The sequence below is a fragment of the Pongo pygmaeus genome, chromosome 1, assembly GCF_028885625.2.
Source record: "Pongo pygmaeus isolate AG05252 chromosome 1, NHGRI_mPonPyg2-v2.0_pri, whole genome shotgun sequence".
Lineage (NCBI taxonomy): Eukaryota > Metazoa > Chordata > Mammalia > Primates > Hominidae > Pongo > Pongo pygmaeus.
The window spans coordinates 206,167,216-206,310,649 of record NC_072373.2 but is presented as its reverse complement, the minus strand read 5'-3'; the positions used below and the strand labels follow the sequence as shown (position 1 = coordinate 206,310,649).

At 45.5% G+C, this 143,434-nt stretch overlaps 2 protein-coding genes and 1 long non-coding RNA gene across 6 annotated transcripts; 2 read left to right on the top strand and 1 right to left on the bottom strand.

The window, feature by feature from the left end:
* Nucleotides 1–11,352: 11,352 nt before the first annotated feature.
* LOC129043581 (uncharacterized) lies at nucleotides 11,353–17,503 on the bottom strand. The gene is made up of 3 exons (XR_008504476.1): nucleotides 17,416–17,503; nucleotides 14,729–14,788; nucleotides 11,353–11,695 (listed from the first exon to the last, which is right to left on the bottom strand). It is a non-coding gene; the product is annotated as an uncharacterized LOC129043581 (long non-coding RNA).
* On the top strand, nucleotides 17,412–52,294 carry RCAN3 (RCAN family member 3). Of its 3 annotated transcripts, none has more exons than XM_054500237.1 (5): nucleotides 17,412–17,531; nucleotides 29,348–29,601; nucleotides 42,447–42,620; nucleotides 44,306–44,477; nucleotides 46,315–52,294. In XM_054500237.1, exons 2-5 carry the CDS (start codon nucleotides 29,407–29,409, stop codon nucleotides 46,497–46,499), a joined length of 726 nt encoding a protein of 241 aa, XP_054356212.1. In that variant the 5' UTR covers nucleotides 17,412–17,531; nucleotides 29,348–29,406; the 3' UTR covers nucleotides 46,500–52,294. The 3 variants fall into 3 exon arrangements, with proteins under 3 accessions (XP_054356212.1, XP_054356206.1, XP_054356200.1); XM_054500231.2 differs by lacking the exon at nucleotides 17,412–17,531 and adding an exon at nucleotides 17,903–18,207; XM_054500225.2 differs by lacking the exon at nucleotides 17,412–17,531 and adding an exon at nucleotides 17,903–18,240.
* Nucleotides 52,295–68,308: 16,014 nt separating this feature from the next.
* On the top strand, nucleotides 68,309–122,004 carry NCMAP (non-compact myelin associated protein). 2 transcript variants are annotated; one of them, XM_063670086.1, is made up of 4 exons: nucleotides 68,309–68,348; nucleotides 107,347–107,435; nucleotides 116,341–116,425; nucleotides 120,727–122,004. In XM_063670086.1, the coding sequence occupies exons 2-4, from the start codon at nucleotides 107,354–107,356 to the stop codon at nucleotides 120,866–120,868; spliced, it is 309 nt and encodes a 102-aa protein (XP_063526156.1). In that variant the 5' UTR covers nucleotides 68,309–68,348; nucleotides 107,347–107,353; the 3' UTR covers nucleotides 120,869–122,004. The 2 variants fall into 2 exon arrangements, with proteins under 2 accessions (XP_063526156.1, XP_054356178.1); XM_054500203.2 differs by lacking the exon at nucleotides 68,309–68,348 and adding an exon at nucleotides 101,795–101,872.
* Nucleotides 122,005–143,434: the final 21,430 nt, after the last annotated feature.

Sequence of the window (143,434 nt, the reverse complement as noted above, 5' to 3'; positions counted from 1 at the left end):
TTTGGGGGGGTGGGAGGCAAGGTCTCGTTCCATTGCCCAGGTTGGAGTGCAGTGGTGCAATCATAGCTCACTGCAACCTCTAATTCCTGGGCTCAAGCGATCCCCTAGAGTAGATAGGTGCTCAGCACCATGCCAGCTAATTTTTTAATTTTAAACTTTTTTTTCTATAGGTGAGGTCTCCCTATGCGGCCCAGGCTGGTCTCAAACTCCTGGCCTCATGCAATCTTCCCATCTTGGCCTCCTGAGGTACTGGGATTGCAGGTGTGAGCCATCATGCCCAGTCCAGAATTTTGATTCAGGTCTTCACCAAGTACCCCATTGCATTCTGAGAGGAGGATGTCAATCCAGTCCGTCAGGCCACAGCAACATCAAGGCAAATGCCGGCAGCATTTGAAACCATTCAAGGGGCTACGTGTATTGCAGCAGGACCATTCACCATGATCTCTGGTTTGATGGCATAGGTGGGTTTTATTTTTCTTTTTTTTTAAATATATTATACTTTAAGTTCTAGGGTACATGTGCACAACGTGCAGGTTTGTTACACAGGTATACATGTGCCATGTTGGTTTGCTGCACCCATCAACTCGTCATTTACATTAGGTATTTCTCCTAATGCTATCCCTCCCCCAGCCCCCCACCCCCGACAGGCCCCGGTGTGTGATGTTCCCGCCCTGTGTCCAAGTGTTCTCATTGTTCAATTCCCAGGCATAGGTGGGTTTTCAATGTCATCTAGATCTTTTGGGATGCTGCCTGCAGCATAGGTAGAAGGAAGGCCACGTGGCCTGTCAAGTCATAACAAGCACAGGGCAGGACTCTGGGAGGCAGCATGGCATCGTGGCAAAGGGTGCCAGGCTCTGCCGTTCACTCTGAGACGACTTTGAGAAAGTACATAACCCCTCCGGGCCTCTGTTTCCTCATGTGTAAAACTGGCATAGTGATACTCCCTTCCTTGTAGGTGTTTATAAGGACTGAATATAGAACAATGCCTCGCACATGGTAAGACCTCAGTAATATTAGCTGGGTTTTTTTGTTTGTTTTGTTTTGTTTTGTATTTTTTGAGACAGAGTCTCACACTGTTGCCAGGCTGGAGTGCAATGGCGCAATCATGGCACATGCAACCTCCGCCTCCCGGGTTCGAGTGATTCTTCTTGCCTCAGCCTCCCAAGTAGCTGGGATTACAGGCGCCTGCCACCACACCCGGCTAATTTTTAAAATATTTTTAGTAGAGGCGGGGTTTCACTATGTTGGCCAGGCTGGCCTCGAACTCCTGACCTCGTGATCCACCCGCCTCGGCCTCCCAAAGTGTTGGGATTACAGACATAAGCCACCGCACCGGGCCAATAATGTTAGCTGTTGTTACTATTTTTCTTTAAGCCATGAGCAGTGTAAGTAGAGATGCAGCCACCAGGCAGAAGGCAAAGAGCTTTGTGCCTCCCTTGTAGCTTCCTGCCTTTCATGTGGGTCTTGAGGCTACATTTTGGACACAACAGGGAGGGAGGGGGACTACTATTCCAAAAATATCGATCCACTTCTCAACGGACATTTACAAGTTTAACCGTACCTTCAAATTTGTGGGTATCTTTTTGAAGACCCTCTTGGGGCCTCTGAGATGACAAAACCAGTCTGATTCCTGCTGAAGCCTTCTTAGTTGCCAAGATCAAGTGCAAGTTCTTAAGCTATTTTCTCTCAGCTCCAAACCTATTGTTGGCTTTGGAACAAACCTATTGCTGGAGCTATTTTCTCTTAGCTCCAAACCTATTGCTGGAGCTGGAACTCTCCAAACCATCTCTCTGCTTTACCAGCTGCTCCCTGTGAGGGGCCTGTGAGGGCAACTGAGGCTGGAGGAGGAAGAAAGGACTTGCTCTTTCTTATCTACTTCCTGTTCCTCCACACATCACCCCAGGAACGCAACTTTGCTCTAGCGTAGCAGCAGCTGAATCTAGTTTTGCGATTCTTTCCAATTCTTGCACGACCAGCTTCACAGAACCTCCCCCAACCCGAGACAACAGCTCTTCTTCCTCAGAGGTCTATGTCCCAGGTCCACAGGGCCCCTTCCTCTTACTTTTCTTTAAAAAAAACTGTTCTCTATATATAATTCACATACCATACAATTTATTCACTTAAAGCGTGCAATCCAATGGTTTTAGTATATCACAAATATATGCATCACCACAGCTAATTTTAGAATATTTTTATCAATTCAAAAGAATACAGGAAAATAAAATAATGAGTGTTGGAGACGATGTACAGAAGCTGGGAACTCTTCTGCACCACTGGTGGGAATGAAAATGATGCCAAGGTGGGCGGATCACGAGGTCAGGAGTTCGATATCAGTCTGACCGACATGGTGAAACCCCGTCTCTACTAAAAATACAAAAATTAGCCAGGCATGCTGGCATGCACCTGTAATCCCAGTTACTCAGGAGGCTGAGGCAGGAGAATCGCTTGAACTCGGGAGGCAGAGGTTGCAGCGCCACTGCACTCCAGCCTGGGTGACACAGCAGGACTCCATCTCGAAAGAAAGAAAGAAAAAAAGGGGGGGAGGGAGGGAAGGAAGGAAGGAAGGAAGGGGAAGGGAAAGGAAGGAAAGGAAGGAAGAAAGGAAGGGAAGGAAGGGAAGGAAGGGAAGGAAGGGAAAGAAAGGAAACAAAGGAAGAAAGAAAGAAAATGATGCAACCACTATGGAAAACAGTACGGTGGTTTCTTTAAAAATTAAAAATAGGCCGGGCACAGTGGCTCACGCTTTTAATCCTAGCACTTTGGGAGGCCTAGCACTTTGGCCAACATGTGAAACCCCAGCTCTACTAAAAAATACAAAAATTAGCTGGGTGTGGTGGCACATGCCTGTAGTCCCAGCTACCCGGGAGGCTGAGGCACAAGAATTGCTTGAACCTGGGAGGTGGAGGCTGCAGTGAGCCGAGATGCGCCACTGCATTCTCACCTAGGCAACAGAGCGAGACTCTATCTCAAAAATAATAAATAAATAAGTGCAAGTCCAAAAAACAATTAAAAATAGAATTATCACATGATCCAGCCATTCTTCTTCTGAGTTATATATACACACAAAAAAAGTGAAAGCAGGCGTATTAGTCTGTTCTCACGCTGCTAATAAAGACATACCTGAGACTGGGTAATTTATAAAGGAAAGAGGTTTAATTGACTCACAGTTCCACATGGCTGCGGAGGCCTCACAGTCATGGCAGAAAGCAAATGAGAAGCAAAGTCACATTTTACATGGTGGCAGGCAACAGAGCGCTTGTGCAGGGGAATTCCCATTTATAAAACCATCAGATCTCGTGAGACTTATTCATTACCAAGAGAACAGCATGGGAAAGACCCGAACCCGTGATTCAATTACCTCCCACTGCGTCCCTCCCATGACACGTGGGAATTACGGGAGCTACAGTTTAAGATGAGATCTGGGTAGGGGTCACAGCCAAACCATATCAGCATGGTCTCAAACAGGTATTTGTACACCCACATTCGCAGCAGCATTATTCATGATTGCCAAAATATGGAAGCAAGCTAAGTGCCCATCAGTTGATAAACGGAATGTGGTCTCTTCACACAATGGAATATCATTCAGTCCTAAAAATGAAGGAAATTGGCCTGGCACAGTGGCTCACGCCTATAATCCTGGCACTTTGGGAGGCCGAGGCGGGCAGATCACGAGGTCAGGAGATCGAGACCATCCTGGCTAACACGGTGAAACTCCATCTCTACTACAAATACAAAAAAAAATTAGCCGGGCGTGGTGGCAGGTGCCTGTAGTCCCAGCTACTCAGGAGGCCAGGCAGGAGAATGGCGTGAACCCAGGAGGGGGAGCTTGCAGTGAGCCGAGATCGCGCCACTGCACTCCAGCCTGGCCAACAGAGCAAGACTGCATCTCAAAAAAAAAAAAGTAGTAAATTCTGACCCATGCTACAGCATAGATGAACCTTGAAGATACCAGGCCAAGTTCAATCAGCCAGCCTCAAGAGGACAAATATTATGTGACTCCTCTTATATGAGGTACCTAGAAGATCAAATTTATAGAGACAGAAAGTAGAATGGCAGCTACCAGGGGCTGGGGAAGAGGGAACTGCGAAGTCAATGGGTCCAGGGTTTCATGGGTACAGAGTTTCAGTTTTGCAAGATGAAAAGCGTTCTGGAGATGGATGGAGTTTGAGGTTGCAGTGAGCTGTGATGGCACCACTGCACTGCAGCCTGGGCAACAGAGTGAAACCTCCTCTCAAAAAAGAAAAAAAAATTGTTACCTAGTCTGAAAGTATTACCTAGGTAACTGAACGGGTAAACACTCTAAAAAATCATGGAGGCAGCAACTATAGAGAGTTATGTCCATTCCTAGGACCAAGGGAACCAAGGAAGAGGCTCTAATTATTACATCAGTGAAAATCTACTTAATGCCACTGAATTGTATGCTTAAAAATAGTGAAAAGGGTAAATTTGATGTTAGGTGTATTTTACCACAATTTAAAAAGAAACCCTATACTCTTTGTCACTTCCTGGTACCCCTTATTTCCTAGCCCCTGGCAAGCACCAATCTACCTTCTGTCTTTATAGAGTTCCCTATTCTGGATTTTCCTAGGAATGAAATAATATATGGGCTTTGGTGATTGACTTTTTTGACTTAGCCTAATACTTTCAAGGTCCATCCAAGTTGCAGCACGTACTTCCTTTTCGTATCTGAATCACCTCTTCTAAAGTTTAATCATTACCACCTCTTCCTTTGGTTCCCTTGGTTCTAGTGAGAAGTGACAATGTGTTAGCAGCCCTTGCTTGCTCTCAGCGCCTCCCCTGCCTCAGCGTCTGCTCTGGCCATACTTGAGGAGCCCTTCAGCCTGTCGCTGCACTGTGGGAGCCCCTCTCTGGGCTGGCCGAGGCGGGAGCCGGCTCCCTCTGCTTGTGGGCAGGTGTGGAGGGAGAAGCACGGGAAGCAGCCGGGACTGCGTGCGGCGGGCACTCCCAGGCCAGCTCGAGTTCTGGGTGGGTGCGGGCTCAGCGGGCCCGCACTAGGAGCAGCTGGCCCAGGACAATGAGGGGCTTAGCACCCGGGCCAGCAGCTGCGGAGGGTGCGCCGGGTCCCCCAGCACTGCCTGCCCGCCCGCCCCGCACTCGAATTCTCATGGGGTCTCAGCCACCTCCCCGCAGGGCAGGGCTCGGGACCTGCAGCCCGCCATGCCCGAGCCCCACCTCTCCCCAACTCCCCGTGGGCTCCTGCGCAGCCGGAACCTCCCCGACGGGCACCGCCCTCTGCTCCTGCTCCGCAGTGCCTGGTCCCATCGACACCCAAGGGCTGAGGAGCGCAGGCGCGCAGCAGCGGGACTGGCGGGCAGCTCCTCCGACGGCCCTGGCGCGGAATCCACTGAGGCGAAGCTAGCTGGGTTCCTGAGTTGGGTGGGGGCTTCGAGAACTTTTATGTCTAGCCAGAGGATAGTATGTGCACCAATCTGCACTCTGTGTCTAGCTTGGGGTTTGTGGATGCACCAATCAGCACTCTGTATGTAGCTAATCTGGTGGGAACTTGGAGAACTTTTATGTCTAGCCAGAGGATTGTAAATGCACCAATCAGCACTCTGTGTCTAGCTCAGTGATTGTAAATGCACCAATCAGCACTCTGTCAAAATGGACCAATCAGCAGGATGTGGGTGGGGCCAGATAAGGGAATAAAAGCAGGCTGCCCAACCCAGAAGTGGCGATCTACTGGGGTTTGTTTTCACGTGTGGAGGTGTGATTCTTTGACTGTTCTTGCTGCTGCTCACTGTGTGGGTTGGCACTGACTTTGTGAGCTGTAGCACTCACCATGAAGGTCTGCAGCTTCACTCCTGTAAGCAGGTGAGACCACAAATCCACCAGGAGGAATGAAAAACTCCAGACGAAACTCTGGATGTGCTACCTTTATGAGCCGTAACACTCACTGTGGAGGTTTGCAGCTTCGCTCAAAGTCAGTGAGACCATGAACCCACCAAAAGGAAGAAACTCCGGACACATATGAACATCCGAAGGAACAAGCTGTGGATGTACCGTCTTAAAGAACTGTAACGCTCAACATGAGGGTCTGCAGTTTCATTCTTGAAGTCAGTGAGACGAACCCACCAATTCTGGACACAGTAGGAATGGATGTAGCTGTAGTTGCTACCACCATGATTTTTTTTTTTTTTTTTTTTGAGTTTTACCTGTTCAGTTACTTAGGTAATAGGTTCATGTCTAGGTAATAATTTTTTTTTCTTTTCTGAGAGGAGGTCTCACATTGTTGCCCAGGTTTCAGTGCAGTGGTATGATCACAGTTCACTGCAACCTCGAACTCCTGGGTATGAGGGATTCTCATACCCCAGCCTTCCAAATGGCCAGGACTACCAGCAGATGCCACCACACCTGGCAAATTAAACTTTTTTTTTTTTTTTTTTTTTTTTTAGAGACGGGGTGTCTATGTTGCCAAGGCTGGTCTCGAACTCCTGGCCTTGAGGGATCTTCTTGCCGAGGCCTCCCAAAATTCCAGGATTACAGGCACAAGCCACTGCTCATGGTCAACAATTCTTTATATTATTTCTGTTTAACTGATGTGATTTCTGTCTCTTGATCAAACCTTGATGGATCCTTAAGAAAGTTCAAGACTCATTTGAATCCCTGGGCTGCTCAAGCAGCTGCCCATTTTTAATGTTCCATTTTCTCCTTTGCTCTCTGCCTGGCTGCCTTCCTTGTGATTATGGCCGTCTAGCTCTTATTCTTCACCATCTGCAGCTCAAGTTAATCAGGAAGTAATATCTCCTTCCCCCATATTCCAGGATTGCAACTTTTAAAGAGCAGCTCCTTCCAGTGTGGAGCTGTAGGTACTGATGCCCTCAAAGATAACAGATCTGTAGTTAATTCAGCAGCTTCCAAATCTTCGGGCAAATGGAATTGGTTCTAATTTAGAGCAACACTGCAAGATGAAACCTCACCCAGCATCCAGGCTTCCAAACATGCTGAAGATGTATTTCCATGCCCGATCTTCAAAATTATGCAGGAGTGGTTTTTTTTTTAAGACATGTTTCTTTTTAATGAAAATGCAATCGTTATTGATTGCCAACCTTGTTATTGAAAGTTTATATTTTTCTAGGTGCTGTCACAAATGGTTTATTTGAGCCTCCAAACCATCTTAGAAGGGCAGTACCACTGTTATTTCCACTGAGCTGGAGAGCCAGGCTCAAAGAATGTGAGGTTTGCTCAATGTTAAACAGCCACTTGTAGTTAGTAGCGCAAGCAGGATGGGAGCCTGAGTGTTCTGAAGATGTGAAGACTTTTAAGGAAAATGCCTGCAGCTTTGGTGAGATTGTGGAAAGGGGGCAGAGTCGGGGCGGGGGCTGGGAGGAGGCAGGTAGAAATTGGTACAACCTTTCTGAAAAGTATTTGGAAATACGTGTACCGACATTCTCTTCCAGATAATAAAACTACAATGATAAAACCGTTTCTATTAACAGCTAGATCAATGCAACAGAAGAAATCATCTGGAAATACATATGTAGTATGTTCTTACATATTCAAACAGTCTTCAATTTTTTTAAAAAATTTTTTTATTGAGACAGGGTCTCACTCTGTCACCCAGGCTGGAAGCGCAGTGGCTCACTGCAACCTCCACCTCCCCAGTGATCCTCCCACCTCAGCCTCCTAAGTAGCTGGGACCACAGGCACATGCTACCACGCCCGACTAGTTTTTGTGTGTGTGTGTGTGTGTGTGTGTGTGTATTTTTAGTAGAGACAGGGTTTCACCAGGTTACTCAAGCTGGTGTCAAACTCCTGGACTCAAGCAATCCGTCTGCCTCAGCCTCCAAAGTGCTGGGATTACAGGTGGGAGCCACCACGCCTTGCCCAGGTCCCTAATTTTTGCTAGTTCAACTTACGATTTTTCCACTTTGCGATGGTGTGAAAACATAACGCATTCAGTAGAAATTGTACTTTGCGTGCCCACACAACTATTCTGCCTTCACTTTCAGTACCATCACCAATGAATTACATGAGCTAGCCAACACTTCATAAAATAGGCTTTGTGTTAGATGATTTTGCCGAACTGTAGGCTAACGTAAGTGCTCTGAGCATGCTTCAGGTAGGCTCTGATGTTCCGTAGGTTACGTATATGGTATTAAATACACTTACGGGCCGGGCAAGGTGGCTTACACCTGCAATCCCAGCACTTTAGGAGGCCGAGGAGGGTGGATCACTTGAGGTCAGGAGTTCAAGGCCAGCCTGGCCAACATGGTGAAGCCTCGTCTCTACTAAAAATACAAAAATTAGCCTGGTGTGGTGGTATGTGCCTGTAGTCCCAGCTACTCGGGAGGCTGAGACAGGAGAGTCACTTGAACCCAGGAGGCGGAGGTTGCAGTAAGCCGAGATCGCACCCTTGCAATCCAGCCTGGGTAAAAGAGCGAGACTCCATCTCTAAATAAATACACTTATGACTTAACGATATTTTCAACTTACAATGGGTTTTTCAGGACATAACCTATCGTAAGTCAAGGAGCATCTGTACTAAATTGTATATATATGAAGCAGTGGGTTCTTTAATTATTAATGTTAGAACCACTGGAAACAGTAATTAAGTTTGAGGCTTACCTTGACTTATATTGGTGTTACATTTTGATAAACGCTGTCTCCAAAAAAAGAAAGGTCATGATTAATCAGACTTCAGCAAGCTGAGAGATCATAAAGTACAAGATCAATATACTGTAAACAAATAATTGTTTTCTGAGACAGGATCTCACCCTGCCACCCAGGCTGGAGTGCAGCAGTGTGATCACAGCTCACTGCAGCTTCAACCTCCCTGGGCTCAAGTGATCCTCCTACCTCAGCCTCTTGAGTAGCTGGGACCACAGGTGCCTGCCACTATGCCCAGGCTAATTTTTTTTTGGTAGAGATTTGGGGGTTGCCATGTTGCCCAGGCTGGTCTTGAACCCCTGGGCTCAAGGGATTCTCCCTCCTGGACCTCTTAAAGTGCTAGGATTACATGGGTTTTTTGTTTGTTTTGAGACAAAGTCTCAAAACACTGTCACCCAGGCTGGAGTACAGTGGTGCAATCATGGCTCACTGCAGCCTTGACCTCCTGGGCTCAAGCGATGCTCTCACCTCAGCCTCCTGAGTAGCTGGGAGCAAAGTTGCGTGCCATCACACCCAGCCAATTTTTTATATTTTTTGTAGAGACAAGATTTCAGTGTTTACCCAGGCTGATCTCGAACTCCTGGACCCAAGCAGTCCTCTTGCCTCGGCCTCCCAAATTGTTGGGATTACAGGCATGCGCTACCACGCCTGGCCAAATAAAATTTTTAAAACATCTTTATATCAAAGAAAAATTTCAAAAGGGAAATTATGAAGAGAAAATTTTCAACAAATGTAATCACAGGGTTACTATCCACCGTGTGTAAGATGTTCTTATAAACAAATGATGCTAATAGCTCAGTGGAAGAATGCACAGAGAACTTGGGCAGATCTCAAATGAAACACATGTGAAAAATCAAGATGTCATGTTTGGAGAGGTGTTTTTTTGTTTGTTTGTTTGTTTGTTTTTTGCCTATCAATCAGGAAAGGCATTTATAATTAAATACAGTAACAACCTTTTTGAAATGCATTTTGTCATTTTCCAATAAGAGCTTTTTTAAATGTTCATGCCCCTTGCCTAGTAACTGCTTCTGGGAATCTATGCTGAGGAAATAATCATAAATGCAACAGCATATTTTACATATAAAGATATTCATTGTATGGTTAATTATGTAAGAGAAAATTGGAATGAAACTTTGACTACAACAATAAAGAAATAATTAGATAAATAACAACATACAATGCAATATTATGTAGTCATTAAAAAAATTTAAATAGTATTTTAAAGCACAAGATAATGTTTGCAATATGTTAAGTGAAATAGATAGGAGATCCAAATTGGCTGATTCTAATGGTATACTAATCTTACCCAAAAAATTGGAGAGAAACACTGTATACTAAAATATTGAATAGTGACTCTGAACTCCAAAAATCTAAGACAGTTCTCAGTTAATTTAGAAAGTTTATTTTGCCAAGGTTGGGCCAGGCGTGGTGGCTCACGCCTGTAATCCCAGCACTTTGGGAGGCTGAGGCAGGCAGATCACAAGGTCAGGAGATCGAGACCACCCTGGCTAACACGGTGAAACCCCGTCTCTACTAAAAATACAAAATAATTAGCTGGGCATGGTGGCAGGCGCCTGTAGTCCCAGCTACTCAGGAGGCTGAGACAGGAGAATGGCGCGAACCCGGGAGGCAGAGCTTGCAGTGAGCTGAGATTGCGCCACTGTACTCCGGCCTGGGCGACAGGGTGAGACTCCATCTCAAAAAAAAAAAGTCTATTTTGCCAAGGTTGAAGACACATGCCCATGACACAGCCTCAGGAGGTCCTGACAACATGTGCCCAAGGTGGTGAGAGCACACTTTGGTTTTATACATTTTAGGGAATCATGAGATATCAACCAACATATGTAAGGTGAACAGTGATTGGTCTGGAAAGGCGGGACAACTTGAAGCGGGGAAGGGGCTTCCAGGTCATAGGTAGATAAGAGACAAATGGCTGCATTCCTTTGAGTTTCTGATTAGCCTCTCCGAAGGATGCAATCAGATATGCATCTATCTGTGAGCAGAAGGGTGACTTTGAATAGAATGGGAAGCAGGTTTGCCCTGAGCTGTTCCCAGCTTGACTTTTCCCTTTAGCTTAGTGATTTGGGGGACCCATTAGTGATTTGGGGGACCCAAGATATTTTCCTTGCACATGACTATCTCTGGATCCTGGGATTGTACGTGATTTGAATTTTTTAATTTATCTTTTTGTTTTCAAATGTTCTACAAAGGCCAAGTCCAATTTTTATGAGAAAATTTTAAATATCAAAAATCGACATGACTCATCTCCCAACCAATGTTGGATGCGGGGCTGATAAGAAGTTTCACTCCTCCAGCAAACTATTGGATCGTGTTGCAACTCTCTTCTTGGGGGAATGGCTGACTTGCCAGGAATGGGAGACAAATGAGGGTGTTACCAGGGAGGCAGGTTAATTTAAGCCTCTTCAGGAAAAGGTACCATCTGTGATGCAAATCCCATAGGAGATCTAGAGGGTGGCAGAACATGAATTAAAATATCCAGCACACCCAGATGCATATTAATGAGTCTGAGATAGAGATCGATCGATAACGCTGTGATTTCTCTCCTCATCAGAAGCAGCTCCGTTTCCTCTCTCCCTTTCACTCTGCTACATCTATTGTGCACTTACTACCTACCAGAACCAGATGTTGTTATAGGAGCTGGGAATACATCCATGAACAGACTAATCCCTGCCCCCATGGAACTGATATTCTCCTTGGGACTTAGGCATTAAACCAGTAATTGCATAATTATTTTATTAATTACAATTGTGATAGATGCTTTGTAAAAGTACTACAGGGAGCCATGGAATCATTTACAGTGAATATCAGTTGGGATTGTGTTTGGCTGCAACAGACACCTAACAAGATACAAGAATATTTCTTTACCATATGAAGGCAGTATAGATGGAGGAACCCAGGGCTGCTATGGCAGCTCTGGTGTCACAGGGAATACAGGCTGCTCATCTTTTGGATTCACCATCCCAACATGTGGCTTCCATCTTCAAGGCTACCTCCTGGTCCAGAATGGCTGCCAGAGCTCCAGCCGTCATGTTCACATTGCAGGCTAGAAGAAAGAACAGCAAAAGGTTGGGCTGGGCGCGGTGGCTCACGCCTGTAATCCCAGCACTCTGGGAGCCTGAGATGGGCAGATCACAAGGTCAGGAGTTCGAGACCAGCCTGGCCAACAGGGTGAAACCCTGTCTCTACTAAAAATACAAAAATTAGCCAGACATGGTGGCACATGCCTATAATCGTAGCTACTCAAGAGACTGAGACAGGAAAATTGCTTGAACCCAGGAGGCAGAGGTTGCAGTGAGCCTAGATTGTGCCACTGCACTCCAGCCTGGGCGACAGAGTGAGACTCCATCTCAAAAAAAAAGCAAAAGGATACCTCTGCCAGCCAAGTCAGCCTCCCTCTGCTCATATCTCACTGGGCAAAAGTAAAATTTTCCTTGTAAACTGATTATAAACCAGCTCATGTTTCCTGAGCATCTGCAATGTGTCTGGCACTTTACAAAACAACTTTGCAAGGCGGTATCATCAATTCTATTTAACTTTGGGAGGCTGAGGTTGGAGGGTCACTTGAGCCCAGGAGTTTGAGACTATCCTGGGCAACAAAAGCGAGACCTTGCTTGTAAATTATAAAAATAATTTTAAAAATCCATTTAACAGATGAGAAAAGTAAGGCTTCACAGGTTTAAAGAACTTGCCCAAAAATCACACAGCCAGTCAGTGGTAGAGCTGACTTCCTGGAGCCCATACTCTTTCCATTGTACTTTTCTGCCTTCCCATCAGCAACTAAAAACGAAGCAAGAAAGCTCCTCAGATTTGTCATAGACTATATTTAAAGAAAGGCCACTTTTTTCTTATTTAAAATGCATTAAACAATGCAACCAATTAAAAGAACTGAGATGGATTTGTATAAAAGCAGGGACTTGGTCTGTTTTGTTCACTGCTATATTCCCAATGCCTAGAACCATGTCTGGCAAACATACTGGCATGGGAAGAACATTTCCATAACCCCTGAATGTTCTGTGCCCCTTTCCAATTAATCCCTACCCTCAGAAGCAACCACTATTCTGATGCTTATTACATTAGTTTTGCCTCTTCTTGACTTTCATATAAATGAAATCATACATCTATGCGTTTTGACTTTTGCTCAACAATTGCTTTTGAGATTTATCCGTTGTTATGTGTATCAGCATTTCATGATTTTTTTTATTGCTATGTAGTATTATATTGTTTGAATATACCATGGTTTTCTTATCCATTCCTGTTATGGACATTTGGGATATTTACAGTTGGAGAATAGTGTGAGTAAATATTTTGTGTTGTTGATTTGTTTTTGTTTTTTTGAGACGGAGTCTCACTCTGTTGCTCAGGCTTGAATGCAGTGACACAGTCTCGGCTCACTGCAACCTCTGCCTCTCGGGTTCAAGCCATTCTCCCACCTCAGCCTCCCAAGTCACTGGGATTACAGGCACCCATCACCACACCCGGCTAATTTTTGTATTTTTAGTAGAGACAGGGTTTCATTATGTTGCCCAGGCTGGTCTTAAACCCCTGACCCCAACTGATCCACCCATCTTGGCCTCCCCAATTGCTGGGATTACAGGCATGAGCCACCGCACCCGGCCAAGATGTTAAGAGCATTCTTGTACCAGCCTCTTTTTTGGTAGACATTTGCCTACGTTTCTCTTGAGTCTACATCTAGGAGTGGAATTTCTGGGTCATAGGGTAGGTGTACATTTAGCTTGATAAACTGGCAGTTTCCAAAAATCAGTTGCATCCTTTTACATTCCACTAGTAATGTATGCATGTGAGATGGAGATCTTTTGCCACTTGTATTATTTTCATAGCACAAACCCAAAACAAACCTAATAAGGATTTGTTAGCATATTTACTGTTAAATCTACTCAAATAAGAATAAGAAAATCTGGAATAAGAAAATCTGAAATGAAATCGCTGGTCTGGAAATTCTCCTAAAAGACAAGAGGTGTGCTACTCGGGATCTGTGGCATTGTCTGAGAGGTTCTACTGAAGTTTTCCAGGGCAGCGAAATGCTTAGCACTCTGGGCATAGGTTTCAACGGACTGAGCCACAGGGATCAATTTCTCTTTTTCTCGGCCTGTAACTCAAACCTCACATGAGAAGGAGAGGGAGGGAGTGTTAGAAATGCGAAACTGTCAAGTTCATTCATAATAAGCATTGATTACCCACCGTGTGATCATCACCTCGCTAGACACGATGGTAAAGAGGAAGGATGTGGAAGATTCTCTTCTTATGCTCAAGTTATCGAGTTGCCCACAATCTAGATGATAGATACAAGATGGCAACTCTTCCTCTGTTCACCATGGAAAGGCTGGTGTTTGTTCTTCTAGATTCTGCCTTTTGCCCTGTCTGTGTTCTATTCTACATGGGCTCCCTGGGTCATTTTATCTGAGCCCGTGGTTTCAACTACCGTGCCTCCCTCCCAAATCACTACTCATTGAGCTCACTCCTAGGCTCCAGATGCATGTTTTCCAACTGCTTCCATCCTCAGCTCCTCTCTACTGCTCATAATTTACATACAATTCCTCAGTAAACTGTGTTAACATTGCCTCTGAGATATAGCCGGAAGCCTACCATTTCTCATTGCTTCCCCCATCACCACCCTGTCCAAGCTACAGTCATCTCTGGTCTGCACTATGGTGATACTTCTTCCAAACCAATATCACTACCGTAGTGCTGTTGCCTGCCCTTGATTCATTCCCCTTTCTTTTGGTAATAGAGACTTGAATCTCCTTTGGTGAATGTAACCATCAGCATCCCAGCAGATGATTAATCTAAAGGGTGTTTAGTAAAGGTTACATACAGATGTGTGGGCAGGGTTGAGGGAAAAAGCAGGGCTGATGGTGTGATACACTGTGGCAGGCAACAGAGGGGAGCCATTATCACCTCCAGGGTGGATAATTCTGGAGGTGGAGAAAGCAGAATTTACTAGAACTAGGAGAGAGTAGCTGTGTGAAGAAGGCCAGTTGACAGAAGCTTCAATAAATGCATGTAGCCAACCTGCAGCAACAAAGAAGGGCAGGGGTCAGAGGAATAATACCCTTACCTTCCTCCTCCTCCAACCCCTCGGGTCTCATTTCCAATGTCTTCTATTTGGTGAATTCAACTGTAAGTCAGAGGACAAGGGACCTGTGGAAGCAGTCCATGCAGGTTGGCCTCTTGAGGTTCAGATCAGGAAGGAAAAGGGTGGAGAGTAGGTCTGGAAGGGCCAACAGAAATGATCTAGCACAGGAAGCCACCTCTCCCCGAATCTGAGTCTACACGATTTGAGAGGAGCTGTCAGAATGTTCCATGCCCCTTCTCAGGAGGGTGGTTTAGTGATGCACAGGTAACACAAGTTAGACCAATGAGATGTAGTCCTGGGACTTTTGTTGACAGCATCGGGGAAAAGAAACTCCCTTTCTGCTGGAAAGGGTGTGATCTGAAGTTGTAAGCTGCCATGCTACCATCTCATGGGGAAAAGGAAGCCTAAGAACACAAAATCAACAGGAAATAGAGTCAAGAAATGGAGGCCGGGCGCGGTGGCTCACGCCTGTAATCCCAGCATTTTGGGAGGCCGAGGTGGGCAGATCACGAGGTCAGGAGATTGAGACCATCCTGGCTAACAAGATGAAACCCCGTCTCTACTAAAAATACAAAAAATTAGCCGGGCGTGGTGGCAGCCGCCTGTAGTCCCAGCTACTCGGGAGGCTGAAGCAGGAGAATAGCATGAACCTGGGAGGCGGAGCTTGCAGTGAGCCGAGATCGCGCCACTGCACTCCAGCCTGGGCAACAGAGCGAGACTCCGTCTCAAAAAAAAAAAAAAAAAAAGAAATGGAGAGAAAAGACTTAATCCTAATGTCGTAGTTTAAGCCCCTGAATCCAGCCATGCCTGAAGCCCCAAACTTTTCTATTATGTGAGTCAATGCATTCCATTTGCTGCTTAACCCAGTCTGATTGATGTATTCCATGAAAAAAAGAGAATCTTGAATAATACTTGAAAATGCGAACCCCGTTCCCTGACCCATCATGTAGGATTGCTCACTTCTTCCTCTGCTTTGTCAGCACTTTGCAAATGTCTCAAATAGTGCGCAAATACAACTGGATCACAATCACTGTCTCTCCCATCTGTGAGCTCCTCAGGTGGCAGATCTCTATGGGCCTTACCCTTGCAAGCCCAACACCCACACAGGGCCTAATACCTCAGGGAAACTAAGTTAAGCTAACTTGGTTGTTTGACTTAGGATCTCTCAGGGCCTTTTTTTTGTGTGAACGTGCATCAGACATCTCCAGGCAGGGCTATGGAATGCAGCTGTTTCCAATCTCATTTGATGTGAAAACTCAGTTTTTTGGCCAGGTGCAATGGCTCACGCCTATAATCCCAGCACTCTGGGAGGCCAAGGCAGGAGGATTGCTTGAGTTCAGGAGTTCGAGACAAGCCTGGGCAACATTGTGAAACCCTGTCTCTACAAAAAGTAGAAAAATTAGCCAGGCATGGTGGCATGTGCCTGTAGTCCCAGCTACTCAGGAGGCGGAGATGGGAGGATCGCTTGAGCCTGGATGGTTGAGGCTATGATTGTGCCACTGCACTCCAGCCTAGGCGACAGAGCAGACGTCATCTCAAAACAAACAAAAAAAAATCAAAAAAAAAAAAAACCCTCAATTTTTGCAAATAATACTTAGAGGAATTTAGAGAAAAAAAAAATTACTACAGTCCTTAGGGTGACCTTGACAAAAGAAGCAGCTTGCAATCAATATTAGTTAAACGAATGAAAGTGAAGAACTTAGTTAAGACAAGATGGGGAGCAGGAGCAGCACGGTTGGAGGCAGCAGGAACCACAGAAGCAGCAAGCAGGAAGCAGGAGGGGTGATCTGCTGGGCATACCTCGGCGACTATGCTGGGCTCAACTGCTGGAGAGCCCTTGGGGTCATAATCCAGCCCTGATTTCTTAGTTTACATCTAACAGGGATTAGATGTGCTGTACACATTTTAGTCCATCTTCCTGCCCCATGATGCAGGCACTGAGTGCCTTTGATGTTAAGTTTCACTGTGCCTCACTTTGCCTCTGAAAGGCCTTGAGTGGATAATCAGAGCTGATTTTCTTCTAACTGCATATTCCTTTTTTTTGAAACGGAGTCTTGCTATGCTGTCCAGGCTGGTCTCAGACTCCTGGCCTCAACCGATCCTCCCACCTCTGCCTCCTGAGTTGGCTGGGACTACGGCTGCCCACCACCGCGCCACTGCGCGTCCTTGTAGGCGGGAGATGAGCCCAGTTATTTTCCCTGCTCTGTGACCCTGCTTCCTTCTCTGCCGGCTAAGGGAAGAGACACCAGCTGCCTTCCAAGTTGGGCTCAGGAGCTTTGTCATCATAGTTGTTATTGGTGGTAATAATACTTGCCAATGTAAGCCTCGGTCCTACCACTGAAACTCGCTGAACAGCTTAGACCCCGGCTCTTCCCTTTGTGTAATAGTTGTAATCATGTCCCATGGTCTCCTAGGGCGTCGGAGACAAGCAAGCAGGACTGCGTGGAAGGGTTTTTACACGAAAAAGAAAGCATTAAACATGTGGATTGTATGACAACGGTAGATAGGGCATAGGGTGAAGAGGAGTAAGAGGAGGGAGAGCGGGAGGAGGGAGAAGAGCACGAGTGGGGAGGAGAGGAGGGGAGGGGATGGGAGGGGAGGGGAAGGAGTGGGTAAGGGGAAGAGGGTTGTACCCGCCAGGGCGGGACCCAGCCTGTGCCGTCCCACACCTGGTGCTAGCTCCAGCTCAGCTACCTGCGGCCGCCTCTCTTCGGGCAATGAGGCGCCGGGAAGCCCCCAGCGTCTGATAATATCCGGGCCGCCGGTTGCCGGGAGGTGAACCGAGGTAAACTCGCCGCGCGCGGGGCGCAGTGTACATAGTAACCAGCCCTGAGTAAACGTTCGTCATATTCCTATGAGCTGCTCCGGGGACTGTCCTACGGGGCTAGCAGGAAAAGGAGATCGGCTCTCTCCGCTCCCGGTGGAAAACGAGAAGGTCGCCAGAGGTCCTGTTTTCGGGGGGATCTAAAGCTCCCGCCCCAGCGCTACAGCCCAAGCCCCCCACAGGCTGGGGACCAGGGACCCGGAGGAACGGGAGGAGGGCGCGCGCGGCGAGACACCCCCACCCCGGCCCCCGCGCGCCCCCGCCCCGGTCCCCGCCCGGGTCCCCGCCTCGTCCTGGGCTCTGGCGCCTGCGCCGCCGTGCGCGCGCCCTGCCAGAACAGGAGGGGACAAGGCGGGCGCGCGCAGGGGCCCGGGAGCGCGCGCGGCGCCGGCAGCCTTGCTCAGCCGGGACACCGCCCTAGTCCCAGCCGAGGCGGCCGCTCTCGCCGGCGTCGAGGGCGTGGTGGCGAGGCTGCTGCTGCCGGCGGCTCCCGGCTCTGCCTTCGGCCCCGCCCGCCGCCCACCAGGCTCCCGGAGGCCCCGCAGCTCGCGCCGCCCGACTCCCCGCAGCCCCGTCGGGCAGCCCGGGCCCATCAGCTGCCCTTCCGGCTCCCGTCCTGCGGCGGCGGGGCGTGCAGGTGAGGCCCCACGGCGCCCGGCCTCTCCAGCAGGTTTGCACCCAGCGCGGGGCGGGGGGAGGGGTGGAGCGCGGGGCGGGGCGGGGGGGGGGGGCGTGAAAAGTTAAAAAAAAAAAAAAAAAAAAAAGAAGCCGCCCCGAGAAGTCCGGGAGGGGTGGGCACCCCGAGACGCGGGACCGGGAGATGCTGCCGCGCGCGACCTCGCCCCCCGCCGCACCCTTCTCGCGCGCGGGGTCTAGTCTGGCAGCCTCGAGGGTGGTGTCCCGGAAAACAAAACAAAAATGTTTTGTCTTCTCTACCAACGATTTTCTCCCACCAACTGTTTGACTTTTTGAAAAGCCGACAGGCCCAGCCTGCCTCTGAAGGCAGGAGCGGTGCAGGGGCGCGTGGAAGGTGGAAGCCCCTTGTCTTTCTCCTTTGCCCCGCTTCCCCCACGGTGCGTGGATCACCATCGCATTAGTGACTCCCTAACTTCTTGAAACTTGTCTGTCTGCTTCTGTCCGCCGCCTAGACAGGTAGGGCAGGAGTGATCTGTTCCAGGTTGATTCGTCTAGCTTCCGTGCAAAATCTGATCCTCTCCTTTAGACATTAGGATTCTAGTGTAGGAAGCAATCCAGATCCGTGTTTCAGATACAAACAAGGATTATTTAAAGTGATGTTTTCCTGTAGTGCTGAAAGCCAAAAATATTCGCTTCTACTTGTTGGAAGCCACCGAGTACACCACATTTATTTGAACTTTTCATGGAAGTCTCTGATGTACTGTTTGGCAAAAGAAGCAATTGATTTATCTGTAGCTGTGATTACATACGATGTAAAGTAATTTGTTTTAAGACTATTTCATTGGCTTTGGTTCAATATCTTAAACTCTGTAAACACATAATTCAGGAGCTAGATATGCATCACACAAATGTGTTCTTTTTGGTGGGGATTTAAATTGATCTAGAAATGGGCTTTCCATGCAGGAAGACTGTGAAAAGCTTGAAAACTGAGTCTCTTCTTTAGCCAGGTCATCAGCTTTACATTTTACTGCATTGGCAAGCCTTGCCTTTTCTTTTCTTTTCTTTTCTTTTCGAGACAAGGCCTCGCTCTGTCACCCAGGCTGGAGTGCAGTGGTGCAAACACAGCTCACTGCAGCCTGAGCTTCCCAGGGTCAAGCGATCCTCCCACCTCTCAGCGTCCTGAGTAGCTGGGACTACAGGTGCCGGCTAATTTTTTTGTAGAGACTGGGTCTCACTATGTTGCCCAGGCTGTTCTTGAACTCCTGGGCTCAAGCCATCCGCCCACCTCTGCCTCCCAAACTGCTGAGATTACAGGCATGAGCCACCGCACCCAGCCCAAACCTTTTCTTTCTTAGCCTGAAAACAGATTTCAGTGCTTTTCTAGGAAACAAGATTTTTCCTGCTATTGAAATATAACGTTTGTAAAGGTGTCAAACATGTGAACATTAGGTAACAGACAAGAGCAGATTTTGTATGGTGTTAAGGTTGTTGGTTGAAGGACTTACAGCATGAAAAATAGTGTGACGTGGAAATCCATTAGCCTGAAGCCTGTGAAATAATGGAAGCTCTAAAGTTCAACACCATTTGTTACTTAGAAAAAAAACACAGAAGGTGGAGGTCGGACAGCAGTCTCCACTTTTTCCCTAGAATGTAGAGGTTCTATCCAGGGGAAAGAAATTATACACAGCACAACAAATAGCATCAGTCTTATATATCTCAACTTCAGTTATTCTTTAAAACCTGTTGTTTTCTTATGTTTTGTAGGCTGGTTTTTGTTGTTTATTTCTATCTGTCTCTTGCTAACAAATTCCTGGTGGAGTGGAACCTCAATTATAACAGGACCAATTCTAGGTTATCTGTGAAAACAAGACATGGGTCACTGAAACATACAAAATACAAAAATCAAATTTTCACCCGTTTTACTTTACTGTCGCACCAAATTTTTCTTACACACAGCTACTAAAAAATAGTACAGTTCTACCTGTAAGTGGTAAATGAGTAGAGAATAGAAGGTAGGGCTTCGTGATAGCCGTTCAGAACTTCGCATTGACGATCCTAAGTGGCTTTTTGTTGTTGCTTTGTTTTCTTTTTCTCTTTTTCTTTTCTTTACTTTTTTTTTTTTTTTTTTTTTTTTGGTGATAAGGTCTCCTTCTGTTGCCCAGGCTGGAGTGCAGTGGTGCAAACACAGCTCACTGCAGCCTTGGCCTCCCAGGCTCAAGTATTCCTCCCACCACAGCCTCCTGAGTAGCTGGGACTACAGGCGTGCACCATGTATTTTTTTGTAGAGACGGGGTTTTGCCATGTTGCCTGGGCTGGTCTCGAACTCTGGAGCTCTGGCAGCCTGCCTGTCTCTGCCTCCCAAAGTGCTGGGATTACAGGCATGAGCCACCACACCAGTCCAAGTGTTTTGTTTTGTTTTTTTATCTTAGTTGAAATTTATAATTTAGAAGTTTAAAAAAGGAACTTAGTAGCCCAAAGCACCTGTGTTTATTTTATATATTTTATACATTTTATGTATTTTATTTTGTTCATTTTATAAATACAGAAAAACCAAGTGATTTTTCCCAAGGTTATTCAGCAGGACACTTGCAGAGCTGATAATGGAGCACTTGTTTGCTTCCAGTATTGTTTGGTAGCATTTTTAACACAAAAAAAAAGTAAAAAGTACATCTAGCTAAGATATTGAAATGTTCACCAAGTTGGGAAGCCTATTAATTTGAAAAATTATTATTATTTTAATCCTGGAGGAGAAAGAATTTGCCTTTTCCTGATCAGAACAGAAAATGCAAGATCCATGCCACATGCTTGACATTTTGCCTTGATAGATGACTTTTGTCACAGGCTTGTTGTGGCAGAGCAGATGGTCATGCTACTTGGAGTTTTTCCACTCATTTGATATTTCCATGAAGAAACAATTTGCCAGAAGCCAGCCGTAGTTACAGTTGTGCTGGAGATGATGGGAAACCTGGATTAGCACAGACTTTTGCTTACAGGAGCTGGAGGATATCGGTTCAGCCCTTTCTGCTGGGCCAGTCAAGAGTTCCCTGGATTGGTAAACTGAGGAACAGTTTAGTCTTGTGATAGTTGGAGCGGAGCTATAATTATAGCACTGCACTCTAGCCTGCGTGACAGAGACCCTGTCTCTAAAGAAAAGGAAAAAGAAAGAACTATAGATACCTTGGGACAAACGACAAATAATTTGACAATAATCTAAAAAAAATTGAAGGAAAATAGCTAAGACATTATTAGGATAACTGACAAAATTTGAATCCAGATTATGCATTTGACAAACTATGTATTAGATAATAGTATTATATCAATGTTAAATTTCCTGTTTTTGACAATTATCCTATGGGTTATATAAGAAAATGATCTTGTTCTTATACACTGAAGTATTTGGAAGTAAAAGGGGTATGCTCCATCTTTCAATGGCTCAGGAAAATGCATATCTATAAAAATAGAGAAAGATAAAGCAGATGGGCAAAACAGAAGGAATTGGTGACTCTGGGTAAAGGATACAGCATACCCGAGTTCCTTGTGCTATTCTTATAACTTCTGTTTGAAGTTATATCAAAAAAAAAAAAAAGGTACTCAAAATTGAAGGTAGAAAACAGGAAATGAAGGTGTGATATTCTAAGAATTTTTTTTTTTTTTTTTAAGTCAGGTGAAGGATTATTTCCTGTGTTCTGTTTTTTAAAATCTTTTTACGGGTTAGACGAGGGAACTTGAAACAAACAAAAAAATCTTATCAAGAATAGGTTGACTTTCTCAAATTTCAAAATCTAGTCAGCCAGAGCTCCCCATCTTGCCAGCCTCCAAAAACCCGGGCACAGTATTTTCTTTACCTCTTTTTAATGGGTTGGGAATAGGATAGAAACATTAGTTCCTCTAAGAGATAAGATACAAATACAGCCCACCTTTAGAGATACTAAAAGTTAAATTGCACTTGGTTTTATCATTTCCCTGCCTAAAAACCCACAATGGCATGCTGATATTGACATGGTTTTTATGTCAAAACTCTGTAACCCTACTTTCTTGGCAACCTGGCCCATACCTGCCTTTCCGATTGTCTCATGCCACACCCACCAAACACCTTGCACCCTAGCCACGCCAGATCACGTGACCTTTGTGCGTGCTGGTCCTATGTCTTCCTGCCTTTGTTCATGTCCTGCTAGCTTTGCGTGGAATGCTCCCCATTCTTTTCCTCCTGAAATTCTGTTCATCCTTGAAGTCTCACCATTGCCTCCTTTGGGAAGCTATCTCTAATTCCATGCAGAATTCAATTTACCTTTGTCTGTGCTGACATATCAGTAGGGTAACCACAATACTACCTGCTTTTATTCAGCCTCCCTTATTAAGCATACACTGTGAGCGGGAAACTATGCCAGGGCCTGGGGCTTCGCAGATACAGTCTTGTAGCTAGGAGTGATTTGTAAACAAATAATCACAAATAAGTGTATAACAGAAAAATAAACCAAGCACTGTAAGAGCTAAATCCACTTGACAACTTTGTCTTGAAGAAACGATTAATGACAGCCACAGTGAGATACAGTATCACTCCCTGCCTCGCTTCCGCAGGGCCCCTTTCCAGATTGGAGATTTCTGGCACAATAAATGAGTAAGTTAAAAACAGTTGTTGTACCTGTGGGCCACCCAGATAGATATATTCAATAGAAAGTGAAAAATACAGCTAGGTGTGGTGGCGGCTCACGCCTGTAATCCCAGCACTTTGGGAGGCCGAGGCGGGTGGATCACCTGACGTCAGGAGTTTGAGACCAGCCTGACCAACATGATGAAATCCCATGTCTGCTAAAAATACAAAAAGTTAGCTGGGTGTGTGGTGGCGTGTGCCTGGAGTCCCAGCTACTCGGGAGGCTGAGGCAGGAGAATCGCTTGAACCCTGGAGGCAGAGGTTGCCAGTGAGCCGAGATCGTGCCACTGCACCCCAGCCTGGACAAGCTCCATCTCAAAAAAGAAAGAAAGTGAAAAATACAAGACTAGAACTCAGGATTGAGAGTGAGTCTTGGTATATAAATTTGAATGTAGCCATATAGATCAGTGCTTTTCAGGGTGTGTAGGCAGGAAAGACCAACAGGTAAATCAGTCTCTTGGGGACATGGTGCTTTTCCAAACTACCCATCCTCTTTATTGCTCAAGGTTCTGCTCTGGCTTCCCTCCCAACTTTGGTGATAGTCATCCTGTCTTAAGGTCGTTGCATGAAATGAGAGCCAGTATTGATACAGGTGTGCGTGAACCACAGGGAGGCAGGAACTTAGTTGAGAACCTCTGGTGATTAGGCAGCTAAATACTGCAGTGTGGATAAAATCACCCAGGAGAGGGAGATGAGGAAAAAAGGATGAGGATGTGGAGAAAGAGGCAGTAAAAAAGATAGAGCTGGTGAGGAAGAAGAGCCAGGAAGAGGCAAGACCCAGAAGGCAGGGACACAGGGAGGTCCAAGAATGAATGGAATAGGCAGCCAGGTCATGTGCTACAGAGATAGGCTGAGACCTGACACTGGGTTTCAACTACAGGCTTGTTCGGGGATATCGTGGGTTTCGTTACAGATCATTGTAATAAAGCCAGTCACACGAATTTTGGTTTCCCAGTGCATATAAAAGTCTTGTTTACACTATACTATAGTCTATTAAGTGTGCAATAGCGTATGTCTTAAAAAAATTTATAGACCTTCATTTAAAAAATACTTTGTTGCTAAAAATGATCGGTTGGTGTGGTGACTCACACCTATAGTCCCAGTACTTTAGGAGGCTGAGGCGAGTGGATCACTTGAGCCCATGAGTTTGAGACCAGCCTGGGCAACATGGCAAAACCCCATCTCTACAAAGAATACAAAAATTAACCGGGCATGGTGGTGTGTGCTTGTAGTTCCAGCTACTTGGGAGGCTGAGGTGGGAGGATCACCTGAGCCTGGGAAGGTCAAGGCTACAGTGAACCATGATCACGCCACTGCACTAGAGTCTGGGCAACAGAGTGAGACCCCCCCATCTCAAAAAATAATGCAAACAATTAAGTCATAATCTTTTCATTGGTGGAAGATCTTGCCTTGAGGTTGATGGCTGCTGACTGATCAGGGTGGTGATGCTGTAGTGTAGTTTGGGGTGGCTGTGGCAATTATTAAAATAAGACAACAGCATTTCACGAAAGATTTCTCTGTAGTATGTGATGCTGTTTGATAGCATTTTACCTACAGTAGAAGTTCTTTCAAAATTGCAGCCAATCCTCTAAACCCTGCCATTGCTTTATCAACTAAGTTTATGGAATATTGTAAATCCTTTGTTGTCATTTCAACAATGTTTACGATATCTTCCTCAGGAGTAGATTCTATCTCAAGAGACCACCCTCTTTGCTCATTCACAGGAAGCCAACTCCCTTCCATTCAGGTTTTGTTTGAGATTGCAGGAATTCAGTCACATCTTTAGGCTCCACTTCTAATTCTAGTTCTCTTGGTATTTCCACCACATCTGCAGTTATTTTCTCCACTGATGTCTTGAACACCTCAGAGTCATCCATGAGGGTTGAAACCAACTTCTTCCCAACTTGTTGATCTTGCGATTTTGACCTCCTCCCATAAATCACGAATGTTCTGGATGGCATCTAGAATGATGACTTCTTTCCAGAAAGTTTTCCATTTACTTTGCCCAGATCCATCTGAGGAATTGCTATCTCTGGCAGCTGTATACTTACGAAATGTATTTCTTAAAATAGTAAGACTTGAAAGTCAGAGTTACTCCTTGATCCATGGGCTGCAGAATGGATATTGTGTTAGCAGGCATGAAAAGAACATTCATCTCCCTGTATATTTCTGTCAGAGCTCCTGGGTGACCAAGCGAATTGTCAACGAGAGCAGTGTTTTGAAAGGAATATCTCTTTTTTTCTTAGCAGTAGGTCTCAAGGATGGGCTTAAAACATACAGTAAACCATGCTGTAAACAGATGTGCGGTCATCCAGGCTGAATTGTTCTGTTCATAGAGCACAGGCAGAGTAGATTTAGCACAATTCTTCAGGGCCATAGGATTTTTAGAATGGTGAATGAGCATTGGCTTTAACTTAAAGTCACCAGCTACGTTAGCCCCTAACAAAAGAGTCAGCCTGTCCTTCAAAGCTTTGAAGCCAGGCATTGACTTGTAGCTATAAAAGTCCTAGATGCATCTTCTTCCACTAGAAGGCTATTTTGTCTATACTGAAAATCTGTTGAGTGTAGCCACCTTCATCAGTGACCTTAGCCAGATCTTCTGGATAACTTGCTGCAGCTTCCACATCAGCACTTGCTGCTTTGCCTTGCACTTCTATGTTATAGAGACGGTTCCTTTCCTTCAGCCTCATAAACCAACCTCTGCTAACTTCAGACTTTTCTTCTTCAGCTTCCTCAGCTCTCTCAGCCTTCATAGAAGTGAAGAGAGTTAGGACCTTACTCTGGATTAGACTTTGGTTTAAGGGAATGTTGTGGCTGGTTTGCTCTTCTGTGTAGACCACTCAGACTTTTCGTATCAGCAATAAGGCTATTTTTGCCTTTTTAGCATTTGTGTGTTCACTGGAGTACCACTTTTAATTTCTTTTGGGAACTTTTCCTTTGCATTCACAACTTGACTGATTGGTGCAAGAGACTTAGCTTTTGGCCTCTGGGGACATATCTTCCTCAGTAGGCTTAATCATTGCTGGCTTTTGATTTAAAGTGAGAGACTCAGGATGCTTCCTTTCACTTGAACACTTAGAGGCCATTGAAGGTTTATTAATTGGCCTAATTTCAATATTGTCATGTCTCAGAGTAGGGAGCCTGAGGAGAGGGAGAGAGTTGGGGAAATGGCCTCACTCAGTAAAGCAGTTAGAACACCTACAACACATATTAAGAACACCCATGGCCGGGCGCGGTGGCTCATGCTTGTAATCCCAGCACTTTGGGAGGCCAAGGTGGGCAGATCACAAGGTCAAGAGATCGAAGCCATCTTGGCCAACGTGGTGAAACCCTGTCTCTATTAAAAATACAAAAAATTAGCTGGGCATGGTGGCGTGTATCTGTAGTCCCAGCTACTCAGGAGGCTGAGGCAGGAGAATCGCTTGAACCCGGGAGGCGGAGGCTGCAGTGAGCCGAGGTCACGCCACTGCACTCCAGCCTGGGCGACAAAGCAAGACTCTGTCTCAAAAACAAAACAAAACAAAACATGTACAACATGTATTGATTAAGAACACCTACAACATGTATTAAGAACACCCACAACGTGTATTCATTGATTAAGAACACCCACAACACATATTGATTAGGCACACCCACAACACGTATTGATTAGGAACACCTACAACACGTGTCGATTAGGAACACCCACAACACGTGTCGATTAGGAACACTCACAACATGTATTGACTAAGTCTGCCATCTTATATGGGTGCTGTTCATGGTGCCCCAAAACAATTACAATGGTAACATCAAAGATCACTGATCACAGATCACCATAACAGATAAAATAATATTGAAAAAGTTTGAAATATTGTGAGAATTACCAGAACATGTCAGACATGAAGTGAGCACATCCCGTTTGAAAGTGGCACTGATAGACTTGCTCAGTGCAGGGTTGTGACAAGCCTTCACTTTGGAAAAAATGCAGTGCAGTGTGATAAAGTGACGCATGATAAAATATGGGATGCCTGTTGGGAAGCCGTTGCCGTCCATGAGGAGGACAGCTGCAGCCAAAAGGTAGTGTGGAGGCCAAACTGCACCTAATTCAGGAGTGACTAGAGCAGAGGGAGCGTGGCAAGAAGAGATCACGTTTCCTAGGAGCTGGTAGGAAGGTGAAGGAGAATTAGGGGGAGCGTGAGGGGAGAGTAGAATCCAGATGGTAGGGCTCGCGGGAACACATGTTTGCTGAGGAAGAGGAACAAGTGGAGAAGGAGAAATTGAAAGTATAGCTGACACTTTGGGAGGCCGAGGCAGGCGGATAACTTAAGGTCAGGAGTTCGAGACCAGCCTGGCCAACATGTGAAACCCCGTCTCTACTAAAAATACAAAAATTACCCGGGCATGGTGGCACATGCCTGTAGTCCCAGCTACTTGGGGGGCTGAGGCAGGAGAATGGCTTGAACCTGGGAGGCGGAGGTTGCAGTGAGCCAAGATCGCACTACTGCACTCCAGCCTGGGCAACAGGATAAAATTCTGTCTCAAAAAAAAAAAAAAAATTAAGTACAGCTGACAGCTGATGGAACGAGGTTCTTTAGGAGAATGGGTGCTTAGCATTGTTGAAGAGGAGAAATGCTGGCTTTGCTGGGAGTGCCTTGAGGGTAGGAACCATGTTTTCTTCACTCCCCAACACCAAGCAGTAGGCACTCAGAAAATGTGTATACAAGTGAGTGAAGATTTTACTTCTTAGAAGTAGTCTTGATTGATACTGTAAAATACCAAAAAAACTCATGATTTTTATTCCATAATTACCATTCTGTATCGTACTATGTGTAAGCAATGTATTTGTGACCTTCTGTTCTTTGAAATAAAAGGGAAAAAAATCACAAATCAGGTGGTATTGAGATAGTAATCATAATCACTTAGTTTTTCTGTGCCTGCTACATATTTATTAAATTCTGCCTCCGCATCTTGAAATGTGTCATGTCCAAGGCTCTCTGCTCGGTGAATGTGATGTGCAGTTCATTGGAAGAGGCAGACATGCACAGAAACAGCCTATGAGAGACAGATTCTGTCCTTTTATTCTACCCAATGACACTGTTAGCTCCAGACATTTGCCTTAAAATTGGTTATTTTTTAAAGTTCGGAAAAAGGGCAGGCGCAGTGGCTCACACCTGTAATCCCAGCACTTTGGGAGGCCGAGTCGGGCGGATCACCAGGTCAGGAGATCAAGACCATCCTGGCTAACACAGTGAAACCCCATCTCTACTAAAAATACAAAAAATTAGCCGGGCGTGATGTCGGGCGCCTGTAGTCCCAGCTACTCGGGAGGCTGAGGCAGGAGAATGGTGTGAACCTGGGAGGCGGAGCTTATAGTGAGCCGAGATTGCGCCATTGCACTCCAGCCTGGGTGACAGAGCGAGACTCCGTCTCAAAAAAAGTTCGGAAAAAGGGCATCTTTTTTATTTTCTTTAATTTTTTGCGGAGGCAAGGTCTCACTATGTTGCCAGGCTGGTCTTGAACGCCTGAGCTCAAGTGATCCTTTGATCACTGCCTCAGCCTCCCAAAGTGCTGGGATTGGCCAGGCATGGTGGCTCGCACCCGTAATCCCAGCACTTTGGGAGGCCGAGGTGTGCGGATCACCTGAGGTCAGGAGTTGGAGACCAGCCTGGCCAACATGGTGAAATCCCGTCTCTACCAAAAAAATATAAAAAGTTAGCCGGGCATGGTGGTACGCGCCTGTAGTGGAGGCTGAGGCATGAAAATTGCTTGAACCCGGGAGGCGGAAGTTGCAGTGAGCCAAGATTGTGCCACTGCACTCCAGCCTGGGCAACACAACACGACTCCATCTCAAAAAAAAAAAAATAGTGCTGGGATTATAGGCATGAGCCACCATACCTGGCCCTGTTTTTGATTTTCTGTGTTAAATTTTGCCTACTGCAAATATTTCTAATATTAACAAAGACGGAATTTATAGACAGCTTTTGATTCTGTGTAACTTAATTCTTTCAAGTGTATTCAAAAAGAACAAATTGGTTAGGAGAGGTAGAGTCAGCTCATCACAGACCATATTTCAGGGTGCAGATGGTGAGAGAATTAGTGTGGGTTGTATTTGGCTGTGCCAGTTACAGTGTTGTAGATGGAAAACCCCAAACAAATATGTGGAGGCTCTTCTGGTTCACATTTTTCTTTCTACTGCTTATAAACTAGAATACATATTGATATGATCTCATTTTATTTTACCCTTTTTTCCCTAGGTTCACTAGAAAACGTTTTGCCTTTTTTTCTTAATAAATCATTGCCAGTGAAATATGTTACATAAAATATGCTAAGCAAATCAAATTAGCGTATCTAGAATTCACTTATGAGGACTGTAATGCATTGATTTAAATATTGATTTATCTTTCTAAATAAAATTGCTTCATTTGATGAATTGCAGCCTGGAGACATTGATTGATTGGAACATTATTTGGTCTTCAGAGTTTTACCTCTGCGTTTTCTTTTTTTTTAACAGTGGGCGCCTGATAGACATCCTAGGACTATACAGACGGAAAAGGCCCACTTTGGGGGATAATGCTGAGGGACACTATGAAATCTTGGAATGATAGCCAGTCAGATCTGTGTAGCACTGACCAAGAAGAGGAAGAAGAGATGATTTTTGGTGAAAATGAAGATGATTTGGATGAGATGATGGATTTAAGTGATCTGCCTACCTCACTTTTTGCTTGCAGCGTCCATGAAGCAGTGTTTGAGGCACAAGAGCAGAAGGTAGGCATCTATCCTCCCTTTCCCTACATTTGTAGCATGTTAAATGTGTGTGGATTTGGGGAAACAGAGCTTGACTGGTCCCTGACAAATTAAGTATAGAAAGTGTATGTCCACTTTTAGGCTGGGGACATTGGCTCATGCCTGTAATCCCAGCACTTTGGGAGGCTGAGGTGGGCAGATCGCCTGAGGTCAGGAGTTCGAGACGAGCCTGGGCAACATGTAGAAACCCTGTCTCTACTAAAAATGCAAAAACTAGGCGGGTGTGGTGGTGCGCATCTGTAATTCCAGCTACTCGCAGGACTTGAACTTGGGAGGCAGAGGTTGCAGTGAGCTGAGACCATGCCACTGCACTTAAGCCTGGGGGACAGAGCGAGACTCCATCTCCAAAAAAAAGAAAGTGTATGTCCACTTTTAGATGTTGCTGCAGAATTTTTATTGTATTTTTAGAAGAGTATCAGTCTGCAGAAGATAGGAAATGTTCCAAAACCAGTTCTTCTCCACAGACACTTTAAGAAGCACTGGCATTTAGTGAATTCTGAATCCAGTCTTATTCAATCCATTCACTTATTTATTCACTTATTCATTTTCAGAGACTATAATTAAAGAAAACCTGGGGATCTTTAGCCGGGCTTCCTATTACTTGGGAGTGCATTCACAAAAGGAATTCATCTTTTTCCTGGGGCTGATTTACATAACACCTATTAGGACTATTTATGATTTTGTCGTAACAAAATTGTTCACGTTTCTTGTATTAGTTTCTACAACTGGGGAAAATGATTGAGCTTATTATTTTAAAGATTCCTTTAGTTCATTTATTATTTACCTAGAAAGAGAGGTGTGTGTGTGTGTGTGTGTGTGTGTGTGTGTGTGTGTTTTGTTTTGTTTTTCCCCGTCATGACCTCACAAAAGGCTATAGGTCTTAGTCCCACAAAAGTAAAATAGCTCTGCCACTGGGATGTGTTTTCCATGTTCTGAGGCTTTTTCTCAAAACACTATCACTGGCCCTTTAGTTTTCAGCTGATGCACCCAAAATATTTCCCTTCCGATGACTTTCTTGGAGCAGAACTTCGATACCATTTAACTCAGGACGTACTTGAGTACCTGCGGTGTGCCAGGTGCTGGTGCCAGTTGCTTCAGGGGATAAAGCGTGAGTCATGCAGCTTCTGCCTCATGGTGTCCGGCCAGGCAGCAGGGATGACAAGTAATTATGATATCAAATGGAATCTTAGTGCCTTTAGAAACACTTGAAGTAGCCAGGCGTGGTGGCTCACGCCTGTAGTCCCAGTACTTTGGGAGGCCAAGGCAGGCAGATCACGAGGTCAGGAGTTCCAGACCAGCCTGACCAACATGGTGAAACCCCGTTTCTACTAAAAATACAAAAATTAGCTGGGCGTGGTAGCAGGTGCCTGTAATCCCAGCTACTCAGGAGGCTGAGACAGGAGAATCGCTTGAACCTGGGAGGCGGAGGGTGCAGTGAGCCGAGATTGCGCCAGTGCACTCCAGCCTGGGCAACAGAGCGAGACTCAGTCTCAAGAAAAAAAAAAGAAAGAAAGAAACACTTGAAAGAACAGGGCCAGGCTCAGTGGCTCACGCCTGTAATCCCAGCATTTTGGGAGGCTGTGGTGGGCAGATCACTTGAGCCCAGGGGTTCATGACCAGCCTGGGCAATATAGTGAGACCCCATCTCCATAAAATAAAATAATAATAATAATTTAAAAAGTGCATTGAGGTAAGAAAGGAGGAAGGATCACAGCCAGTTGGAATAAAAGATCTCACAGAGAGGTGGCGTTGGAGAAGGGCTGTGAGAGCTCGGTAGGATTTTAGCAGGGAAGGGAAAGGGAATTTTGGCCACGGGGAACAGAATGAGAAAAGAGCTGAATCGGGAGAGTGCGGGCCATTTCAGGAGTAGCAAGCCATTCTGTATGCTTAGCACATAGCTGATATTTGGCCAGAGTCAGGAGAAGTCAGGCATGGGGCCACCCAGCAAAATCCCATGAGCATCTAGCTCAGGAGCTTGCCCTTCTGTGGGAAACGGTCAGAGGATTTCTGAGCACAGAGCGGCCATCAGAGCTCCACATCAGGAAGCTCAGCCCGCAGCACGTGGATGGCAGAGTGATGGGAGAAGAGGGCAGAGCAGGGAGCCAGGGAGCTCTCGGAGTGCACCTGCCTGGAGATGACCCACCCCAAGCGGAGCAGGGAAGGGGGCTGCACTCGCCAGCTTTGTGTCTTTCAGGGTTGTTTCATTTACAAATGCTATTTGCTTCCCCAAGTTCAGTCATAATTTAGACATTTTGAAATCATCCTTTTGAGTTTCATGCTAAGAGCTCTAAGTTTCTATGTTATAAATAAGTTAACCTTGTTTATTGTTGTAAAAAACCAGATGAATTGCCAATTTATGTTAAAATTATGTATGTAGGAATTCTCTCAAGAAACCTCACAATCTTGTCTATTTCTTTCTTTTTTTTGGTTTTTTTTTTTTTTTTTTGTGAGATGGAGTCTTTCTCCGTCAGTACTACCCAAAGTGCTCTTCAGATTCAACTCAATCCCTGTCAAAATCCCAATGATTTTTTTTGCAGAAATAGAAAACCTACCCTGAAATTCATATAGAACCTCAAGGAATCCCAAATTGCCAAAACGGTCTTGAAAACAAAGAACAAAGTTGGACGCACACTTCCTGATTTCATAACTTAGTATAAAGCCATGGTAATCAAAACAGTGTGGTACTGGCATAAAGACAAACATAGAGATGGATGGAATTGAATAGAAAGCCCAGAAACGAACCTTTGTATATATGGTCAAATGATTTTCAACAAAGGTTCCAAGACTATTCTGTGGGTGAAAGGACAGTCTCTTTTCAACAAAAGGTGCTGGGAAAACTGAAATCCACATGCAGAAGAATGAAGTTGCATCCTTATTTTATATCAAATAAAAAATTAACTCAGAATGGATCAAGCTACTCAGGAGGCTGAGGTGGGAAAATTGCTTGAGCGCAGGAGTTCGAGGCCAGCCTGGAAATATAGTGAGACCCCATCTCCTAAAACAAAACAAAACAAAAAACCAAAGACTTAAACATTAGAATTAAAACTATAAAACTCTTAGAAGATGCAGTAGCATCTTCAGAGAGAAGACTCCTCTATGTGCTGGAACTGTGCTACCCTCTATGGCACAGCTCATAATAGCATGCTTTTAGAAGTACCATTTAGGCTGAGCAAAGTGGCTCATGCCTGTAATCCCAGCACTTTGGGAATACAAGGCAGGTAGATCACCTGAGGTCAGGAGTTCGAGACCAGCCTGGCCAACATGATGAAACCCCATCTCTACTAAAAATACAAAAATTAGCTGGGCGTGGTGGTATACGCCTATAGTCCCAGCTACTCGGGAGGCTGAGGCAGGAGAATCGCTTGAACCTGGGAGGTGGAGGTTGCAGTGAGCTGAGATCGTGCCATTGCACTCCAGCCTGGGTGACAAAGTGAGATTCTGTCTCAAAAACAAACAAACAAAAAAATAAAAAAAAAAAAAAGAAAATAGAATATTGGTTGCTGGGGGGTGGGGAAAAAATTTACAGTTAATGTATTGAGAGCTTGTATGGGATGATGGAAAAGTTCAGGAGACAGATAGTGGTGATGATCACACAGACTGTACTTAATACCACTGACTTGTACATTTCAAAATGGTTAAATGATAAATTTTGTGTTTTGTATATTTGACCATAATAAAAATAATGCAAAAAAAGCTTATTTTTCTTGTGTTTAGTGTTCTTGGTAATATGTATGTTTTTAAATATACACATTACATATATTTATACACACACATATGTGTGTGTGATATGTATGTATTGGACACCTGTTTGGCTCCACTTTAATCCTCTTTTCACCTAGTCGTTGCTGGAGCAGCCAGCTGTGTGCAGGTGTGACCTCACACCTGGCCTGAGCTGCCCTGTCTTTCCATCCCAGCATTTCTGTGCTGCCTGAACAAGGATGCTCAGCCGTATTGATGCATGCACAGACTTGGAAGCATGAAGGAGTTAAAGTCCCATAGGGTAGCCCTCAACCAGTGGAAAACAAGCCAGTGAATAAGCTCCTCTGTGTTCTGACACTGAAGCCAACAGTTCTCAGGCGGGTTCTTACTGACTCCCCAGCAGATCAAGCCCCAGTTGCCCACAGAGGTGACCAGCTTGAAAACGTGACCTGGAGGGACAGAGAATGGGCTTGCCCTCCTTCCTGGTGCCACTGTTCCCAGGCCTCCACTCTTGTCTCATGGGGTCATTTCCCAAAACAAACACTCAGCGTGTGTGCCTTTGCCTTGCCTCTGCTTTTCCGAGGAGCCCAGGTTAGGCACAGGTAATGCTTCCAAGTTTGGTTATGGTTATTCCTCTTATGTAAGGTACTGTCCCAGACTCTCAAAATAAAAAAGGCAATTTTTAGGTTATGCAAAAAGGATAAAGACTAATATTAAAAACACCCACGTGCCCACCCAATTTAGCAAATAAAATTTTACTAATACAGTTGAATCCCCTGTGTCTCCTCCCAGAGATAACCATCATCCTGAACTCAGGTTTCTCATTTTCCATGAAATCTGTAAACTTTAATAGGTTGAACCATATGAAATTGCTATATTTGTTGGTCAAAAGTGGTCAAATATCAACATTTCTTCTGATTTAGCCTGATATTCTGTGTGTATGTACACACACTTTTTTTTTTTTTGAGACGGAGTCTCTGTTGCCCAGGCTGGAGTGTAATGGCACGATCTCAGCTCACTGCAGCCTTTACCTCCCAGGTTCAAACGGTTCTCCTACCTCAGCCTCCCAAGTAGCTGGAATTACAGGCACCTGCCACTGCACCCGGCTAATTTTTTGTATTTTTAGTGGAGACAGGGATTCACCATGTTCCTGGCCTCGAACTCCTGACCTCAGGTGATCTACCCGCATCGGCCTCCCAAACTGCTGGGATTTTAAATTACCTGTATTTGAAGTCGACATGATTGTCTCTTTAGAAAGGAATCTACATAAAAGCTGTTAGAACGAATAAGTGAGTTTAGGAAGATTGCAGAATATGGGGTCAATGTACAAAATCAGCTGTCTTTGTAACAGTATACATTTGGAAATTGAGATATCTATAGATATTTCAAAATCCCTAAATATATATACACATATATTTATACAAATATATATACACACACATATATATAAAGGTATATCAAATCTATATTATTTCAAATATATACACACACACATATATATACACATATATATGTGTATATATATGTATTTTTCTTTTTCTTTGTTTAGACGGAGTCTCACTCTGTTTCCCAGGCTGAAGTGCAGTGGTTCGATCTCAGCTCACGGCAACCTCCCCTTCCTGGGTTCAAGCAAGCCACCATGCCCGGCCATGAAATAATGTAATATATTTTGAGATAAGCGTCTTCAATTATCTTCAACGATATTTGTAGCTTAAGTATACATTAACAAAATATGTGTATGATCTGTATGCTGAAAATTATATGCTAAACAGTATGCTAAAACACTAATGAAATAAATAGTATTTTACATCATTTAAAATTTTATATATTGGCCAGGCGTGGTGGCACAGGCCTGTAATCCCAGCACTTTGGGAGGCCGAGGTGGGTGGATCACCCTGAGGTCAGGAGTTCGAGACCAGTCTGGCCAACATGGCAACACCCCATCTGTACTAAAAATACAAAAGTTAGTTGGGCATAGTGGGGCACGCCTGTAATCCCAGCTACTCGGGAGGCTGAGGCAGGAGAATCGCCTGAACCTGGGAGGCAGAGGTTGCAGTGACCCAAGATCGTGCCACTTCACTCCAGCCTGAGAGACCGAGAAAAAAAGATAAAAAATAAGGAGTTCCAATAAGTCAGAGTATGTGTTTATAAATACGGTAGCCATTAAAACATAAAAACCCATCTTGAATAGCTAGCATTCCATATTTTCTTGAATTCTAATTCAGTTACAGGTTTCTTTCTGATCTGGAAAGATGATGATGGCAACATAAATAATAAAGGTTATCAAAGGTTTTTGCATTTTTCATATATTCTGCTCCCCTCTAGCACTTTTGACTGTAGGTCCCAGAATTTTACAAGTACTGAGATTATCAAAGTAAAGTTTTTAAATTCACCATGCCTAGCTGTATGTGCACTTTTTTCTATTCAGTAAAGTCCATCTCTCTGGCTGTTTTAGTCAGTGGTGATTGAGAAGAACCAAAAGCACTTTGCCTACCCCCAGGCAGAAATGGAGGCCTTGCCTTTGATATTAGTGGACCTGCAGGCTCTGGACACTGGAGAAATGGAATTTTCTAGATCAGATTTACAGAAAGACATAGAATATAAATCTCTTGCCTTAGGATGCCAAAGATAATTTCACTGCTGAATGGATCAAGCCATTCCTTCTCAAGAGTAAAATCGGTCCTCCTACTCTGTTTGTTTTGTTTCCTTTTGTTTTTTTTTTGAGACAGGGTCTCGCTCTGTCGCCCAGGCTGGAGTGCAGTGGCATAATCACGGCTCTCTGCAACCTCTGCCTCCCAGGTTCAAGCAATTCTCGTGCCTCAGCCTCCCTTCCTCCCACTCTTTAATGTTTAATAGAAGTGGTGGGCTTCTCATTTTTTTTCAGTCCAAAGCAAAGGGGTGTGGAAAAATCATGTTCCCAGTTTGTTCTTCAGTGAAACAGCTAAACCTTGCCTTCTCCGAGTTGGGATAGGGCAACCGAGTGGAGCCGTGGTGGATCCAGAAAGGTCAGGACATACACACTTGGCTGCCATCCTCATCTGTTGCTCCTTGAAACTGACCTTCCTGTATGGCGTTTTCCACTTTTCTCCTTTACTGATGCCTGTTATCCAGCTGTCAAGCACTCTTTCTTAAGTTCCCAAGAAGGTTGTTGGTTACACGTTGTTCTTAGCTATTTTAGGTACAAGGTATGTGCTGTCGTTTTGATGACTGACTAACTGCACAGGTGATCTTAGCATATGAAGGCAGCTTCTGGTCTGTATTTTGTGGAAAACCTACTTACATCATAGGAAAAAGCATCAGGCATTGGTTTTTAGGCTGCATTATTTGTGTTATGCCTGTAGATGTTGTGCTGCCAGAGGGGGATACTAAGTGACTACAGAAAAAGTTAAGTGGTTAATGATGATTTTTATTTTAATGGAATCCCCATTATCTTTTCTCAGATAAATATGCAGCCATCACCCAACAGGATGATGTTAATTTTATATCATTAGAGAATTCAGAAATTTATAAAAGTGAGCTATTTCTGAAATAATTCTAAGGAGAAAAACAGTCATTTGGTTTTTCAGTGAACAGCTGCAGATCCTTCCTGTTTATCACAAGTCATTTTCAGTCCATTTTCATAGATTATGTCCTTCCCCTGTCGTCTGCAATCTTCTAAATCCCTTTCGTGCTAATGCCAGGTTATCAGGGGCAGCCTTAGGAATCTACATGGGGATGTCTGTGGACTCACAGAAGGGCAAAGCTGCCAGCTGAGGGCTCGTAACCATTTTTCTCAAATAGGAAACGGATGGTTTTGCCTCCAGGTTAATTCTTCATGCTTCTAAAGCACCTCACAGCTAGAATTCACGTATTTCATAACCATATTTATGCTACTTCAAGGGGAAAATGGGTGTGGAGGAGAGAGAACACAAAACTCAGTAAAAGCTTGCTAATCAGTTCTTGCATGGCTTCATTTTTGTGTAATTCTTTTTTTTAAGAGAGAGAGACAGGGTCTCATTCTGTTGCCCAGGCTGGAGTACAGTGGTGAGATTGTGGCTCACTGCAGCCTGGAACTCCTGGGTTCAAGCAATCTTCCCACCTTAGCCAACCTAGTAGATAAGACTACAAGCGTATGCCACCATGCCTGGCTAATTATTTAATTGTTTGTAGAGATGGGGTCTTGCATTGTTGTCCAGGCTGGTCTCAAGTTCCTGGCATCCCAGAGTGTTGGGATGAATGAGCCTCTGTGCCTGGCCATTTTGTTATAATTCTTAATCCTATCACAGGTATTGGATTTCGGAAGAGAGACAGAGAGAGAGCCGTATGACCCATTGCTGTCATCTGCATGTTACATTCAGTTACAGTGTATTTCTGGAATTTGAAAAAAAAAACATTATCTTGAAGGGAAATGGGAAGGAGGATATGATTATCAAGTAGCTGTTTGCAAGATAGCTTCTGTCATATGATGCATTGGTACTAGGAAAAATTCATTGTTGTGGGGGGCTAGGGATAATACATGGGCCTTTTCCCTTGGGCAAGGAAAATGTTTAATGTACAGAATTACAAAGTACTAATATTTTATAAGCTATTCTTTCTTAATTAGTTCTTCCTTAATTTCCATTGTGTTCAGTGTTAGTATTTCTTAACTATCTCACATAGGAATTTTAATATTTTCTTAAAGTTTAAAATACATTTAAAATAAGCTAATACCGAGAACCAGATGGGATGTGATTTTGCAAAATCTCAATTCTAATTCTCTTTAAAAGCGACAAAGCTAGCCACCTTTGAAATGGATGCTAAAGAAACTTTGAAATGTATCCAGAAGTAATAATAATTATCAGCATTTAATATACTTACATATTCACCTTCCCTTTTAAGAACTGATATGCTACTTTAAAATCCTTACTATATCTATATAATATTTTGTTATTTATATATATTACTTTTTTTTTTGAGACAGTCTTGCTCTGTTACTCAGGATGGAGTGCAGTGGCAAAATTTTGGCTCAATGCAACCTCTGCCTCCCAGGCTCAAGCAATTCAGATATCTCAGCCTCCAGAGTAACTAGGGTTACAGGTGTGTAATTTTGTATTTTTAGTAGAGATGGGGTTTCACTGCATTGGCCAGGCTAGTCTCAAACTCCTGGCCTCAAGTTGATCCGCCTGCCTCAGCCTCCCAAAGTGTTGGGAATACAGGCGTGAGCCACCGTGCATGGCTTTCTGTATTACTTTAATATATGGAAACACTATAGTAAATAAGAATAGGATTGGTTTTAAAACTGCCCCCTGCTGGAAGCAGCTTGCAGTCCACTGAAAAGCCAGACTGAGTAGAAGGTCTGACATAATATATTTTTTTAAATGAATTGACAAAAAATACATAGTTTTTAGGATAAATGATGTTTCCTCAATAATGAAGGATATTTGAACACTGGAAGAATAAATATTGGAGCACAAATTATTTTATATTTTATCTAGTTGGAGAAATGTTGCAAAGTGGCAGGTAAATGTTCAAATTGAGAGAAGTTAATAAATGAGGGAGTGTATAATTTGCAGTGCAGGAACAACAGATCATTGAAAGATCTTTACATAGGCCAAGCAAGAACAAAGCTAATTTATAAGTTCCTTTTATTGTGTTACCATTGCCAAACCTAAGGAATATTTCTAAAGGTATTGAGAAGTTTCTTAGATCCGTTTTATTGCATTTCATTTATTAAACCATTGCCTAAATATGTTTTCTGTAAAGAAAATTTAATGTTGCTTTTCTTCTAGTGATTGAAATTAGGCTTTTCATTATCCCAATTCATTAATAAATGGGAAAATAACAATTTTTTTTTTCTCAGCCTCATGAACGACTCAAATATTGCTCTCTTTCTTTTTCTCTGGTCCATCTCAAAATACTCAGGAGATATACACGTGTTGCAAATTATATAAAATAATTTGTGCTCAGATATTCTTCCAATGCTTTTCACCCCAAAATGCAATTTTTGTGGAATTACATAATCCCAGTATGAATGTTGAGAAAAAGGTTTGATTGTTTTGCCTTTGTGAAAGAGAAACTGTGGCTATAGGGAGTTAGGCATCTTTAAAGAAGTTGCCAAACGTACATTAGCATCTTTCATGGGAATTTCATTCAGAGGAGGAAAATAGAGAAAGAGAAAAAATAGTTGGGAAAAAAGCAAAAAAAAAAAAAAGAAAAAGAAAATAAACACAGAAAATCTGAGACAAACAGATAAAATAAGATAGTAGACATCCCAAAATATCAGTAATCAACAATGGACTAGTTCCTCCAGTGAAAAGACAGTGAGTGTCAAACTGTGTTTATTTACATACAGGCGCACACATGCATTATACACACATGTATTATACACACATGTATTCTTTTTATGAGGCATATCTAAAACATAAGGATACAGAAAAGTTAGAAGTAAAGGCTGAAAATTGATTTCCATGTGATACATAATCAAAAGAAAGCTACACCAGCTATATTAATGCCAGACAAAATAGACTTTAAGACAAAGGGCATTCCTTTATCTGGGAGATGAAGAGAGTCACTACCTAATGATTAAAAGTTCATTCACCAGGAAGAGAAAAAAATTATAAGCTTGTACGCACATGATAACTTAGCCTTAAAATGTAGGAAGCGAAAGTGACCAAATTATACAGAAAAATAACACATCCACCTAATAGTGGGAGAATCTAATAGATCTTTCCTGATAATGGATAAAACAGACCCCCCAAAAATCAGGATATAGAACTTGTAAAGCACAGGAGCTGGCTATACTGAACATGTTTATAATACTGTACCAAACAGCTGCACAAACACACTCTTTTCAAGCACATGTAGATTTATGAAATTTGATGACACTGAACCAAAAGCAAATCTCAAACTGTCAAAGGATTACTATCACTATGGATCGCCTACTCCAATCAGAGTGAAAATGAGTTAGACATTAAAAAGATAAAAAACTCCCATCTATTTGCAATTTGAGAAACATACATCTAAATAATTCATGAGACAGGGAGTGATCATAAGGGAAAATAGAGAGTATTTAGAATCAACTGGCGCAGTTGCTCACGTCTTTAATCCCAGCACTTTGGGAGGCTCAGGCAGAAGGATGCTTGAGCCCAGGAGCTCCAGACCAGCCTGGGCAAGACATTGAGACTCTGTCTGTACAAAAATAAAATAAAATTAGCCAGGTGTGGCCAGGCATGGTGGCTCATGCCTGTAATCCCAGCACTTTGGGAGAGCAAGGAAGACTGCTTGAGCTCAGGAGTTTGAGACCAGCCTGGGCAACATAGCGAGACCTCATCTCATTTAAAAAAAAAAAAAAAAGAAAAAGAAAAAAAGCCAGTCATGGTGGTGCCTGCTACTCAGGAGGCTGAAGTAGGGGCGGGTGGCTTGAGCCCAGGAGTTCGAGGCTGCAGTGAGCTCTGATCACACCACTGCCCTCCAGCCTGGGTGACAGAGGGATTCTGTCTCTTTTTTTTTTTTTAAGGACAGAGTCTCATTCTGTCACCCAGGCTGGAGTGCAGTGGCACGATCTTGGCTCACTGCAACCTCCACTTCCCAGGTTCAAGCGATTCTCCTGCCTCAGCCTCCTGAGTAGCTGGGATTACAGGCGCCCACCACCATGCCCGGCTAATTTTTATATTTTTAGTAGAGACAGGGTTTTACCATGTTGGCCATGCTGGTCTTGAACTCCTGACCTCAAGTGATCCGCCCACCTCAGCTTCCCAAAGTGCTGGTATTACAGACGTGAGCCACTGTGCCCTGCCTTCTATTTTAAAAAATAAATAATAAAACATATCAAAACTGTTCAGGTGCTGGGTGTGGTAGCACGTGCCTGTACTCCCAGCTACTTGGGAGGCTGAGGCAGGAGGATCACTTGAGCCCAACTTAGGCAATATAGCAAGACCCCATCACAAAAAAAAATACAAAATTAAACAAACTGGTGGAGAACAGCTGAAATAGTACTTAGAAATGGATGTCTTGCTGGGTGTAGTGGCTCATACCTATAATCCCAGCACTTTGGGAGGTCAAGGGGGGTAGATCACTTGAGCCCAAGGAGTTTGAGACCAGCTTGGGCAATGTGGCAAAACCCCGTCTCTACTAAAAATACAAAAAATTAGCTGGATGTGGTGGCAGGTGCCTATAGTCCCAGCTACCCAAGAGGCCAAGGCAGGAGGATTGCCTGAACCCTAGAGGTCGAGGCTGCAGTGAGCCAAGATTGTACTACTGCACCTCATTCTGGGCAACAGAGTGAGACTCTATCTCCAAAAAAAAAAAAAAAGTCAGTCGCACACAGCAGCAAGGGAGAACCTCAGGAGCAAGATCTAAGCAAAAAAAGCAAGCTGTGGAAGAATACATATAACATGATAACATTTTTAGAGATACAAATAGATGTTGTCAACTATAAAGAAGAACAAGGGAATGATAAAATTCCAGAAATGACAACTTTGAAGGAGGAAAGGAATGTGACAGAGGGAAAAACCAACCTTGTCGTACCGAGGACATCAGAACAATAGCAGTGTTCTAGAATTGGGCATGTTTGTATCATTCTCTTATATCTTGCATTCATTTTATAACCTTTGAATGTGGACAATATTTAATAAAGTTAATTACATTTAAAATAAGTGCACGACCCAGCGTGGTGGCTCACACCTGTAATCCCAGCACTTTGGGAGGCCCAGGTGGACAGATCACTTGAGGTCAGGAGTTCAAGACCAGCCTAGCCAACATGGTAAAAACCCATCTCTACTAAAAATGTCAAAATTAGCCAGGCATGGTGGCCGGCCCCTATAATCCAGCTACTTTGAAGGCTGAGGCAGGAAAATCACTTGAATCCGAGAGGTGGAGGTTGCAGTGAGCTGAAATCACGCCATTGCACTCCAGCCTGGATGACAGAATGAGACTCCATCTCAAAAAAATACATAAAGTAAGTGTAATTGCCAAATTACAGGATACCTGTTCTTGTATATGTGCAAGAAAAGTATACTTTTTTTGGAGAAAAGGTTAACTTATAATGAGTTCTTAGTTAGGTTTCATGATTTAAATTTCCCCTTCTGTTAAAGGTTTTTCTTTTTTTTTTTTCCTCCCATTCCCTTTGCCTTGCTGCTCCTTAATTGTAGGAAAGATTTGAAGCACTCTTCACCATCTATGATGACCAAGTTACTTTTCAGCTGTTTAAAAGCTTTAGAAGAGTCAGAATAAATTTCAGCAAACCTGAAGCAGCAGCAAGAGCGCGAATAGAACTCCACGAAACAGACTTCAATGGGCAGAAGCTAAAGCTGTATTTTGCACAGGTACTTCACAGTGCAAAGAACACTGTTCTCTAAATTTGTTTTTCTCCATCCAAAAATATTTTTATTTCACCATTTTCTATATTATTATAGCAGAGGTGTGTAGAATGAACCATCTCAATCAGCAAATAATACAAAACTATTTTCCCTTCGTTTTATAGATACATAATTTCATGTATTTATTAAGCACATTTACCTCCTTTGTTTTGCTGAGACTAGTAGTTGAAGCAGTTGATTTTTCTGGCAGCTTTGCTCAACTGGGACTCTGTGTGGGTTACGCCCTGACACCCTAGTGTTAGGGAACTAACTTCTCTCCTGTGCATCTAGAATGGTATACATGAAATAAGACATGAAATCCTTGGGAAAACTGAGAAAATGGTCTCTTAAATCATTTCCATAATTCATATGAGGAACCAGGGAGGTCACAGAACTGTACAAAAAGACTGTCTTCGACTTTGAAATTGCAGAGGACCCTGTAGGGTACCAAGAATTGGCTATGCTTAGTATATTCTAATCCTGCATTGGTGTGACTCTCTGAGAAACCAATTTCTTCTGAGAAGAATGAGCAAAATCAGGAGATTACTTGTGTATTAAGTGCACTGTTTTATTTTCAAAAAAGCATTTTTTTAGTCTACCTTTCAAATTAAAAAAAAAAAAAGGTTTGTTGTCTTGCCTTCCAAGTAAAAACCTAAATGAAAGAGATGTCTTGATGTTTCTTGGTACAGTCTCTTGAGATGGAGTATAAATAAGTCCATATAACCTAATGTCTTCTAAGATTGGAATTTAGTAGTTACTGTCGTTCCTCTGTTCATCCATTTATTTATTTATTTATTTATTATTTTTATTTTTATTTTTTTATTTTTTGAGATAGAGTCTCACTCTGTCACCCAGGCTGGAGTGCACTGATGCAATCTCAGCTCACCACAACCTCCGCCTCCCAGGTTCAAGTGATTCTCCTGCCTCAGCCTCCCAAGTAGCTGGGACTACAGGCATGTGCCACCACACCTGGCTAATTTTTGTATTTTCAGTAGAGATAGAGTTTCACCATGTTGGCCAGGCTGATCTCGAACTCCTGACCTCAGGTGATCCACCCTCCTCGGCCTCCCAAAGTGCTGGGATTACAGGTGTGAGCCACCACACCTGGCCCATCCATTTATTTTTTATTCAGTTAATATTCCTGAAGCACCTACTATGTGTGGCCATGTGCTGTACACTGAGTGGCCAGTGGTGAGCCAAACAGACCCAGTCCCACCCTCTTGGAGATTATAGACTGTTTACAAGAAATAGGCCAGGCGCGGTGGCTCACATCTGTAATCCCAGCACTTTGGGAGGCCGAGGCGGGCAGATCATGAAGTCAGGAGATCGAGACCATCCTGGCTAACACAGTGCAACCCCGTCTCTACTAAAAATATAAAAACAAAATTAGCCGGGCGTTGTGTCATGCACCTGTAGTCCCAGCTACTTGGGAGGCTGAGGCAGGAGAATGGTGTGAACCCGGGAGGCGGAGTTTGCAGCGAGCCGAGATTGCACCACCGCACTCCAGCCTGGGTGACAAAGTGAGACTCCGTCTCAAAAAAAAAAGAAATGTTTAATTTTCTACAAAAAGATGGAACAGTCAACATAAAGGTGAAAATGAAGAAAACATAGCCCAGTTTGCAAACTGGCTTTGAGCATCTCGCTCCCTGCAGGTGCAGATGTCTGGCGAAGTGCGGGACAAGTCCTATCTCCTGCCACCCCAGCCTGTCAAGCAGTTCCTCATCTCCCCTCCAGCCTCTCCCCCAGTGGGGTGGAAGCAGAGCGAAGATGCGATGCCTGTTATAAATTATGATTTACTCTGTGCTGTTTCCAAATTGGGACCAGGTAATAAACTTCTATTTTTCCTCTTTTCTTCCCCAAGAAACTTTTGTATTGAAGATCGTATTCAGCAATGTGCATTGTGGCAGTATGATTAGAGCAGAGAATAAAGTCAAACACAACTGGGTTCAAATTCCAGCTGTGGCATCTGCTTGCTCTGTGATCTTGAGCAAGTTACTTAGCCTCCATTTTCTGAGCTTCTGCTTTTCCATCTATAAAGCAGGGAGAATCATATGTACCATTCAGTGTGGTTATAAGTACAAAATGAGGGCCAGGTGTGGTGGCCCACACCTGTAATCCTAGTACTTTGGGAGGCTAGGGTGAGTGGATTGCTTGAGGTCAGGAGTTTGAGACCAACCTGGCCAACATGGTGAAACCCTGTCTCTACTAAAATACAAAAAATTAGCTAGGCATGGTGGCGTACGCCTATGGTCCCAGCTACTTGGGAGGCTGAGGCAGGAGAATTGCTTGAACCCAAGAGGCGGAGGATGCAATGAGCCGAGATCGTACCACTGTACTCCAGCCTGGGCAATGAAGCAAGACTCTGTCTCCAAAAAAGTAAAAATAAAAAATCAAGTATTAAATGATGTATAGATAATACTCAATAAATGTAACTGTAATTTTTACTACTACAAATTTTGCTAGTACTTGATAGGCAGTTAGTGAATATTAGGTGCCTTCTCTCCCCAGCCCCACCAAGTATCAGACAAACAACTACTTTGAATATATTACAAGGAATTGGTGGTGACATCATCTCACTCCATCAATATTTTTGTCATTTCTTTTTCATTTCCTTTTTCCTTCTGTTTACTTTCTCTACCTCTCTTCCTTTTAAAATCATATAAGAAACCGATGTGATGCTGGTTCAGACAGTTGTCCACCCAGGACAGAGTTATGTCTCTTGTAGAGGAATAAAAGAGGCATTTTGAGGAAGAAGTGACTCAGTGCTGTTTTTAGACGTTAGAGCTGTATCTTAGATATCCAAGGTCCTATAATCAAGGGATTGCCTGTGCTGCCTGGATCCTTACAAGTATCTCCCAAACTGAAACCATTATGAAGTTAAAACAGAATCACTTGGCTGGGTGCGGTGGCTCACACCTGTAATCCCAGCACTTTGGGAGGCCAAAACAGGCAGATCACCTGGGGTCAGGAGTTCGAGACCAACCTGGCCAACATGATAAAACCCCATCTCTACTAAAAATACGAAAAAAAATTAGCCAGGCGTGGTAGCGGACGCCTGTAGTCCCAGCTACTTGGGAGGCTGAGGCAGGAGAATGGCGTGAACCCGGGAGGCGGAGCTTGCAGTGAGCCGAGATCAGGCGGCTGCACTCCAGCCTGGGCGACAGAGCAAGACTCCATCTCAAAGAAAAAAAAAGACCCCATCTCGACTAAAAATACAAAAATTAGCTGGGCGTGGTGGCACATGCCTGTAGTCCCAACTACTCGGGAGGCTAAGGCAGGAGAATCGCTTGAACCCGGAAGACGGAGGTTGCAGTGAGCCGAGATCACGCCACTGCACTCCAGCCTGGCCGACAGAGTGAGACTCCATCTCAAATAAATAACTTAATTAATTAAACAGATTCACTCATATTATTCATAAAACAATAATTAGCATTTGCATTTTAACTCCCAAGACCTCAGTACTGAAACATTTTATACGAGCCTTAAAGTATCAAATCTTTAACACCAAAACAAGATAAAATACTCTGACATAGGATTTAAAGATTTAAAAAACAAGAATCACCCATTAAAATAGGAGTGGAACAAAAAGTTGCAAGAGACAAAAGAGTTCTTTTTGCTGGAAGTGATGCTTTTGTCGTGGTTATTTTGCTTGCCTCTGCAGGAGAGAAATACGAACTTCACGCGGGAACGGAGTCGACACCCAGCGTGGTGGTTCATGTCTGTGAAAGTGAAACTGAAGAGGAAGAAGAAACAAAAAACCCCAAACAGAAAATTGCCCAGACGAGGCGCCCCGACCCTCCGACCGCAGCGTTGAGTGAGCCCCAGACCTTCAATTGCGCGCTGTGAGGCCCTTGGTTGTGGTGCGAGGTGGCTGCCCTGGTGGGCTCCGGCCATGGCGATCTGTGCCCGCGGCCTATGCGTTGCTGCGAACAGCATAGGTGAGACTCTGCAGGTTGAGGTTTAGGTCTTCTCACCATGCCTGTACTGCAGACACGGTCGTGTAGAGTAGCAGCTGATTTGACCTGTCCCAGATTTTAAGTGATATTCCAAAAGGGACTTTACATTAAAGGAGAAGCCCCCAAGATGGATGTGGCTACCCTTAACCTTTTTAAATAGTGACAAATTAGGAAAACCGCTTCCCTCCCCTCCAGCCATGTAAGTCCTGATTCTGTATCACATGAGACACCAAAAACTGGAACTATAGTCACACCCAGTACAGTACCATTTTTATGAATTTAAAAATAGTCTTATAATTTTAATTGTTTGTGGGTATTTTTCTACTGGTATAAATAGCTTCTAATTAATAAATCGATCAAAGGTTGTTACTCAGTATACATGAAAGTTTTTGCAGGAAAGGAAACCTGAAATACAGAATAATTCGTAGAAATCATGGTTCTCAAGTATTTGTTTGATGAGCTTTGGGGAAGAAATGCCAAATCCACTTTAAGAATCAGTCTTACGACACAGATCCACCCACATGTTGCTCTTATCTGGAATTTGGGACAAAGCAATGCACAGGCCCTCATTCCTGATGTGGCGCCCTCCAGACATGGCTGCCTGGGAAGGACGGCCACTTTAGAAGTGGGACGTATCACCAGTAAGGTTGAATGATTAGGATCGCAGGTGGCTACTGCATTCTGCCATTCGTGACCGTGTTCTAGCCTGTAGACCACCCAACTACCTTCATTCACCAGTTTTTATCCTTCACCTTTTCCAGTATCGTGTTAACCACTAGTTCTTGAGTTTTTTTGGCTATGATGTGTACGTTTATGTATGTCATTCATAGACTTTTCAACTAGAAAAGGTAATGATAAGGTTTTCTGAAGACCATTTGTAAATTGTCCATTTAACCATTTTTCAGCTTGCTTTGAAACAAAAGTCACACCTACTATTTTTCTATGAATTAGGGAATGAGGGGGAGATAATTCAGTTTTACTTTTCTTTTTGTTGAAATTTTGTACCCAGATTGCAGTTGGCACTTTTCCTAAAACAGAATTGTTTCTCACTTAGGTGTCAGAATGTACATTTGAACTTCCCTAAGAAGCAGCAGGATCTTTTTAACTCTTTCTGGTCTGTTTAGACTTTGAAGTCCCTTCCGTAGAAAAGTCTCATAACTGAGAAGGCTTTGTTTTGGGCTGGGTGGGTCTGCTGGCCTCCACTCACTGTGCTGTTTCCTTTGAGTGGCACACTTGGGAAGCTCCGGGGCATGTGAAGGAGCTGCAGACGTGAGAACTAATGAACCAAGGCGGCTGTCACCATGAAGGAACAAAACGCAGACATTCAACCATGACGTCTGCACAGCGTTAGTAACATGTCATTGTGGTTTCGTTCTCGCTATGATAAAATTTATTTCTGAGCACTTAAACCGTGTTGCATACCCCTAATTTTTTTTTTCCTCTATCTTCCTTGCCCTCAAATACTCTGAGGTGATAAACTGTTCCATTTGTAGCCAACTACCACTGCTAGGCCTCAGTGTAAATTCAGTTGAAATTTGCAATTCTATCAGCAATTTAATGTATTGAATTCAGATCATCATTTCTCATTTTAACCGACAACCATCTGATAAATGTACTCTGCACTTCTGAACTCAGCATTGTGCCCATTTTTTATAGCAAGATGGACCCTGTATGTCAGGAGACATGTATTATCAACAATTGGGAATTTTTTGAATTTCCTTTTAGGTAATATTGATTCACTGTAATTTTCTAAGTGATCAAAACCCATGAGATTTTGTTATTTGGCTTGGCTTTCATTCTCTGCCTGCCAATTAAAGAATATTCTATTCCTAACACATAAAACTTTTTACAGTCAAGCAGTGCAAATTACAGTGCTTTTCTATTTTTTTTTGAGAGCGTTGAATAAATTGAAGAAAACTTTAAACCAAAATTAGAGAGGAGTCATTTAAGCTTCTCTGAATGGAAAATATTAATATTTTCATTTTTCTAGTATAATTTAATAAAATGAATTTTTTTAAAAAAAGCTACTAAGTACCCATCAACTTTTTCATATTGTGAAATGAACCAGGATCTTAACAGGTACTATCATCTCTGTCCTTTTTTGGCTGTTTAATATCTAGGTCATGTAACAAATTTACAAGAGATAAGTCTCATGGTTTTTTTTTCTTTTAATAGGCTTTTCCGCAATTTTTTTGAAATTGAGTTATTACTTGGATTTAACCCTGATAGGCCAGGTGTGGTGGCTCACACCATAATCTCAGCACTTTGGGAGGCCAAGGTGGGTGGATCCACCTGAGGTCAGGAGTTCAAGACCAGCCTGACCAACATGGTGAAATCCCGTCTCTACTTAAAAAATACAAAATTAGCCTGGCATGGTGGCACATGCCTGTAATCCCAGCTACTTGGGAGGCTGAGGCAGGAGAATTGCCTGAACCCGGGAGACGGAGGTTGCGGTGAGCCAAGATCACACCATTGCACTCCAGCCTGGGCAACAAGAGCGAAACTCCATCTCAAAAAAAAAAGATTTAACCCTGATAGTATAGTAGCCATGTTTTCTTTAGAAATCATAACCTCTTCATGGGAATCAAACTATGTTGAAAATTGTGAGGAAAGATAATGGTGCTTTGTGTTGGGAAAAAAACATTTGTGAAGGATTAGAAAACTGTAACACTTAACAAGGATAGTCACAGAACCTACACTGCATTGGCTCTTAGGTTCTAGATTTTTGTAGCACATCCACCTGATGAAACCAAAGACAAATCCATGTAAAAAGTGTTCTAGTAAGCATCTCTGAGGTTTAAGGTACTAAGAGGCAGAAATGGATAAGAACAGTTCCATTGCCTTCGAGAACTAAAACTCAGCTGGAAAGCAAATTAGTCTTTTCACATTCTGCTTCTTCAAAATGTTATACTCAAAAACATACCAGTAATTAAGAGCCAAAGCAAAGCTTCAAGGGACTTTTAAGTTCAACATAAAGGTTTAAATAAAATATTTTTTATTTTTTATTTTTATTTATTTATTTATCTATTTTGAGACAGAGTCTCACTCTGTCGCCCAGGCTGGAGTGCAGCCGCCTGATCTCGGCTCACTGCAAGCTCCGCCTCCCGGGTTCACGCCATTCTCCTGCCTCAGCCTCCCAAGTAGCTTGGGACTACAGGCGCCCGCTCCCATGCCCGGCTAATTTTTTGTATATATATATATATATACATTTTTTTTTTTTTTTAGTAGAGACGGGGTTTCACCATGTTAGCCAGGATGGTCTCGATCTCCTGACCTAGTGATCCGCCTGCCTCGGCCTCCCAAAGTGCTGGGATTACAGGCGTGAGCCACCGCGCCTGGCCTTAAATAAAATATTGTAGTCATTTATGGTGTGTTTGAATTGAAGAGATACCAGGAGATAGAGGTGAAGTGCAGTACTTTCATTCTTTAAGAATATAGTCTTTAGCCAGGTGCAGTGGTGTGTGCCTGTAGTCTCAGCTATTTGAGAGGCTGAGATGAGAGGATCACTTGAGTTCAGGAGTTCAAGACCAGCCTGGGCAAAATAGCAAGTCCCTGACTCAAAAAAAAAAAAAGTTTCCCATTCATATTAACTCCATCTTTTAAAAATGTCATGATTACAAAGTGAAAAGATTTGGCTTTCTTAGAGGCTCAATCACAGAGGTGAAAGTGACCTTGGAAATCATATACTCTATCCCCATGTTACATAGATTAGAAAAACTGAGGTTATGGCACTGACTTAGGCACCCCCAGCAAGGCAACCCAGGGACTAGAACTGGCAATCCCAACTCCTGGGCTAGGGCTTTTTCTACCTTTTTTTGTATTGGCCTCTTAAAGAGGCAATGAATACTAATTCCTGGCATCAGAAAAAAAGAAAAAAAAGGCATGAGGTGGGAGGATTCTTTTTTCCCTGATGGGAAACAGTGAATAAGAAAAATCTCGTCATCTGATGGAAGAGGTGACTTAATAATTTTAGTTAATGAATTTGATGTCCCATGTTTTGTAGTTTTGTTATCATTGAACCATTGGGGTTAGAATCTGCCTCAATAATTTTATCTTGGTAGCCAGCAATTATGTTGGCATTTTATGTGGGCTTTCCCAGATTTTCATATTAATGAAATGATTAATAGTCATACTTAAGAGGTAACGCTACTGAAGCAGAATGAGATCTAGTATGTTGTGGAAATAAAAGAGTTTGCAGTGGAACGATACTGTCACTCCATGCTTGTAAAATTGAGTTCTGTTCAAGACAGAACTGCTATGACTGACCTATTCAAGGCTTCATATTTTTATACAGACTATTTCACAGACCATAGACTTATTTTAAAAGGGAATGTCTCACACATAATTAAGCAATGGAAAATGTACTCAATCCTATGGTGCGTCAGGCCCTCTGTCTACCGGGTTTCTCCCCTTTCTGCAGAGCTGTGGACCTCGTACATACCAAACAGGTGAACTTGGTCCATCTTTCCTTCTTCCTTTTTTTTTGCACATTTGCATTTATATCTTCCTGTACTAAAAGAAACAAATTATTTATAATTGAGGTGACAATATAAAGGAAAAAAAGATGGGGCAATAGTTGCTTCCTAGCTGGAGCTGTAAGTCCATGTTACAGAAACTCACTATTTAAAAAGTTTTAGAAGATTTATGAACCTTGTCCTACAATTCGCTGAATACTTATTTGTCTTTTAAACTCCCCTCAGTGTATGGATCATCTTCGTCAGAATGCCATTGTTTCATTGTGAATCAGGGGAAAATGTTAATCATTTGGAGACTGTTTTCTTATTACCAAATGTACAATCCATAAGACAACTGAAAGCAACAACTGCTGGGTTCACTGACAAAGATTATAAAAATCATCATGTTCAAAGTAGAGTTTTTAGCCAAGCTCAAGAACTAACCTGGGGCTGAGTCAGTGTCTCTACCCGCTTAAATAACAGTGTAAAGATCTTTCTCTAAATTCGTTATGTGGTCTGTCTGGATGTAAACCTATATATTTCCTTTTGAAACAGAATCGTGTCCTGCAGACTCTTGGCATTCCTGCATAGCTTTGACCGAATGTTCACTCTCATCATAATGGAAGATTTCTATCTATGCAGATAATACATGTTTTTAAATATTGTTTTCTGTTTAGTCCCCAATCTTCCTAACTCAAATTGGGGACTGAGGAGAGAGAAAGGTGGTTACCCCTGTTACCGTGCCATATTCTTCCTGCTGCTTTTCAACCCCATGTGAGTGTTGATTGACGGTTCTGCTATAATGTGCATGCCCTTCAAGTTTCAGAAAACTTTCCCAATCATTTCACTTCAATCTTAATTGAACCCAAGAGTCAAAGTTATTATTTTCTCCGAACGTGTTTGTGATCTTCTGTTATATTTTGGGGCATGTTACCTTTATGGTACTATAAGCTGTAGTGCATACTCTTTGTATTGCAAAAAAACTGGTCAGTAATTTATGTACGTGTATTCCACATGTTAGTGTACTTGAAGTGACAATCCATAGTTTGTAGTAGTTTGTTATTTGTCAACTTTAACTACCCTGTGTTTTAAGGACATTTAAACATTCCTTGTCCTATCAAGGTGACAAAAGCAGAATGTAATTTTTTTTTTTGGAAGCTTCGTGATTACCTGTAACAAGTTCTGTTTTTAAAACGAATACAAATAAAGTTAGTAACTATTTTTAAATCAGTCCATTGAATTGAGTTTTTTTGTGTGTAGTATTTTCAATACGCATCACTTACATTTAGCTAATAAGACAGAGAAGTGCAATATTGTGTTTGTTCCTTTCACAAGAGTCCTGTTGAACATTAATGCCGTGTAGTGCCAGAGTTCAAGGTGGTGAGTCACTGCTCACTCTGTAAATAACCACTGCACTTTCAGCTCTTCCCCAAGAAACCTTTTACCCTGGTTTCCCCTTTGGTTAAAAATGATTTATTCCTGGTAAAGACTTACTTTTTGTCTTGGTTAAAAAAAAAAAAAAAAATCTTCAAAATGTGGAACTATAAATGACAGTAGAGGTTATCTAGTTGCAGTGGGATTTCGAATACTTATTTTTAAGCCATAGGACTCTGCTCTTTGTTCAAATGAAATCTTACACAAAGCCAATGTAAAACTATCACAAAAAAGAAAGGTAAACAAAGCTGCTACTTTTCAAGGGGCTGGGGGAGGAATGGGAACCTGAGTTCCAACCCCTGTGAGAGCTCAGCAGAACAGACCCAGACACACCCCTCTATTGCCCCTGCGTACCTCCACTTCCTCCTCCATCCCCACCCCACCCCCAACACACCTTTACAAGAAAGTGCCCCCAGAGGCATTGCCAAATGCACACATCTGGATGGTCATGGACCTGGGACTAGAACCCATTTCTTGACATTCTTTCTACCACACTCCACTACTTTGTTACACCAAAATCTAATTTTTCTGGATAAATATATTTGGATTCAAAGGTTCTTGATATTGTTTTGTTTTTGAGACAAGGTCTTGCTCTGTCGCCTAGGCTGGAGTGCAGTGGCATGAACACAGTTCACTGCAGCCCCGACCTCCCAACTCAATCTCCGACGTAGCTAGGACCACAAGTGTGCACCACCACACCTGGCTAATTTTTGTATTTTCTGTGGAGACAGGGTTTCCCTATGTTACCCAGGCTGGTCTCTAACTCCTGATCTCAGGCAGTCCACCTGCCTTGGCCTTCCAAAGTGCTGAGATTACAGGCATGAGCCACTGCACCTGGCCTTCTTTGTTTTTAAAAATCTAAAGTGGAGTCGCTGGGGACATTTCCACTTTGATGTTTTTCCAAGCTGTGTTCTGTGGGGCTGCCTTCAGGGGGTGCCATGCTTCCAGGTTCCTGGGGCCTTTCACTCCTGCTTCAGCTCCCCTATTTGCTGTACCTAAAGGTCCTAGCATGTTTTCCACTTGAACTAAGGATTCCTTGGCTAAAACAGAAAATTGGAAAACCACTGCAAAGAACCTAGGACAAAACACACACACACACAAATTTTTTTTCTGAGACCAAGTTTCAATCTGTTGCCTAGGCTGGAGTGCAGTGGCGCAGTCTCACCTCACTGCAACCTCTGCCTCCCAGGTTCAAGCAATTCTCCTGCCTCAGCCTCTCGAGTAGCTGGGACTGCAGGCGCATGCCATCATGCCTGGCTAATTTTTGTATTTTTAGTAGAAACAAGTTTCACCATGTTGGCCAGGCTGGTCTTGAACTCCTGACCTCAGGTGATCCATCCACCTCGGCCTCCCAAAGTGCTAGGGTTACAGGCACGAGCCACCGCACCCGGCCAAAAACAAAATCTTTAATGCAGAATGGGAAATACAAGAATCAAGATTTAAGTAATTTACCTAATAGACTGGCTTCAAGTTAAATGCATACAATGTATGTATCAGATGTATCAGAGTCCTATTATCACTGAGAAGTATATTTAAAGGGCAGGAGTGAGCCACCACTATGTTCCTGCCCTCAATGAACACATTAAAATGTTCTAATCTAGAAGAAGAAAAGATTAAAATTCTTGCACACATAGGAAAGATCTCATCTTACCAAGCTTCCCCGGGTCTTCTGAGACATAGAAAGTATAAATATAAGCGATTTGTAGATTAGATATTTCAGTAAGGTATTTCAAAGTACGTTACTTGGGAAAAGTTTGTGGTCCGAAATGTTTGGAAAAGTTAAATGCTGAAAGAAAAGTTAAAGACCTAAATCTAGAATGTAAAATTACTAATAGAACAAATTGTGGGAGAATATCATTGTGACCTAGAGGCAGGGAGAGACTTCATAAAACTTTAAAAGCATAAGCTATAAGGTAAGAATTCTAACTGGTTACATCAAAATCAATGATTCATGTTCAATGAAGAATGCCATGAAAATGTTCACAATAGGGAGAAATATTTGCAGTCCTGATGTTACTGGAAAAGGCCCTGATCCAGACCCCTACAGGGCATTGTTAGATCTCAGGAAAGAAAGAATTCGGAATGAGCCCACAGAGTAGAGTGAAAGCAAGTTTATTTTATTTTTTTTAATTTTTTTATTTTTTTGAGATGGAGTTTCGCTCTTGTTGCCCAGGCTGGAGTGCAATGGTGTGATCTTGGCTCACTGCAACCCCCGCCTCCTGGGTTCAAGCGATTCTCCTGCCTCAGCCCCCCGAGTAGCTAGGATTACAGGCATGCGCCACCACGGCCAGCTAATTTTGTATTTTTAGTAGAGACGGGGTTTCTCCATGTTGGTCAGGCTGGTCTCGAACTCTGGACCTCAGGTGATCCACCCGCCTCAGCCTCCCAAAGTGCTGGGATTACAGGCGTGAGCCACGGTGCCCAGCCAAGTAAAAGCAAGTTTATTAAGAAAGTAAAGGAATGGGCCAGGCATGGGCTCACTGTAATCCCAGCACTTTGGGAAGCTGAGGCAGGTGGATCATTTGAGGTCAGGAGTTCGAGACCAGCTTGGCCAACATGATGAAACTCCGACTCTACTAAAAATAGAAAAATTAGCCAGGCGTGGTGGTGCACACCTGTAGTCCCAGCTACTTGGGAGGCTGAGACAGGAGAATTGCTTGAACCCAGGAGGTGGAGGTTGCAGTGAGCCGAGATTGTGCCACTGCACTCCAGCCTGGATGACAGAGTGAAACTGTGTCTCAAGAAAAAAAAAAGAAAGTAAAGGAGTGAAAGAATAGATACTCCATAAACAGAGTAGGGCGTTCCCAAAAGCACAAGGGGGAACGTGCCTGCCTAAGATACAATGCTTGTTTATATATAAGATAAAGCAAAAATCATGGCGGAGATGTGCTCTACTACAAAGGTTTGTGACAAAGGACTGTTAATCTTTGTGTAACTGCTGTCTTCCACAAGCATCTATATTATTATCTTTAAAGCGAAACATATTCTTAAACTAAAAATGCTTTTGTTCTTAAGATATGGGGACATCAGGACATTTCCTGGGTCTCTTATTTCCCATTAACATTAACATTATTAACTTGTTCCCTTAACTGTAAATATCCTGTGACCAAGTACACCTAACCTCCTAGGAATGCAGCCCAGTAGGTCTCAGCCTCATTTTGCTGAGCCCCTATTCAAGATGGAGTCACCCTGGTTTGAACACCTCTGACACTAACACAGGAGAAATAACTATAAAATACAAAGAGATTTTGCAAATTGACAAGGAAAAGCAGCCCAATAGAAAAACAAGCTAAAGGATATGAAAAGTAATTGACAGAAAAGGAAAACAATGAGCCTATGAAGAAATACTAAAACCCAGTAATCAGATAAAGTGCAAATTAAAATGACAAGATGCCATTTATACCGATTGGATTCTCAAAAATGTAAAAGCAATTAATGCCAAGTATAGCCAGACGGAGGGGATGTAGGAAATCTGACATATAACTGGTGGAAGTATAGACTAGTTTAGTCATTCTGAAGAAAAACTGGCAGTCCTTGGTCATCTAAGTAAGAACAAAATCTCTGACTCTGCAGTTCTGCTCCTGGATATAGATGAGACAGAGAGAGAGATGTCCCAAGAATATCCCAAAGGGAGACTCACACAGGGCCATAAAGAGATACGTTGAGGATGTTCATTGCACCATTATTTATGGAGACAAACTGGTGTTTGCAACTGGAAAATGAACACTATGGAGAACCATGCAGCAAGAGTAGTCATATACACAGCCACATGGATATATCTTGAAAACAGCTGAGTGCCAAAAGGAGGAAGATGTATCTAACATTTGCATTATGTGAAGTACCACACAAAGACAGTAATGCACTTTGCAAGAATACATACAAATAAAAAGATACACATTAAACATACACCTCCAAACACAAGAGGCATCTTGCACAGATCAAGGATAATGTACAAGATAATTGCACACTGATCAAGGATAATTGCAAGATAATTGATTAAGGGTAATTGAGAAGTCTGATTTACTATGAGACTTTATATCACCTTTTGATAGACTTTAAAGGGTTAATAGATTCTTTTTTACTTTACTATATTATGTAGATGAAGCTTCTTTATTAAATGTACTCCCATATGGATGGAAAAAAATATACTGTATCATTCATTCTTCTCTGAGCTACAAATGAAGAGTGTTGCATGTGGTTTGACTCTAGATTCACCATTTCCTTTCGGTTCAAAAAAGTAATCAGGTTAATTCGCGGCCTGGTGCTATCTTTCTTAAATATCTTTTGAATAATTGAGATCTTTGAAGGGAAATTATACAGTATTCTGTCCTGAGAGATTTGACCAGGCTCCTTCCCCCAAAGGAGGAAATTAAACCAAAAATGATTTCTTAGAAATTGCCTGAGTGAGCCCTGTAAATGAAAGGTCTTTTGTGGACCAAATGGACTAGCCTCCTCTGACTTATTTCCTTGATAACTTCAGTTACTTGGCAGGCTATTTATTCTATCCCATTAGATATTTCTAACAACTGTTGGAAAGTCTAGAATGGAGATTTGTCTCCTTTGCAAATGAGAAGCAGCCCTTGGGCATCCTGCCAATCCCAGATACTGTATACTAATGACTTCTATTGTGAAAGGGCACAGAGCTGCCCTCCTCCTCAGTTCCTGTCTCCAGATGTCTCCAATTATATGAATTGAACACTTTAAGGTGTGTTTTCCTGGAGAGAAGTTAACTAGTTGTTCATGCTAGAGAAAAAGGAGACAGTTAAACTGCAGCTTTAATAAAACTCCATTAAGGGTCTATTAGTTATCTATTGCTGCACAACACATTATCCCAAAATTTAGCAGCCTAAAACAAGAAAACATTATCTCACAGTTTCTGAGGATCAGGAATCTGGGAGTGGCTAAGCTGGACAGTGGTGGCTCAGGGTCTCTCAGAGGTTGCCATCAAGTCATCAGCAAGGCTGTGATAAGGACAGGAGGCAGAGAAATTCTAGGCTGAAAAGGACAGGGACCCTGGCAAAGCTCCACCCTCAAGCCTGGAAACATGGCCCAAGCTTAGAAAATCCCTGTATTCCCATTCAAATGTTGCCGTTTCCAAAACCACTCCTGGCGCACCCAATCCCCATCCTGTACCCATAAAAACCCCATAAAAACTCCACTGGCAGAGAGCAGAGAAGGGGAGAAGAGAAGAAGCAGCCGGATGTCAGAGAGAAGCAGCTTGACTTCAGAGGGACGGCTTGACAGTGGGACTTTGGAGAAAAGTCTGATTGGAGATGGCCAGAATTCAGAGGAAGACCACCTCCCCGCTCCATCCCCTTTCCAGCTTTCTTTCCCTCTGAGAGCCACTTCTGTCAGCAATAAAATCCCCCGCATTTACTATCCTTCAATTCGTTCATGTGACCTGATTTCTTTCTGGATGCCAGACAAGAGCTTGGGATACAGAAGGCTGTCACACTGACCCTCTGCCCTCGCTGGTGGAAAGCAACCACCTCACGCGAAAAGGTGGAGAGAGGGCCCACTGAGCTGTTTAACACTTAAGCCGTCTGTGAACGGCAAAAGCTAAAAGAGTGTTCACTGTAGGCCGGGTGCGGTGGCTCACGCCTGTAATCCCAGCCCTTTGGGAGGCTGAGGCAGGCAGATCATGAGGTCAAGAGATCGAGACCATCCTGGCCAACATGGTGAAACCCCGTCTCTGCTAAAAATACAAAAATTAGCCGGGTGTGGTGGCATGCGCTTGTAATCCCAGCTACTCAGGAGGCTGAGGTAGGAGAATCGTTTGAACCTGGGAGGCAGAGGTTGCAGTGAGCAGAGATCGCACCACTGCACTCCAGCCTGGCGACAGAGCGAGACTTTGTCTCAAAATAAATAAATAAATAAATAATTTTTAAAAAGAGTGTTCCATGAAAAAATGCTCACTGTCACTGGCATCAGAAAAATGCCAATCAAAATCACAATGAGATACCATCTCACACCAGTTAGAATGGCAATAATTAAAAAGTCAGGAAACAACAGGTGCTGGAGAGGATGTGGAGAAATAGGAACACTTTTACACTGTCGGTGGGACTGTAAACTAGTTCAACCATTGTGGAAGTCAGTGTGGCGATTCCTCAGGGATCTAGAACTAGCCATCCCATTACTGGGTATATACCCAAAGGACTATAAATCATGCTGCTATAAAGACACATGCACACGTACGTTTATTGCGGCACTACTCACAATAGCAAAGACTTGGAACCAACCCAAATGTCCAACAATGATAGACTGAATTAAGAAAATGTGGCACATATACACCATGGAATACTATGCAGCCATAAAAAAATGATGAGTTCATGTCCTTTGTAGGGACATGGATGAAATTGGAAATCATCATTCTCAGTAAACTATCGCAAGGACAAAAAACCAAACACCGTATGTTCTCACTCATAGGTGGGAATTGAACAATGAGAACACATGGACACAGGAAGGGGAACATCACACTCTGGGGACTGTTGTGGGGTGGGGGGAGTGGGGAGGGATAGCTTTAGGAGATATACCTAATGCTAAATGACGAGTTAATGGGTGCAGCACACCAGCATGGCACATGTATACATATGTAAATAACCTGCACATTGTGCACATGTACCCTAAAACTTAAAGTATAATAATAATAAAATAAAAAAGAGTGTTCACTGTAACACTCTTCCAGTCTCTTGGGGGGGGGGGTCACAGGTACTCCCCTCTAGATGCTGCCATGGGAGTTTTGCTCCTACCAGTGCCCAAAAGCACTCGCCCTGGCTCCTGCACCTGTTCACCTGTGCTCCCCGTCCCACGAGGGGTTGAGAGCTGTGGGATAAGTAAGTGAGGCACCCGTGTTGCAAGACTCACAAAGGGGCCAAGGGAAATGTCCTGTTTCAGCTGGACAGTCTGCTTCCCTGCTCACTCACATGGCTGTTGGCAGGAGGCTTCAGTTCCTCGCCACAGGGGCCTCTCCAGAAGCCTGCTCACAGGACATAGATGCTGGCTTCCCCTGAGCGAGTGATCAGAGAGAGAGAAAGAGAGAGAGCCCAAGATGAAGTCTTTTCATAACCTAATCTCAGAAATGACAGACCATCACTTCTGCCATATGGTATTGGTCATAGACCAACCTGGTACAATGTAGTAGGAGAAAAAGGGGGCTAAAGTAGAGAGGAAAATGTATAGCTCTAAATGCTTCTGTTAAGAGCTTAGAAGGGCATAGGGTAAGGACTTTTTCTTCATCTCTCAGCTGTCTTTGTCTCTACCTCTCTTTGCGTGTCCACCAAATTCCTTCTTACTGCAAAAAGGACGTCCCCTTGCAGCAGAGAGCATGGTAGCCAACAACTCAGGTGGAAGGAGAGCTTCTTTCTATGATTCCATACTGCAGAGGGATTCTCATTGGCCAGATTGGGTTGCCTGCCCATCCCTGAGGCCAGATGGGCAAGGCTTTTACCCAAGAAAGGGAAATGAAAGCAGGGCAGACAAAAATAAAATAGCTATCACAGTGAACTTCAATCACAGCAAACTTCAATATCTCAAGGAACTTTATAAAGACCAGAAGGGGAGAGTATTTTATTCATTGGTGAATTAGTCCAAGTTCAGAGACCTAATACGTAAGCATTGATTTGTATCTGGTCTTCATTTTTTTCACCACTCAATTCTGATTCCAGGCAAGATACGAGAAGTAAATTTTAAGCATGTTTGATAAACGTACCCAAAGTAAGTTCTGGTATAGAGAGTTTCAGAGAGCTTTTATGATATTTACCACAGAGCTTCCTTATGATCTTGATGTTGAATGTGAAACAACACCATTATCCCAGTCTTCCACATCATAATGAGAGACATATCATACATGCCAGTATACATAAATAACAGTATTTTGTCATTACTTTAAATTTTTAATAGGGTTAGCCACATATATTTTGGTTTTGTGCCATTTCCCTATTTAGGCATCTAAAGATCCAAGAAAGGAAATAATTTCATAACATGTTTTTATTTAGATTTTCTGACTTTATAAATAAAAGATGCCAGGCTCAGTGGCTCATGCCTGTAATCCTCGCACTTTGGGAGGCTGAGGCAGGCAAATCACCTGAGGTCAGGAGTTAGAGACCAGCCTGGCCAACATGTTGAAACCCCTTCTCTACTAAAAATACAAAAACTAGCTGGGCATGGTGGCAACCACTTGTAATCCCAGCTACTCGGGAGGTTGAGGCATGAGAATTGCTGGAACCCAGCAGGTGGAGGTTGCAGTGAGCTGAGATCGTGTCATTGCACTCCAGCCTGGATGACAGAGCAAGACTCTGTCTCAAAAAAAAAAAAAAAAAAAAAAAAAAAAAAAAAAAAAAATCACTGGAAGGAATTCTGTGTTTAAAAATGTAGTTTTCACATAGTTTAGGAAGTAGAAAACATACAGGGGAAATCTCACAGTGGATGGTAAAACACACGGAAGAATGTGGAACCTGGCACGATGGGGAGGAGAGAGGTCCGGTAAGGGAACAAACACATAAGAAAAAAGCAGAGAATGCAGCCTCTGTGTCTCTCGCAGAGCCCAGCTCAGCGCCTTGCCCACTTGAGCTCTCAGGAAGTGTTTACTCAAATGAACTCACACATGTCGCTAACTGAGCGAACACCTGTATATCCCAGAAAAAGTAACTTCCAGTCCCCATAGAATAAGTTTAATAAAACTCAATCCTATAGCTCAGGAAGAACTTTCTAAAAGCAGGACAGTGGTTTTCCAAATGCCAGATATTTTTTCAGAAATTGTGTTTTGTTTTTTGTAATTGTGATCATTTGATCATTTGTTAGACAAACCTGATCAGAGTGATTTTTGTTTGTTTGTTTGTTTGTTTTTGAGACAGGGTCTCGCTCTATCACCCAGGCTGGAGTGCAGTGATGCAATCTCAGCTCACTGCAACCTCTGTCTCCCGGGTCCAAGCGATTCTCAGGCTTCAGCCTCCCAAGTAGCTGGGATTACAGGCATATGTCACTATGCTCAGCTAATCTTTGTATTTTTAGTAGAGATGGGGTTTCACCATGTTGGCCAGCCTGCTCTCAAACTCCTGACCTCAAGTGATCCACCCACTCAGCTTCCAAAAGTGCTAGGATTACAGGTGTGAGCCACTGCACCTGGTCATGTGATCAGAGATTTTTAATTGCCAGAGATGGCCCATTGGCTCCTTTTGGCTTTTTGCCTCCTTCCTTCCTTCCTTCCTTCTTTCCTTTCTTTCTTTTTCTTTCTTTCTTTCCTTCTTTTTCTTTCTTATTTATCTTAAACCAGCCTCAAAGCCCCCACTGTTCTCCTGAAAGGAACTGAGGTGAGGAATCTACCTCCTAAGGCAAATGACCAGAGCAGAGGACAGGATTGACTGGGTTTCCATCACGTTGACATATTATTATCTTTCATAACTGGGATGCTTTTGGATCATTAACAGTAGCCATGAGGTAGAAGGTGGGACTAGACTCTGGAGGGGGACTTGGACGCCGAACCAAACTGAGGAGTAGTTAAAATAAGGACAGGGCAGAAGCAGCTTTCCATGAGACACACCCACCAGTGTTCCATGTCAGCTTAGGCAGCATCCAGGAGTTACTTCCCCTTTGCATGGCAATGACCCAAAAACCCAGAAGCTACTACTCTTTTCCTGGAAATTTCTTCATAAACCATCCCTTAATCTGTATGCAATTAAAAGTAAGTATAAATGACCAGGTGCAGTGGCTCACGCCTCTAATCCCAGCACTTCGGATGCCAGCCCTTAAGCAAGTCACTCCCTCTCTATGATCTTGGGCTCCTCAGTGGCTCCCAACGCTGGTCACACATTAGCATCACCTGGGCACCTCATAAAAACCCATGACTGGTCTGGCCCCACTGCAGAGCCTCTAGCTCTATGACTGTAAAGTGCAACCTTAGCAAGAGTTTTCCAAAGTCCACAAGGGATTCTGAGGGACCACCAGGACTGAGACACCCAGGGCTGGGGGATGTTCAAGTTCACTCAAACTTGGTTTCTTACTCCCTGGATTACCCCCATTTCCTGGGCCTTTAGAATTACTGTAAATGCTTTCATTTAACAAAATATCCATCTACAATACTATAATTAATCTTGATATTTGCACAAGAGTGTGTGCAAATATCAAGAGTAATTACTCTTTGTGCATGTGCATGTGTGTGTTGTTGTTGTTGTTTTTGAGACAGAGTCTTGCTCTGTTGCCCATGCTGGAGGGCAGTGTTGTAATCTCCGCTCACTGCAGCCTCCGCCTCCCAAGTTCAAGCAATTCTCCTGCCTCAGCCTCCTGAGTAGATGGGATGACAGGCACCCACTACCTGGCCCGCCTAATTTTTGTATTTTTAGTAGAGACAGGGTTTCACTATGTTGCCTAGGCTGATCTCAAACTCCTGGGCTCAAGTGATCCTCCAGCCTCAACCTCCCTAAGTGCTGGGATTACAGGCACGAACCATCATGCCTGGCCTACTCTTTGAAAGTAAGGTTATAAACTCATTCATGCTCCACGCCTTTTGGGGTAGGCAGATATCACTATCCCAGCTTCCCTTTATTTTTCTCCAGAGCACTTATTACTCTCCAACATGCCATATCATTGGCTTATTTATTTAATTATTTATTTGAGACAGGGTCTCACTCTGTCACGCAGGCTGGAGGGCAGTGGCACAATCACAGGTCACTGCAGCCTCAAACTCCCAGGCTCAAGTGATCCTCCCACTTCAGCCTCCTGAGTAGCCAGGACTACAGGTGTGTGTCACTACGTCAGGCTAATTTTTGTATGTTTTGTAGAGGCAGGGTCTCTCCATGTTGCCCAGGCTGGTCTTGAACTCCTGGACTCAAGTGACCCACCCTCCTCAGCCTCCCGAAGTGCTGGGATTACAGGTATGAGCCACGACGCCCGGCCTGGCTTCTTCATTTTTGTTGTTTTTCTCCCATCAGAATGCATGCTTCATCGGAGGAGGATTGTCATCTCTTTTATTCGTCGCTGGCACATAGCAGGCTGTTGGTAAATATTCACTGAATGAATGAATTATAGAAGAGGAAACTCATGTCCAGAGAGGTTAGGAGACCTGCCTGAATCACACAGCAAGTAAATGGAGTAGCCATTAGATTGCATCTTCTCTCGGTGTGTGTTTTTTCTGCTCTCACTCTGGGATTCCTAGGGTGACTGTGATAGTAGGATAGACCAAGGAGGTACCAGGGGAGGAGGACTCAGCAGCCGAGATAGTTGCGAATGGGCTGACTGCCACCAGGAGAGCACAGGTTCCTTGCCAAAGTGAGGAGGAGTGGCTTCCGCTGATGGCAGAAGGACTTAAATTAATTTACAGCTTCCTATTTTCATTCTGAGAATAGAAGTTTTTCCCTCGTGATTACCAACACATGGTTTATGCTAACGTACATTCCTAAAAACGTAGCAAAAAAAATGAGGAAGCTGTCAGGTAATGACCTGGGCTGGCTGTTTAAAGGCACACTCACGATTATCAGACTTACCGTGGAACTGGATGAGGCCTCAGAGACAAGGCCGTCCAACCCGTCATTTCACAGATGACAAAACAGAGGCCCGGGGAGATCAGGTAGCTCGCAGGGAGATTAGACCCCTGACTCCGCCCCTGTCACTCTCTTGTCTTCTCATTCTCTATCGCCAGATGCTCCTAGAGGTAAGATGGGAATTAGACCACACGCAAGACAGCAGTGTGTGGGGAGGGGCATTGGTCCTCCTCCGCACTTCATGTCCACCCAGCACGTGTCCATCTGGGAACAGCCACATGACACACTGCACTACGAGCCCTGTAGGTCATTTAGAACCTTGGCCTGTGTGTTGTGGCCTTTGCTGCTCCCTCTACTCTCTGCCTACTTAGTTGAGAGACACGGAATTGTTTCAAAATCAATTGGCCTAGGTATGTTTGCCTCCTCTCTCTCTCTCTCCCCCTCTCTCTCTGTCTCTCTCTCTCTCTCCCTCTCTCTCTCTCTGTCTCTCTCTCTCCCTCCCTCCCTCTCTCTCTCTCTCCCTTCCTCTCTCTCTCTCTCTCTATACTAGATTAAACAATGTGGACTTGGGTTTCTCTGGACTCATAATTCTCTGTGCTTCGTCTCCTCCCCTGAAATTGCATTCTAATCCCACATGACATTTGGCTGGTTTCCCCAGCAACCATCTCAAAAGCCATAAACAGCAGATTAAGGCTTTGAGGGGAGACATGAAAGACTGGACATGCCTGGCCAGGAGATGAAAACACAGCCACTCAAAGGCTAGTTTATAGTTACATCTTCTGCTAATAAGAAAAGGAAGGATAACCAGTTGTCTCTGAGTATTTTCCACAGGGAAGCAGCCGTTTTTTGTTATTTTAAAATCCCCCAGCACCTGAGACGCCATATGGTAACATCCGAAACTGGAGAGGTTTGTTGGGTAATTTTTTTTTTTTTTTTTGACATGGAGTCTCACTCTGTCACCCAGGCTGGAGTGCAGCGGTGCGATCTCGGCTCACTGCAACCTCTGCCTCCTGGGTTCAAGTGATTCTCCTGCCTCAACCTCCTGAGTAGCTGGGATCACAGGTGCGCGCCACCACGCCCAGCTATTTTTTTTTAATTTTTATTTTTAGTAGAGACAGGGTTTTGCCATGTTGGTCAGGCTGGTCTCGAACTCCTGACCTCAGGTGATCCTCCCACCTTGGCCTCCCAAAGTGCTGGGATGTTGGGTAATTGTATAAGCAATTTTCATTGACTAATAAAACTGATTTATATATAAACATCATCTTTATTTTAAAAATGAAAAATCACCACACTTTTTTAATATTCCATTAAATTCCTTTCAAAATCTTTTTTTTCCTCTTTCTCCTTTTTTTTTTTTTTTTTGGAGAAAGGGTCTAGCTCTGTCACTCAGGCTGGGGTGCAGTGATGTGATCTCAGCTCACTGCAGTCTCTACCTCCCAGGCCCAAGTGACCCTCCTACCTCGGCCTCCCAAGCAGCTGGGACTATAGCCATGCACCACCATGGCCGGCTAATTTTTAAAATTTGTTTTGTAGAAATGGGAACTTGCCATGTTGCCCAGGTTAGTCTTGAACTCCTGGACTCAAGTGATCCTCCTGCCTCAGCCTGCCAAAGTTCTGGGATTACAGTGTGTGCCACCGCCCCCAGCCTGTTGCTTTCCTTAATTGCAAGGGGAAACCCTCCATGGCTTTCCCTAGTCCTTGGAATAAAATCCTTACTCTGACCTGTAAGACCTCACATCTGATCTCTGCCTGCCTCTGACCTCATTCTGTCCACTCTCCCTGAAACCACCCCTGGCTTTGGTTGCTATACTGGCCTTAGGATCTTTGCACAAACCAACCTTCTGCTTCCCCCACCCTATCCCACCCTGCTCCCTTCTAGAGTGCTCCCCAGCCCCAGCTCCGGCCCCTCCTCACCTGCCTGCTTGTCCTTTGGGTCTCAGCTCCTCTGTCCTCCCCTGGCAGATGGGTTTCTGTGGGAGCCCCTGCCCTCCCACCCATAATAATCAATGACACCATATTATTATTTCCTTTAGAACTTTTCAGATGGTCTCACTACTTTGTTACCATCTTTTGTGCTTGGGTCATCTGTTCCTCCAACCCCAGCCCCACTGGAAGGTGAGGTCTACAGGGCAGGGAGGGGCCACCACTGACTCTGCCCTACCTTGCAAAGTGTCTGGCCTATAGTGAACACTGTGTAGCACTTAATGAGTGAATATGCTGAGCAATGAAGAGCCTTTTCATGCTTCTGCCTCCTGGGCTTGGCTGGTGTGTCTGACCCTGGTTATGGGAGGGCTGATGCAAGGAAGAGCTCCCTTCCCAAACCCCTTACTGTCGGTGTGCACAAACTCATTCTGACACGGCAGGTGTCCTGTGGCTTAGCCAGCCTGAATTAAGGGACAAAGCAGAAGGTGGGCTTGAGCCATAGATAACAGAAGGCTGAAGACTACCAAACCCCACAGAGAAGGACCTATCTAAGACATCAAAGTCCCCCTTCCCAGCTCCTGCCACTTGGTATAATCATTCTCGCACTTACCTGGCACTTCACAAGTGTGATCTCATTTCTAATCCTCATCACAACTATACTGAAGTATCTTCTCTTCATTTTACAGAAAGAAACGTCTCAGAAACTACTCCCTTCTTGTGAGTAGTAAGCAGTGGAGCCAGGATTTGAACCTGAGACCATGCACTGGGGGCTCTTGCCCCCACAAACAAACCTGGAAAAGCTTCCAGAAGCATCCCGAAGTGGCCCCCCCCAGTGCCATTTACTGTGGAACTCAGGCCTCAGGGCCAGAGCAGGCTCCCATTGGACTCCTCTCCCCAGATTGTGGCCTCTCCCTGTAACCAGGTCTGCCTCCCCCCCACAGGGAAGCTCTTGAAGCCACGGATTAGCGCCATGCTCCTTAAAGACCATGCTCAAGTGTCTCAAGTCTTTGATGAGAAAGTAGAATTACAGGATTACACTCTCAGTCAATATTTGTTAATACCACCTTGCGGCTGGGCATGGTGGCTCATGCCTGTGATTCCAGTACTTTGGGAGGCCAAGGTGGGAGGATCGCTAGAGCCCAGGAGTTAGAGGCTGCAGTGAGCCAAAATCCCGCCACTGCACTCCAGCTGGGGCGGGAGAGCAAGACCCAGTCTCCATAAAATAAAGTGGGTTGGGAGTGGTGGCTCATCCAGCACTTTGAAAGGCCAAGGCTGGTGGATCACTTGAGGTCAAGAGTTCAAGACCATCCTGGCCAACATGGTGAAACCCTGTCCCTACCAAAAAAAATATATATATATACATACACGCACACAAAAATTAGCCGCGTGTGGTGGCATGTGCTGGTAATCCCAGCTACTCCGGAGGCCAAGGCAAGAGAATCGCTTGAACCAGGAGGCAGAGGTTGCAGTAAGCCAAGACTGTGCCACCGCACTCCAGCTTGGGCTACAGAGTGAGATCCTGTCTCAAAGATAAATAAATAAATAAATACTACCTTAGAGTTTCCTATAAAAATACAGGGTTTTTTTTTCCTATAAAAATCTTAGTTCTTAGCTGAGGAGAGTTTGAAAGCATCTCACAGGCACTGAGCGGCAAGGCAGTCGGCCCAGATGCAATCACTTTCTGGAAATCAATTGAAAACAGAACCGGGAAACCAGCCTCTACTCCTGATTCTGTTACTAACCTGCTGTAAGACTTTGTGCTCACCTCTGCTTCCTGGGCCTCAGCTTCCCTGTTTCTGAAAGAAGAGATCCCCTCTCCGAGGTCTCTTCCCACTGTCTATAAATATTGATTGAGTGCTTGCTGCCTGCCAGGGATATCGCCCTGGGCTCCTGGGATACAGCTGGAAGCTCGACAGCCTGGGGAGGAAGGAGCCTTTGATCTTACAGCGCCCGAGTTCTTGACACTTGCCGGCTGCCAAGCCTGTTTCCTCCCGGTCTAACGTTTTGTGGTTGTCTGAATCCCCAGCTGCCCCCCAAAACCTTCAATCAGGTTAGCACCGTGCTCCTTTAAAGACCCTACTCAAAGTGCCTGGAGCTCACCTGGGTGTGTTTGTGAGGCCCCTTCCCTCTCTTTACCCCTCGGAGGAGCACGACCTGGAAGCCTCCTGCTGGACTTCTGTACTGGACTGAGTGCCCGGGAGTGCCAGAGCCAGTCCCAAAAAGGACCCAGGCGCGGGGACACCACGGGGAGGCGCCGCCACTCCAGTGTGCGGGACCCTGGCACCCCCGGCGCGGCCCCCGGCCTCCCCGGGATCACCTGCACGGGGCGGGGCCGGGGGCGGGACGCTCCGGGCGGGGGCGGGATCCCAGGGTGGCAGCGCCGGGCGGCGGCGGAGACCCTGGCTGGGAGCGCGGCGGTGCCGACGGGAGGCCGAGCGGGGCTCGACAGAGCAGGTAGGAGGCGCCTGGTCGCCGGGGTTGCCCGGGGCTGCGGGGAGCGAGGAGCGGTCCGGCCCAGGTGCGGTGGCTTCCTGTCCACCTGCCGGCCGCGCTGGGCGAAGGAGGGCCCGGGGGTGGAGACGAGGGGTCCCCAGTCTTGCCCCCACATCTGTTGGAGGAAGTGCCTGGGGTCTGAGCGGGAGGGCGTTGGTCCGGGGTGGTGGTCCGGGGAGGCTGATCATCTCCAGTGGGTTTTGGAGACGAGGTCGTTTCCTCGTCCCCTCCCCACCCAAGCCTCTGGCGGAGGGGCCGAGGCTCGCTGGAAGAAAAGAGAGTCGACCTTGACCCGGCCTGGAGATACAAGGAACTTTTACCCACTTGGGGCCTTATCCGCCTCATCTGTTAAATGGGCGCCTTGATGGGTCGGCCCTATGCAGAGGCCCCTCCGGAAGATCTGCGATTCAGCGAGATGAAAACCCACGGCAGAGAAGGAGCCCAGGGCCCTAGTTCCCATTCGCTGCACGTTTGGAGGGGCTCGGGGGTCGCTCATCCAACAGCGCTCCTGAGGAAGGATGCAGAGACGGCTCCAGTTCGCTGGGTATCCTTGTGGGAGGAGATGGCTGTGTCAAATATGAAGGCTGGATTAGACAGACCAAGGCAGCCCTTGAGTCTGGGAGAAGATTCCGGAAGGCTCCTTGGAGGAGGTGGCATCTGAGTGGGGCAGGGAAAGGAAAGGTGGTGGTTAGGGTAGCGCTTTGGAGTCCCTGCTTTACCCCTCAGCCAAGGCCGTCCAACAGTCTCGGGCAAGTCCACACTTTTCTCTATGGTTCACTTTGATGTGCTCCTTAAATGAAACAATTTCTCTGACAGATTAAATCAGATAACTCATAAAGTGTTTAACACAGGGTCGGTATATAGTAGGCACTCAATAAACATGAGCTATTAATGTCTGCTAGCAGCTGGTTGGGGGCAGGGATGATGCCTATTTGGTTCACCCTTGTATCCCCAGCACCAGCACGGTGCCCAGCATGCAGTAGGTCTCAATACATATTTGTCCAATGAATGAATGAATGCATATGAACTACAATGCTTGGCACAAATAGTGAATTTACAGATGGCTGGTTCTAAGAGGTGGGTATGGATACCAGAGACGGTGGTCTAGGTGGATAGAACAGTTATAAGCAGAAACCCAGAGCAACAGATTATAGGCACCCCCTCTTATGGTGCATGTGTGTATGTGTGCATGTGTGTGCTTGTGTGCGTGTGTGCATGTGTGTGTGCGCGCGTGTGTGCGTGTGTGTGCGTATGTGTGTTGGTGGTGGTAGTAGAAAGTGACAGGCACAGCCAGAGCACCGGGATAGAGGAGGGCACATAACACCCTGGAATCCTGAGTCCCATCAGCCCGTGGGAGTGGATGATGGGGCAGGAACTCTAGGTAGGCCAATACCTTTACTCATGTCCTCTAAGTGGGGAGAGGGGACAGAAGGGCAGCCAAGAGACTCCAAAGGACCATGAATGCCTGGTGGGAGGGGAGGAGGAAATGGGAAGGGGGTTCCCATGACCCCTTCATGGCATGGGGCATTCTTCACCTTGTCCCTGCTGGTCTCCGTGCTGGCTGGGGCCGAGGTGAGCTGTGGGGAGGCAGCATGGTGCCAAGCCAGCCAGCCGCGGCGTGTGTGGTGAGCTGGGCATATAGTGAGCTGGGCTTGAGGAACTGGCTGGGCTCTGTGGGAATCTGGTGTAGTGGTTTCCTATCAACAGCTTATCCCCTGGGCCAGTTCCTGGGCTCCATAGCACCATGTGGACTGTGGCCATTCCTGCTTGAAGTCAGGAAGGAGCTGTGTCCTTGAGGTAGAGCCACTCTAAGCAAAGCTAGTTTTAGTTTTGTGATGTCCTGGCAGGCAGCTGCAGTGGGTTTCCATCTCCCTGGGTTGACCATGAATATGTGAGAAGCAAAGTTCTAAAGTGCAGGTGGAGACTGGAGGAGTATATCAACAGTTGGGAGGCATTGGACCCCCTAAGGAGGCCAAGTTCGAAGCTTCTCCTTGTAGCACTTTCCATAATTGCCAACAACCCTTGTTTAATATCTGTGTTTTGCCCTAAGCTCTAGAAAAGCAGGGAGCAAGCCTGCCTTGCTTCTCACTTTGTCCCCACCTAGCATGGCGTCTGGCTCACAGGAGGGGCTCAAGGAATCTATGTGGAATGCATCCACCCAGGCTGAGGACGGGGCTTTTGGCTTTGAGAGAGGAGATTCTGACAAAACTGACCATGAGCTTCTTGTTTCATTGTGTGGTCCCCCCACTGTCCCCATCCCCTCTCTCACATTTGGTACCTCCGCCCTCTCTCCCACCATCATCAATGCCTTTTCTCAGAAAAGGATCTAGTGCTAGACATTGACACATGAGGGGAGGCCTCACACTATGTCGCTGTTCCCGGGGCTCCCAGAGGAGAAAGTGACGTCCAAGCTGACCTCCCCTCATCCTGTTGCTCCTGGGACACAGGGTCATAGTGTGTTAGAGGTGACAGGATCTCTACGGGGAGCGGAGCGCACTGTCACTCTCAGGGTTTGCAAACCGGGACCTGGACATGATGTGAAGGGTCACGTAGAGTTGGGGAAGAGCATCTCTCCTAACTCCAACAGCTTTCCACACTCAGTAAGCGGTGGTGTTCTCCGGGAATTGGAAATGCAGCAACACTTCCCTTTATTTTTCAGTCTTCCAATAAATTGGGATGAAAAGTTAAAAAGAAAAGAAAGGTAAAGTAGATTTTAAGTTGCCCAATAAACTCTTTTAATCTCTCAAAAAAAAAAAAAAAAACTCATGTATGATGAAAAGAAAAGACCCAAAATTACATCTATTCACCTGACTTTTAAAAAGATATATATTTGATATCGAAGAGAAATATCCAAAACAGAACTTCTGTAATTTGGGCTAAACCTGTTGCTGGCCAGAAGTGCCTGTGGTAAGATGTCCACTTTGCATGCTGCTGTCCAAGGGCCTCTGAAGTCAGCCTGGAAGCAGCGGCCGGTTTGTTTCTCCTGGACAACCTCCAAGCCTTGTTCTAGTTCCCCTATCGGTTTCCCCGTCTCCATCCATCCAGTCTCCTGAGGCAGTCATTGGCATCTCGGCCACTGGAGTCCCGCTGTTTGCTTTGGGACCTAGCAGGATGGATTTCTTGCTGTTTACACTGAAATGAATTCCTAATCAGAAGTACAGATCCTAGGTGAGCAGGAGGAGGCAGGAAGAAGGAAAGGGACTGAGCCAAGAAAAGAGCCAGCAGTGAGTCTCGGTGGATCCTGAGCAGGGCAGGGGTGTGGGTGAAGCTGAGGGGGTGGAGTCAGAGCTGGAGCTGGCTAGTGGGGCTGGACCTTCTCATGTGGTTTGAAATTCCCCGAGGTAGTGGCTGCAGTTTAGTCTAAGGAAGGAATAGAGGGTGTGCCAACCTCTAAGACAGAGAGGCCTGTTCTCTAGCTGGGCTCAGGCCTTCTCCGAGGGGCCTCCTGCCTGGGCTGGACACACCTGAACTATGGGGGCCCTTGTGGGGCTGGTACCTGCTTGGGGCCTCTGGGCTTGGAGGGCTTTGCTCCAAGTAACAGCCCCGAGGAGGCAGAGATGAGCAGGGCGTTAAGCCCTGTACTCTGCCTCAAGCCACATCACCTCTCTGAGCCTCAGTTTCCTAATTTAGCCAGAGACAACAGTACCCTCTGCAATCATCTATTAAGAATTTGTGGCCGGGTGCGGTGGCTCACGCCTGTAATCCCAGCACTTTGGGAGGCCGAGGCAGGCGGATCACGAAGTCAGGAGATTAAGACCATCCTGGCTAACATGGTGAAACCCTGTCTCTACTAAAAATACAAAAAATTAGCCGGGTGTGGTGGTGGGCGCCTGTGGTCCCAGCTACTCTGGAGGCTGAAGCAGGAGAATGGCGTGAACCCGGGAGGCAGAGCTTGGAGTGAGCCGAGATCGCACCACTGCACTCCAGCCTGGGCGACAGAGCCAGACTACGTCTCAAAAAAAAAAAAAAAATTTGTTTCCCTTTGCCTCTGAGGAAACTTGTGTCTAGGGAGCTACCTTTTGGGGCAAACAACCTCAGGATTTAAAAATTCGCCCACAATTCACTCGTCATTGGTTCATTCATTTGTTCATTCACTCAGCCCACCTCTTCAGGGCTTGCTAACACCTGCACTGGGAATTCAGAAAGAGCTCTTTTTGCTGCCTGTCTGGTTTCTTGCACACCCTGGAACACAGTGGCCTTGCTTTGAAGTTTTCATCTGTTCCTCCACCTGGGGTATTTCCTTAGTCTGTTGTGTAATAAAAAAAAATGTGGGCCCGGGGTGTTGGCTCACGCCAAGGCAGGAGGATCACTTGAGCCCAGGAGTTTGAGACCAATCTGGCCAACATAGGGAGACCCTGTCTCTACAAATAACAAAAACTTTAGCAGGTGTGGTGTTGTGCACCTGTGGTCCCAGCTACTCGGGAGGCTGAGGTGGGAGAATCACATGAGCACAGGAGGTTGAGGCTGTTGTGAGCTGTGATGGCACCACTGCACTCCAGCCTGGGTGACAGAGCAAGACCCTATCTCATAGAAAAAAAAAAAAAGCAGTTGTGCAACTTTTCCCCTCGCTGCTGGCCCAATCCCATGACCCTCATGGGGGTTTCCTAAGGTTTCAACTTGCAGTTCATAGAGGAAAACAAATGGTTAACTTGCTTGCTGAGAGCTTCTTAGGTGCCCACACAGTGCAGAATGCTATACAAGCCCTGGCCCTTTAACACCCCCAGAGATGAGTATTATTGTTCCATGGTGCCCTTGGGGATGCATTCTGACTTCCCTGGGCCTGGGGCAATTTTGCCTTCACGGGACCCATGCCCCATAAGAAATATTTAAAATCATCCTGGCTCTGTGGCTCACGCCTATAATCCCAGCACTTTGAGGGGCCAAAGAGGGCGGATCACCTGAGGTCAGGAGTTCAAGACCAGCCTGGCCAACATGGTGAAACACTGTCTCTACTAAAAATACAAAAAAAAAAAAAAAAAAAAAAATTGCTGGGCATGGTGGCGAGCACCTGTAATCTCAGCTACTTGGAAGGCTGAGGAAGGAGAATCGCTTGAATGGGGAAGGCAGAGGTTGCAGTGAGCCGAGATTGCACCACTGCACTCCAGCCTGGGTGACAAGAGTGAAAGTCTGTTTCAAAAAAAGAAAAAGAAATATTTACAATGATATTTATATGACTGCATGGGTATATCAAAACATCTTCTGCAACCTGAAAGTCACTTTTTCCTCTGGATTTTAAAAGAAATAAAAACATTTTTTGTGGCCCCTAAAATTACTCTGGGCATCATGCCACCTGCACCTAATGGAGACATGGGTCCTCCAGCTAACAAGCAAAGGGATGAAACTCCAGCCAGGCCCATCACTGTGGAAGCTCTAACCTCACAGTACTGCCTTGAGTAAGAAAGAAGGAAGGGAGGGGCTGGGCGCGGTGGCTCATGCCTGTAATCCCAGCACTTTGGGAGGCTGAGGTGGGCAGATTACCTGAGGTCAGGAGTTCGAGGCCAGCCTGGCCAACATAGTGAAACCCTGTCTCTACTTAAAATAAAAAATTAGCCAGGTGTGGTGGTACACACCTGTAATCCCAGCTACTCAGCATGCTGAGGAAGGAGAATCGCTTGAATCTGGGAGGCAGAGGTTGCAGTGAGCTGAGATCACGCCACTGCACTCCACTCTGGGGGACAAGAACGAGACTTCGTCTCAAAAAAAAGGGAGGGAGGGACAAAGAACTGGAGAAGGAGACCAGTTATCCAAAATCTGAACACCTTTAATGATATTAATAGTTCTTGCTGGAAAATGAAACTTGGTTTTTTGTTTCTTTGCCTTGCTGCTTTTTACCTCAACTTTTTAAGATCCACGCCTACTCAATCCTCTTTCTTTGAAATTCTGAATGTTCTGCCTCCTAAGGGTAACTGGTTTGCCCAGAGGATGAAAAGCAATTCATTTATCTTTTTTCTAAGCAGCTCCAAGTTCCTACCTAATTCCCAGTAACAGCGTCATTCGTCACAACAATAACAACAATAATTAACATTTTTGAGAGTCTTCAATGCGCCAGGCATTCCACGAATCACTTTGCAGCCTTGTCTCCTGATAAGCCCCAGGAACCCTATAAATGAGTGCTATTATCATCTCCGTCTTGCAGATGAAGAAACTGAGGCTTGGAAAGACAGTGAGTTGCCCAGCTGGCAGTGCCAACATGGATCCACGACTGTTAGTTTGTTGTCAGAATGTAACCTCCCTGAAGGTGAGGATTGTGCCCAGTTCCCCACTGTCTCCCTGTCACCCAACACAATGCCCGCCACATACCAGCTTTCGATGTGGAATGAACAAATGCTTGACAGACCCCAGAGCCTGAACTCTTACCCTATCCGCTATTCTGCCCTTCAGGGAAGCTCACCTGCTTCAGGTCCCCTGCTCTTTGTCTTGAAACAATCACTGCCTTTCACTTTGGTGCAGATATTGGCAGCTACAGCCCTGCTGGAGTGAGGAATTACAAAAACAGGCAAGGGATCAGGCATTGACTTCTCCACTAATGCCCCTACAGTCCCACCCCCACCCCCACCCCCAGCTGAGGGAATCTCCCAAGCAGAGTCTACCTCTTGCTGAGCCTGCTTCTCTCTGGGAACTTAAAGGTGAAGCTGGCAGAGTGCCAGGCAGAAAAGCCAAGGAAGCTTCCTGCCCTGGGGCTCATCCCTTCCCCCTCCTTATGCCCTTTCTCCAGGGCACATTACCAGACAGAGAGCTGGCATCCCTGGGGGGGACATGAACTCACCTGCCGAAATAATTAGACACTTGAGAAGTGCAGCTACTACAAAAGAAAGATAAATCAAACCACATATGCCATTCAGAGCAGAATTACTGAAGCAGATGGACCAAGATTTTATCTCCTTAAGGAAATAAAGGAAGAAATTCATGAAATAATACAAGAACAAGAAGTCACAGGCACTTCCTTTTCTTAGCTATCACTGAAGCAACAGTGGCCAAAATGAAATTCAGTGACTTGGCTGGGCATGGTGGCTCACGCCTGTAATCCCAGCAATTTGGGAGGCTGAGGTGGGCAGATCACCTGAGGTCGGGAGTTCAAGACCAGCCTGACCAACATGGAGAAACCCCATCTTTACTAAAAATACAAAATTAGCCAGGCGTGGTGGTGCATGCCTGTAATCCCAGCTACTTTGGGAGGCTGAGGCAGGGAGAATCACTTGAACCTGGGAGGCGGAGGTTGCGGTGAGCCGAGATCACACCATTGCACTCCAGCCTGGGCAACAATAAAGAAACTTCTTCTCAAAAACAAAACAAAAAAAAAAAAAAAGAAAAAGAAAAAGAAATTCAGTGACTTCTGAAAGTCAAGAAATCTTTGTGACTCTCACAAGAACCATAAGCGGTAATTTAGTGCAGCTTCCCATATTTACAGGAAGATTATGTCTTCTCCTCTTTCCAAAGAGCTGAGACAGAAATATAATGTTCAGTCCATGCGCCTCTGAAAGGATGAAGAGGCTCAGTTTGCACAAGGACACTATAGAGGTCAGCAAATTAGCAAAGTGGTCCAAGTTTCTGGGAAGAAATATGTTATCTGCATTGGACATATGCAGGGGGAGAAGGCTGGCCATTTGCCCCGCAGGGTGCTTAACCCTGAACAAAGACTGAGATCCTTGAGCAGAAAGCTAAACCTCACCAAGTAGGAACAGAAAAGGCCAAATACAAGGAAAATGCAATTGGGAAGATGTGGAATAAAGTAATCTTACATACAGCTTTCATTAAAAAACTGCTGCAACGAACAGGAAAAAAAGAAGTCATAAGACAGATTGAAGCCAAAACAATAGCTATGAAAAATTTAAGATTTAAAAAATAAAAGACATAATAGACGGCCTGAATATCAGGATGGATACAACTGAAGAATTTGTGAGTAGATAGGATGATCAGATTGAGAATTATCCCCAAAAGCAACAGGGAAAGAAACAGAGACAACACATAGAAAAGAAAAGCTGAGAGAGGCCAGGCGCAGTGGCTCACGCCTGTAATCCCGGCACTTGGGGAGGCTGAGGCAGGCAGATCATTTGAGGTCAGGAGTTTGAGACCAGCCGGGCCAATATGGTGAAACCCCATCACTACTAAAAATACAAAAATTAGCTGGGTGTGGTGGTGGGCGCCTGTAATCCCAGCTACTCGGGAGGCTGAGGCAAGAGAAGAATCACTTGAACCCGGGAGATTGGAGGTTGCAGTGACCTGAAATCACGCCACTGCACTCCAGCCTGGGCAACAGAGTGAGACTCTGTCTCAAAAAAAAAAAAAAAAAAAAAAAATTGCTGAGAGAGATGGAGAGTAGACATATGATTCCCAAAAGGAAAGAAAAATAAAAGTGGAGATGAGGAAATAAATAATTGAAGAAATAATGGAGATTTAAGTGTTCCAAAAGTTTTTTTTTAATGAGTGCAGATTGAAAGAGCTCATAGAGTAACCAACAGTAGAAAAGAATAAGGAAAAATTCACACATAGGTATCATGGGGAAATTAAGAATATGAAAGACCAGGAAGAAGAGCAGGGAGAAATAACAGATGGCATACAAAGGAACAAGAACTGGGTTGGCATTATACTTCTCAACAGTAATACCCAATAAAGTCAAAGAAGTGATGTCACTAGTAATTTTAAAAAAAGAACTCTTTCAATCCAGAATTTTAAAGCCAGCCAATTTGTCATTCAAACATGAGGTCATAACAAAAATATCCTTAGGCAAATAAAGCCTCAGAAGGTGGAATACACAAAGACCTACATTGAAAATGCTCTTGCAGGAAATTAATAATAAAAGAAATGTTCAGGAGATCCTGCGAGAACTGTGGGAAGTCAGGCTTCAGTGCAAGAAATAGAAGCAGTACTTGGCATTTTAGGCAGGAGGGGATTTTATACACCTCGTTTGTTTGTTTGTTTGTTTTTAATATAGGAAAGGCTAGAGGCTCCCAAAATACTGCAAAACTGGCCAGACTGGGGAGCTACAGCATCTGCCATAACCAGGAAAGTGGAGGAATCTCAAGGCTTCCCTGGAGGTTGAAACTGAGCTTGACAGGGAGCTGTTGAATTCAAGGACACATACATCCTGGATCCAGGGACCCGGAAGCTGATACACTGTAACTGCCCAGATATTGGAACCCAGAGTCTGGGTACCAATGTCACTGCAACACTTGTTCATCTTTTCAACAAGGAGAGAGTGAGCCCTGGGCTTGGACAGTTTGGGAAGTGACATTGTCTAGCTAGAATTTAATGACATTGATCTGTTTCATCTAATTTATGTCATCGTTACCTTCTATTAATGGCAAGTGACACTGGCCATTTTTAGAAGTGATAGAAGATTGTGTGTGTGTGTGTGTGTGTGTGTGTGTGTCTGTTTTGAGACAGAGTCTCACTCTGTCACCCAGGCTGGAGTGCAGTGGCGTGATCACGGCTCACTGCAGCCTCCACCTCCTGGCTCAATCAATCCACCCACCTCAGCCTCTTGAGTAGCTGAGACTACAGGTGCACACCATCATGCCTGCCTAATTTTTGCATTTTTTTGTAGAGATGGGGTCTCACTCTGTTGCCCAGTGATATGGTTAGGCTTTGTGTCCCCGCACAAATTTCATCTTGAATCGTAGTCCCCTTAATCCCCACTTGTCAAGAGAGAGACCAGATGGAGGTAATCAAATCATCGTGGTGGTTTCCTCCATGCTGTTCTCGTGATACAGTGAGTTCTCATGAGATCAGATGGTTCTATAAGGGGCTCCTCCCCTTTCGCTCGGCACTTCTCCAACCTGCCACCTTGTGAAGAAGTTACCTTGTTTCCCCTTCTCCTTCCTCCATGATTGTAAGTTTCCTGAGGCCTCCACAGCCATGCTGGACTTCGAGTCAGTTAAACCTCTTTCCTTTATAAATTACCCAGTCTTGGGCAGTTCTTTATAGCAGTAAGAAAACAGACTAATGCTCCCAGGCTGGTCTCTAACTCCTGGGCTGAAGTGATCCTCCCACTTCAGCCTCCCAAAATGCTGGGATGACAGGTATGAGCCATGTGCCTGGCCATTTCTGACATATTCTAGTGGTCTAAGCAGTCACAGGGCCCACCCAGATTCAAGGGAGTGGAGAAATGGACTCTGCCTCTTGATGTGGGCAGTGGCCGGGTCACACTGCAGGAGAGAATATGGGATGGGAGATATTATGAGGCTGTCTTTGGAAACTGCGATTTGCATAGCTGGGAAGCACTGGTGGGTTTTGGAGACAGGAAATTGCTCATTCTGCCTGGCGGAGGAAGGGAAGAGGAGACAGGGGCTGGTGGAATAAGACTGAGGCAAGTTCATGGAAGACCTTGATTCCCACAACAGATCATTAGAACTTTGTTCTGTAGCAAGTTGGAAATGATCATTGCTTTTGGAACAATGGAGAAACCGTGCAGAAAGCAAAGGTCTGTAATTCTAATTCCTTCAACAAGTGGCTCCCCAGGGAAGAGGCTGGAGGCTTCTGTTCCTTCACAGTGACATATCCCAGCCCCACAATGGCATAAAAAGCACACCGCCTCAAATCCACTAAGCATTTATTAGACAATTATTGTATGCTGGGTGCAAGGTCAGGCCAGGCACTGTGGAGGTAAGTCTATGATTCATAAACCTGAATTCTGGAAATTCCAGTCCATAGCTTCTAGATCCCCTCTTGGATGCCTCATGGCCCAAAAACCCTTTGCCGGGACAAATATCCTGGTTTTTTACGAGAAAAATATCCAAGTCCAAGCAATGTAAAAGTACAAAGGAGGCTGTGACTTGCCCCTTGAGTCTGCACGGAGCTGAGAGGGGCTGTGATGGTCCAGGCCCTGAGGTCAGGGAGCCGGACCCCAGAGAGTTAAGCGTATGTTCGGAGCCAACCCACCCTCAGGTACCTGCTTAACCCCATCTCTTCCACGCAGCCCATACGCACACATGCATTCACGCATTCATTCATTCAAGTGCCTTCTAAACAGCAGGCCTTGTGCTGGGTGCTGGCAGGATGGCTATAAGTAAGGCAGGTCTGTCCCCCAAGGAGCACCTAGAATAGAAAGAAAGTGGACCTCCCTACTGATAACAACACTTTCAGGTGGTGAGTGCTATAACTAAGGTACCTATGAGATGCTGTGAAGAGTCTCAGAGGAGCCTGACCTCCTTCAGATAGGAGGAGAGGCTTTGGGCAGGTCTTGGAGAAAAAGGAAACTGACATTATCAGCACCCACTAGGGCCCAGGCATTCTGCTAGGGGGTTAACATGCACTGCTCAGCGACTTATGCACACAAAACTCTTACACAGGCCTGGTCTATACAGTAAAGCTAAGTGATTGACACTTAATATTAACAATTATCATCTCCTTTGAGTGTAACAAGAAGGAACTAGAGAGGAGTCGCAAAGCCTCCTTTACAGTTGAGGAAACAGGCATGGAGGCTAAGTTGTGAGCCCAAGAGGACACAACTAAGCCGGAGTTCAATCCCCAGTTTAATTCTAAAGTCCTGATCTCTGTCTACTCCACCCCCTTTCTAGTTCATGGAGGAGGGAAGAAGTGGAGGACATTCCCAAAAAGGGGACAGATCTTGGGAAAACTCAGTAGTCTCAAGGAGCCAGGGTGTGGAGTAGGTGGGTGCCCAGATGGGATGGGAGAGGAGGTAGGAGAGAGGTGGCGGGGGCTGAATTGTAAAGGGCATTGAACACCAGGTGGAGTAGGAGAGTGGGCTTGATTCTACCCATAGGGAGAATCGACCGAGGGTTCCGCGACGCCCTGGCTGTATTGGAATCTCTCCTTCCAGATCACACTCCCGTGACCGCTCGTCACCTAATTAGGCACCTGCCTGTGACCCGTTCATATCCTTCCAGGCAGGGCTGGGCCTGGAACACAGGGCAACTCACAGCCAAGAGCTTCCTCTTTGTCAGGGCCTCCCTCTCGGGCTGTGGTATTTGCTCAGAACCTGAGCCCGGGGGCAGAGAGCACAGAAATATTTATTTACGTCACTGCCAACCCTGCCTCCTGGAGGCCCCCACGGGGCACCTCACAGAGAAGCTCAGTTATATAACTCGGAGTTGACACAGCAGGAAGGAGAGGAGAACAAGTTCTACTTATTCCTTTTTCTCAGTCTTAGACACATTTGGAAACTGGATGGCTTGACATTGCCCTCTCTTCTTCCTCCCTCGCCTTACTGACCTGGGGTCCCCAGGGACCTCGGTGGTGCTAGATTCATTGCTGATTTTAACCTCGATTCTTGTGTGGCTGGGGGTTTGGGGAGATCTTCCTAGAGGTGGAGGAGGGGAGAGAAAGGAAATATATTAAAGGGCTGCTTTGTGCCAAACACTGCTAGAGACTTTATATTTAGTAGTAGTATTAAACAGCATCCCCATGAAGAGGGTCCTGTTATTACCTCCACTTTACAGAAAAGGAGATGTAGGCACAGGAAGGTTAAGTAACTTTCCAAAGGCCACCCAGCCGAGCCAGGTCAGTCTGGCTCTGACCACTACTGGTTCATTTTCAAGCATCTCAAACTGAATCCATAACAAACTGAATCCCATAATAGGGATCCTTTTTGTTGTTGTTAGATACAGGGGTCTTGATATATTGCCCAGGCTGGACTCAAACTCCTGGGCTCAAGAGATCCTCCCGCCTCAGCCTTCCAAGTAGCTAGGACTACAGGCGTGCGTCACCATACCCAGCTCATAATGTAGGGGTTCTTGAGAGCCCAGAGCATGCTAGTTTCTTACTGTGGAGGAAGTTCTTCCACAGCTTTAATTCCCAATATATTTCTTTTTGTTTTGTTTTGTTTCTTTGGAGACTTGCTCTGTTGCCCAATGGTGTGATCTCAGCTCACTGCAACCTCTGGGTTCAAGCGATTCTCCCACCTCAGCCTCCTGAGTAGCTGAGATTACAGGCACCTGCCACCATGCCCAGCTGATTTTTGTATTTTTAGTAGAGATGGGGTTTCACCATGTTGGCCAGGCTGGTCTCGAACTTCTGACCTCAGGTGACCCACCTGCCTCAGCCTCCCAAAGTGCTGGGATTACAGGTTTGAGCCACCATGCCCAGTCCCAACATATTTCTTGAATCTAGGCTCCACTCTGGCCCTCCCTGGGCACTAGACTTCACTGTGCTGGGACCTTCACTCTCCCACCCACTCACCAAATCCTACACTTTCCTTCCCTAATGTGCGCATTCGCACCCCCTCCTCCCCAGACTTCACTCCCATTATTCTTCCCAGCTAGACTGGCATTCTTCCCTTCCCACCTCATAAAGTCCCAGTCAAATGATAATAGTAACAATGTTCATTGATTGAGCGGCAGCAGTAAAGTGGAGTGGTCAAAAGCATGAACTCTGGTGTACTTGGCCTAAGTTCCACCTAGTTCTGCCACTTTCACTGGCTGTGTGACCTCAGGATACTTAGTCTCTCTGGGCCTCAGTTTCTCTACCTGTAAAATGGAAATAATGATACCCACCTCCTAGGGCTGGCATGGAATGAAATGAGTTATACAAATAAAAATTTAAACTATACAAATAAAAGCTTACTTACAAAGTTTTTAGAAAAGTGCTTGGCACATAGTAAGTGCTCATTAAATGCTCCTCTTATCTTCAAGCCCTCAAAACATGGTGCAGACTCTGAAGTCAGATTCTTTGGGGTTACGTCCTTCCTCAGTTGGTGACCTTGGACAAGTTACTTAACCTCCTTGGGCCTCAGTTTCCTCACTTAAAAAAAATTTTTTTTGAGACAATTTTTCTTGCTCTGTGACCCAGCCTGGAGTACAGTGGCACAATCACTGCTCACTGCAGCCTTGAACTCCTGGGCTTAAGTGATCCTCCCACCTCAACCTCTAGGTGGGACTACAGATGTGAGCCACCACACCCGGCAATTTTTTTTTTTTTTTTTTTTTGTAGAGTCAGGGTCTCCCTGTGTTGCCCACGCTGCTCTTGAACTCCTGAACTCAAGCAGTCTGCCCACCTTGGCCTCCCAAACTGCTGGGATTACAGGCGTGAGTCACCATGCCCAGCCTAGAAATTTTAACAAACAATATGCTTTTCACTTAGGGTGGAGAGACAAATAAACATAAAGTAAGTTAGGCCCCATCTCTACCAAAAAAAATTTTTTTTTTAAATTAGTCGAGTGCAGCGGCGTGCACCTGTAGTCCCAGCTGCTTTGGCGGTGCAGATGGGAGGATCCCTTGAACTGGGGAAGTCAAGGCTGGAGTGAGCCGTGATTGTGCCACTGCACTCTGGCCTGGGCAACAGAGCAAGATCTCACTCGAAAACTAAATACATAAACAAACAAAGTACTTAACAGGGGGCTTAGCACTTAGAACTAAGTACATGCAAGCTATTATTATATTCCTGGGATTCAGATCCAGGTCAGTCTGACCCCACAGCTGAAGAGTTTAATGACCCCTTGGTGCCACTCAAATTCCACTGCTCCAGGTGGCCTGCCCTCCCCCAGGCCCCTGCTCAGCACCCTCAGTCTCTGAGCTCACAGCACCTCTGTGTTAGTGTCACATCTCTGGTGATGCAGACCACACATGGGGGGAAGGTACATGCCAGGTGCCCTGTGCCCGATCCTGGCTCAGTGCCACAGTCTCTAGCTCATAATATATGATTAATGAATATTTCCTGAATGAATGAATGTATGAACAAATGAATGAGTTGGTGTTGGTAGGAGAGGGGTGTGGGTGGTGGACACTTACCACCCAGTCATAATTACTCCTTCTGGGCGCCTCTGCTATGCCCACCACTGGGCATGGTCTTCATGTTCACAGTCCCATTGAATCTTCATCAAACCCCATTCTGCTTCACAACCAGGGACATTGAGATTTCTCTTGGAGTTCCCAGCATCCTTGGGTATAAAGCAAAGAGAAAAGGACAGAGTGTGATTTGGTGTTGTCCAATATAATGTGAGCCACATATGTTATTGTAAATGTCCTGGTAGCCACATTAAAAAAGTAAAAAGAGGGCCGGGCATGGTGGCTCACGCCTGTAATCCCAGCACTTTGGGAGGCCGAGGCAGGCGGATCATGGGGTCAGGAGTTCAAGACCAGCCTGGCCAACATAGTGAAACCTCGTCTCTACTAAAAATCCAAAAATTAGCCAGGCGTGGTAGTGGACGGCTGTAAACCCAGCTACTGAGGAGGTTGAGGCAGGAGAATCACTTGAACTCAGGAGGCAGAGGTTGCTGTGAGCAGAGATCACGCCATCGCACTCCAGCCTGGGTGACAGAGCAAGACTCTGTCTCAAAAAGAAAGAAAGAATAAAGAAACAGGCTAAATTTTGATATTTTATGTAACCCAGCGTATTCCAAATATGAACATTTCCACATTTAGTCAATAGAAAAAAACTTTATATATATACTTTTTTTTTTCTTTGAGATGGAGTCTTGCTCTGTCACCCAGGCTGAAGTGACATGGCACGATCTCGGCTCAGTGCAACCTCTGCCTCCCAGGTTCAAGAGATTCTCCTGCCTCAGCCTCCTGAGTAGCTGGGATTACAGGTGCGCACGACCAAGCCTGGCTAATTTTTGTATTTTTAGTAGAGACGGGGCTTCACCATATTGCCCAGGCTGGTCACAAACTCCTGACCTTAAGTGATGCGCCTGCCTCGGCCTCCCAAAGTGCTGGGATTACAGGCGTGAGACACCGCGCCCGGCAAAAAAAAATTATGAATGAGATGTTTTACATTCTTTTATTTTGTCCTAAGTCTTTGTAATTCCATGGGCATTTTGCACTTAAAATACATTGTAACTCACAGCAGCCACATTTCAGAGGCTCGAATAGCCATGCGTGGCCAGGGGCACCACGCTGGACAGCACAGATCTAGATGCTGCCGGGTGGTGAAAGCCCGACTGAGGATTGGGACTTCATTCACCTTAGGTGATGAGTAGCCATCCAAGGTTGGGGCAGTGGTGAGCATGGCCAGATGTACTTCTAGAGAGTTCTCTGGGGTGGCTGTACAGCTGATGGATTTTAAGGGGAGAGGGCTTTTCTATCCTCTCCACCTTAGGGTGGACGGATCACACTGAGGGCGTTCCCCCACTGGGGTATGACTTGGAGGTGGAGATGGGCTCCGTATCCCCAAGAAGGACTCTCCCGTCCAAGGTAAATGTCAGGTCTGAGGCTCCAACCCCATCAGACCCTTCCTTCCTGTGCCTCTGACCTGCTCTTTCCCGAGGCAGTCAGTGGTCACTGAATGGTGCAGGCTGGGGCTGAGCTCAGCACCTGCTATGGTTTGTGGGTAACAGATATGGTTCTGGGCAGCTTGGCGAGGAAGTGAAGAACCTGCTAGCCCCGCCTGGCCAAGCTCCCCCTGCCAGGGCCGGCTCTGGACACACCAGCCCACAGAGGCACACTCGCTTGCACACCTGCTCACACACTCGCCGCCCCTCCCCACTGCTCAGCCCCCTCCTCCTAGGAGTACACAGGCCCCCTGGAGAGCTCAGCACCCCAGCACACCCACCACATCCTTCCCCAAACCTCGTTCCTGCTCATGTTTGCATTTCCTGGACCCCCAGCTCACGCTTGCCTCGCACATTCCGCACGTCCTGAAAGTCTCTTCCACTTTTCCTCTGACACGTCAAGGAGCGGGCAGGATGGGTGCTGCCAGGCCCTGGTTTGGGAAGCAGAAAACTGGGTCCCAATCCTGCCCCAATAGCTCTGTGATTTTGGACGATTTATTCAGTCTCTCTGAGCCTCAGTGACCCTGGGTGTGAAGCAAAATGGAGTTTGATAAGGATCCAACGGGACTGTGAACATGAAGCCCATGCCCAGTAGAGGGCATGGAAGAGGCACCCAGAAGGAGCAACCATGACTGTGTGGTGTCCACCCTCTACACCCCAGGTCTAGGAAAGCCAGGCCCTGTTCACACACCTCCACGCCTGTCTACAGGGCAGACCTGGGTCCTCCCAGCCTTCACACCTGAGGTTCTCCCGGGCCCCATCAGCCTTCAGGGACAGGACTCATACATATTGAAACCAGGTGATTTGGCTCAAACACGGACCCCTGAGCTCAGCTCTGTAGTGGGCAAGGCATCAGTGTCTATGATGGTTAATTTTAGATGTCAGTTTGACTGGGGCTGGGCGCAGTGGCTCACTCCTGTAATCCCAGCACTTTGAGAGGCCAAGGTGGTGGATCACGAGGTCAGGAGTTCAAGACCAACCTGGCCAACATGGCAAAACCCTGTCTCTGCTAAAAATACAGAAATCAGCCAGGCGTAGCAGTGTGTGCCTGTAATCCCAGCTACTCAGGAGGCTGAGGCAGGAGACTCACTTGAACCTGGGAGGCAGAGGTTGCAGTGAGCTAAGATTGCACCATTGCACTCCAGCATGAGCGACATAGCAAGACTCTGTCCCCCCTACAAAAAAGAAACAAAAACAAAAACTTGACTGGACTGAGAAACCTAGAAACCGGCCAGGTGCAGTGGCTCACACCTATAATCCCAGAACTTTGGAAGGCCGAAGCAGGAGGCTCTCTTGAGCCCAGGAGTTCGAGACCAGCCTGGGCAACATAGAAAAACCCCATCTCCAGAAAAAATATAATTAAAATTAGAAAAGAAACCTAGAAACCTAGTAAAGCATTATTTTGGGGCGTGTCTGTGATGGTGTTTCCAGAGGAGATTAGCGAGCGAGTCTGAGTGGACCAGACGGGGAAGATCTGCTCTCAGTGTGGGCGGCACCATGTACTCTGCTGGGGACCCAGAGAGGACAAAAAAAACAGAAAAAAGGGGGAATATGTCGGTCTAGCTCCTGGAGCTGGGATACGCTCATCTCCTGTGTTGGACAGCAGAACTCCAGGCCCCCCGGCCCTTGGACTCCAGGACTCACACAGCAGCCCCCAGGTGCTTAAGCCTTCAGTCTGGGACTGAGAGGGTTTTTTTGTTTTGTTTTGTTTTGTTTTGTTTAGACGGAGTCTCGCTCTTTTGCCCAGGCTGGAGTGCAGTGGAATCTTGGCTCACTGTAACCTCTGCTTCCCAGGTTGAAGTGATTCTCCTGCCTCAGCCTGCCAAGTAGCTGGAATTACAGGTGCGTGCCACCATGCCCGCTAATTTTTGTACTTTTAGTAGAGACAGGGTTTCACCATGTTGGCCAGGCTGGTCTCGAACTCCTGACTTCAAGTGATCTGCCCACCTCAGCCTCGCAAAGTGCTGGGATTACAGGCGTGAGCCACCGCGCCCGGCCAATGGGACTGAGAGTTATATCATCAGTGTCCCTGGTGCTGAGGCCTTCGGGCTTGGACTGAGCCACGCTCCTGATGTCCCAAGGTCTTCAGCTTGCAGATGGCCTGTCACCGGACTTCGCAGCCTCCACAATTGCATAAGCCCATTCCCCTAGTAAGTCCCCTCTTCTGTATCTGTATAACCCATTGATCCTGTCTCTCTGGAGAAACCTGACATATACCATGTCCCAGGACTCTGAGCTCCACAGCAGATTCTTCAGAGACAATATCAGGGGCCTAGCAGACATTGGAGACGGTGTCCAGGACAGGTCAGCTCTGAGAGAACCCTGAACCAGCAGTACCAGGACCACTAGGCACAGTAGACAAGGCCCACAATACTTTTTTTTTTTTTTTTTGAGACGGAGTCTCACTCTGTTGCCCAGTCTGGAGTGCAATGGCATGATCTCAGTTCACTGCAACCACTGCCTCCTGGGTTCAAGCAATTCTCCTGCCTCAGCCTCCCAAGTAGCTGAGATTACAGGCACCCACCATCATGCCTGGCTAATTTTTGTTTGTAGAGATGTGGTTTCAACATGTTGGCCAGGCTGGTCTTGAACTCCTGACCTCAGGTGATCTGCCAGCCTTGGCCTCCCAAAGTGCTGGGATTACAAGCATAAGCCACCACACCTGGCCAAGGCCCATAATACTTTTAAGGGTCCATTAAGATGTTTTAATTTCTTAAGGGCCCATTAAGATGTTTTAACCTCTGGGAGGCGAAGGTTGCAGTGACCTGAGATCGTGCCACTGCACTCCAGCCTGGGCGACAGAGTGAGACTTCGTCTCAGATAAAAAAAGATGTTTTAATTTCTTTAAAATCAAGCAGGGGAAATAACTTTTAGAGCAGAAAAAAAGTTTCAGTTTTTTTCCCTCGGGTTGGAAAAAAAATAAAATTTTTAGAGGCCACGAAAATGTATTACGCTGGGAGGGCCCCGCAGAAGTCATAATGCACCCGACTGAGTCTTCATTCGTTCAGACAGGTTTATTGGGCAGAGTGCTTTCTGTCAGCTCTTATTTGATCCTTATAATCCAGATGAGGAAATGAGGCTCCTGGAGGGTGAATAATTTGTCTACAACAGTGAGTTTAAAGGTGACAGAGGCAGAATCTGAACCTAGGTCCATCTGAGTCCAGACGCCTGTCTTCACCAAGCCACACTTGGCATTTGCAAGCTCATCACTGTATTTAACCCAGTCCTCACAGATTAGGAGCAATTGCCCCATTTTAAAACTGAGGAAACTGCCTGGGCGTGGTGGCTTATGCCTGTAATCCCAGTACTTTGAGAGGCTGAGGCGGGTGGATCACCTGAGGTCAGGAGTTTGAGACCAGCCTGACCAACATGGTGAAACCCCATCTCTGCTAAAAATACAAAATTAGCTGGGTGTGGTGGCATGTGCCTATAATTCCAGCTACTCGGGAGGCTGAGGCAGGAGAATTGCTTGAACCCAGGAGGTGGAGGTTGCGATGAGCCGAGATTGCACCATTGCACTCTCAAAAAAAAAAAAAAAAAAAAATGAGGAAACTGAGGCCTGGAGAGGAGAAGAAAGTGCTTGCCCACAGTAACTTGGCTAGTTAGTGAAGGAGTCGGAACTAGCTCCCTCATCCTGATCCTCTCTGCGCAGCCGCATTGCCCCTTCCAGAGCTTCTCCTGCCCTCCCTCGCTGTCCCCACCCTCCACCCTCGCTGTCCCCACCCTCCACCCTCGCCACTGCCACCCTGCACAGATGGCTCCCCTGCCTGTCCCCCCACCTGCCTTTCTTGGTCCAGTTTCCCAGCCACACAAAGGCCACTTAGGTCCGTGTGGCATCCACATCCCAACTCCTGACAAAGCTGGGGGCTGGCACTGCTGCTTGAGAGGGTAGGAAGAAAAGACAGGCGGCGGGCCAAGGCGAAAGTGTAGGTTTAAATGACACCGCAGGTCCCCCAGACAAACGCCCCTCTGTATCTTTGGGCCTATTGTGACTGGCCACTGGCCAGCTCACACCGCGGGCAGCTTGAACGGCTGGGATTGTTTCTCCAACTCCTGTCCTCTCTGGAGTTCAGCGGCTGCCAGGCCCGGGCTTGGCGGGAAAGGGGAGGGGTGTTCCTTCTGGAATGGAGGGTGTGGAGGCAAACAAGCCTCGGGGAGGGTGTCCTGAACCAAGTGAGAGGCTGGAAGAGTCACAAGGAGGAAGGGGCCAGAGAGGGAGGTCCCTGGTCCCCAGCTGTTCACTTTGCAGGAGGGCAAACTGCAGTCCAGACAGAACAAGTGGCCTGCCCCAGGTCACACAGCAAGTAAGTAACAGGGGTGAGACTAAAACCCAGGATTCCTAACTCCAGCCTGGGGTTCTTGCCCCCCATCTCAGGCCTCTCTGTTGGAGTTTTCAAGGTGGCTGTGTTAAGTAGGTGAGGTAGCCCCATAGACCAAGACCTTAGGGCTCAAAGAAAGGATGTCACACAGGGCACAGTGGCTCACGCCTGTAATCCCAGCACTTCGGGAGGCTGAGGCAGGTGGATCACCTGAGGTCAGGAGTTCAAGACCAGCCTGGCTAACATGACGAAACCCTGTCTCTACTAAAAATACAAAAAAAAAAAAAAATTAGCTAGGCGTGGTGGTGCATGCCTGTGATCCCAGCTCCTCGTGAGGCTGAGGAAGAAGCATCCATCACATGAATCCAGGAGGTAGAGGTTCCAGTGAGCCAAGATCGCGCCACTGCACTCCAGGCCTGGGTGACAGAGTGAGACTCCATCTCAAAAAAAATAAAATAAAATAAAATAAAAAGGATGTCACATGCTAAAATTATAGAGCACTAGATTTCCTAGAATTTCATATTAAAATGCAGATACTCCCAGAGAATTGTCATCCTTAACTCATTAATAACAAACACTTTGAGGTTAGCCAAGCCCTTGGATAAGGCAGAGGAAGAGACAGAGAAACAAAAGCGAGACCACTGAAAGATCCATTAGGGATAAACTCAGATTTCTGGAGTTTCTAAGAAGGCACTAGCCTTGTTTTTTTGGGTTTTTTGTTTGTTTGTTTTTCGTTTGTAGAGATGGGTTCTCACTATGTTGCCCAGGCTGGCCTCTAGCTCCTGGCCTCAAGTGATCCTCCCACTTCGGCCTCCCAAAGTGCTGGGATTACAGGCTTGAACCACCATGCCCGGCCTGGCCTTGGTTCTGGAAGTCAACACACCTGGTTCCAAAGAGATTGCTGGCACTCATTTGGAGTTGAATTTTTTCCTGCACTCCCATCCCCAATTTTTTTTCTCAGAAGTTTTCAGTTGCCTTATTCATGGCATAGATATCAACTACATCTACATAGTCTTGCTTTTTGTAGGTGGCAATTAGAAGTGACTCAGAAACCTCAGTTTCAGCTTTTGGGAGACTTAGTGCCTTACAACAGCAGGGTGGTTGCGAGGAAAGCTTAAAGGAGAGACGCATGGGCCGGGGGTTGGGGATTCTCACAAGTCGCCTCCTGGCCATGGCTCCTTTAGGGGTGGTTTGGTTCTTGCTACTGCTGTTGCCCATTTTGTTTTGAATGAATTCGAAAGGAGGTCTAAAAAATGTACCAAATAGGCCGGGCAAAATGGCTCACGCCTGTAATCCCCGCACTTTGGGAGGCCGAGGCGGGTGGATCACTTGAGGCCAGCAGCTGGAGACCAGCCTGGGCAACATAGTGAGACCCTGTTTGTACTAAAAATACAAAAGTATTAGCCAGGCATGGTGGCATGTGCCTGTAATCCCAGCTACTCAGGAGGCTGAGGCACGAGAACCTGGGAGGCAGAGGTTGCAGTGAGCCAAGATCATGCCATTGCACTCCAGCCTGTGAGACATTGTCTCAAAAAAAAAAAAAAAATTGTACCAAATAAACTACCAATGAACCTTCCTCTGTCTATGTGCTCCTGGGGGCTTTGCTGGTCCTCAGTCTCCCCATTTGTAGAAGAGAGGGAAATGGACTCAGGAGTTTTCCAACTGGGGTCTCCAGGATCCTGGGACACGGAGTTGCTTCCTAGAGCCTCCACAGAGGCTGTGTGGTGTGGTGAAGAGAAATTGGGAGTGGGGTGGGGGGGGGTAGCTGGAATAGAAAGGTACAGTTTTAATCCCTAAGCCTGTTGGGGGAGGGAGCTTAGTTTTCTTTTTCTTTCTTTCTTTCTTTTTTTTTTTTTTTTTTTTTTTTTTTTTGAGACAGGTTCTCGCTCTGTCTCCCAGGCTGGAGTGCAGTGGTACGATCACAGCTCACTGCAGCCTCAACATCCTGGGCTCAGGTGATCCTCCTACATCAGCCTTCTGAATAGCTGGGACTACAGGCACATGCTACCATGCTTAGCTAATTTTTATTTTTATTTTTTGTAGAGATTGGGTCCCACTATACTGTTCAAGCTGGCCTCAAACTCCTGGCCTCAAGCAATCCTCCTGCCCCAGCCTCCCAAAGTGCTGGGATTACAGACAAGAGCCACAACACCTGACTGAGAACTTAGTTTTCTATCATAAACTCATCCTGCAAACTCTCCAACAGAAGAGAAGAATAGATGTCCTTTCCATCTAGACAAACACATCAGAAAATCTATAGGTTTCATTTTTTCTTTAGCTGACAGAATCTCCCCCACCCCAGTCAGGCTGGTTACCCGCAGACTGTGCCCGGCAGCTCGGACCTCGGCATCTTCTTGCTCCTTCCTACTGGAGGCTGGAGCCCCTGGTCCCCGGAATCCCTGCCTTCTCTTGCTTCACCCCTCCCTCACTTTAGTGGGTGCATCCTCCAGGGGCTTCCTGGGAAAAGGTGCATGGGGTAGGGTGGGGTTTTTTTTTTAAAGACTTCATGCCTAAAAGTGTCCTTTCTCATAGCATCCTCCTGTTCTTGTTTTATAGATGCAATATCTTAGCTGTCTGAATATATCGATGTTTTCTTCTGCTCTGTGCATTGTCTCTACTTGCCTTAAATGCCTCCGTCTGTTCATTTGTTTTGTTTGCTATCTGTTTGTCATGCTTGGGGCTTTTCTCTTCTCAGAGGTCTGTTGATGGTCCTTGGCTATCTGTTCCTATTTAAGAGTAAGACACAGGCTGGGGGTGGTGGCTCATGTCTGTGACCTAGCAATTTGGGAGGCTGAGGCCAGAGGATCCCTTGAGTCTAGGAGTTCAAGACTAGCCTGTGCAACATAGCTACATCTCTACAAAACTAAAAATTTAAAAAGTTAGCCAGACACGGTGGTGCGCACCTATAGTCCCAACTGCTCAGGAGGCTGCACTTAGGTCCAGGAGTTCAAGGCTGCAGTGAGCTATGATTTGCACCACTGCACTCCAGCCTGAGCAATAGGGTGAGACCTTGTTTCAAAAATAAATAAATAAATAAATAAATAAATAAATAAATAAGGCAACAAAAATCCATTCGAAACTCTAGGTGAAATAGGCAGAGCTTGTCAACTAGCAGCCTCTCCATAGGCTGACTGGACAGAACCTGGCCATTGTATTAGAGGATTCTCTAGTGAATCAGTAACTGTAGGTCTATTCCCTTTGGCCGGTCAGTTTCCCAGAGCCTAGGCTGTGACATTCCCATTTTCAGCTAGAGATTAGCCTTTGGCCGAGCCAAGCTTCCCAGACAAATGTGCCTATGAATCATCCTGGGGTCTGGGTGAGGGATAGGTTCTGGCCAGCAGGCCTGAGTGGAGCCAAGAGTCTGCATTCCCAACAAAGCACCAGAGCTGCCGGTGATGCTGATCCACTGTGAGGGCCACAGCCTGCAGCAGCACTCCCCAAAATGACTTGACACAATCCTGTGCTGTCCAATGCGGGAGCCCCCAGCCACAGCAGACACTGGGCAGCTGAAATGTGGCTAATGTGACGGAGGCACTGCATTTTTAATTGTATTTAAGTGTAATTAATTTTTCTTTAACTCACCATGGCTACCTGTGGCTATCATGTCGGGCGGTGCGGGTCTACCTCCTCCTGGCTGTCTCTGCAGAGGGAGGCAGAACTCATTCTATTCTGCAGGGTGGAGGAGGCCCACAGTGGTGAGGATGGAGGGAAGGGGTGGAGGGGGGCAGAGTGGAGCTGCACCTTAACTTTTGTCTTCCTCTTTTTTTGGGTGGGGGGATGGAGTCTTGCTCTGTCACCAAGCTGGAGTGCAGTGGTGCAATCTCAGCTCACTGCAACCTCCACCTCGCAGGTTCAAGCGATTCTCCTGCCTCAGCCTCCTGAGTAGCTGGGACTACAGGCATGCACCACCACATCTGGCTAATTTTTGTATTTTTAGTAGAGACAGGGTTTCACCATGTTTTGTCAAGTTCCAGCCTGGTCTCGAACCCCTGATCTCAGGTGATCCACCCGTCTCAGTCTCCCAAAGTGCTGGAATGACAGGCATGAGCCACTGCGCCCAGCCAGTCTTCCTCTTTTTAGCCCTACCTGGCACCCTGACGTCTGGTGATCTCTGTCACCACTCACTCCTGAGTCTTTGGGGGATTTCTTCAGTGCAATCAGCTTTAATTGGTTTCCCCAGTCTGTAGGTTTGGGCCTTGACCTTTTCCAGGCTGTAAGTCATCCTTAGCCATCAGCTTTTCCAACTTTCAAACCTGGATTGGTGTCTCTCCAATGTGGTTGCTTTCTCTTCTGTTCCCTTTGGCCTTGAGAGTTGATGCCTCTTGATTCTTGATTCCTTCACTGTTATGTGTCGGGGGGTTCAAGATGAAGCAGAGATGAATACTTGTGCCCCATCTGGTTTGTTGAACCAGCCAGAAGTCTTTTCTGCTTTTTTTGTTGTTGTTGTTGAGATGAGGTCTCGCTGCAATGCCCAGGCTGGAGAGCAGTGGTGCTATTTCGGCTCACTGCAACCTCCGCTTCCCAGGTTCAAGTGATTCTCCTGCCTCAGCCTCCCAAGTAGCTGAAATTACAGGCACCCGCCACCATGCCTGGCTAATTTTTGTATTTTTAGTAGAGATAGGGTTTCACCATATTGACCAGGCTGGTCTCGAACTCCTGGCCTCAAGTAATCCACCTGCCTTGGCCTCCCAAAGTGCTGGGATTACAGGTATGAGCCACTAAGACCGGCCCCTGCTTTCTTTTGTTTAAAAGATGTATCCCAAACTTTGTTTATGTCAAGATAAGGCCAACCAGAATTCATCCTTCTTACCTGTAAGTTTCCTGCAGGCAGGAAATTCATTGTGTTCAGTAGCCTAGAGAAACTACCCTAAGTTACTGCACGGCCTGAGAGTCGCTGGGAGAAGTCCAAGGCTCTGCCTGTCTGGGAAAGAGAGCCCAGCTAACCAACCCAGTACACTTCCTCTAGTCTGTAAAGGAATTGATGAGGCTCATGGAGGGGCCAGACAGCTGAAAGACATCCTTGCAAATCAGAACTGGCCTGGGAGTGGCCTAAAGCAGACAGTCTACTTTAGTAGACATTTACAAGACTAAAGTCCTTACAAGACAAAAGACCTTCTAAGCCCTTGGCAGGGAGGAGCTTTAGAAAAGAAGATTTGAGATTGGTTATGAGTTAACTAGGCAAATAAAGCCCACAGATGGGATAGAATTCTGGCGGGCAGGGGCAGGGCTGGACTGGTCCTTCAGGACAGGACGAACTATGGATACCTTTGAAGTTAAGTTAGAGGTAGGTTGGTGCTAAGACTTACATGAAATCAGCTTGCTCAGCAAGGAAGGAATCAGACCTGCCCAGTTGCCTCTTGAGCCCACTCCCTATTCCCCTACCCCAGCTGGCCCAGCGGCTCCAGGACTCTTTCTCTGTCCGTCTCTCACAGCCCTTCTCATGCGCGCCCTCATGATGTGTTGCTGCTGCCGACCACCCCCTGCACACATCGGATCCACCTCAGTGCCTCCCACGGTGCTTGGCCTGTGTGTCTGTGTGTAAAGGCAGTGTAGATGAAGCAGGAGTGGATTCAGAGTGCAAACCTTGGGATCAGACAGATAAGAGTCCAACTCCTATGTAGGAAGCTGAATAATGGCCTCCCAAAAACATCCTCATCCTAATCCCCCAAACCTCAGAATATGTTAGTTTACACAGCAAAAGGAACTTTGCAGATATGATTAAGTTAATGACCTTGAGGTGGGGAGATGATCCTGGATTAGCTGAGTGGGCCCAATGTCATCATAAGGGTCTTTATAAGGGAGAGGCAGGAGGGTCAGAGAGAGAGGAAGAGATGTGATGATGGAAGCAGAGATCAGAGACCGCGAGGTAAGACGATGCTACGCTGCTGGTCTGAAAATGGAAGAGGAAGCCACAAGCCAAGGAATGCAGGCAGCTTGCAAGAAAAGGCCCAGAAATGAATTCTCCCCTAGAGCCTCCAGAAGGAGCACAGCTCTGCTAACACTTTGATTTTAGCCCACTAAGGCCAACTTTAGAATTCTGACCTCTTAAACTGAAAGAAGATTAATGTGTGTTGTTTTAAGCCACTAAATTTGCAATAATTTGTTAGAGCAGCAATAGGAAACGAATAGATCCTAGTTTTGCCATGTATCAGCACAGATGCCTCAGGCAAGTTTCCTAACTTCTCTGAGCCTCAGCTCCTTTGTCTGTAAAATAGGAATAATATATGGAGAAAACATATACAAAGTACTTGGCATGGTAACTGGCACGTAAAAGACACTTGATCAATGGTAGTAATTGTGCTTTTGGTCATCACCATCGTCATCATCATCATTGTTATTGGTTGTTTATCCACAGGTGTGAAAACAGACTGGACATTTTCCTTCTTATCTAGTTCTTCTTGGATAGGGAGAATAGGAAACTGTTAAGAGGCAGGCCAAATAGCTCTACTCCAGTGATTCTCAACCAGAGAAAATTTTGTCTGCCAAAGACATTTGGAAATGCTCTGTAATATTTTTGGTTGTTCCAACTGGTGGGATGCTACTGGCATCTAGTGAGCAGAGGCCAAGGATGCTGCGATGCTGCTGAGTATCCTATAATGCACAGGACAGCCCCTCACAACAAATAATTACCTGGCCTGAATGTCAGTAGTACCAAGGATGAGAAACTCTGCCATAGATGCTGCGATGCTGCTGAATATCCTATAATGCACAGGACAGCCCCTCACAACAAATAATTAGCTGGCCTGAATGTCAGTAGTACCAAGGATGAGAAACTCTGCCATACTCTGAGGCCTGGCTGTACTTCTTGGGCTCAAAATATCAACAGGTAGAAAGAAAGGTGAGCAGAGAGTGGCCAGGCATGGTGGCTCATGCCTGTAATCCCAGCACTTTGGGAGACCGAGGCGGGTGGATCACCTGAGGTCAGGAGTTTGAGACCAGCCTGGCCAACATGGTGAAACCCCATCTCTACTAAAAATACAAAAAAATTAGCCTGGTGTGGTGGCGCACACCTGTAATCCTAGCTACTCAGGAGGCTGAGGCAGGAGAATTGCTTGAACCCGGGAGGCGGAGGTTGCAGTGAGCTGAGATCACGCCACTGCACTCCAGCCTGGGCGACAGAGCAAGACTCCGTCTCAGAAAAAAAAAAAAAAAAAAAAAGTGAGCAGAGTCCTTCCCTAGCAGGGTCACTGACCGTCAGAGTGTCCCCAGGAATACTGCTTACCTCCTGGGGACCAGGATCGCCAAGGACAGTTTGGAGTAGGATATCTGAGTTTGAGACTCAGCTCCTCCACTGACCTGCTGTTAGATTTTGGGCAAGTCCCTTAACCTCTCTGAGCCTCCATTTCCTATCAGCACAGTGGGGATGAAAAGACCTGCCTCGCTGTGTGGATTGAATGGGGAAGCACGTGAAAGCACAGTGCCGGGGTGCCTGGCACTTGCGTAGGGTCTGCTTGATTGTTGGCTTCCTTCCCTCCCAGCCTAGTATATCCAGGTGGCATTATTCTTCTCTGACATGCTCACTGACGGGCATAAACCCATTAACCCTGTGCCTCCCCCCTGCCCCACAGGGACAGTGGGACACTTAAGAGATTTACGTGGGAGCTTCTATGGAGGTCGAGGACTCTCAAGAGCTGGGTCCTTGGCTTGAGCCCAGAGACTGAGAGGTAGACGGAAGCCACAGGTCACATTCTAGCTCTCAGTCAATCTCCACCACAATGCCCATGGGCCTCTTCCTCCCACCGACTTCTGGCACTGTGTGTGCCACCCTTTTGGCACCAGCAAAATAAGCCTTGTGACCACTTTCAGCTGGGGTTTCTATTTATAACTCTTAGCACACACAGCTTATCGTATCTGCAGGTCTTGGGTTAGAAGCTCCTGGAGTCCCCTTTCCTTACAATGCGGGCCACAAAAATCAGAACAAAGGACATCTGCGCCACCGTTTGACAGGGTGGGGAAGTAAGACTTCACAGGTGTGGTGGGCCTGAAGCCCAGACTTCCGGAGACACAGGCCGCGGCTTTTGCCATAGAACTGCAGTATGACATTGATCAGGCACCTTTCTGTGGTCAGTGCTGGGCTGGGCATGGGGTGGGCGGTGGGGTGGGGTTGATGCCCAGTACATGTGATTGAAGAAAAGATTCTGAAAGGAAACAATTCCTTTTCTCATTCTTTCGGTCTGAGTTCCTCAGGACATAGTCCCCTTGGCCCCTCTGGTTTTTCAGTTTTTATTTTATTTATGTATTGTTCTTTGGTTTAAAACAGACCCACGGCCCTCTTTGAGTCTTCTCAGTCCTATGCACAGGGTGGGTGTTGATTGAATGGATGGGAGGACAGATGGACAGAAGAACGGGTGGAAGGACTGTGTGCCCTGTGAGTGGGTGGGGGCATGAGTGGATGGCAGGATGAAAGAATAGATGGGTAAATGGAGCAGAAAATGTGCTTCCTTATTTCTGGGAACCAACTACAAGGAACACATGTTCAGTATGTAATTGTGTATGGCCTCCAGTTCAGGGGCGCACTCGGCAGAATTCCTACCCCAACTTTGGGAGCTGTGATACATAGAGCCATGAACAGACAGGGCAGATGGGGTGAGGAGCTTATGATAAGGGATCCAACAGGAACTGAGGGTGAAGGAAATGGCCATGCAGGATTCAGGCGGCTCGGGTGACTATGTACCCTACAGAGTGCTTGGAAGTTCATTCCTGGGTTTCCTTTCTTGTGCACTGCTGTTGCCAAATCAAAGCCCCTTCATGGAATCTGCCTCGGTTTGTTCCAGTCTCTAGTGCCTTCTAGGAAGGATCGCTGCTTTCCAGAGTGACCTGCTCACGCTGACTTCCCTCTCCTCACATCCCCTGAGTCCATATCTACAAAGAAGTATAAGCTTTTGGAAGACACTGGTTCTTGAGTGAAGCTACGAACAGTTCCATGTAACAGAATCACTGGTTGGAAAAGCCCTTGGAGATGATCTCCAAACTGGGCCATTTTACAGGCAGGAAAACCAAGGTCCAGGGAAGGAAGAGGACTTTCCAGGATCAGGTAGCAAGTGAGTGACAAGGGAAATCCTGGTCTTCCGAGTCTCAGGTTATGAATCCACAACTTGCTCTTCTCCTGCCCAGCCACAGCCCCTGTGCCCCACCGGTCCCATCAGGACTTTTTTTCTCTTTGGGGGAGATCTCACTATTTCTTCCGTCTCTGCTGTCAATGGAGATGGAGAGGAAAATCAGGTCCTTCAGAGGTCCTGGTGAATCCCTGCTCAGATCCCCTCCTTGGGACACCAGGCTTCATGGTCTGACTCCCTGACCTCCCTGTTTATACCTGAGTTTGACCAAATGCAGCCCAAAACTTGACCAGACAGAGAACAGGGTGTTCAAGCTCCAAAGAGAGCAGGGAGAACACAGACTGGAGCCAGGGAGAGGCAAAAAGGGGCTGAGAACTGGCATGAGCACTCCAGGCACTCTGTTGGGCAATTATGGTATCTCATTTATTCTCACAACCCCATGAGATAGGGGCTGTTATCTCTGTTTTACAAATGAAAGAGTGGCTCAGTTTATCAAGTTGGTCAGTGATGAGGCAAAGATGAAAATCCAGGTCTAGGCAACCCCAAAGCCCTTGCTGAGTCATGAGCCCCGAGACAATGTGCTGTGTCACAGCACTGTCATTTAGCCACCCAGGAGGAGCGGAAATGTCTCTCATGAGGGTCCAAATTAACAAGGTCAAGGCTAACAGGGATCAATGCAAAGTCCTGATTGTCAGAAAGTCATTTGCACAAGTGCAGAATGGAGTCCGGGCGACTGGACAGCAGACCATCAGGATATTGTCATCATGCGACTGTCACTGCCACTCTTTCCACTTTGCAGTTTATAAACCTCTGTCACGGCTGGGCACAGTGGCTCACACCTGCAATCCCAGCACTTTGGGAGGCCGAGGTGGGCGGATCACAAGGTCAGGAGTTCAAGACCAGTCTGGCCAAGATGGTGAAACCCCGTCTCCACTAAAAATGCAAAAATAGCCAGGCGTGGTGGCAGGTGCCTGTACTCCCAGCTACTCTGGGAGGCTGAGGCAGAAGAATCGCCTGAACCCAGGAAGCGGAGGTTGCAGTGAGCTGAGATCATCCCACTGTACTCCATCCTGGGTAACAGAGTGAGACTCCATCTCAAAAAAAAAAAAAAGCCCCTTCACTTGGTGATCTTGGGGCTTTGATTGGCCATTAACAAGCATAAGGATAAATGTGAAAAAGAGTTGGGGGGTGTCTTTCAGCAGGTGTGCTGTGGCTGCCTGTAAGGCCAGTGAGCTATTTGTTTTTATTAATCCAGGGTAATATAGATAGATATTGTATACAGCACTGCGCTGAATATATGACATGTTTCATCTCATTTAATTCTCACAACAACCCTTTGGAGTTGTGACTATTATAATTCCTATTTCACAGACCAGAAAACCAAGAGGTGAAGAAAGTTGGCCAACGTCACACAGCTAGTAAATAGCAGAATTCAGGCTCATATCTGATAAGTATCAAGAAAACTGTCATTCTGAACATGTCAGCCCCCCTCTGGAGTCATGCGTCCAGTTTTGGGGTCATTCTTAGGGGAGTCCTTGACACAGAGGAATGAGGAACCCATGAGGGACACCATCACCCGAAGCCTTGTTTGAAGGAGCTGAGAATATTTACCCCAGAGAAGAAAATCCTCAGAGGACATACAATTGGTGTTTTGAAGGGCAGAAAGCTCCTCTGCTTAAAAACAGATTGGCTTCACAGGATATTTACCAACCTACAGACAACAACTATTGCCACCTATTGGTGGGAGGTAACATTGATGTGGTGATACCAGCTACCCTAACTGCTCTGTTCCATCAGCGAAAATTTGAATTGAAACTTTCATACACAAAGGTCAAAGGTGCCTTCTTTTCTTTTCTTTTCTTTTCCTTTTTTTTTTTTTTTTTTTTTTACAGTTTCTCACTCTGTCACCCAGGCTGGAGCACAGTGGCGCGATCTTGACTCACTCTGCCTCCCGGGCTCAAGCAATCCTCCAGCCTCAGCCTCCTAAGTAGTTGAGACTACAGGTGCACACCACTATGCCTGGCTAATTTTTGTATTTTTGTAAAGAAGAGGTTTCACCATGTTGTCCAGGCTGGTCTTGAACTCCTGGGCTCAAGCAATACACCCACCTCGGCCTCCCAAAATGCTGGGATTATAGGCATAAGCCACCACTCCCTACCAGAAAAGTGCTCTTAATCCTGACAGGTTTTCACTTAGAAGAGGTAGCAGATTTACCTTTGTGGAGAGATAATTTGCACCAATAAGCAAAAATTACAAGGTACCAATAGGAAGGTCAATTTTCTTTTTCTTTTATTATTTTTTTAGGAGTTTAGGAGCGGAGGTTTAATAGGCAAAAGAAAGAGAAAGAAACGGAAAGGAAAACAGCTCTGCCTTTAGTGAGAAAGATGGGACTTCTGAGAGGAAAAGACTCAATTTTCTTTTCCTTTTAATTTTTTGAGATGATATCTTGCTCTGTCACCCAGGCTGAAGTGCAGTGGCTTGATCACGGCTCACTGCAGCCTCAAACTCTTGGGCTCAACCGAATCTCCCACCTCAGCCTCCCGAGTAGCTATCATTACAGGTTCACATCACCACACCTGGCCTTACGGTCCATTTTCTGACCATTAAAACATCCCAATATCTCCAGGAGCTGCTCGGGAGTAGTGAGCCACTTGTCTGTGGAGGAGATCAAGCCCTGCTGAATCTCCCGTCTCTCAGTAGATTGGGAGAAATCAATCCCAATGTTTTGGTGGGTCGAGGGCTTTCGTGGGTTACCTGCTCTGAGTTACAGGTGGTCAACTGAGGAGAGGTCTGCCAGGATTGGTAGTCTCTCTATTGTCTTATCCAAGGAGGAACTTGTAAGCCAGACCAGAGGGAGAGGGGGTACCCCTAGGGCAGAGCTTCAGGGGAGAGATTTTGGACAGGTGGGAGTCTGACAGCATTTATCTTCCAGATTCAGCTCTTAGACTTGGCCAAGAGCTAGTCAGAGAACGATGGATCCGTGAATAAATGGTTATGACCCGCCATCACTTCCCAAACTCGCCTCTCACACAGGCCTTTGTAAACAACCCAAGAAAACAACAGTCCCTTGTAGATTCCATAAATGTGATCAAGGCTCTGCTGAACACAGAGGCTCAGAGTGTGGCCAAGGGCAGGAGTAGCTGGGTAGGAGTCAGGGTCAGAGGCCTGGGGCAAGGGCCCTCGTCTGTCTACTGAACCCTGGCCTGTGTGGGTTTTTTCATCAAAGCCCCACATTGATTTGGGCCCTGGATGCTGGGCCACCTGTGCTTTGTGGATTTGCTAGGAGGGTTTTTGAAGAAGGGGCTGTGAAATCAGACAGACCCTGGCTTGAATCCTGGCATGGTTTTCATATTAGCCTTGTGAAGTTAAGGCAGTTTCTTCTCTGCTCCGAGCCTCAGATTCCTTATCTGCAGAATGGACAAAGTGCCTGTGCCCTCCTTACAGGGTTGGTGTGAGGATTAAGTGAGATCTCCAACATAAAGCACTGAGTGCAGTGCCTGACACATAGCGCATTATTGTGATTATTAAATTAACCTCTGTCAGTGAAGACTGGCCTCCCTCTCCCTGTCCTCTCCATGTTTTCTATGGCCATGGCCCCTGGTCTTTGGGACATTTGATACTGAAGTGCCCCTGCTGGCCCTCACTTGGTTAACAACTGTTGCTGGGGCCCCACACATGAAAACACCCACATCCTTGGCCATGGCTGTGCTACCACCCTCCCTCCCACCTTCTCTGATACAGCAGGGACAGAGATGCAATTGAGAGCCCTCAGTCCCGAGATGAGGCAAGATATGCTCTGAGATTCCTCACTGTTCTCAGAGAGAGAAGAGCAACTGGGCCCATCCAAAAGACAGTCTGCACCTGGAACTCAGCACCCAGGAGGTCACCCCTGCAGGACCTGTAGAGGAGGCTGTGTCCTGGTGGCCTTAGGTGGCTGCATTACTGGTCAGTGTGTGTATGTGTGTGCATGTGTGTGCATCCATGTATGCCTGCAGTGACTGGTCATAGACCCCACTAGTGTGTGTCAGAGACAGGGTGGTGCGGTAGGAAGGATGCAGACATTGCCGTTTGCTACACCCAGGTTCACAAACCAGCTCTGTAGCTTCGGGGCTACATAAGCGTGGAGAGTTAGCTTTATGTTTTTATTTTTATTTTGAGACAGAGTCTCGTTCTGTCACCCAGGCTGGAGCGCAATGGTGCAATCTCAGCTCACTGCAAACTCCGCCTCCTGGGTTCAAGCAATTCTCCCGCCTCAGCCTCCCTCAAGAGTAGCTGGGATTACAGGCACCTGCCATCATGCCTGGCTGATTTTCCATGTTGGCCAGGCTGATGTCAAACGCCTGACTTCAAGTGATCCACCCGCCTCGGCCTCCCAAAGTGCTGGGATTACAGGTGTGAGCCACTGCACCCGGCCGAGAGTTGGCTTTATATTATCAAGTCTCAGGGTCTTCATTTGAGAGAAGGGGAAAGGAAAACTTACCTTACATGGCATTTTACTAGTTGAATCAGGGCATGGATAGAAAATATCTGGCACAAGGTCTTGGCACATGGCAAACACTCAAATGGTGGCTTCTGTCATTTTTGTGTGTGTTGGTTTCACGGTGAATATGTCCATGGGTTTGGGTTGGCCAATGATTGTTCCATGTCTCTCTCACTAAGCAAACCTTGATTCGCAGCCACCTATTTGTATCTCTTTTCCGTATTTAAAAGGAATTGTGTGAAAGCCTCACTGGTGAGTCTTCTTAGCTTGATGTTGGTGAGGCCAGAAGGAGAAGGTTTAGGGAAATGCATGCTAATACCCTTCATGTACTGAGGCAGGGCCGGCATCTCCCCTTGAGAGTAGAGGTGGGCAGTGCTGGGTGGGAAAGGCTTTCATTCCAAAATCTCATATTTGTCTGTGCTTTTAAAATTTTATTTTATTTATTTAGTTTTAGAGACAGGGTCTTGCTCTGTCACCCAAGCTGGAATGCAATGGTGCCATCATAGCTCACTGTAGCCTCAAACTCCTGGGCTCAAGTGATCCTCCCTCTTCAGCCTCCCAAGTAGTGGGGACTACAGGCACACACCACCACCAGGCCAGCTAATTTGTGCTTATTTTTATAGAAAGAATGTCTCCTAGTTTTCAGCTCCAGATTTCCCTGTCTCTAAGTTAGTTCAGCAAATATTTACTAATATTCACTATAATACTTAGAGCTGCCATTTAGTGAACATTTAAAAACACTTTCCATACCCCACTTCTCACTCTCGGCTCCCTTAGGGAAAGGGAGAGGCAGTTCGTTTTACAGATGAGCAAATGAAGCTGGGAGAAATTCAGTTACTCCTTCCAGCCCTTGCACGGCGAAGGAGAGAAGACCCAGATGCTTTATCTGAGGAAGGTAAAAGGATATGAGAAAGAACAAGAAATAGTCTCTATCCTCAAGAACCTATCAATGAAATGCAGCATTAATGGCAGAAAAAGCAGTGGACACATACCTTGGTGGTGTTTCTTTGCAGGGCGCTGCTGTGGGAGGGTAGGGGACAGAACCGCTATTTCTGTCTGAGTAGGAGTCTTCCTTGGGGGGTGACTGGGGACTGGGCTGTGTCTTTTTTTTGAGATGGAGTCTCGCTCTGTCACCCAGGCTGGAGAGCAGTGGCGTGATCTTGGCTCACCACAACCTCCACCTCCTGGGTTTAAGCGATTCTCCTGCCTCAGCCTCCCAAGTAGCCGGGACTATAGGCGTGTACCACCTCGAGCGGCTACTTTTTGTATTTTTAGTAGAGATGAGGTTTCACCATGTTGGCCAGGGTGGCCTCAAACTTCTGACCTCAAGTAATCTGCCCACCTCAGCCTCCCAAAGTGCTGGGATTACAGGCATGAGTCACCGTACCTGGCCTGGGCCGTGTCTTGAAGGCTACGCTCTTTTTCTTGGGGAGCAATAGAGCATGGCCAGCCTGGACCTGTTTCAGGTGTTGGGAGACAGGAAGCCCAGGCAGGGAGACAGAGTGGCAGGAGTGGGGAGGTCAGGCAGAGCCACATGGGGTTCCTGGTGGGAGCTTGAGTCTGGGAGTCCGGAGGGTCTGGTCTTTGGAAGGAGGGGTAGACAAGAGCTAGGGAGGGTTAGGCAGGGCCCCGGATTAAGGGAGCGCAGAGAAGGGAGAGGCAGAACCCACCCTATAGATTAACAGGGCCAGGCCACAGAGGCCATTCTGACCCTGTGAAGCCCCCAGGGCAGGCCACTGCCACCAGAGCCCCGAGCTGGAATGCAGATGGCCTGACCCTAGTGTATGTGTTTCAAGGGGGGTGCTGACCCCTGCTTCCATCAGAGCTGGGAGAGCAGGAAAGCTGCAGCCCATAGATAAGGACTCTCTGGAGAGACCTTGGGTGGGGACTGGGGAGGCCAATGCCTGGGGCAGCCAGCCCAGAGGCAGCAAAGACCAAGTATGATGGGGGAAGAGGGAGTGCCCTGTTGTCACAGCAGTTTGGCAGAGGGTGGTGTGAGTAGCTGAGACGCTGGAAACAGAGGGTAGAACCAGCGAGGGAAGGGCTTTCACTACCAGATATTGAAGTGTCGACAGGAGGAAATGATTGTTTTTTGAGCCCCAGAATCATATGATCAAACCTATAGTCCGTCGTGCTCACTAGAACGTGAGCTTCCCAAGGCAAGGAGTTCGTCTAGTATTCCCAGCACTGAGCACAGCATCAGTCACTTAGTAGGTGCCACGTTGATATTTAATAGATATGTTTCATAGATATGTACTGCCACAATATATACAATGTTTATGGATATATATATGTTATGTAGTAAACATTTTAAAACTTTGATGAGAATACACACTAATGGTCAAGGGAATGGTTACTTTGGGGAAGAGAGGAAATAGGATTGAGATAGAATACAAAAGGGATTTCAGCTATGTCTGAATTTTTTTCTTATAAAGAAGAACTGGGACCAGGCGCGGTGGCTCACACCTGTAATCCCAGCACTTTGGGAGGCCGAGGCGTGTGGATCACTTGAGGTCAGGAGTTTGAGACCAGCCTTGGCCAACATGGTGAAACCCCATACTACTAAAAATACAAAATAGCTGGATGTGGTGGTGGGTGCTTGTAATCCCAGCTACACGGGAGACTGAGGCAGGAGAATCACTTGAACCCAAGAGACAGAGGTTGCAGTGAGCTGAGATTGTGCCACTGCACTCCAGCCTGGGTGACAGAGTGAGACTCTGCCTCAAAAAAAAAGAACTGGGCTGGGCATGAGGGATCATGCTTGTAATCCCAGCACTTTGGGAGACCAAGGTGGGAGGATCGCTTTGAGTCCGGGAGTTTGAGACCTGCCTGGGCAACATAATGACATCTAGCCTCTACAGAAAAAAGAGTTTTTTTAATTAGCCAGGCATGGTGGTGAATGCCTGTAGTCCCAGCTACTCAGGAGGCTGAGGTGGGAGGATTACTTGAGCCTGGGAGGTTGAGGCTGCAGTGAGCTATGATCACATCACTGCACTCCAGCTGGGGCAACAGAGTGAGACTCCATCTCAAATAAATAAATAAATAAATAAATAGAAAAACTAAAGAAAACATGACTGTAAACATTTGTTAAATGTGAATGGTCAGTACGTGGGCTCCTGTAATATTTGTCTTCATAATTTAAAAAACATTTCTTACTTTTAAAAAGAAAATAAATTTATGCACCATTTTAAAAAATGTCCAGAATATCTCTTTCTCCAGTAGATGGCGGTGTTGAGGCCTATGGCTTCTTAAGATTACAAACAAGCCTAGGCAATTATCTTGACATGGACCCTTCATGGGCTTCCAAATTGTCAGCAGCTGGAGTAAAAGTGCCACTCTGAAATAATGAAGCCAAGCTTGGTTTGCTTCCTTATATTCTTGACCCCTGTAGTTCAGAGTAATTATTTATTTATTTATTTATTTTTATTTTGAGACAGAGTCACTCTGTCGCCCAGGCTGGAGTGCAGTGGCACAATCTCTGCTCACTGCAACCTCCGCCTCCCAGGTTCAAGTGATCCTCCTGCCTCAGCCTCCCGAGTAGCCGGGATTACAGGCACCCACCACCATGCCTGGCTAATTTTTGTATTTTTAGTAGAGATGGGGTTTCACCATGTTGACTGGGCTGGTCTCAAACTCCTGACCTCAGGTGATCTGCCCACCTCAGCCTCCCAAAGTGCTGAGATTACTGGCATGAGCCACCATGCCAGGCCCAGAGTGAGTATTTATAATATCATCGTGCCTAGATTATGGTTCTCGGTGGAGGATCTCAACACTTCTTTCCAGCGGTGACATCATACTAACTGTATAAGTCCTGGCTCACCCCTCAAATGTAACATTGTAGCCTTGTGCATTTTGATTCTTAGTGGCCTCAGGGTAAAAAAATACACTGTACACTCAGAGAGTGTTTGAGTCCAAGCTCCACCTCCTACTTGTATGACCGGGTTGATTCACTCAACCACCTTGAGTCTCAGCTTGCTCAATAGGAGGGTGTAGATGACAGCCATTTCTCAGTGACTGAGAGGATTAAATCAGATAATATAGTGTGTGAAGTCTCCTGAGACAGAGCCTGGTACATGATAGATTCCCAAACTGCATTAACTCTTCCGATTGAAGACTTTGTGCAACCCAGACTTTGTTCTCTTTCCCCTTACGCCTCAACCATGCCCATTTTTCAAGGCGTATTCAAGTGTATCTCTTCCATGAAATTGTTCCTCGTAGCCCAATGGCTCCTGTCACTGACTGCTTCATAATCATAGTTCAAAATCAGCCAGGCGTGGTGGCACATGCCTGTAGTCCCAGCTACTCAGGAAGCTGAAGTGCGAAGATCACCTGAGCCCAGGGAGGTTAAGACTGCAGAGAGCCGTGATGGCACCACTGCACTCCAGCCTGGGCGACAGAGCAAGACCTTGTCTCAAAAAAAAATGTTTTAAATCATAGTTAATTTTTCATTTGTTTATTTATTTATTTTTGCCTCCTCAGATAGTAAAGCCTTTGAAAGTAGGAATGCCAGTTCAAATGTCACTGCAGCGTGGAGAAAAGCCCACTAGAGTGGGAGGTTGACATCTTGGGTTAAATTCTGTTAGGTCAACTTGGGACTCCAGGTAGCTTTGGGGACTTTGATTTCACCAGTAAAATGGCAACAGTAACTCACCTCACATAGTTTCGAGAGATTGATCCAGATATTTAAAGGAGTTGAGTAAATATGGTTGAATAAATTTAAACAGTTTAGAAAAACAAAGTTCCTTACAAATGTCGGGTATTAGTATTAAATCCCCCACATCACGGTATCTAATAATGGGTTTTGTATTTACTTGTTGACAAGAGAAACTGCATGCTTGAATATTCTACAGTCATCCAGATAAACACCAAAAGAGGCATCAAGTAGCAATAATAAGGATTTATCTAATTTTAAACAAAATTTCTTCTTCTTTCTCATCAGGATCGAGATGACCACAGCCACCCCTCTGGGGGATACCACCTTCTTCTCACTGAACATGACCACCAGGGGAGAAGACTTCCTGTATAAGAGTAAGGTCAACTTGGTTTGCAGGCTGGGGGAGGGATGGCAGGACCAGTGTCATGGTCAGTGCAGAGGTTAAGAGTGTGGGCTCTGGAGGTGGAGTGCCTGGTCTCAGGCCCATTTCTGCCACCTGCCAACTGCAGCATTAATGGCAGACAAAGCAATGGACACATGCCTCGGTGGTGTTTCTTTGCAGGGTGCTGCTGTGGAAGGGTGGGGAACAGAATCGCTGTTTCTGTCTGAGTGGGAGTCTTCCTGGGGAGGGCAACTGGGGACTGGACTGTGTATTTCTTTTTTTTAAGATGGAGCACATGAGTTTACTGCTCTGTGCCTCTGTTTCCTCATCTATACAGTGGGGATATTAAAGAAGCTACCACATAAGGCAGTTGTGATGACTAAAGGAGATAATCCAGGTTGACAGTTTAGCACAGCCTCTGGTACATACTAAGTACCTAATGATGATGACTATTGTTATTACTACTGGCTGGGTGTGGTGGCTCACACCTTTAATCCTAGCACTTTGGGAGGCTGAGGCATGTGGATCACTTGAGGTCAGGAGTTTGAGACCAGCTTGGCCAACGTAGTGAAACCCCATCTCTACTAAAAATACAAAGATTAGCTGGGCATGGTGGTGTGCACCTGTTACTCAGGAGGCTGAGGCAGGAGAATCACTTGAACCTGGGAAGCAGAGGTTGCAGTGAGCTGAGATCGTGCCACTGCACTCCAGCCTGGGCAACAAAGTGAGTCTCCAAAACAAACAAACAAAATTACTACTACTACGATTGCTATTGTTTTCGTTAAAAAGTCTTGGGACCTAGAAAGCACTGAAATTTGAATCTCTTGTAAAATGGCTCTAAATGAGTCACCTTAAAATGTAGCTACTGCTGGGCATGGTGGCTCATGCCTGTAATCCCAGCAATTTGGGAGGCCAAGGCAGGCAGATTACTTGAGTTTGGGATTTCGAGATCAGCCTGGGCAATATGGGGAGACCCCATGTCTACAACAAATACCAAAATTAGCCAGGCGTGGTGGTGATGCTCCTGGAGTCCCAGCTACACGGCAGGTGCTGAGGCAGGAGGATCGCTTGAGCCTGGGAGGTCGATGCTGCAGTGAGCTGAGATTGTGCCACTGCATTCCAGCCTGGGTAACAGAGCGAGAACTTGTCTCCAAACAAACCAACAAACCAACAAAAATCTGAAGTAGCTATTTTTATACTATATTGCAAGGCAAAAAAACATCCCATCAACTGATGAAAGAGTAAATGAATGTAGGCGGGAAGAGTGAGTTCTGGGGAGGCATTTGCCGTGAACAAGTGGTCCCTGGAAGGAAAAATTTCAGGATGACTCTTCAGAAAATCAATTGATTGTATAAGAAGACGCTTGGGTGTGTGTCAGCCATTTCAGCTGGCTACACGTATACCCCTGGGCATGGGACAGACTTCCCTACACACAAGGATAAACAGCTTCAGGCTGTGGTTCTGGCAGGTGGCTGGATTAAGGGCAGGATGTGTCTCTTCCATGAAGAGTCAGAAGGGGTTGCTCCCAGGACGGGGTCCCATGGGCTATCCTGTTCCTTGCTGGGTGGGCAGACCCACAGAGGCCTGAGGAGGTGTGTCTCCAAACAGTTCTGAGGGAAATGCAGGGTAGACAGAATCACTATCAGGAAGACAAAAATAATTCTGTTTTTATTGAACTGAAAGTAGTGGTTCTTGGCCGGGCACAGTGGCTCACGCCTGTAATCCCAGCACTTTGGGAAGCCAAAGTGGGCGGATCACCTGAGGTTGGAAGCTTGACACTGGCCAGCATGATAAAACCCCATCTCTACTACTAAAAATTCAAAAATTAACTGGGTATGGTGGTGCACACCTGTAGTCCTAGATACTTGGGAGGCTCAGGCATGAGAATCGCCTGAACCTGGGAAATGGAGGTTGCAGTGAGCCGAGATCACACCACTGCACTCCAGCCTGGCTGTCAGAGAGAGACTCTGTCAAAAAAAGAAAGAGGCCCTCTCCCTCTCCCCCTCCCCCTCCGGTCTCCCTCTCCTTCTTTTTTCGGTCTCCCTCTGTTGCCGAAGCTGGACTGTACTGCGGTGATCTCGGCTCGCTGCAACCTCCCTGCCTCGGGCTCCTGTGATTCTCCTGCCTCGGCCTGCCGAGTGCCTGGGATTGCAGGCGCGCGCCGCCACGCCTGACTGGTTTTTGTGTTTTTGGTGGAGACGGGGTTTCGCCCTGTTGACCGGGCTGGTCTCCAGCTCCTGGCCTCGAGTGATCTGCCCGCCTCGGCCTCCCGAGGTGCTGGGATTGCAGACGGAGTCTCGCTCACTCAGTGCTCAATGTTGCTCAGGCTGGAGTGCAGTGGCGTGATCTCGGCTCGCTACAACCTCCACCTCCCAACCGCCTGCCTTGGCTTCCCAAAGTGCTAAGATTACAGCCTCTGCCCCGCCGCCACCCCGTCTAGGAAGTGAGGAGCGTCTCTGCCTGGCCGCCCATCGTCTGGGATGTGAGGAGCCCCTCTGCCCGGCCGCCCCGTCTGGGAAGTGAGGAGAGCCTCTGCCCGGCCGCCATCCCGTATAGGAAGGGAGGAGCGTCTCTGCCCGGCCGCCCTGTCTGGGAGGTGAGGCGCACCTCTGCCCGGCCACCACCTCGTCTGGGAGGAAGTGAGGAGCGCCTCTGCCCGGCCGCCCCGTCTGGGAAGTGAGGAGGGCCTCTGCCCGGCCGCCCCGTCTGGGAGGTGAGGAGCGCCTCTGCCCGGCCGCCCCGTCTGGGAGGTGAGGAGCGCCTCTGCCCGGCCGCCCCGTCTGGGAGGTGAGGAGCGCCTCTGCCTGGCCGCCACCCCGTCTGGGAGGAAGTGAGGAGCGCCTCTGCCCGGCCGCCACCCTGTCTGGGAGAAAGTGAGGAGCGCTTCTACCCGGCCACCACCCCGTCTGAGAGAAAGTGAGGAGGGCCTCTGCCCGGCCGCCCCGTCTGGGAGGTGAGGAGCGCCTCTGCCCCGCCGCCACCCCGTCTGGGAAGCGAGGAGCACCTCTGCCCGGCCGCCCCGTCTGGGAAGCGAGGAGTGCCTCTGCCCGGCTGCCCCGTCTGGGAAGTGAGGAGCGCCTCTGCCTGGCCACCCCGTCTGGGAGGTGAGGAGCGTCTCTACCTGGCCGCCCCGTCTGGGAGGAAGTGAGGAGCGCCTCTGCCCAGCCGCCACCCCGTCTGGGAAGCGAGGAGCACCTCTGCCTGGCCGCCCCGTCTGGGAAGCGAGGAGTGCCTCTGCCCGGCCGCCCCGTCTGGGAAGTGAGGAGCGCCTCTGCCTGGCCACCCCGTCTGGGAGGTGAGGAGCGCCTCTGCCTGGCCACCCCGTCTGGGAAGTGAGGAGCACCTCTGCCTGGCCGCCCCGTCTGGGAGGAAGTGAGGAGCGCCTCTGCCCAGCCGCCACCCCGTCTGGGAGGAAGTGAGGAGCGCCTCTGCCCGGCCGCCCCCCCGGGAGGTGAGGAGCGTCTCTGCCCGGCCGCCACCCCGTCTGGGAGGAAGTGAGGAGCGCCTCTGCCCGGCCGCCCCGTCTGGGAGGAAGTGAGGAGGGCCGCTGCCCGGCCGCCCCGTCTGGGAGGTGAGGAGCGTCTCTGCCCGGCCGCCACCCTGTCTGGGAGGAAGTGAGGAGCACCTCTGCCCGGCCGCCCCGTCTAGGAGGTGAGGAGCGTCTCTGCCCGGCTGCCCCGTCTGGGAGGTGAGGAGCGCCTCTGCCCGGCCGCCCCATCTGGGAGGTGAGGAGCAACTCTGCCCGGCCGCCCCGTCTGGGAGGTGAGGAGCGACTCTGCCCGGCCGCCCTGTCTGGGAGGTGTACCCAACAGCTCCGAAGAGACAGCGACCATCGGGAGCGGGCCATGAGGACGATGGCGGTTTTGTTGAAAGGAAGGGGGGGGGGAAGTGTGGGGAAAGGAAGGAGAGATCAGATTGTTGCTGTGTCTGTGTAGAAAGAGGTGGGCATAGGAGACTCCATTTTGTTCTGACTAGGAGAAATTCTTCTGCCTTGGGATGCTGTTGATCTATGGCCTTTCCCCCAGCCCCCTGCTCTCTGAAACATGTGCTGTGTCAACTCAGGGTTAAATGGATTAAGGGCGGTGCAAGATTGCTTTGTTAAACAGATGCTTGAAGGCAGCATGCTCTTTAAGAGTCATCACCACTCCCTAATCTCAAGTACCCAGGGACACAAACACTGCGGAAGGCCGCAGGGACCTCTGCCTAGGAAAACCAGAGACCTTCGTTCATGTGTTTATCTCCTGACCTTCTCTCCACTATTATCCTATGACCCTGCCATATCCCCCTCTCCGAGAAACGCCCAAGAATCATCAATAAATTCTTCATAAAAAACAAAAAAAAGAAAACTAGTAAAGAGGAAAAGGTCCAATATTTGGAAAAACAGCAGGTTTAGAGGAAGTACATAGAATCTAAGAACAAATGATGTTTATTTTGTTAGACTCGCATGTAATTATTTTGTACTTCCCTGATTTTGCTTTATCTTTGTTAATGCTATAATTAAAAACACATTTGGGTAAAAAAAAAAAAAAAAAAGGTGAATTTTTTCACTCAGAGATCCATACAAAAAAAAAAAAAGAAAGAGAAGGAAAGGAGAGGGCGAGGGAGGGAGAGGGGAGGGGGAGGGGGAGGAGAAGGGGGAGGAAAAAAGGAGGGGGAGGAGAAAGGAGGGGGAGAGGGAGGGGAAGGGGAGGGTCTCCTTTAAAAACAAAAGAAAGAGAAGAAAGAGAAAAGAAAGGAAGGAAGAGAGAGAGAGAGAAAGAAAGAAAGAGAAAGAAAGAAAGAAAAGAAAGGTTGGTTCTCAACTAGGTGCTTTTGCCCTCCTAGATAGGGTTACCAGATTTAGCAAATAAAAATATAGAATGCCCAGTAAAATTTGAATTTAAGATAAACAATGAATACTTATTTAGTATGTGTCATACAATATTTGAGATGTACTTATACTAAAATGGTATCCATTGTTTGTTGAAAATTCTGATTTTATCTGGCAACCCTACCACGAGGGGCCATTTGGCATTGTCTGGAGATATCTTGGTAGTCACAGCTTAGTGGGGGTGGGGGGAACTTGGGGGGATTGCAACTGGCATCTAGTAGATAGAGTCAAGAGATAAGATTAAACATCTTGCAATGCACAGGACAGCCTCTCTGACAAAGAATTAGCCAGCTGAGGTTGAAAAACCCGGAACTAAAGTCTCCCCAAGAAGGAAAAAAAGCTAAGTTGCTCCATGACAGATTTCCCGCCCTCTCTGTTTCTTCCCTTCCAGTGTTTCTTCCTATGAATATTTGCACATGATTGTTTGCTTTTTAAGTAAACTTTTTATAAGGCATTACTTACATTCAAAATGTGCGTAAATCATAAGTGCCCAGCTGGGTGAATTGCCACAAGGTGAACATACCTGTGCAACCAGCCCCCAAATCAAAAAACAGAGCCACCACCAGTATCCTAGAGGTTGTGGTTCCCCTTCTAATCACCATCCTCCACCCACCCAAGGGGATCCGCTATTCTGACTTTTACCACCATCAATTAGTTCTGCTTGGTTTTGAACTTTATATAAATGGCCTATGGATATACCATATGCACTCCTTCGTATCTGGCTTCTTTTGCTCTACATTATGCTTGTATGCACATATTTTAATGGTTGTAACATATGCTATATAAATACATATTGGGTGGATGTATGTAATCTCTGCTATTTTCTTTTCTTTTCTTTCTTTCTTTTTTTTTTCTTTTTTGAGACAGAGTCTCACTCTGTCGCCCAGGCTGGAGTACAGTGGTGCCATCTCGGCTCACTGCCTCACTGCAACCTCCGCTTCCCAGGCTTAAGCGATTCTCATGCCTCAGCCTGCCGAGTAGCTGGGATTACAGGCATGTGCCACCATGCCCAGCTAATTTTTGTATTTTTAGTAGAGACAGGGTTTCACCATGTTGGCCAGGCTGGTCTTGAACTCCTGACCTCAGGTGATCTGCCTTCCTCAGCCTCCCAAAGTGCTGTAATTACAGGTGTGAGCCACTGTACCTGGCCTATTTTCTATACTTAACATCATCATAAGTGATCCCAGGTTACCACAGTCTTCATAATCCTCATTTAAATTATTGTATAGCCAGGAGTGGTGGCTTACACCTGTAATCCCAACACTTTGGGAGTCTGAGGCAGAAAGATTGCTTGAGGCCAGGAGTTCGAGACCAACCTAGGCAACATAGCAGGACCCTGTCTTTACAAAAATTGTTTTAAAACTTAGCTTTCATGGGACATGTACCCATGGTCCTAGCTACTCAGGTGGGTGAAAAGGGAAGATCACTTGAGCCTGGGAGTTCAAGGCTGTAGTGAGCTATGATTGTGCCATTGTACTTTAGCCTGGGTGACAGAGCAAGACCCCATTTCTAATAAATAAATAAATGGTGGTATAATATTTTATTCTATAGGTTGCCATACCTTATTTAACCATTCTCATATTTAGAATATGAATATTGTCATAATAAACATCTTCATTCACACAACTTTTTCTGTATTTAGGATTATTGCCTTAAGATAAATTCTCCAGAATCAAATAGATTGCTTTAAAGTATAAACATGCTTATGGTTCTTGCTATTTTCTTTTCTTTTCTTTTCTTTTTTTTTTTTTTTTGAGATGGCGTTTTGCTCTGTCACCCAGGCTGGAGTGCAGTGGTGAAATCTTGGCTCACTGCAACCTCTGCCTCCCGGGTTCAAGTGATTCTCCTGCCTAAGCCTCCCGAGTAGCTGGAATTATAGGCACCTGCCACCAGGTCTGGCCAATTTTTGTATTTTTAGTAGAGACAAGGTTTCACCATGTTAGCCAGGCTGGTCTTGAACTCCTGACCTCAGGTGATCCACCTGCCTTGGCCCCCTAGAGTGCTGGGATTACAGGCGTGAGCCACCACACCCAGCGGTTCTTGATATTTTCAGTATCAATTCCAACAAGGATGTTGATCTTGAAACTAAAATTGGAGGCCGGGTGTGGTGGCTCACGCCTATAATCCCAGCACTTTGGGAGGCTGAGGTGGGCAGATCACTTGAGTTCAGGAGTTCAAGACCAGCCTGGCCAACATGGTGAAACCCCGTCTCTACTAAAAATGCTAAAATTAGCCAGGTGTAATGGCAGGCGCCTGTAATCCCAGCTACTCAGGAGGCTGAGGCAGGAGAATCAATTGAACCCGGGAGGCGGAGGATGCAGTGAGCTGAGATCGCGCCACTGCACTCCAGCCTGGGCAACAAGAGTGAAACTCCCTCTCAAAAAAACAGGAAAGAAACTAAAATTGGAGTGTGACATGTGTGACATTGGAACTGAGAACTAATATTGAAATTAGAGTCTAAGACATTAAGCTACAAGGACATCATCACAGCCTTGTTTTTATTAGTGAAAAACTGAAAACAACATAAGTATTCTCAATAGAGAATTGGTGAACAGACTGTGGTATACCCAAACAATGGAGTACTATGCAGCCATGGAAAGTCATGAAGAAAAATGTATAATTAAACAGAAAGATGATTATGATATTGTTATAAAACAGTATGTGAAATACGGTTCCCTTTTTTTTTGTTTATTTTTGAGAAGGAGTCTCGCTCTGTCACCCAGGCTGGAGTGCAGTGGCACGATCTTGGCTCACTGAAACCTCTGCCTCCCGGGTTCAAGCAATTCTCCTGCCTCAGCCTCCTGAGTAGCTGAGATTACAGGTGCATGCCACCACGCCTGGCTAATTTTTGTATTTTTAGTAGAGACAGGGTTTCACCATGTTGGTCAGGCTGGTCTCAAACTCCTGACCTCGTGATCTGCCCGCGTTGGCCTCCTAAAGTGCTGGGATTACAGGTGTGAGCCACCACACCTGGCCATGGTTCCATTTTTACCAAGTACATATTTTTCCATATTTAGGAATATTTCCTTTAAGATGGATATTCAAACATATAAGTATTAAGTTATTTAAAAACTATAATGGGTATTTTTAAAAAAAATTTTATACAGAGATGGAGTCTTGCCATCTTGCCCAGGCTGGTCTGGAATTCCTGGGCTCAAGTGATCCTCACCCTCCAGCCTCACAAAGTACTGGGATTACAGAGGTGAGCCACTGCACCTAGCCAGATATTTATTTATGTATTTATTTTTATTTTTTGAGATAGAGTTTTGCTCTGTCACCCAGGCTGGAGTGCAGTGGCACAATCTTGGCTCACTGCAGCCTCAACCTCCCAGGCTCAAGAGATCCTCCCTTCTTAGCCTCCCAAGTACCTGGCACTACAGGTGCATGCCACCACACCTGGCTAATTTTTTATTTTTTATTTCTAGAAACAGGATCTTGCTATGTTGCCCAGGCTAGTCTCGAACTGCTGGGCTCAAGTGATCCTCCCACCCCATCCTCTCAAAGTACTGGAATTGCAGGCATGAGCCACTGCACCTGGCTGATAGGTATTTACCATGCAGCAACATGATCACATTGGTGAATGTACATATGCAGACAATCAGCAGTTGTTGGGCCAATGAGTTCTTCAACGACCCCCTCTTTTTTGCCCACATTTATATTTTCAAAATTATTTTCTACAAAAATCGCATGCTACTTTTGCATTATCAAAAGGAGGGGAGGGTATGTTGCTTGTTTGTTTCCCAGAAGTTTGAGGCTGTGCTGGAGCTGATAAGAACCAGGACTTTGCCTAAGGCAGAGTTTTGGCAGACGATGTGCTAAGGACGGGGTCCTTCAAGCGCAGCTCGGGGCAGGGGTGCACAGCCACTCCAGATATGACTGTCCTGGGGTCAACTGGGAGTGTCCCAGGATGTTGCCCTCTCTCCTGCTTCCCTTGACCTAGTGAGGATGTCAGGTGCCACAGCAGGGCGCCCTCCCGGTCTGCGTTCAGTTTGCACATTCATGATCTCTGCTTCTCTCCTTTCTGTAGGTTCTGGAGCCATTGTTGCTGCCGTTGTGGTGGTTGTCATCATCATCTTCACAGTGGTTCTGATCCTGCTGAAGATGTACAACAGGTACGGATGCCCTGGGCTTTGGAACTGCCTGGTCCCTTCAGCGACATCAGAATAAATGGGAGATGATATGTGGGTACCCGTCGTATGCCTGGCAGTATCCCTCAGGCTTTAGTAAATGCTCTAACCCTCGGGGGTCCTTTTTGCAGTCTGTTCTGTTGAAGGAATTTCAAAGTGACTATTTTTGTACTTGGAGAAATATTTTTTAAATGTAATAATGATAATGACAATGATAATGGTCTTGAGCACTGTGGTAAACATTTGCTTGTAATTTACAGATAATAGAGGAATGTTCGGACCTCTTCTCTCAGAGATCCCTCTTCTAGGTTGTATGAGCTGGCCACATAAGTATTTGAGATGACAAATACTGGAAGCATGTACCCTGACTCTGCTTTCTGGAGACGTATAAGGGGAAATAAAAGAATATAATTTGATCATACAAAAAATAAGTTTTATATGTTATCACCTTATGTGTAATTACCTTCAGTCACAACCTTGATGGAAGGTAATTCTTTTCAGGGAAGAAATCAAAATTAAAAAACTATAAATACAACATATCATAGAAGACCTAGAAGCCATTTCTTTACAAAGCTATCATGGCCGGGTGCGGTAGTGTGGTCTGTAATCCCAGCTACTCAGAAGACTGAGGCAGGAGGATGGCTTGAGTCCAGGAGTTTGACTCCAGCCTGGGCAACATAGCAAGACCCTGTCTATAAAAATATATTTGCATATGGGCCGGGTGCGGTGGCTCACGCCTGTAATCCCAGCACTTTGGGAGGCCCAGATGGGCGGATCACAAGGTCAGGAGATGGAGACCATCCTGGCTAACGTGGTGAAACCCCATCTCTACTAAAAATACAAAAAATTAGCCGGGCGTGGTGGCTCGCGCCTGTAGTTCCAGCTACTCAGGAGGCTGAGGCCAGAGAATGGCGTGAACCTGGGAGCGGAGCTTGCAGTGAGCCGAGATTGCGCCACTGCACTCCAGCCTGGGCGACAGAGCGAGACTCCGTTTCAAAAAAAAAAAAAATCATATATATATGTATTAGAAGTGCACTGATTAATGAGAAAAGCTGTTTACAATATATTGTCAAAGTTTACAAAACAATATATACATGGTAATCACAATCATACACATAGGTTACCCACACACATATCCGAGGGAGAGCAACACAGCAAGGTCTTAACAACTAGTGTATCTACATGATGGCATTGTTGGTTTTTGCTGGGAGGGGGATGTTCCTAATTTTTGAGGAATGGTAAACATGCATTGTTTTTATAAGAATATGAATATTATTTATAAAGGGAGCTGCTAGGTGTGGTGGTTCTGCCTATAACCCCCACTAGTCAGGAGGCTGAGGCAGGAGGATCACTTGAGCCCCAGAGTTTGAGACCAGCTTGGGCAACATAGCAAGACCCTGCCTCTGGAAAAAAAAAAAAAAAAGTTTTTAAAATAAAGGCAGCTACGCCGGGCGTGGTGGCTCACACCTGTAATCCCAGCACTTTGGGAGGCTGAGGTGGGCGGATCATGAGGTCAGGAGTTTGAGACCAGCTTGGTCAACATAGTGAAATCCCATCTCTACTAAAAATACAAAAAATTACCTGGGCATGGTGGTGGGTGCCTGTAATCCCAGCTACTTGGGAGGCTGAGGCAGGAGAATCGCTTGAACATGGGAGGTGGAGGTTGCAGTGAGCTGAGATCGCACTACTGCACTCCAGCCTGGATGACAATGTGAGACTCCGTCCCAAAAAATAAATCAAATAAAAATAAATAAATAAATAAATAAATAAATAATAAATAAAATAAAGGTAGCTAACATATATTGATCTCATACCACATGCCAGGCATGGTTCTAAGATCCTTACATGTGTTAACGCATTTAATCCTCATCTAACAACTTCACAAGGTGGGTACTACTATTATCCTCAATTTTATAGGTGTAGAAACAGATACAGAAAGATTAAATCATATGCCCAAGGTTGTTCAACCCTAATTAGCACAATTGGGATTCAAACCTAGTTCATCTGGTTTCAAAGAAAATACTCCCACAATTACATGTAATAATAATAACATTAAAAGATTAATTTTAAAAAAATATTTAGGGTATTACAATTTGGGTCTATCCCAAACCAGGAGTGGCATCAAACCCCAATGTCTACCCTTTATTTCTCTCCATTGTTGCTGGAGCTCTGAACCTCTTTTTTAGGTCGTAATCTGAATGGAGAATCCACTCAACCCACCCAATTTGCACTGATGCCTGAGCTGGGAAGTGAGAAACCTGGGTTCAGTAGTCTTTGGTTTGTCAAAATCAAGCAAGTTATTTAACTTCCTCCTGCCTGTATGTTGTCATGTTTAAAATGAAGAGTCTCAAAGCTTGATAATTGCATTACAGATACATTAGAGAATGTCTTTGTTCTTAGGAGTATTTAGGAGTTAGGAGTGCAGTGGCATGATGCCTGCAACTCACAAATGGTTCATGGTTCTAAAAAACTGTGTGTGACAATAGAGAAAGAGAAAGTAATAGAGAGAAAAAAAGCAGATGTGGCAAATTGTTAGTAATTAGTCAATTGTTCTGTGAAGGGCTGTCTTAGACTATGCTGTGCTGCTATCAGAGAATATCTGAGACTGGGTAAATTATACAGAAAAGAGATTTATTTTTGTGGTTCTGGAGGCAGGGAAGTTTAAGATATTGAGGGGCCAGTATCTGGCAAGGGCCTTCTTGCTCTGTTATCCCGCGATAGAAGGGCAAAGAGAGAGCCAGAGAGAGCAAGAGATCAAATTCACAGCCTAAGAAGTCCTTTTATAATTGGCATTAATGGATTCATGAGGGTGGAGTCCTTATGAACTAAACTCCTCCCATTAGGCCCCACCTTTCAATACTGTTGAATTGGGGATTAAGTTTCCAATGCAGGCTTTTTGGGGGCCACATTCAAATTGTAACAAGAGTATTAGAGTATTAACTGTACTATTTGTGCAACTTCCCTGAAGATTTGACATTTTTAACAAATAATTATAAGGCTGGGTGCAGCGGCTCACGCCTATAATCCCAGCACCCCAGGAGGCTGAGGCAGGTGGATTGCTTGAATCCAGGAGTTCGAGACCAGCCTGGGCAACATAGTGAAACCCTGTCTCTACTAAAAATACAAAAAGTTAGCCAAGCATGGTGGTGTGCACCTGTAGTTCCAGCTATTTGGGAGGCTGAGGTGGGAGAATCACCTGAGCCTGGGATGTTGAGGCTGTAGTGAGCTGAGATTGTGCCACTGCACTTCAGCCTGGGCAACCAGGGTAAGACTCTGGCTCAAAAAAAAAAAAAAAAATATATATATATATATATATATATATATATATATATAAAATGTGTCAGCAAGATGAAATATCATGAAGACATGAGAATTCATAATTGTTGGCCAGGCATAGTGGCACACACCTGCAATCCCAGCACTTTGGGATGCCAAGGTGGGAGGATCACTTGCCAGGAGTTCAAGACCAGCCTGGCCAACATGGTGAAACCCCATCTACACTAAAAATACAAAAATTTGGCTGGGCATGGTGGCTCATGCCTGTAATCACAGCACTTTGGGAGGCCGAAGTGGGTGGATCACCTGAGGTCAGGAGTTCAAGACCAGTCTGACCAACATGTTGAAACGCCATCTCTACTAAAAAATACAAAAATTAGCTAGGCATGGTGACAGGCGCCTGTGATCCCAGCTACTCGGGAGGCTGAGGCAGGAGAATCGCTTGAACACAGGAGGTGGAGGTTGCAGTGAGGCGAGATCGCTCCACTGCACTCCAGCCTGGGCGACAGAGCCAGACTCTGTCTCAAAAAAAGAAAAAAAAAGAAATAATAATTGTTCATTATTGAATTTTACGGCATATTAAATGAAGCCAAGATAAATGTTTTCAGTACATTCTCTTTTCAATTATGTAAAAAGTTCTTAAATATTTCTAGCAATAAACTTAGCAAGCATAATGAGGCTGGAAAATGCAATACATGCTACAACTTTGAACATAAAAAATGTAATATCTTTATTTTTATCTTTTATATAGCCACCTCTAACATTTTACTCATTCCTTAATAGGAACAAATAAAATTAAATATCTGATCTAAGTGAAAAAATTGAAGGGCAGACTAGATGATGCCTAAGGTCCCTTCCAGTTGTAAAATTCTTTGGTGGCAAGTAAGCAATGTGATTTAATGTCTACGTTAATCTACATTAATCTGTTGGCCAGAACTGTAGTCACAGAGCCCATTCTCCGCGGCATACCAGGGGAAAGACTCAACCATGTGCACATTATCTCCCTACAGGAAAATGAGGACGAGGCGGGAACTAGAGCCCAAGGGCCCCAAGCCAACCGCCCCTTCTGCCGTGGGCCCAAACAGCAACGGCAGCCAACACCCTGCAACTGTGACCTTCAGTCCTGCTGACGTCCACGTGGAGACGCGATGACCCCTACCCTGGCGCTATCTCCACCACTGTCCAAAGAGCCTCTCCAGAGTCGAGACCCAGAGGCACACTCTCTGACAGCTTCACAATGAGCTTCTTCTGGTGAGGTCGACAGAGACATCTTTGACGCAATCTCTGATGCTTCCAGCAATCCTCAACCTTGTCTGCCCTGCCCTACCCCAACTATGTCCACATCCCTGCTGCCACCCCACCAAAAAGCTGCAGAACATTCTTTTGTCATCTGATGAGGTAGAGCTATGTTGGGAATCCACCAACGTGGGCTTGGCTTTCCCCCACACTGTAGTTAGACAGATAGACAGATAGCCCAGGAGCCAGGTGTCAGGGAGCACTGCTGAGAGTATCACAATAGGATCTGTCACAGGGTTCATATCAGATGAAGCACCGTATCCACAACTTCACAGAGCAAAACATTCAATCCCATAACCAGGCACAGGGAAACTAACTTGGACTAACTAACCAGAAAACCTTGTTAACGTATAACTTGTTCCAGTACTACGTCTCCGCCTGCTGGCTCATGACAATTGCTCAGCACATTTTCCCCTCTTGAAGAAAGGTTGCAAGAACTAAATTATCCTCAAAAGATTTCTGCTTCATTAGTAAAGAGTCAGTGACGGAATAGGGTGACTCTGCAGAATAGTGGCCTCTAGGGTATGAGTTTGTTGCGTTGTCCGTGGGCCTGGAACGATCCTGGTGGCTGATCAGGGTCCTTCTCCCACTCTGGGCTGTATCAACCCTGACTGTTTTGGTCCTTGGCTCCCCTTTATCTGGATTCTGAGCACCCCTGACTGTCCTGTTAACGCCTTCCCTCCAAGGACCAGTATTTGGAGATTAATTAGATTACAACTCTATCTATGTTACCTTTGTCCTTCCTGGTCACCTTGCGGATTCAAGACATGTTCAAAGCAACACATTCACAACCCATTTCTATTCTATAGAGAGAGACCTCGTCTCTGACTCCTTAGCCTGGAGAACAATCTACCAAGAAGAGAAAGTATTTGGAATTAGGAAGTCCTACCATCCAAGCCCTACTTTCTGGTTGTGTGGCCTTGGAAAAGTGACTCAACCTCTTTATATTCAGTTTCCTAACCATGAAGTGGAAATGATAACACCTGCCTCACTGGGGCACTATAACAAGTCAAGGACTTAGGAAAACATCTGGAGTATAGTGCCTGGCACCCAGGAGATGCTTAATAAATGGGAACCAGGATTTTCTTTTCCTTTTTTTTTTTTTTTTTTTTTTTTTGAGCCTCACTCTGTCACCTGGGCTGGAGTGCAGTGGCATGCTCACAGCTCACTGCAGCCTTGAACTACTGGGCTCAAGGGATGCTCCCTCCTCAGCTTCCAGAATAGCTGGGACTACAGGTATGTGTCACCTCACCAGGCTAATTTTTTTATTTTTTATTTTTGTAGAGATGGGGTCTCGCTGTGTTGCCCAGGCTGGTCTTGAACCCCTGGCCTCAAGTGATCCTTCTGCTTTGGCCTCCCAAAGTGCTGGGATTACAGGCACGGACTGTGGTGCCCAGCCTAGGAGCCAACATTATTATTATTATAGGCTTTTTTTTCAATTGCAAGATAGACATTTCTTCACATTTTAATGATTCTGAAATCAGAACGTATCTTGCAATTGATGGGTTCATTAATATAATTGTAGTTCTTTACTTCCTCTCAAAAAGTTGTTTTTAATAAATCATGATCTTATAATTGATGGCATCTTGAAAACAAGGTAATAAATCTCTATTCTGTTATAGAAAGTGACACACTTTGACATTTAACCTCAAATTTTAGGAGTCTCTCCCTCTTGGGGTCAGAAATCCCTTCTGAGGCCGGGTGTCGTGGCTCATGCCTGTAATCCCAGCACTTTGTGAGGCTGAGGCGGGCGGATCACTTGAGGTCAGGAGTTTGAGACCTGCCTGGCCAACATGGAGAAACCCTGTCTCTACTAATAATACAAAATTTAGCTGGGCATGGTGGCGTGAGCCTGTAATCACACTACTAGGGAGGCTGTGGCATGAGAATCACTTGAACCTGGAAGGCAGAGGTTGCAGTGAGCCAAGATCGTACCACTGCACTCCAGCCTGGGCAACAGAGTGAAACTGCGTCTCAAAAAAAGAAAAATCCATTATGAGGGGAAATCAAGAGTCAGGGAGGTAAGAGGTCTGATCGAGGGTCACACAGCTCATGACATCCCACTGTAAAAATACTCTGTGGAATAGCTCTGGAGAAATATTGGCACGTTCTTCCTCCGTGGTCATTATTTCTTCCTAATGTGTTTAAATATCCACCAAGTGCCAGGGACTTTGTAAGATGCTTTCACATAAATTATCTCATAGGATTAAATTTTCCCAAAAACCTGGGGAGGAATTATTTTTTCCAAAACAGATGAAAATTTCTGATTCAAAGGGAAAGAAAAAAAAGTACTTTCCCAAAGTCACACAGCTAGTAAGTCACAAAGACAAGACTCAAAACCAGGTCTCTTGACTCCAAAGTCCGTCTTTTTTGTGATGTCACACTCCTCTGCCGGCCCGGCTCAAAGCAGCACAGATTCTTTATGGGCTGAACAAGGGGAGCACGGGTTCGTTCATGTGTTTGAGTAGAGATCAGGGTTCTGGTTTCCAGGCTGAAGGTGAGGAGAAAGCCACTTCTAACTCCTTTGGGCATCCATGCTCACGGCCAAAAGAGCCCCTTCTCAACACATCCAAGTGCTAAGGATTCCTGCTTCATTCACGCTACTACTTAGACCCAAGGAGCAAGGGGAAGAATGGCATCTAACCAGAGCAAAGCCATTTCTTTAAGGGCTCAGGCCATAAACAAATATGCTCCCCTAAACATATTCGGCTTGAAAAAGTTGTTTAGGGGCAGCTGTGGTGGTGCACGCCTGTAATCCCAGCCTTTGGGAGTCAGAGGCAGTCAGTCACTTGAGCCCAGGAGTTCAAGACTAGCCTGGGCAACATGGCGAAACCTCGTCTCTACAAAAAATACAAAAATTAACCAAGCGTGGTGGTGCACGCCTGTATTCCCAGCTACTTGGGAGGCTGAGGTAGGAGGATGGCTTGAGCCTGGGAGGCAGAGGTTGCAGTGAGCTGAGATTGCGCCACTGCACTCCAGCTGGGGTGACAGAGCCAGATTCTGTCTTAATGCATATTTCAACCCTAAAACTAGACTCTTCTGCCCACAGTGCAGTCTTCTAGGGGTTACCCTCTAGTATATGTTCTTTTCCTAAATGAAGGCTTAGAGGTGGAGGGAAGAAGGGGAGATGGAGTGGTGAGGGCGAGGCAAATAAAAGGATTTGAGTGTCTCGTTTTTGACTAATGAAGATAACTCAATAAACATCCTGTAAGAAGGGCTCCTATGTACAAGTTGAGGTAATACTAAGTACATTAAGACACAATTGCTGCTCTCAAGGAGTCAGCAGCTGGTCTCATGTGGGGATCTCACCACGTGGTTATGTATTTTGTTTCTGATGAGTTGCCTTTCTTAGCAGATGCTGCCTTATTTGGCCACTGAAACCAAGCTAATAAATGCTTAAAGAAAAATATCTGACAATAAAAAGGTTTAAATCAAACGTGTTGAGTTTATTTCAGTTAAGTTTAGAGCTAACAAATACCTTTTCTAAAATTTCCTTTCCCTGACAAAGTAAATAGAGTCCTAAGATGGCCGGGCATGGTGGTTCATGCCTGTAATCCCAGCACTTTGGAAGGCCGAGGTGGACGGATCACTTGAGGTTAGGAATTTGAGATTAGCCTGGCCAACATGGAGAAACCCCATCTCTACCAAAAATACAAAAAGTAGCCAGGTGAGGTGGCGGGCACCAATAATCCCAGCTACTTGGGAGACTGAGGTAGAAGAATCGTTTGAACGCAGGAGGCGGAGCTTGCAATGAGCCAAGATCATCCCACTGCACTCCAGCCTGGGCGACAGAGCAAGACTCCGTCTTAAAAAAAAAAAAAAAAAAAAAAGAGTCCTAAGGGGCAGTCTTTTCAAACATTGTGTCATTTGCGTCATCACTTTTAAAGACAGAAGACGGGCTGGCTGTCAACAGACCTTTCTGTGAGTTACAAAACTTGTTAACTTGCTCAGATATGACAAAAGAAATCCCATTTCACAGCTTGTAGTTAAAACACAAGAGGCACTGAGATGCCAAGGATGGGAACTGCTGGAATTGTTGGAGACCTTACAATGAACCCTAAAACACCAGTAATGATGTTTACCATAAATGAAGCTCCTACTGTGTGCCAGGCAGAGAATAGGCCCTTTATAACCACCAGCAACTTTAACCCTTATAACTTCTATCCGTAGGAGCCATCATTATCCTATTTTATGGATCAGGAAACAGGTTCAGGAAGGCGTCCATGACCACATGAACATTTGTCATTCTTTTGGTGACTGTTGTCATGTTTGGGAAATACTCTACATTAAGAAGCCAGACTACCTCTTGCTATGAAAGCTGAAGAGGCCTGATACTTCTTTTCCCAGAATCCCTTGCAGCAAGGGTGAGGGACGTGACCTGGACTTCTGCTAATCAGACTGATCAGACACTCCTGCCATGGAATTTGGATCTAAAAGTTGGTAACACAAAAGGGCAGGAACTGTGCAGAATCTGTCCTGGTGGCATGTATATGGCACCCTCCATTTCAAGAGGCAGCTATATCAGGGATTCTAGTAGCAGTACATTACTGAGTGTCCATAGGGTTGACTATGTGAGTGATGCCCACAGCAACAGCAATGGTGCCTGCACCAAACGAGCTCTTTAGTGTGATTTAGACACACCTGCAGCATACCTCTGAGCCTGGCTAAGGTCTTCTAGAGATTCCAGCAACTACCTGAGCCCCTTATATTAGCAGAATCACTTCTTGCTGTGTGTAGCTAAGAACTGAACAGCTGTGGGGAATTTGCTCATGGTCACCCACCTGGGAAGTGGCTCGCACTAGAACTCAGGACTCCAAAGCTCTTGTTTTTTCCCTACAGATGCTTCTAGATGAGGCTGTCATCCAAGGATTCTACAAAGGGCTGTGGAATCTTGGAGAAAGTAGAGTTGTCTCCAACTGCAGATATCCCAGAGATTTTGTGAGTTGGTGAATGTTAATTAAGGGGTATTGGCTGAGTGCGGTGGCTCCCACCTGTAATCCCAGCACTTTGGGGGGCCGAGGTGGGCAGATCACTTGAGGTCAGGAGTTTGAGACCAGCCTGGCCAACATGGTGAAACCCCATCTTTACTAAAAATGCTAAAATTAGCCAGGCGTGGTGGCGTATGTGTGTAGTCCCAGCTACTTGGGAGGCTGAGGCAGGAGAATGGCTTGAACCTGGGAGGTAGAGGTTGCAGTGAGCCGAGATCGCACCACTGCACTCCAGCCTGGGCAACAGAGCGACTCTCCATCTCAAAAAAAAAAAAAAGTGGGGGGAGGGGGAGTATTTAAAATTAATCTGGGAGAATGGTTAGGATGCTTCCAAGTAAAGCGTTTTTTTTTTTTTTATTGAAGTGCAGTACACACACACAAAAACAGAGACACAAACACACAGCTGGAAAAAATCTGCAGCTCAAAATATTTTCACAAACTGACAACACCCATGTAACCAGCATGAAGATGAAGAAATAAAATATTATCAGCACCCCAGATACCCTCCTTTTCCTCCTACTCTGTTCACCTCTGACAAAGGTAAACACTCTCTTGACTTTTACCACCCTAGAACGACCTTTCTACAGGTTGAATAATACAATGTCAACTCTTCTGTTTCTGGTTTCTTTCTTATAACATTATATTCATAATATTTATTCCTGTTGTCAACGTAGTTGAAGATAATTCATTCTCCTTGCAGTAGTATTTCATTTTGTGAATATAACTAGGTTTTATGTATCCATTCTGCTGTCTGATGTATATAAAAGTTGTTTCTAGTTTGGGTCTGTAATGAATAGTGCTACTATGAACATTTTGGTGATTGTCCAGTGGTTCTACTAGGAATATTTTGGTGATTGTATATATGTTTCTGTTGGGAACATTTCCAGTAGAGTAATTGCTAGGTCATAAGATATGTGTATATTCAGCCTTAGTCAACAGAGACAAACAGTTCTCCAAAGAGTTGTACCAATTTCCATTCCCACTAGCAACGTATCAGAATTCCAGTTGCTCCCTATCCTTCACTGACACTAGGATATCTCCAGAATCTTTAATTTTAGTCATCCTGATATGTGTGCCATGGTCTCTCATTGTGGCTTTAATTCGTATTCCCTGATGATTAATGGAATTGATCACTTTTTCATATGTTATTGGCCAATTGAATTTCATCTTTTAAGAAGTTACTTTTCAGTCTATTTTTTGGTTTTACTTTTAATACAAAGTCTTGTTATGTTGCTCAGAATGGCTTTGAACTCCTGACCTCAAGCAATCCTCCTGCCTCAGCCTCCTGAGTAGCTGGGATTACAGACATGAGCCACTGTGATCAGCTCAGTTCATATATTTATATTTGGTTATCTTCCATTTTTATTATTATTTGTAGATATTTTTCTTTTTTTTTTTTTTGAGGTAGAGTCTCACTCTGTCACCCAGGCTGGAGTGCAGTGGCACAACCTCGGCTCATTGCAACCTCTGCCTCCTGAGTTCAAGCGATTCTCCTGCCTCAGCCTGCCGAGTTACTGGGACTACAGGCACACACCACCACACCTGACTAATTTTTTTTTTTTTGTATTTTTAGTAGAGACAGGGTTTCACTATGTTGGCCAGGATGGTCTTGATCTCTTGACCTTGCGATTTGCCCACCTCAGCCTCCCAAAGTGCTGGGATTACAGGGGTTGGCCACCACGCCCGGCCACATTCTGGATATATTAATAAGTCCTTTGTTGTCCTATAGCTTGCCTTTTTAAGTTCCTTTATTTTTTATTTTTTTGAGACAGTTTCCGTTTGTAGCCCAGGCTGGTATGCAGTGGTGTGATCTCAGCTCACTGCGGCCACCACTTCCCGGGTTCAAGTGATTCTCCTGCCTCAGCCTCCCAAGTAGCTGGGATTACAGGCATGCACCAACACACCCAGCTAATTTTTGTATTTTTAGTAGAGACGGGCTTTCACCATGTTGGCCAGGATGGTCCCAAACACCTGACCTCAAGTCATCTGTCTACCTTGGCTTCCCAAAGTGCTTGGATTACAGGCATGAGCCATCTCTGGCTTGCCTTTAAAAGAAAAAAAATAGATAGAATTTATTTATAAAGTTCACCTCTGTAAAGGGCCCAATTCAGTGGTTTTAATATATTCACAGACTTGTGCAGCCATCACCTCTATCAAATTTATCATCCGCAAAAGAAACTCCAGCGCCGGTTAGCAGTCACTTCCCACTGCCCTCTCTCCCCAGCCCCCGGCAGCCACTACTCTACTTTTTGTCTCTATGGATTTGCCTATTGTGGACATTTCATGTAATGGAATCACACTATGTGGTCTTTTGTGACTGGCTTCTTCTGGTTAACATAACTTTTCAAGGTTCATCTATGTTGTTGCATGTATCAGTATTTCATTCCTTTTTATGGCCGAATAATATTCCATTATATAGATTATCACATTTTGTTTATCCATTCATCAGGTGAACAACTGGGTTGTTTCCACTGTTGGGCTATTACAAATAATGGTGTTGTGAGGCTGGGCGCGGTGGCTTATGCTTGTAATTCCAGCACTTTGGGAGGCCGAGGCAGGCGGATCACTTGAAGTCAGGAGTTTGAGACCAGCCTGGCCAACATGGTGAAACTCCTTCTCTACTAAAAAAAAAAACAAAAATTAGCTGGACATGGTGGCCCGTGCCTGTAGTCCCAGCTACTTGGGAGGCTGAGGCAGGAGAATTGCTTGAACCTGGGAGGCCGAGGTTGCAGTGAGCCGAGATTGTGCCACTGCACTCTAGCCTGGGTGACAAAGCGAATCTCTGTCTCAAAAATAAACAAATAAATAATAATAATAATAATGGTGCCGTGAACATTATGTACAAGTTTTTGTGCAGACATAGGCTCTAATTCTCTTGGGCATATACCTTAGGAGAGGAATTGCTGCATGATATGATAACTCTATGTTTAACCTTTTGAGGAAATGCCAAACTGTTTTCTGAAGTGGCGCCACCATTTAATATCCTCACCAGTAATGTATGAGGGTTCTGATTTCTCCGCTTCCTCATTAACACTTGTTATTGTCTATCTTTTTTATTATAGCCATCCTAATGAGTAAGAAATGGTATCTCATTGTGGTTTTGATTTACATTTCCCTAGTGTATGATATTGAACATCTTTTTCATGTACAGATTGGTGATTTTTATATCATTTTTGAAGAAATGTCTATTACAACTTCTTTGCTCATTTTTATATTGGGTTATTTGATTTTTGTTGTTTTGAGTTGTAAGAATTCTTTATATATTCTGGATACAAGCCCCTTATAAGATATATAATTTGCAAACATTTTCTCCTGTTCTGTGGGTTGTCTTTTCTTCACTTTCTTGGTGATGTCCTTTGCAGCACAAATGTTTTTAATTATTATTATTATTATTATTATTTTTGAGACAGAGTCTTGCTCTGTCTCCCAGGCTGGAGTACAGTGGCACGATCTTGGCTCACTGCAACCTCCACCTCCCAGGTTCAAGCAATTCTCTTGCCTCAGCTTCCTGAGTAGCTGGGATTACAGGCGCGCACCACCGCTCCCATCTAATTTTTGTATTTTTGGTACAGACAAGGTTTCACCATGTTGGTCAGGCTGGTCTCGAACTCCTGACCTCAGGTGGTCTGCCCGCTTCAGCCTCCCAAAGTGTTGGGATTACAGGCGTGAGCCACCATGTCCGGCCCAAACATTTTTAATTTTGACAAAGCCCAATTCATCTATTTTTGTCTTTTGTCACTTGTGCTTTTGATTTCATATCTCAGAAATCATTGCCTGATCCAAAGTCATGAAGGTTTACTCCCACGTTTTCTTGTAAGAGTTTTCTAGTTTTAGCTCTTAAAATTTGGTCTATGATCCATTTTGAGTTAATTTTTTTCTTTTTTTTCTGATCAAACTGAGGACAAAGTTATTGAGTTAATTTTTATATATGGTATGAGATAGGGGACCAGCTTTATCCTTTTGCATGTAGATATTCACTTGTCCCAGCACCATATATTGAAAAGACTATTTTTTTCCCATTGAATTATCTTGGTACTCTAGTCAAAAAACAGTTGACCATAAATATGAGGGTTTATACCTGGACTCTGAATTCTGTTCCATGATCTATATTTTTATTCTTCTGCCATTATCACACTGTGTTGATTTATAATAAGTTTTGAAATCAGGAAGTATGAGTCCTCAAACTTTTTCCTGTCCTCCATCTTTGTTTTCCTTGTTCAAGATTATTTTGGGCCGTGCGTGGTGGCTCATGCCTGAAATCCTAGCACTTTGGGAGGCCAAGGTGGAGGGATCACTGGAGGTCAGGAGTTTGAGACCAGCCTGGCTAACATAGTGAAACCCCAACTCTACTAAAAATTAGCTGGGCATGGTGGTGCATGCCTGTAATCCCAGCTACTTCAGAGGCTGAGGCAGGAGAATCGCTTGAACCCAGGAGGCAGAGGTTGCAGTGAGCTGAGATCACACCATTGCACTCCAGTCTGGGGGACGAGAGCAAAACTCTGTCTCAAAAAAAATAAAGAAAAGAAAAAGATTATTTTGGCTATTCTAGGTTTCTTGTATCTCCATATGAATTTTAGTATCAGCTTGTCAATTCTGCAAAAATGGCAGCTGGGATTTTGATAGAAATTAAGTTGAATTTGTAGATCAAATTGGGTAGTATTGCCGTTTTAATAATATTAAGTCTTTTGTTCCATGAACATGGATGTATTTTTATTTATTTTGGTCTTCTTTAATTTTTGCAAAGAAATTTTGGTTTTCAGTGTACAAATCTTTCACCTATTTTGCTAAATATTTCCCTAAGTATTTTATACTTTTTGATACTATCGTAAATGTTTTAATTTCCTTTTTGAATTTTTCATTGCTAGTGCATAGAAATGCAACTAACTTTGCCTGTTGATTTTGTATACTGCAATATTGAGGAATTTTTTAAATTAGCCCTAACAGGTTTTTTGTTTTTTGTGGGATCTTTAGGGTTTTTACATATGAGATCATGTCATTTGCAAATAGAGATCATTTTACTTCTTCCTTTACAATCTGGATACCTTTTATTTCTTTTTCTTACCGAATTGCTCTGGCTAGAACTTCCAGTACTAGGTTGAACAGAGGCAGTGAGAGCAGGCATTTTTGTCTTCTTCCTGATCTTAGAGGAAAGCAACCAGTCTTTCATCACTAAATATGATGATATCCATGAATTCTTCTACAGATGGCCTTTTTTAGGTTGAGGAAATTCACTTCTGTTTCTACTTTGAGTGTTTTTCTCAGGAAAGGGAGTTGAATTTTGCCAAATGCTCTTTCTATATTTATCAAGATAATCATATTGTTTTCATATTTTATTCTATTAATATGGGATATTACCTCGATTGATTTTCATGTTTTTGTTGAGGATTTTTGCATCTATATTTATAAGACATATAGGTCTGTAGTTTTCCTTTCTTATGTCTTTGTTTGGTTTTCATATCAGAGTAATACTGGCCTCATAGAATGAGTTGGGAAGCATTTTCTCCTTTTCTATTTTTTGGAAGCATTGGTATTAATTCTTTAAACATCTGGTAGAATTTACCAGTGAAGCCATCTGGGTCTGAGCTTTTCTTTGTAAGAAGTGTGTTGTTGTTGTTTTAACTACTATTACTAATGCAATCTTTTTACTTGTTATAGGTCTATTCAGATTTTCTATTTCTTCTTAAGTCAGTTTTGGTAACTTGTGTCTTTTCAGGAATTTGTTCATTTTATCTAGGTTAGCTAGTTTCTTGACATACAATTTTTTATGCTATTCCCTTATAATCCTTTTTATTTCTGAAAGATCAGTAGTGATGCTGTCTCTTTCATTCCTGATTTTAGCAATTTGAATCTTTTCCCCTTTTTTCTTTGTTCAATTGAGCTAAAGCTTTGTCAATTTTCTTGATTGTTACAAGAATCCAATTTTTGGTTTTGTTGATTTTGTTCTCTATTATTTTTCTATTCTGTGTCTGCCTTTTTATATCTCTTAATGGTTTCTTTTAGGGAAAATACATTTTTAATCTAAATGTTAAGTTATCAATGTTTTCCTTTATGATTAGTGCTCTTTGTATTCTGCTTAAGAAATCATTGCCTACCTAAAGATTTTTCTTCTATGTTTTCTTCTAAAAGTCACATCATTTTCCTTTTTGTATCTGGATATGTGATCTGTCTGAAATTGATTTTGCCATGTGTGGGAGGTGGGGTCAAGATTCCTTTCTTCCATATAGATATCTGATTGACTAAGAATCATTTGTCAAGAAGATTATTCTTTTCCTGTGTTACTATAGCATCACCTTATCATGAATTGAGTGACTATATATGTGTGGTTTATGTAGAAATTTTATCGATAGGAATTGTGGCAAAGAGAGGTCAGGTGGGATAAATAAAGGCAAGATTAAAACTTTGAAGTCAAGGAAAAACATTCAGTTCATTTGTTCCTCCTTTCTTACTTTTTTTTTTTTTTAAATAAATGGGATCTTGCTATGATGCCTTCAAACTCCTGAGCTCAAGCAATCCTCCTGCCTGAGTAGCTGGGACTACAGGGGTGCCGCTGTGGCCAGCGTCTTTCTTGCTTACTTTTATAAGTGCATACCAGTTATTGGAGTTAATATGATGAGCAAGATAAACATGGTCCCTGACTTACCTGTGGTCCTCAGAACTTATCCCCTGTATTAAGTCTGTTCTCACACTGCTAATAAAGACATACCTGAGACTGGGTAATTTATAAAGGAAAGAGATTTAATTGACTCACAGTTCCACATGGCTGGGGAGGCCTCACAATCCTGGTGGAAGGAGAATGAGAAACAAAGTCATGTCTTACATGGCAGCAGGCAAGACAGCATGTGCAGGGGAACTCCCCTCTATAAAACCATCAGATCTCATGAGACTTATTCACTATCACGAGAACAGAATGGGAAAAACCAGTCCCCATAATTCAATTACCTCCCACTGGATCTCTCCCACAACACGTGGGAATTATGGGAGCTACAATTCAAGATGAGATTTGGGTAGGGACACAGCAAACCATATCATCCTCTACCAGAGAAGACAGCAGTTAAACAAACAACCACAATATAAAACAATTTCTTTTGCAATAAGGGAGGTTCAAGGTGTTATATACACCTCTTGCTGAGGCACCTAGCTCAGTCTGGAGGTCATAGATTGGGAGTGGGAATCAGGTAGGGCTCCCCAGAATAAATAACATATAAACTAAGAGTAAAAGATTGAGTAGGGGCCAGAGGCAGTGGCTCATGCCTGTAATCCCAGCATTGTGGGAGGCCAAGGCAGGAGGATTGCCTGACACCAAGAGTCCAAGACCAGCCTGGGCAACTTAGGAAGACCTTGTCTCTAGCAAAAAAAAAAAAAAACAAAAAACAAAAAACTGACACGGTGGTGCATGTCTGTAGTCTCAGCTACTTGGGAGGCTGGGGCGGGAGGGTCACTTGAGCCTGGGAGGTTGATGCTGCAGTGAACTACAATTATACCTCTGAACTCTAGCCTGGGCAACGGAATGAGGCCCTGTCTCAAAGAAACAAAACAAAACAGATGGAGTAGGGCCAGGCACAGTGGCTCACTCCTGTAATCCCAACACATTGGGAGGCTGAGGCAGGAGGAACACCTGAGGTCAGGAGTTCGAGACCAGCCTGACCAACACGGTGAAATCCCGTCTTTACTAAAAATACAAAATTAGCCAAACGTGGTGGAGAAGCCTGTAATCCCAGCTACTTGGGAGGGCTAAGCAGGAGAATTGCTTGAACCTGGGAGGCAGAGGTTACAGTGAGCCAAGATTGTGCCATTGCACTCCAGCCTGGGCAATAAGAGTGAAACTCCGTCTTAAAAAAAAACAGATGGAGTAGGAGTGAGTGAAGGGAAGTGGGAGAAGAAGAGAAATAAAGAAGAGAGCTCTGGGTCAGGTGTGGTCGCTCACGCCTGTAATCTCAGCACTTTGGGAGGCCGAGATGGGTGGATCACCTGAGGTCAGGAGTTCAAGACCAGCCTGGACAACATGGTGAAACCCCATCTCTACTAAAAATACAGAAAGTAGCCAGGTGTGGTGGCAGGCACCTGTAATCCCAGCTACTCAGGAGGCTGAGGCAGGAGAATCGCTTCTGGGATTCTGGGAGGTGGAGGTTGCAGTGAGCCGAGATCGTGCCACTGCACTCCAGCCTGGGCAACAGGAGCGAAACTCTGTCTCAAAAAAAAAAAGAAGAGAGCTCTGCAGGAGAGAAAAGCTTCGGTTTCGCAGAAGCCCAAAGGAGATAGCGGGAGATGGGCTGGGAAGAGAAAAGAGGCTGAAGGATCTTCATTCCTTGGCTATTTTGAAGGCAGTGGAGAGACATTGAAAATGCTTGAGTGGAGAAGTGGCAAGATCAGATCTGTGCTTTAAGGGGATTAATTCTTCTACAATGTGCAGAATGAATTGGTGTGGGAGAGACTGGAGGCTGGGAGAACAATTTAGGGCCTATTGCAAGAAGTAACAGGCCCATCTGTGTATCTGTTAGTTTTAAAATGCCTTTTCCAAATAGCCCACTAAGTGTTAAGTTTTGTTCTTTTTCTTTTTTTAAGTAGCTATTTGTGGGTGTGGAGTAACCCAACAAAAATGTCCCCAGGAATCGTCTCAGGCCCACTGGATGGGGGCACACAGCAGAGGCATTGTCTCAGCTCTGTAGCCCTTTGTCCCAGGACACCCATTCCCTTCACAGAAAATTTCCTGGCAAAGAAGCAAACTGCTGTGGTTCAGCAGATACTACCATCCCGGCTGTTGCCAGACTGTCCACATTTGGGAGAAGCAGGTAGAAACAAGACTGACCTTCAGGTTGCTGGCGATATGAAACCCTCTTTGTCTGACTTCAGCTCAGCTATTATCAGGGAGGGTCCCTCGCTGGCTGAAATTCAATCTCTTGAATACATTTTACCTGGGCCCCCATGGTCTTACAGAATGCTGCAATGGCTTAATTGATCTCAGAGAAATATAACAACCAACTCATTCATTCTTTCCAGCTTTCCAGTTCTTGCCCTGGAAGGCCCAGGGGAGTAAAAGGGATTTTTAAAAATTAATATATGCATAATTACAAACTCGAATTGAAGGATCTGTGAATTGGACAGTTTGCTCCACTTAATAAAGAAAAAAAGGGGATAAGAGGGTGATGTTCATTTCATTTTGTTTGTTTCTCGGTCCCCAGATGAGATGGTTCTACCATTCTCTCCAATTCATGGCACACTGTCATCTTTGACCATGTAGAGCCCCTCTTGTTTTATAATTTTTTTCTACTTCATCCTGAATTTCCACTCCTACTTTCTTTTTTTTTTTTTTTTTTTGAGACGGAGTTTCATTCTTGTCACCCAGGCTGGAGCGCAGTGGTGCAATCTTGGCTCACTGTAACCTCTTCCTGCTGAGTTCAGGCGATTCTCCTGCCTCAGCCTCCCCAGTAGCTGGGATTACAGGCGCCCCCCACCACGCCTGACGAATTGTTTTGTATTTTCAGTAAAGATGGGGGGGTCTCACCATGTTGGCCAGGCTGGTCTCGAACTCCTGACCTCAGGCGACCCGCCCGCCTCGGCCTCCCAAAGTGCTGGGATTACAGGTGAGAGCCACCGAGCCCAGCCCCACTTCTACTTTTCTTCTCCACTATAGACATCCTCCTCTAATTTCTTTATTATGTCTCAGATTAAAAACAAACAAGAACCCTCCGTTGACCACACAGGCCCCTTCAAAGCATTGCTCGACCTCTCTGCTTTCCTGGACAGCAAACCTGTTCGAAAGTGCTGTCTCTACTGCTACATCCATTTCTCTTCCATGTCTTTCTAGAGCCCTCTCCCATCAGGCTTTCATCCCTTGTTGCACTAAGTTGTCCTTGCCAAATCTACTCAATCCTCCACCCTCATCTACTTACTTAGCCAAATTGGCCATAGCCTATGACTTCCTCCTTCTGGAATTATCTTCTTGTTTGGCCTCTGCAACGCCGCCTTCTCTTGGTTCTCTTTCGAATACAGTGGCCATTCCTTTTCAATCTCTTCTGCTGGCCCCTCATCATTTTCTCTACTTGTAAATAATGGAGAGCCTGAGTTTGCTGTCAGACTTCCAGGCTACCTATGCTCACTCACTTGGTAGCCTCATCTGACCTCATGACTTAAATACCATCTATATGCTGCAGCTCCTAAATGTGTAGCATCAGATCTCTCTCCTGAATCCTAGGCATGAATGGCCAACACACAACTTGATAGCTCCACTTGAATATCTTTTTTTCTTTTTCTTTCTTTTGTTTGCTTGTTTGTTGAGACAGGGTCTCACTCTGTCACTCAGGCTGTAGTGCAGCGACACAATCTCTGCTCACTGCAGCTTCGATCACCTGGGTTCAAGCGAGCCTCCCACCTCAGCCTCCTGAGCAGCTGGGACTACAGGCATGCACCACCATACCCAGCTAATATTTGAATCTTTTGTAGGATGGGGTTTCACCGTGTTTCCCAGGCTCACTGGGATATCTAATAGGCATCTCAAACATCTCAAAACCAAACTCTTGTTTTTCTCAGCTAAATCTACTCCTCCCCTAGTCTTTCTTACTCGGTAACAAGCAGCTCCATTCTTCCAGATTCTCAGGCCAAAATCCTCAGCAACACCCTTGATTCCTCTCATTCTCTCACACCCACCCATTAGTAGTTGTCTGCTCTGTTTTTAAATTAAATATCTTCTTCCAGTTTGCAACTTGTCTTTGTACCCTCTGTGGTATCTACTGATGAACAAATGTGTTTAACTTAATGTCAGGTTTTCAATTTTTTCTGTTATGGTTGGCACTTTTTAAAAAATATCTTGGCTGGGCGCAATGGCTCACACCTGTAATCCCAGCACTTTGGGGAGGCTGAGGCAGGTGGATCACTTGAGGTCATGAGTTCGAGACTAGCCTGGCCAATATGGCAAAACCCCATCTCTACTAAAAATGCAAAAATTAACTAGGCGTGATGGCATGTGCCTGTAATTCCAGCTTCTCTGGAACCTGAGGCAGGAGAATTGCTTGAGCGTGGGAGGCAGAGGTTGCAGTGAGCCGAGATCATGCCACTGCACTCCAGCCTGGGTGACAGAACAAGACTCCATCTCAAAAAATTTAAAAAATTTAAAAAATAAAATATATATGTATATATATATACCCTATCCTTAGGTCTTAAAGACATTTTCTTGAAGCTCTTTTTTGTTTGTTTATTTTGCCCTTTCCATCTCTTCTACCACCCTATTCTAAGTCACCATCACCTCTGCCCTGGGTCACTGTAACAGCCTCTTAACTGCTCTCTCAGCTTCTAGCCTTGTCTCTACACAGTAACCATGCTGATCTAAAAACAAGCCAGATCATTTCATTCCTCTGCTAAAAAGCCTCCAATGGAGTCTCATTTCATTCCAAGCAAAAGCCTAGGCATTTCTAGGAAGCAAGAGAGGGTAGGGTGGGCAAAGCCCTGGGGGATCTCGCCCCTCACAACCCCTCTCGCTTCCTATGGCTCTCTCCCCTGCTCCACTGCAGCCACATGCTGACCTCCCAGAGGAGCCTGGAACATGCCAAACACACTCCAACCTCAGGACCTTTTACCTCCTGTTCTCTTCGCCTGGAATTCTCTTCCTCCACAAATCCACAGTCTTGCTCCTCCTCTAAAAGCCGGCTTTGCTCAGCTCAAAGGTCAGCCTTATCAGAGAGAACTTCCCCTGAATTTTACTTAAATATGATCCAGACATTCTTTTTTTTATTTTCCTCACTGAACATATTTTTTTAAAAGATCTCACTATGGCTGGGCGCGATGGCTCACGCCTGTAATCCCAGCACTTTGGGAGGCCGAGGTGGGCGGATCACAAGGTTAGGAGTTCGAGACCAGCCTGGGCAATATGGTGAAACCCTGTCTCTCCTAAAAATACAAAAATTAGCCAGGTATGGTGGTGCATGCCTGTAGTCCCAGCTATTCGGGAGGCTGAGGCAGAGAATCGCTTGAACCTGGGAGATGGAGGTTGTGGTGAGCTGAGATAGTGCCATTGCGCTCTAGCCTGGGTGACAGAGTGAGACTCCGTCTCAAAAAAAATCTCAACTGGGAGCAGTGGCTCATGCCTGTAATCTCAGTACTTTGGGAGGCCAAGGCAGGTGGATCACAAGGTCAGGAGTTCGAGACCAGCCTGGCCAACATGGTGAAACCGTGTCTCTACTAAAAATACAAAAAATTATCTGGGCATGGTGGTGTGCACCTGTAATCCCAGCTGCTCAGGAGGCTGAGGGAGGAGAATCGCTTGAATCTGGGCGGTGGAGGTTGCAGTGAGCCGAGATCATGCCACTGCACTCCAGCCTAGGCGACAGAGCAAGACTCTCAAAAAAAAAAAAAAAAAAAAAAAAAAAACTCATCGTATTACTGAATATGAATCCAATTCATTCTTTCTAAACACTACAGAGTACTTCATCAAATGCCACGTTTTTCTTACCCATCTCCTTAATGAAAGACTCACAGTCTGCCTCCAGCTACAATTACGTACCCAACATGAAATAAACTTTCTCAAACATATACCCTTATAAACCTGTATGAGAGAATTCATTGGTTTGTTTTTGGTGTTTTGTTTTGTTTTTGTTTTTTGAGATGTAGTCTCGCTCTGTCTCCAACCCAGGCTGGAGTGCAGTGGCGTGCTCTCAGCTCACTGCAACCTCCATCTCCCGGGTTCAGGTGATTCTCCTGCCTCAGCCTCCTGAGTAGCTGGGATTACAGGTATGCACCACCATGCCCGGCTAATTTTTGTATTTCTAGTGGAGACAGGGTTTCGCCATGTTGGTCAGGCTGGTCTCGAACTCCTAATCTCGTGATCTGCCTGCCTCAGCCTCCCAAAGTGCTGGAATTACAGGCATGAGCCACCACGCCCGGCCTGTTTTTGGTGTTTTGATGGGGGAGGAGTTGGGGATGGTTTATACAGATAGTTCCTAATTTACAATGGTTCAACGTATGATATTTTCAATTTACAATGGGTTTATCAGGATGTAACACCATCATAAATCAAGGATCATCTATATACTCAGAAGCAGGATTTCTGGGTCATGAGACAAACATAGATGTACTTAATTTGACTAAGTACAGCCAAAAGGCCTTCTCAGACAAAGAGCACACATAATTTATACCCTCGTTAGCAATTTGTGGAAAATCCTGTTCCACTACATCCTTACCAGTCCTTTGAATTACTTTGTCTAATTTTTGGCAGTATTATGGATATATTATATTATCTCTGTTGTTTTAATTTGGATTTCTCTGATTACCAGGCTAGAGCTCATAGAGTTTTAGTTCTAGAGTTTGTAACATTTGCAGGGGCAGAAGGGAAAGATCACAATTTATTTAAACACTAACAAAATGTATTAAGTTGTTTATTCACCTTTACCCCGCATAGCTCATTGTTTCCTCCTGGATTCGGTTCTTTTCTTGCTTTGTACTTAACTTTAGCAGTGATTTCAAAGGCCTTTAAATGGCAACATTTTTGAGGCCTTGAATAAATATTGATCACATTCTAGTATTTAAATGACAGTATAGCTAGAGATAAAAATTCTAGGCCCGGTGCAGTGGCTCACACCTGTAATCCCAGCACTTTGCGAGGCCAAGGTGGACGGACCATGAGGTCAGGAGATTGAGATGATCCTGGCTAACATGGTGAAACCCCACCTCTACCAAAAATACAAAAATTAGCAGGGCACGGTGGCGGACCCCTGTAGTCCCAGTTACTTGGGACGCCGAGGCAGGAGAATCACTTGACCCTGGAAGGTGGATGTTGCAGTAAGCCAAGATTGAGCCACTGCACTCCAGCGTAGGGGACAGAGCGAGACTCTCAAAAAAAAAAAAAAAAAATTCAAATTTTAAAGTTTTTTGCCTTCAGCATTTTGAAAATGTCACTTCGGGCTAGGCGCAGTGGCTCACACCTGTAATCCCAGCACTTTGGGAGGCCGAGGCAGGTGGATCACGAGGTCAGGAAATCGAGACTATCCTGGCTTGCACGGTGAAACCCCGTCTCTACTAAAAATACAAAAAATTAGCTGGGTGTGCTGGCGGGCGCCTATGGTCCCAGCTGCTCAGGAAGCTGAGGCAGGAGAATGGTGTGAACCCAAGAGGCGGAAGTTGCAATGAGCCGAGATCGCGCCACTGCACTCCAGCCTGGGCGACAAAGCAAGACTCCATCTCAAAAAAAAAAAAAAAAATAAATAAATAAAATGTCACTTCATTGGCGTTTTTTGCATCCCAGCGATTAAGAAGTTCTTTTGGGGCCAGGCCTGGTGGCTCACGCCTGTAATCCCAGCACTTTGGGAAGCTGAGGCGGACAGATGACTTCAGCCCAGGAGTTCAAGACCAGCCTGGGCAACATAGCGAGACTCTTGTCTCTACAAAAATTAGCCAGGCGTGGTGGTGCTCACCTGTAGTCCCAGCTACATGGAAGGATTGCTTGAGCCCCAGAAGTCGAGGCTGCAGTGAACTGAGATCTCATCACTATACTCCAGCCTGGGCAACAGAGTAAGACCATGTCAAAAAAAAAATCTTTTGATCTTTTGTTGACAATCTGCTTTTTCTCTCCACAAGTTTATCCTCTACCCACATTGTGTTATATCTGTAAACGTAACTTTTTTTTTCTTTTTTCAAGACAGGGTCTTGCTCTGTCACCCAAGCTGGAGTGCAGTGGCATGATCATAACTCACCGCAGCCTGAAACTCCTGAACTCAAGGGATCCTCTCACCTCAGCCTCCCAAAGTTCTGGGACTACAAGCCCACATCACTGCACTCATCTAATATTATATATATTTTTTTCCTTTTTTTTTTTCTTTTTGTAGAGACAGGATCTCTCTAATGTTGCCCAAGCTGGTCTGAACTCCTGGGCTCAAGCGATTCTCCTGCCTCAGCCTCCCAAAATGTTAGAATTATAAGTGTGAGCAACTACACACTGTAACAATTTTTAAAATGGCTTTAAACACCCTCTAACTCAAATCAAGAGTTGAAGCCTTACCAATACCGTTGAGCAATTTACCTCTGTGCCCTTTCCCTCTCTTCTTCCATCCTACCCTCCAGAGGGAACCACTTTCCTGAACATTCCTCACTTTAAAAATGATTTTATCATAGATTGATGCTTCCCTAAACAATACAATATTTAGTTTTGCTAGTTTTTTCCAGCTTTTTATAAATGAGCTCATAACATGTATAGTCTTTTGCAATATTTTCCACTCAATGTTATATTTCTCGTTTTATCTATTTTGTTGCCTGTAGCTATACTTAATTCTCTTTCCTTCTGCATAATATTGCGCTTTTTAAACATATTACAGTTTACTGATCCATTATCCTGGTGACAGACATTTATGTTATTTCCAATTTTGTGTCAGCGGGAAAAATATTACTATGAATATTCCATACATTTCTCTTGGTGCACACATGCAAGAGTTTGGAATGGAAATGCTGAGTCATAAAGTTTATACATCTTCAATTTTATTCAATAATGCCAAATTGTTTTCCAAAGTGTTTCTTCCAATTTACCTTTTTTTTTTTTTTTTTGAGACGGAGTCTGGCTCTATTGCCAGCATGGAGTGCAGTAGCGCCATCTCGGCTCACTGCAAGCTCCGCCTCTCGCGTTCACGCTATTCTCCTGCCTCAGCCTCCGCCTCCCGAGTAACTGGGACTACAGGCGCCCGCCACTACGCCCGGCTAATTTTCTGTATTTTTAGTAGAGACAGGGTTTCACCAGGTTAGCCGGGATGGTCTAGATCTCCTGACCTCGTGATCCGCCCGCCTTGGCCTCCCAAAGTGCCGGGATTACAGGCGTGAGCCACCATGCCGGCTTTTTTTAGTTCTTTTTTTTTAAAGGAGTCTTGCTCTGTTGCCCAGGCTGGAGTGCAGTGGCACGATCTCGGCTCACTGCAACCTCTGCCTACCGGATTCAAGCGATTCTCCTGCCTCAGCCTCCCGAGTAGCTGGGATTACAGGCGTGCGCCACTACACCTGGCTAATTTTGTATTTTTAGTAGAGACGGAGTTTCATCATGTTGGTCAGGCTGGTCTCGAACTCCCAACCTCAGGTGATCCGCCCACCTCAGCCTCCTAAACTGCTGGGATTGCAGGCATGAGACACCGCACCTGGCCCCCAATTTACCTTTCTACCAGCAGTATATAAGAGTTACAGTTTTACACCTTCACATCTTCAACAACACTTTGTATTACCAGACTTCTTAATGTTGAATAATCTAACAGATATAAGTTGGTATTTTATGATCTTAATTTGCATTTCCCAGGTTATTACATAGACTGAGCATCTTGTCATGTGTTAATCAGTTGAGCATCTTTTCTTTTTTCTTTTTTTTTTTTTTTTTGGACTAGTCAAATGCAGCAGCGAAAGAATAGAACAAACAGTATGATCTGTAGCTAACTGTAAACAATCAACTCACTACCTTTGGATCGGCCGGGGTCAAGCATTTTTGCATTTGTTGATAGGTTCTTCTGTGAAGTGCCAGTTCAAGTCTTTGCCCATTTTTCTGTTGGGCTGCCTGTCTTTTTCTCATTTGTTTGGAATTGCTTTAAAAGAATATATTCTTGGCTGGATGTGGTGGCTTACGCCTGTAATCCCAGCACTTTGGGAGGCTGAGGCGGGCCGATCACTTGAGGCCAAGAGTTCGAGACCAGCCTGACCAATAGAGCAATACCCCACCTCTACTAAAAAAATAAAAAATAAAAGAATATATCCTAGATATTAGCCTTTCCTCAGTTATGATATTATTGCAAATATCTTCTCCCAATTTGCAACTTGTCTTTTTATTCTTCTTGTGGTAGCTTTTGTTTTTATTTTTTTGAGACAGGGTTTCACTCTGTCACCCAGGCTGGAGTGCAGTGGCGTGCAATCACAGCTCACTACAGCCTCAGCCTTCAGGGATCAAGCGATCCTCCCACCTCAGCCTCCTGAGTAGCTGAAACAACAGGCATGCGCCACCATGTCCGGCTACTTTTTTTATATTTTTTGTAGAGATGGGGTTTCACCATGTTGCCCAGGCTGGTCTCAAACTCCTGGCTTCAAGTAATCTACCCACCTTGGCCTCCCAAAGTGCTGGGGTTCTAGACATGAGCCACCATGCCCTGCCTAGAAATTGGCTTTTTAAATACTCATCCACTTTATTTACCAGTCTCAATGTCTGTCCTTCCATCCTTCCTTCCTTCATTTCTTTCTTTTTTTCTTTTTTTTCTGAGACAGAGTCTCACTCTGTCTCCCAGGCTGCAGTGCAGTGGCGCGATCTCAACTCACTGCAACCTCTGCCTCCCGGGTTCATGCCATTCTCCTGCCTCAGCCTCCTGAGTAGCTGGGACTACAGGCACCTGCCACCACACCCGGCTATTTTTTTTTTTTTTTTTTTTTTTGTATTTTTAGTAGAGACGGGGTTTCACTATGTTAGCAAGGATGGTCTTGATCTCCTGACCTTGTG

Excerpts from the sequence above, each read along its gene's own strand:
- RCAN3 (XM_054500237.1), top strand. The coding sequence starts at position 29,407 with ATGCTGAGGGACACTATGAAATCTTGGAATGATAGCCAGTCAGATCTG. Across the intron at positions 42,621-44,305 it reads TAAAGCTGTATTTTGCACAG|GTGCAGATGTCTGGCGAAGT; the intron begins GTACTTCACAGT and ends CGCTCCCTGCAG. Across the intron at positions 44,478-46,314 it reads TGTTTCCAAATTGGGACCAG|GAGAGAAATACGAACTTCAC; the intron begins GTAATAAACTTC and ends TTGCCTCTGCAG.
- NCMAP (XM_063670086.1), top strand. The coding sequence starts at position 107,354 with ATGACCACAGCCACCCCTCTGGGGGATACCACCTTCTTCTCACTGAAC. Across the intron at positions 107,436-116,340 it reads AGAAGACTTCCTGTATAAGA|GTTCTGGAGCCATTGTTGCT; the intron begins GTAAGGTCAACT and ends TCCTTTCTGTAG. Across the intron at positions 116,426-120,726 it reads CTGCTGAAGATGTACAACAG|GAAAATGAGGACGAGGCGGG; the intron begins GTACGGATGCCC and ends ATCTCCCTACAG.